Source organism: Dendrobium catenatum, unplaced genomic scaffold (genome assembly GCF_001605985.2).
Source record: "Dendrobium catenatum unplaced genomic scaffold, ASM160598v2 fragScaff_scaffold_621, whole genome shotgun sequence".
Classification (NCBI taxonomy): Eukaryota; Viridiplantae; Streptophyta; class Magnoliopsida; order Asparagales; family Orchidaceae; genus Dendrobium; species Dendrobium catenatum.
This window is the reverse complement of record NW_021319083.1, coordinates 2,742,425-2,862,189: the sequence shown is the minus strand read 5'-3', so window position 1 is coordinate 2,862,189 and position 119,765 is coordinate 2,742,425. Positions and strand designations below refer to the sequence as shown.

Here is a 119,765-nt window from a genome sequence, read left to right as displayed (position 1 = left end):
TATATATATATATATATATATATATATATAACTTATAACATGCAAGATTTTGTATTAGAAATCCCACTTTTGCATTGAAATCAAAGAGGCATGATATTTTGAAAATTGATTGGTTCAATTTTCCCTCCATCAAAAATTAATCAAAGTGAATTGTAATTTAGGACTTTAGATTTATGACAAGATGTATTGGTGACTTCATGAATTATAAAGTGTAGATTTGAAGGTCAAAATCAATTTGAGATTAGACAAAAACAAGCTAGTCTGGCTGAACAAATTCAATTAACCAGCTCAAATTATTGGAATTTATTTTATGAGTTATGTGGCAATATACATACCCTTGTAGGTGAAAAAGCCTATGGTTGGCAATTAGAAGGCTCCCATCTTCAACAATGTATTGATGACAAGTGATGAGATTATTCATAGGAAGTTTTCACAAGGTGTTCAATAAGTTTATGAATATTCAAAGAGGGTGTGAAAGACACAATAATTTTTGGCAACGATTGGGACCTTCACTATAATAGCATATTCACTAAACTACCCCAACATCTTAAGACCATGTTGGTAGTATAATGAGCCTCAAGGAAAAGAAGGGTTTCCAAAAAGGTATGGGAGATAATATTTTAACATTCTTGTAAAGAAATGCTAATTAATTAGTTAATAATGATTATACCTAGTAATTTTCTAGAATCAACTACATCCATGAGGAGAAATGTTCATGCAATTTTATCATCATCCAAGTATTCCCATTATTCTTAAAAGAGCATTGGGACATGCCCTTGCATAAGAAGAAAACTCAATCAAGTGCCAAATTTAGTTTAGCCCAATCTACATGATCCTTGCTTGACCCAATCTTTCTTGTTTATCTAAGCACACAGATATTCATCCTTATATTGAGATTATGCCAACTAGATCTAATAGTGAAGGAGAGTGGAAGAACTCAATATAAATAACTTGGAGTGATTCATGTAAAAAAATTTGTCATTAAAAATATTCAACTAGCCTCACATATAATCAAATTTCATTCACCATAAATCAATCAATAAATAATTATAAGCCACATGTACTTATTTATAGAAAATAGTGTAAGAAATTTCATTCACCATGATTGGTAAATATGTGTTGATTATCAAGCACAAAATAAAATCATACTACTAATAATTAGTATCCACCTCCTAAAGTGGCTAATTTGATGAACCAAATCAAGCATCTTCACTAAGCTGATTCTAAAATAAAGCTACCTATAAGTCCTGGTACATAAAGAAGATGTGTGGAAAACAGAATTGAATATAAAATAAGTATTGTTTGAATTTATCTAATATCTTTAGTTCTTTCAATTCACTTAAGAGCACTTTATTTTTTTTTTCCTCAGTTTTTAAATAAAGACTGTCTTTTTATATTATACAAAATAAATTAGATTTTATTTTCTGCATAATTAAATCATAGTAAAATTTAAAACAAGTGCAAATTGATAAACTTACAATAAATATTTATGTATTTTTAAATGCTAGCCTTCCTTTCTAGTATTATTATATATTATTTTTCTAATCTCTATGTTTCCATTAGTTTTTCCTATTTCTTAACAATTTTCATAAGAATATCAATAGGACAATAGATATTCTATAATAGAGAGAAAGGCCCATAATAATTTTTTATAAGATAGGGAATGTCTATTAGTGTAAACAACTTATAAGACTACCCAACATCTTCAAGGTCATGTATAAAATTAATGAGTAATTAACATATACAATTTTGATATTCATAGCACCTAATTGACCTCATAATAATATTTAAGATTTTATTTATCATGACTCAATCAATGATCAATTACAAATCAATCAAAGTCCCCATTTATTTCTAATGAAAATAAATACTATCTAAAAAAGATATAATTGAATCTAATAAAGCAAATCAAATTAAAAACAATAACAATTTTGGCATACTTAAATAAAGTTCTAAAAAAGGTTGAAAATTAGCATGGTTCAGTTCTTTTGTACCCCCCATTTTCCCTTTTTTGTAAGCCTACAAAAATCTTTTTTTTTTTTTTTTTGAGATAAATTAACCAAGTACTTTGTACTTAATCAAGATCCAATACTTTTCTATACACACCCAAAAATTTTGCTAACAAAAACTTCTGATGATCATAGGGCAAAGAACCAAAATCCTAACTGACATAAAACTGCAAAGTCAAATATCACTGCATTAGGGTAATGTGCTATCTATATGTGACAAATCATAATATCATTTACATGAAATAGCTCAATAATTGAGAGCTTTCTTTGCAATGGAAGAGTGCTTTAAGATAGCTAAACTGAAGAGAAACTGCAGTTATGCGAATGAAAAGCACACCATCCAACACTAATTCTTCTGCAGTGGAACAAGAAACATAAAGGCTAACGCCAAGAAAGAAAGAATGAAAAGGTGCCAACTAAGGAGCTATCAGATTTTAATTATAGGTGGACCAAAGGAGAGTTTATTGCCATTAAAATGTTAACAGGAATAAAGGTAATGCCAAAGATTTTATTCCTAATCAAGCTTGAGCTAGATTATGCTAGTGACATGCAATAAAAGATAGTGATGCTCATTAAAGATATGAAGTGGTCCAGAAGATAGAATTGAAGAACAATATCCAACTATGTAGGATGAATCTGGGCTGCACTTTCTGGAAAAGAGAAGGTAAAAAACATAATTAAATACCATGTAAAGCTTGCTGTAGTTTATGCTTTCAAATATGATGAGAACAACTAGTTTAATAATACTTTAACGCTAGTTTCCTTGTACATAACTTAAGGGAAATAAAGTTTAAGGTTTTGTTTGAAACGGCTTTTTTATTGTTTTTTAAAGCATTTTTTAGTGTTAATTTTTTTTTAACTAATAAATTTTTGTGCGTGCTTGAAAGCTGCTTAAGAAAGAAGTAAAAAGGCAGCTCCAAACGAAGCCTAATATTATTTAATAATTTTGATGTAAAGATATAACTCGATGTTATAGAGTGTTTTGTAAACTATATCAAGATTAATTTCTAAAAAATTTTATGAGTGTCTAATGACATAATTTGTTCATATCCACTACTTAATCCTCTCTAGACAACTCTCATTCTATTTCATGCAACAATAGTAATCATTTACTTCTCGGCTCTCAATATGTATGTGGAATAGAACACCAGTAAAAAATAATAAAAAGAAAATTATTTTAATTTTAATTTTCAAAATATAAAAATAGAGACAATTAAAGCAACTGTCATATTACAAATTAGGTTAAAACGAGCAACGACAACAACAACAACAACAAACATTTATCCCACTACGTAGTGTCTGTTATATGAATAAATATTTCTCCATTAAATCCTATTAAGTAACACAATATATTAAAATGATTCATATCATAATTGTTCTAATGCAACTCTTCAATTTTCTCATTCAATACTTGAGACCTGGAAATGACAATGCTACAAATTAAGTTAAAGCCACCGTAACAAATTCTGATTTCTTTTTTTAAGATCATTTAATCATCTTTGGATTTGAAATCATATTATGCTATTACAATCAAAATTTTTATACTAAAAAATTACTTTAGAAAATAATAAGAGAACTGTCACAAATGAAACTCAAGTAAGTTAAACACAAATATGGTCAATAATGGCTCCAATTTCATTATCCAACCATTTCATGAACTGGAAGAATTCAAAAAGGTTTGCGCGTTCAGAAAACAAATATTGACCATGTTAAAGGAAGCGCAAGGCAAAAGCAATTTCTCCGGTGTGTTGACAAATTGCAGGGAAGGAGGGACACAATTGTAATGAGAAGAGCAAAGAAGGGTCCACCATTTAGAAAGCACAAACCAAATTATGTCACCTGCAAAATGCATTTTAGGTTTGACATATCAAATAGAGTAAAGATTTATCAACATATTAAGGGCCCACTCCTTGTTAATCCCATCCTTTGAAAGTTTGTCACCTGCAAATGATGACAAATTAGTAACCATCAAAAGTTAATGCTATTTTGACTAGTCATACTTTATCATGTCCTAGCTTTGTTTGACATTTGTGTCAAATGAACTTGGGGGTTTAAAGGAAAGAAGATGGAAATATAATGTTTGGACTTGATAGAAGAAAAATCTAATAGAATATGTATATCTCAAGTCGCTCATGTTTAGATCAAGTCAATCCAACAAGCTAAAAGATATCGAAGGACAAGCCTATGACAGCACTACAGGAAAATCACTCATTTCTGATGGATTTTTCCATTGGAAATTCAGTGCTTTCTGGCGGATTTCTGAAAAAAAACAACTATGATGATAAATCGTGCATAAAAAAATTTACTGGCGAAAAAAAAAGCCATCGAAAAGATTTTCGACGGATTTCCAGCAACAATTTTCACACAATTTTGTCGGCGAAAATTGTTGCCATAAAATATAAAAAAATGAGCAAAATTTTAATTTTTATTTACTTGAAGTTCTTCATTTACTTTCTTTCCTCCTTTCCAACTCCACTCTACCAACCACACCTTGCCAACCCGCTGCCAGCAAACCTGCCAGACGGCCCGCAACCCAGCCGCCAAACCCATCACACAAGTTTGCTAGATCGCCCACTACCTGTCGGCCGACCCATGGGCAGTGGCGGAATCAAAAAAAAATTTGTAGTGCAAAAAAAAAAAAAAAAATAGATTTTTCAAATGTTCCCTTTACCTTTTTCATTCCTGCTTGAGGCTGGATTTGGCCACTTAAAAAAATTATTTAAATTTTTTTATTTTAAAAATATAAAATATAAGATGATAAAAAATTATAACTTATAAGACATACTCTTTATATTTTGAAATAATTAAATGATTATTTTATTATCAATACAATAAAATATATTTTTCAAATCAGTGATTAAAATATCATTCATCCACTGCTCTCTAATTATATTTTAAAATCAAATTTTTATAATAATCATAGTAGAAAAAATACTATCAACTTAAGCGATCGAGCATATATTATCAATATAGTGAAAGGGGTCTGTACTTGAAAAATATTTCTAAACACATTGGTTCAAAAATATCATTTCACTAAGAAACTATGTTAAACTTAAATAGATATGCATTTAAATTGAATTGAAGTCATGCTGACTAACTTCATAGAAGAAGAGATTATTAGGTGCGGAGTGCGGACGGGAAGAACCGTCTGCACAAGTCCTATTCCGCGTTAGGTACCAGCACTCGGTACCGCTGGGTACCGCTAGGTACCCATATTTGTGCAGACGGTGCACACTCCGCACCTAATAATTTTTCTCATACAAGGGAGAAGATAATGACATTTTCTTATTATTTTCTAAAGCAGCTTTTTACTACAAAAAATTTTAGCTTAAATTATTTTATACTAAAAAATTACTTTAAGAAGCAGTAAAAATATCATCCTAAACAAAGTCCAAGAAAAATATTAAAAAAAAAATCTTTAAATCTCTCCACAAGCTTCAAGACAAGTAAATTTTCATATCATTTTCACACCATCTTTCTTGTAATATTCTATCTTTGATCTCCCCATCAATCCAAGTGCAACATCTATTTTTAATTGCTTCCCTCTATATGAATAGTAAATTACACCAATAATTTTGATGGTTTTAATTTTAACTTATGATCATGCATTATTTATTTGAAACTTATATTCATTTTAAGCTTGTTCCATAATTCTTTTATTATAATACTATTATTTCAAGATCAATAGATATTATATAACAAATTGTGTAATAATGTTGTCATACTTTGATGTATTAAAGTAATGAGTAATTGAAATAATTAAAATTTATATTTTAGTCAGTATTAAATTTTCTTATTTTAATTTTTTTTAATTTAAATCATCATATTATATTGTAATTTTTAAAATATATAAAAATAGCACGAATAATCTTATATGCATTGCACTATTGAGCTTACACTTCTTTTTAACTTGAGAATAAAACATTTTGCTTCACATTTTTCATGTGCGCACATACGTGTTTGTGTGTATATAAGCCAATATATTTAAATATCCTTTCAATATTATTGTAAAATAAAAAAAGAGATATTGGCTCATTCATTACACACCATACATATGTGCATTACACATGTAATTAGGAATGTGTTGAAAACAATTTAAACTAAGGCTTTATTTAGGACGGCTTTTTTACTGTTTTTAAAGCAACTTTAAAAATTTTTACTAAAAAGTTACTTTAAGAAATAGTAAGAAAGTGACACCGGACTGAGTGATGAACAAGTCGCGGCTTACAATTGAACGGAGAATCAAGAACTCCGTGAACAACAGGACACGAAACCGTAGAACATGGGCGATCGTCGATGAGCTTCAGTCGACGATGATCGTCACTGATTCTCGGCACATTGTTCAGCTAAACAAGAATTCATTTGAATTTTGGTTTTCGCGCCAAACACCACCACCGGTTTATAATCGGATACAGATTCAAAATCCAGAGCGGAAATTGAAAATTGGGTAAATTGTAATCTCTGTCTAATGATTAGTTCGTTATGCTAGTATTTATACTTGTACCAGCTACATATAAGGCTATAGCAAAGAATAGGAAAAGAAACGAATTACAAATGCAGGAAACTGAAGTTGCTGTTGATGCTCCCAGGCTGTTTCTCTCTAAGCTCCGGCATCTCTCCTTAAGCTCCGGCGTCAGAAAGCAATCCCAAATAAATCCTAAAAGTTGAGAAACATTGTTCATGAAGAATATATCAAGCTTTAACTAGAGGCATTCATTCAAGTAAGGCTACAAATTTACTTGCGCATCGATCATCCTTTGAAAAAAAGATATAAACAACCAGCTAACTCGATCTTCATCGAATAAAGTTTGAATTGACTGGGGTTCACTCTAGATTAAAATTTATCTGTATATGAATGTATGTAAATTCACATATGAATTTATTTTATAGATCCAAGAACCCAAATATGTATGGACTATAGATATAAAATTGATAAATAGTCTGATTAAATTTTGGCTCAAATCGAATTTGAATTAATTTAATGAGGCAAGCCTGATTAAATTCAAGGATGAATTGAGTCATCCTATGAAAAAAGCCTGACTAGGCTTGTGATCATACAAGGTAGCGTTAAGCCAAAAACTAAGCTGGAGCCTTAATGGATCAAAGCTCGACATTTACCAGCCTATCACAAAAGAAATTGACTTTGGTAGATCGAAGCAACATTCCAATTCCACAAAACAAACGATCTCCTTAAAATGTAATTAAAAGCAATACAAAGACTAACACTTCGTTAGGGACAACTTTTTTTTTTTGCTTTCTAAAATGACTTTCTCGTGTAAAAATCTTTTAGAAGTAGTAAAAAAGCAATGATGTAAAGCTGGCTTCGTTTGAGACAGCTTTCTTATTGCTTTTTAAAACAAATTACTATTACATTTTTTTTTTTTTTGCTTTAAAAAATAATATAAAAGCTATCCCAAATGAAGCTTAAGATTTTGTTTGGGATGGCTTTCTTACTGCTTTTTAAAGCAGGAAAGCAGTAAAAAAGCCGTCCCAAACAAAGCCTAACACTTCGTTTGGAACAGCTTTTTTTCTGGTTTCTAAAATGACTTCCTCGTGCAAAAATCTTTTAATAGTAAAAAAGCAATGGTGTAAAGCTGGCTTCGTTTGGGACAGCTTTCTTACTGCTTTTTAAACAAATTAATATTACAATTTTTTTTTTGCTTTAAAAAATAATAGAAAAGCTATCCCAATTAAAGCTTAAGATTTTTTTTGGGACAACTTTCTTATTGCTTTTTAAAGCAGATTTTTAATGCAAAAATTAAAAAATTTATACTAAAAAACTGTTTTAAGAAACAATAAAAAAATTGACCCAAACGAAGCCTAAGTCCCCGAATATTCACCAGCATCTTCAGTTAAGAGTTAGAAGAGACAACTCATGAAGATAACTGATTTACAACGCTTCACATATTGTTAAGCATGAATTCCCCTATAATTAAATGTATACATTCGTCAGCAGGAGAAAGTTAAAGAGTTTAATGCTCTCACAAAAATTATGTCAAATTTATGACAAAATCACAGCAATTAACATCTCATTAGAATTTACCAAATTATAATACTCAATCCAATCCACATGCGAACATTTCATTTGATGGGAAAAAGGAATAGAACCAGCTCTGCGAGTAGCAGAACAAAAAGAAGTTTACATGTAAGACACCTTGAAAAGGTTTCATTTGTTCTTTCTGAAACAGATATGAGCTCTCTCCATTCCTGCTATAAAAAATAAAAATTCAGTCGTCTAAATGCAATGCTGCTTCAAAATAGTGACCTGGTTGGACTGGGTTGCATTTGATAGCTTGCACTCGTCTTGACAGTGATCAGCCTCCCTAAGTCATTCTTCATTGCAAGAACTATCAAGCTCGTAATGGGTCATTCTTAAATATTTACTTGTGTTTGTCATTTTTTTCATTGTGTGTAGGCTTTTCTCTAACTATCTGTGAATGAAGCTAAACTAAAGAGAGAACAGAGACGGGTGTAGCATTAACAGAAACAGAGACAAAGTAGGCTGCAGAAAGTAATACTTCATTTCTATGTAAAGATGAGTCTGTGAATGCATTTTTATTGTATATAGCTATGTATATATAGGTGAAATGGTGCAGGTGCTATATACTTGTAAGGCTGAGATGAGTCTTGACTGTTAACATTATACGGTGAGCTGTTGAGCTGAGCTGGAGGCAAACGTTTCGTGTCAGATGCTGTTGATGAGTGAGTGCTTATTGTTAGGCCCCACAAACTAATGAGTCAACAGGTGAGTGTTGGACTATTAGTTTGGAGCGAAGGAGCTGAAATCTTGGAGTGGGTAATGGTTTGGTGAGGATGGTGGACATTACTTGTGTGACAGCAATTTTGTTTGCTTGTATATGATCCTGAATGAAGTGGTAGTCCACGATAATGTGCTGCGTGCGATCGTGGAAGACTGGAATTATTAGCTAGAGCTATTGTCGAGGTGTTGTCACGGTAGATGAATGTCGGTTGCTGAGGAGGAATAAAAAAATCTGTGAGAAGGCTTTGTAGACAAATAATTTCTACTGCAGTTGTTGCTTGAGCTCTATATTCGGCCTCTGTTGAAGACCGGACGACAATTGGTTGCTTCTTAGTTGTCCAGGAAATGAGATTGTCTCCAAGAAATGTACAATAACCGGTTGTTGATCTGCGGGAAATTGGATCCAAGGCCCAATTTGCATTTGAGTATGCTGAGAGGTGAAGTGAGGATTTGTAAATAGGAATACCGAAGTGTTCGCTACCTTGGAGATACCGGAGAACACACATGAGATGGAAATGATGAGAAAGTGGGCAATGCATGTATTGACAAAAGGTGTTGTTGGCAAAGGCTATGTTGGGACGAGTGATGGTTAGGTACTGAAGAGATCCGGTGAGCTGTCTGTATATTGTGGGGTCGGATGAGAGAACGTCGTTTGGAATTGTAGTGGGTGGTTTGAGGTATGAACGATTGTTGAGGGAGTTGCAGTTGAGGAGGCCGGATTGTTTTAGGATGGTTTGAGCATATGAGGATTGTGAAAGCTGTAATTGATTGTTGTGATGAGATATTTGAATTACAAGAAAGTTGGAAGGGAATCCGAGATTTTTAATTGAGAAGTGATTTTGAAGAGATTTAAGAATATTGGAAAGTGCTCGAGGATTAATGCCGGAGAGTAGGATGTCATCGACATAGATTAGGAGATAGGCTGAGTGTGATTTGGTGGAATGTGAAGAGGGGGGGTAAGCCTTACTGTGATGAAAGTTGATGGAGAGAAGATTTGATGAGAATGTCTTGAATCATTGGTGAGGGGCAAGTCTAAGGCCGTAAAGGGATTTTTGGAGAAGGCAGACGTGGTGAGGGTTTTGGGAATCTTCAAAGCCACGAGGTTGTTATATGTAGACGGTTTCGTTGATTGAGCCATGTAAGAATGCATTTGTGATGTTGAGTTGATGAATTGGCCAGGTATAAGTGATGGCTATGGTGAGGAGAACTCGAATGGAGAGAAATTTGGCTATGGGGCTTAATGTGTCGGTATAGTTAAGGTCATATTCATGATGATTGCCTTGAGCTACAAGGCGGGCTTTATATCAAGCAACATAGCCATCAGTGTGTCATTTGGTTTTGTAGGTCCAACGACACCCAAGAATATGTGTTGGGGGGAGGTGGAACAAGGATCCATGTGCCTTGTTGTTGGAGGGCTAGGAACTCAGTGGCCATGGCTGAGCATCAATGGAAATGTTTGGAAGCATCAATGTATGTGGTTGGGTCAGAGGATGGTTGGGAGGTTTGGAGATTTAGGTTGAATATGGAGTGGGATTTGAGTGACCCAGTTTTGGAGCAAGTTATCATTTGGTATGTGGGGGGATTGGTTGGGAGATTAAGATGGTAGAGCTCGGTTGGTAAGTTGGTGGATGATGGTGTGGCAGAGTCTGGTTGAGGTTTTGTAGGAGGTATTTGGGTAATTGAAGTTGGGAGAAGTAGGTTGGGATTCTAGTGAGAAGGTTAAGTGGGAGAGGAGTTAGCAGATGCGGTTTTTTTATTTTGATTGGGAAATGTAGATTCGTCAGATGTGACATGGCGGGATATTTGAATGTGTCCAGCGGTGGGATCAAAGCGCTTATAGCCTTTGGAGGATGGGGCATTGCAGATAAAGACGTAGGGGGTTGATTTTATTGATAGTTTATGTCGGGCTGGTGGTGGTAGCAAAGGGAAGCATGCGCAGCCGAATGTGCGGAGGTGAGCATAGAGTGAGGATTTATTGAAAAGTAGTTGATAGGGAGACTTGTTTGAAGTGGTGGGTGAAGGTAGAAGGTTGATTAGATAAACGGCTGTAAGTAGAGTGTCGAGCCATAGAGAATAAGGGAGGTGGGTTGTACGGAGTAGGGTGCGTGTGGTTTCAAGAATGTGGCGATGTTTTCTTTTAGCAAGGCCATTTTGTTTCTGTGTATGGGCAGGTGACCTAGTGAGAAATGCCATGAAAAATTAGATAGTTTTAAGAGAATGATTAACGAATTCTTTGCCATCATCGCTGCACAAATATTTGACAGTGTAGGAGAGCTATTTTTCAATGGTGGAATGAAATTTGATGAATGTTTTAAGCACATCAAATTTATGCATAAACAAAAAGACCCAAGTGAAATGAGTATAATCATCAGCAATAAGTAAATAGTATTTAAAACCTTGGGTGGAAGCAATTGGGGAGGGTCCCCATACATCAGTGTGTAGTAATTCTAAAGGTTTGTAATTATGATTTGTGGGCCTAGAGAAAGGTAGCTTATGGCCTTTAGAGGCCTTACATGAGGAGCAAGATGTACTAGATGTATGAGAGATAGGAATAGCTAAAGAACTATGTTGTTTGGAGATGGTATTGATTGTTTGCTGATGTTGATGTTGAGACGATGATGCCATCGAAGCGTAAATTAAGATATTGTCGTGAGAGCATGATTGTTGCGGGTGTTTTGAGGAGCTAGGTGGTAAAGCCCGTTATGGCAAGGACCTGATAGAATGGTGGAGTTGGTTGTCGGATCCTTGATGTGGAAACCGAATGCATCAAAGAGAATAGAGATGTTATTATATTTTGTAAGTTTGGAAACTGAGAGTAAGTTGTGAGAAATGTGAGGGAGATGTAGCAAATTAGGTAGTAGAAGCTTACGATTGGGAGTAGAGAGGATGCCTTGTCCGGAGTGAGCTATTGGAAGGGGGGCGACCATCACTAACAGAGATTGAATCTGGTCATGTATATTCGGTTGGAAGAGAGATGTCTAGATTGTTGGTGAGATGTGACGAGGCACGCGAGTCGATTATCCAGTCGCTGGAGGGTTGAGGAGTGGAGGCTAGAAGAGCGGTGGACAATGTTGGGTATTGAGTGTTAAGTCTATGCCAGCATACATTTGCGGTGTGCCCTCGCTTCCCACAGATCTGACAATCTAGAGAGCCAAGAGGGTTGGGGTTGGAAGGGCTTTTGGATGACTGCACAAATGTTCGACCTCGAGGAGAGGAGTTTGTGAAGTGGCCACGACCTCGACCTCTTTCACGGTAGGAGTATAATGTTGTGTGAGGATTGGGAGAGGTTGGTTCTTTGGATGAATCCTGAGAAAGGTGTTGACCTATATACCGAAAACAAAACAAAAAAGAGAAAATTCAAACCTCACCTACCCCCTGCCAGGGCCACACGCACGTTGTCTGCACGCCAAAGTCGCATTCTCGCACGTCGCTCCCCACGTTGTCGAAACAATTCGCATGTCGCACGACAAGTCTCAGTCGCTGCTCCCCTCATGCTGTTAAAACCGAGAGCAAAGCTCTTGGATCGGGGCTTCTTCCCACGCGAGAGCACCGAACCGAAGCTCTCTCTCTCACTGCTTCCTTCACTCCTTCGATGATTGTTTCTTCCAGTCAGATCGGAAGTTACGGCATTTCGTTCAGAGGCAACGAGAGCTCGCCGGCCGTGAAGTTAGCTTTCTTCCTTTCACACGCCTCTTCGGCCGATTCCTGTGAAAAATGAGAGAGAGAGAGAGAGAGAGAGAGAGAGAGAGAGAGAGAAGAACCAAAACCCTGCCTCGATCGCCTGCATACGTCCCGTCCGTGGCGACGGTGTACTTCGCTCCTTCAGGCAAACAACGATTTCCCCGCCTGTGGGTCGATCGCAAAAGCAGTAGTTGATCAGTCTGCCAGCTCGCGTCCTTGCCGTCGAGAACTTAACTTCTTGATCTACCTCTTCGACAGTTTTCTTGTCGGCCAAGTCCCCGAAATCCACCGAACTAAAGGATTTAAGTAAATACGGGATTAAGCCGTTAAATCCTTAATCCGCGGATTTACCCATCGATGGATTTTAACGCGCACACCAAAAAACTTGTTGGCTGGATTTAGCTTTCTCCAGCCAAATCCCGTAATCCTGCCAAGCCGAGGGATTTCTTTTAATTGTTATTATTTATTTCTTTTATTTATAATTTTTATTAATTATATTTAATAGTTATTTTAATTATTATAATAATTAATTATCTAATTATAATTAATTGATATTATTTAGTTAATATTAAATTTAAATATTTGATTGATTATAATTAATTTCAAATTAATTATAATCATTAATAATTATGATTAAAATTAGCTCATTAATTATAATTAATTGTTAAATTAGCTCATTAATTATAAATATTGTAATTAGTAATTAATTATCAATTAATAATTATATAATTATTATTATTATAATTAATATAAATTATAATAAAGGATATTATAATAAAAATGCGTGTGCCCCTCTTCTTGCCTCGACTCCGAGCCCCATCGCCACTACCGCTGGTCCCAAAGGTTAAATTTTTTGGAACCCTCGTTGCTCTCTTACCTCGGCATGCGTGTTCGAGTCGGTGGTTGCCTATGCACGCTTTTCTTAGCAGGTGGGAGGGGCAACCGCGCACGACACCCGATGACAAGTAGGCGAGCGGACCCTTGGTTCCAAATCCTTGCTCTCAGTGTGTTGCGGCGAGCCAAGTAACCCGCCTATTACACGCTTTTCTTAGCGTGGTGGGAAAGGAAAAACCGGTGCGATGCGTACGACGAAGTCAGGATACCCATAAGTACCCGCTTGCGGGGAAACAACTATTTTTCTCTTGCAAATAGGTACCGGTAGAAGATCCATACACGCTTCTTAGCGTGTGGTGGGACAAAGACTTTACACGGCCGCGGTGTCCTCGAAAGAGGGCACCTACCATACACGCTTTTCTTAGCGTGGTGGGAAAGGCCCAGTTTTCTCGTAGTTTTCCCCTAAACAGGGGAGACGTCGGGAGGCTGCAGAAATTTCGGGTGAAATATTACTCTACTCGGACCTGTTTTGAAACTCTAAGAGAACAAAGATGTGGACCCAAGTTGAACATTTGAACAGGCACAAAGATCTGATTTGGGCTATAAATGACTTGTACTCGAACGAGACTAGTAGACTTGGAGACCTAAATCAGAACAAAATTCTAAAAGATTTCTAAATATCGAAACTCAAATGAAACGAAATCAAAGTTAAAATCAAATTCAAGACAATCTGAATATTAAATTGTACCTGCAAAGACTCCAGAAGACTTTGAGCAATCATTTGAACATACACTCGAACTCAAAGTGTGGAATACACTAAAATTTGAACAAGACTCGGACTGCAGGGGACCTATACTAGAACTTGCATTCTGGACTCAAATCGAACATTAATGGCTCGAGCAATTTGAACTCAAGCGAGTAATTGAGTTGGATTGTAGGGGACTTGAACCTTCAAGAACATGAAGGGACTCAGTCTTGCATCTGGTCTGGACAAAGACTCTGAGCTCGTACTCGAACTCGGACCATAATACATTAAGCGAGGACTTGTAAACTTGATGAATTCAAGTTTGAATTAAATTGAACTTGGACTCAACACATGCAAAGGTCGAAACTTGGATCACACATGAGGAAACTCAAACTACAAGAGCATTCGTATGGTCAAAAGTGACTCAAAGTATATTACAAGACCTCGATGCATGAATTCCTACAACAATCCCTACAATTGCCTGTTGATTGAGATGGCAATACGGAAGACCAATAATGGAAGATTTGCCCCCACAAACAAGTGCAAATACATTAAACCCACCTGAGATTGGTGAAAGGTGGATATGGTACTAATGTCAATGGGTCTTCTACAAATACCTTCAGGAGGTCGTAGTGGATACAACGATGCCCTGCAAATGAACACTTGTGGATAACAATAGTGGGTATGTCGTAGGTGCAACGAATCACTGTGGGCACAAGTATAAGCATCACATACGACAGTGGTGATCAAAGTGCTGTCAGTGTACCGGGTACAAAGACAACCCGATGTACGAAAAAGGACACCTCCTGGCAGAATGGGAGGAAAGTTCAAACAAATTAGAACTAAACTTCCTGGTGTTCCAAAGTTTCTTCCTTGTCCCATCCTTAGGAAGAAAACAGTTCTGATGTCCACGAACATCGAAAATAACAAGTCCACTACACCGAATATCCTAAAAGGAATTCTGTCCAAATCAGCAGTCAATGACTCCAAATTTCAAGAAAATCCCATCCCGATGAATGATAAAGGGGGAGTCAAAATCAAGACTAAATCGCCACCGGATCTGCAACCACTGTACAAGCAGACAGAAGGCGTCTACAATTTACAACGCATGCCACCGGATCTGCAACATTCGTACAAGCAGACGGAAGGCGTGCATAAGCTCTCCAAGGAAATGTCGTGCATTCAAATGAAAAATACATGCACAACTACAAATGTTCCTAAATACCCCTGCACGTGCACTGTAATCTGTATACACATAGGTACACTAAAGGGGTAAATACAATCAATACCAGCATAGGCCCCGGCGAGAGTGTTATTGGTACACATGTGACGTCTAGGGATGCTGCGCGGGTCAACAAGTGAATTCTAGTTCGAGCCTGATCCTTCTATACGGATCAATAGAAGTAGACAGGGTTCGAACATTCAAACAAATACATGATTATGGCGATCGATATATCTGTTTCAATACATTCATATTAGACCTTCAAGGCCTACAATCAAAAGAATTCACTAAACAAAAGGCATGAAGCCTACGAAACCCGATCCTCCTAAGCAGGTGAATAGGAGTAGACAGGGTTCAAACTCTCAGATAAATATACGGTCACGAATGTGATCGGAATATTTATTTGAATGCATTCATATTCGGTCATCAAGGCCTAAAATCAAGAAAATTCATAAATGAAGGTATAAAGCCTACAAAACCCGATCATCTGTCGACAGCCAGATAGAGTCGACAAGGTTCAATCTAGACAATGAAAATGACCACAAACACCCTGATGATGGCCGTGTTGAATGCTAATCTCAACCGGAGGGGTTCACAAATATTTTCAAATGCCTCCCGAAAGTCCAAAATCCAAAATTTCCAAATTCTATCCCAAATGTCCGGATATTTAAAATCTGAAATAAATCCATCAATCACTCAAAGCGAAATCCATCCACCCTCCGCAACTGTTTGTCGAGGTGGACAAATTAAAATTTACTTACGCTCACAAAGAGCTAAATGCCTAGTCGAAAATATCACTAGGATCCATTCTCAAACAGTCTCCTGCCGATAAGGACGTGGTATGTGTCCTCTGACCGGCGGTCTGCCGCCAAATGGCACCGCAGGATAAACGGTTACGACGACCCGGGGCCCTGTGAACTGAGTGATTTTGCCGTCAAATGGCACCATGAAATACCGGTTATGGCCAGGCCAATACGCTCCTTATTGACATCAAATCCTTGAGATATGAATCAATAGGATATGATCGATAGGGCACGAAGCCCTCTGTCAGCTAAGGTGGATTCAAATTTGTCCCCTTAGACAAACATCCAACCCAGGTCTACAAGGTCCCCTTGGACGAAGCAACCCATGGCTGCCGACAAGGATCCTTCTGTCAGGTTGGGTCGACTACCTCCTCTGACTAAGTAGACCAGAGACCACGATGGCCCGGGACGACGGAACCATGGGGTCTTGATCGGGCCCATCATCCATTCCCCCACCATCCGCTTTAAGTGCAAGATGATGAAATGTCTATTTTAAATATCAAACTCTCCAGATTCCCAAATCCAAATCCAATTCTCAAATACACAAACTCATGCTGCTACTATATGCCAGATAACACGTATTCTCTATATGTATCTGATCGACGACTAGCCTTAATCGAAAGTTCTCTCTCGTGATCGGGAAAGGTAATTAACTATAGGGGCTTGCGCCTATAGGAAACCAGAACTCAGATCATAAATTCCTAGCAAAATGAGGGTGAAATCTCTGGGTAGTGTCTTATCTACAAACCCATCTGCCTTCCAAAATTTACCTCGGAACTTAGTTCGTTAAAACTCCCTCACCGAATAAATAGAAAAGCGCAGCGAGCGAGGAGGCCGGGGCCGAATTTTTGGAGCCCACAAAAGGTTAATATCTTCACTCAATAGAAGAGAGTAGAGATCTTCAAGGTTGATTGGAGTTAATTTTATTCTGATAGAAGACTTGAAGGCCTAGTACTGAGGTGGCAAGTCGTTGAGTGTGTAGAGTAGGATATCCTCAAAGATAACCGGACAGTCGACTGTTGTGATATTGTCCACGAGTGTCTTCACGTTTGTAAAGTATTGGAGCATTGTAAGGGTGCCCATGGAAATGTGGTGAAGTTCATTTTTAAGCTGTATGACTTGGGACCTATTTGTCGCCAGAATGCAACATTCTAGTGTAATCCAAATGTCCACACAAGTGCCGAGATGAAGAATGTAGGAGAGTATGCTGGGTTGAATGCTGGAGCAAATGGCTACTGTGGGCTTCGAAAATTCAGCCCCGGCCTCCACCCACTGTTGTTTTTATCTTCGGCGAGGGAGTTTTAACGGATTAAATTCCGGGGTAAATTTTGGAAGGCAGATGGGTTTGTAGATAAGACACTACCCAGAGATTTCGCCTTCATTTTGCGAGGATTTTATGATCTGAGTTTTGGTTTCTTATAGCCGCAAGCCCTATAGTTAATTACCCCTCCCGATCACGAGAGAGAACTTTCGATTAAGGCTAGTCGTCAATCAGATACATAGAGATACGTGTTATCTTGCAGATGGTTGATGAGTTTTGCTTTAAGTGTTTCATGGTTGATTTCAAATTTAAATATCTTGGAGTTCGGATGGTTTTTGGAAAATTTGGATTTTGGGGATATTTGAGTGAAGCTTGAAATATTTAGAATTCCCTCCGATTGAGATTTTCGTTCAACACGGCCATCATTGTGTTGTTTGGGGTTATTTTTATTTAAAGCTTAAACCTTGTCGACCCTATTAACTTGATGATAGAGGATCTTGTAGGCTTTGTGCCTTTATTAGTGAATTAATATTATTATAGGCCTTGAAGGCTTAATATGAATGTATTCAAATAAATATACCGGTCGCCGCCACCGTATACTTGTTTGATTGTTCGAACCCTGTCAACTCCTATTGATCCGTATAAAATGATCGGGTTCAAACTTGAATTCACTTATTAACCCGCGCAACATCCTTAGACATCACATGTGTTATCACAACACACTCATCGGGGCCCATGCGGGTGTTTGAGGGCATTTTATAGTTATTTGTTGAACCTTGTCGACTCCTATTTACCTGCCTAAGAGGATCGGGTTCAAACTTATTAACCCGCGCAGCATCCCTAAACATCACGTGTACCAATAACACACTCGTCGGGGCCCATGCGGGTGTTTGGTTATGATTGCCCCTTTAGTGTACATGTGTATACAAACTACGATGCATGTGTGGGGCATTCTTGACATATTTGTAAAACGCCTTCTGTCTGCTTTCATGAATGTTGCGGATTCGGTGGCGTGGTGTAACAACTTCTAAATTGAGTTGTTTGTTGCTTTATACATGTAGATTGTCGTGCACTATTTGTTGCTTTCTGAAGTTGAATTATAGTGCACGAATGAATCTCCTGCTTTCGCTTGTAAATAATTGCATTCATATAAATCCTTTGTTCATGGTAAAGTCGCTTTGCATATGAGTCTTCTATCATCGACCTTAATCACTTGTATTTGCTATAGTTATTCTGCATTTTTCTTGTGGTTGACACATTGAACGTATAACAAGTCCTCTACGGTAGCTCGTAGAGATTTTCATTTTTAATTTGTTGTGCATCATCCGGTGTTTGATTGTAGATAACATGCGGCATGTATACGAATCTCCTGCAATCACTTGAAAGTGCTTGAATTTTCTATGTATCGACCTCCTTGCTCACAAGGGATAAATATTCTATGTAGCAAGTGTCCCACAATGACTTGTTAATGGTTGCACTTGATGCGAATCGACCACCTTTCACTTGCAAGGGAGCAGTGTATTCTTCCACAAGGGGATTGATCTTGATTTTCGGGGTGTCATTGCAATCATTGTCATTGCCTCCCTTTATGTTTCATTCATGTATAGATTACCATACATTTCAAATATTGGACATCTTGGCATGAGTTATCTATTTGTTTTCAAGCTAGCTCTTATTGCCCATAAGGAGTTTCTATGTTCATCCATAAATGGTTGATGTCGATTGAAATGATATGGTAGCATTCACCGTCTGAACCCTTTGAATTCATTTGTAGTTTGGCGAGTATATTGCATTCATCGCATGAGGTTCATATAGGTTTGTAGACAACATTAGTATTATTGTCAATCAGAAATTTGCATCTTGTGGATGAGTTAACTTCAATACCATAGGTCGATCATCATGACTCAAAATCCCTATGTAATGGTTTTATAATAAAACTAGGTCTTTCACCATTTTCTTGTGGCTTGCTAGTTGAATTCCACTTGCAAATTCGTTTCCTTCAAAGTAGGTTTTAATGCATATGATGAATTTGATATCACCTTTCATTTTCACTCCGATTGAAGTAGTCACTTCTTAGCCTTCATTAGAGATTATTCAAATTCATTCCTTCATTGATTGCTCATCCAGTTCAAGTTGAGTTTATGCTCCAAACTTCTTATCCAACTTATAAATTTAAGCCATTGTCATTTGATTCAAAGCCCTTGTTATTGTCATTTATAGTTTGTTCAAGTCCCTCGTATCACTTTCAAGTTCAAGCTTCTTGTTGTTCAATTCGAGTCCTTGCTTGAGTTCGAGTATCAATCTCAAGTTGTATGTCCCTGCGACCTTTGAGTTCACTCGAATTTGAGTCAAATGCTTGCAAGTTCAAGTTCGTTTAATGCTCAAATCAAGTTTGAGTGTAGTCCTTTGTAGCTCATCAAGTCTTGTTTAAATCAAATCTTTTATTTAATCATTCAAGTTTGTATATAATTCATTAAGTCCAAATAAAGTCTCATTTTTTGTTCAAGTCCTTGTCTTATTTCAGACAAAATTTCGGTAGCCTCCCGGCGTCTCCTCCATTTAGAGGAAAACCAAGAGGCAGCCTACCCGCCACGTCAATAAAGACGTGCACAGTCGATGCTTGTGAGACACCGCGGCAGTAATATTCGTCATCCACCATGCCAAGAAAGGCTTGCATGGGTCTTTAAAGTAGTTCTTTATTGCCCCGCCGTGCTAAGAAAAGCACGCACAGGGATCGCCTGCTTCATTGTAAGCATCGCACCAAGTTTCCTCACACCACGCAAAGAAAAACGTGGATGGGTAGTCCCTTGGCGAGCCACGAACACCGAAAAAGGACTTTTAGGGGGATTACCCGCCTCGCTACAAGCACCGGAGCGAACTTCCTTCCACCGTGCTAAGAAAAGCATGCATGGGTCGTTATTCGCCCCGTTGCAAGTGTCGAGGGAAGATTCTCCCAGGTTCAGAACTTTATACCATAGCAAAGGGTCGAAGAGGTGGTACTAGCACGTAGATCGAGGCAAGAAAAGAGATACATTATTCTCTTTCTTCTTCTTCTTCTTTTTATTAATAATTATTAATCATGAATAACCATAATTAATTATAATTAATAATTAATTATGATTCATTATAAATAATTAATTAGCTAATTATAACTAATTAATAATAATTAATTATAATTAAAAATTATAAGTAATTAATAATGAATTATAATTAATAATTAATTAGTTACAATTAACTATTAATTATAAATTTAAGAGGGTGAGATCGGCGGGATCTTCTTCAATCGAGAGGGTGACTTCGTCGATGGAGGTGTGGAGTATGGAGAAACAGGAATTTGGTCGCGAGAGAGGAAGGAGGAAGAGGCAGAAGGCTTCATTTGGTTCGGTATTTAACGACATGCTTGGACACTCGACCGAGGCGAGGGATTTACGGGAATAGACGCGAACGGAGCTGCGTATACAGTGTCTCGGCGGGATTCCTACTGAATTTCAAGAGATTTGAACAGGTATGCACACATAATTTGATACTTTTTTTTATTTGCTTTAGGGATCAACGGCTGCATATAGGTTCTGGTCGATATGAGTCCACCGATTGTTGTCCGGGTTGGGGGTAGAGAGGTTCTAGTGATATCGAATATAGTGTGCGGAGGGGGTGGAGAGGTTCTGTCGAGGAAGTCCACATAGCCATTTGCACAAAATAGTTTGAGGATTGGGATCTCCAAGTTGGATAGTTGTCATTTGAGAGGGAAAGAGAAAAAATAGTTTTGATATTAGAGATAAGAAATTATAGAGGAGGGGATAGGGGCATCGGTGTCTTGTGTGTCCGCCGATGTGTTGTCTGTATGGGAGAATGAGGTTGCCATGATGTTAGATGCTAAACTAAAGAGAGAACAGAGACAGGTGCAGCTTTAACAGAAACAGAGAGAGTGGGCTGCAGAAAGGTAATACTTCATTTCTATGTAAAGATGAGTCTGTGAATACATTAGTAATGTATATAGCTATGTATATATAGATGAACTTGTGCAGGTGCTGTATACGTGTAAGGCTGAGATTAGTCTTAGCTGTTAGAATCGCACGATGAGTTGTTGAGCTGAGCTGGAGGCAAACGTTCCATGTCTGATGTCATTGGTGAGTTTTTACTATCCAAGCCCCATAAATAAGAGATGAGGAGGAACATTTGGTTTGTTAATTCCTATATATTCAAGATTTTTATATATTCTTTGAGTGTATTCTACATTTCAGTCACTCTCACTCTCCATGCTCACCAAAGCCTCTCCAAATTCCCTAATTCCTGCCTAAAAGATTGCTTGCTAGTAATATCGGATGTCATCCACAAAAAATTTAGATCCAACAAAGATAACTTGCTAGGTATGTCACAGAAGAGAATTCAACCACCACGAACATCAAATGAACACACCCACAACTTATAACTTATGAGTTGCCCCAACAATTAAACAACCATCAACCAACAAGACTTTGACATTTTTCAATAAATATTATTAAACCTACCAATGTCATTTACTTGTATTACATGATCATTGACATTCTTAAAGCATTAAATCTTGACATAAATTATAAATAAGAGGTCAAAGAATGGAGCTGAACATATTCGAACATACTAATGGGCTCATGTCACACTAGTTTTATATATGATACCAAAATCTAATAATATTCTTATAGCTTTTCTCTCTAGTTCTCTCTCTTTTCTTTCTCTCAAACCTCCTATCATTGCTTGTTATTAAGATTCTAATGCACAAATTTAAATCCAACATAAACAATACACAATGCAAGTGAAATGAAGCATTGGCCCACAACACCATTCACTTTTCATGCAAAAAATCAAAGGTATTCGAAGACTAACTTTTTTGCATTTAACATCCAGTACAATAACATAAGAGTTGCAAACGATGAATTGCATTGCTGACAATCAGAAGGGAAAGTTCCAATAACAAGAAAATTCAAAGGAAATTAGACCAACCCATTGTTGTACGAGGGACTGCTGGCTAATATAAACAAAATGAGCTTGATAAAAATCTTACTCAAAACACAAACAAAATGTTTTATTGCACAATATTAGTTCAGCTATATATGCTAGTGAATGTACATAGAAACTTCGCCAATAGCTAAATGATGATTTTCCTGATTTTTGTATCAGGGCCCAATAAGACCCACAAACATTTCAAAAGCTGTGGACGAGGAAGATACCACAGCAAGAAGGGATGTGAAAACTTTAAGAGAAAGAATATCAGCAGAAGATGAAGAGACCCTTTGTGTACGTAACATCAGGTGATCCGCATACAGAATATGGATTAAAAGAGAAAAATAAATAAATATTTTTAAGCTCCAATACATAATCTGTTCATCAATAATCTAAAAATTCACACAGAAAAAAGTTGGTTGTGACGGCTACAGCGTTTGGGATTATCCTTATCTTTATTTACTTACAAAAAATAAACAATAATGATGAGATTGTTCTTATCTTTATTACATTTAGGATCTGATTGGGACAGTAATAGTGTTTTATAAAATTGATTGTAAATTTGTTATGGGCTACTCCGGCAGCAAAAAACAGCTTCCACCACATAAATTTTTGGAAAATAATGAGAAAGCAGCAAGAAAGTAAAAGCCAAATGATAATATAGTTGCTTTCTAAAAAGTAAACCAGTAAGAAAGTTGTCCCAAACAAACTTTTAATTTAATTAAAACAAGATTTAAAAAAATCAACTTAAATAGATGAAGGATCTAATCATTCCTGAAAATCATTCCAATTCAACTTCTAGGCATATTTTGACTCCTTATAATCGGCTACCAGAAGCAGGATATTTGTAGGATAAGTAAATAGCAAAAATGGATAGGATTGTATGAACTCCCACGTGGTGCAAATAACTCCTCTAAAGAGTAATTATCAGCCATGTAATCATCCAAGAGATCATGTGCTAGCTTTCAAAATTCATCTTTTGTCATTCATACATCATTTGATTAAGGCATGTCTTTCCTGAATGATGCTCTTAATATTAAAGTAGCTGTAAAAAAAATGCGAGGCTCAATACAAGCAGCAAATTAAATAGAATTCACTCATGTGGAAAAATCAGCAGGTAATTTTGAGGTTCGAAGCTCCTCAAAAAGATATTAAATCTTTAATGTTGAAAATATACCTCATAAATAAATAAGGGAAGTTAATGCAAAAACATAAGAACTAATCTTCCTACTTAAATACATATAGAGTACATAAAAAGGCACATTTTGAAGCAAAAAGTATTCTCAAAACTGTCTAAAAATGTAAACCTTGAAGTTTTCGTATAATGAAGATGTGAAAACTGAGTCCGCGAGGCTTGAGCTTCTCCGCAGAAGATCGAGACTTCTGGCTTCAGCTTCAGGCTTCGGGGTTTAATGTTTGCGGAGCGGTCGGTCCTTCCGATTCCGTCCCGGATCGAAAGCTAAGGGTAGGTCGTATTCGTCCGGAGCAGTAGACAGCTTCAGACGGTGTCTGGTTGTTCGACTCCGCCTGCTTGCGTTCGTCGGAGTCGGAGGCGGCATCCGCAGCGTCTTGTAGCTCCGATTTATTCTTTTCCTCTTTTCCTCCGACGATTCTAGGATCGTTCTTCAATCGGCAATGAAGGCCGTTAGCTCTGATACCATGTGAAAACTGAGAATTTGAGAGGAAAAAGCTTGTCTTTATTCATTACAATCTTCCCTATTTATAGATCTATACAAGATCCTAATGAGGAAATAATAAAATACATAAAATCTAATAAAATCTTTCCTAAATTCTTCCTTTATTAAGGCGTGATCCAAGAGAGCATCCCACGGATTGATCTTTGTGTCCGTCGGATCCTCTGTACTGGAAACGACTAGATTTCAACAAAAGAATATGCTTAATGATGCGCTAACTTGAGCCTCAGTTTTTTTTTTTTTTCTTTTTTATTCTGACAAGTTAATCCTACATTTTATGCTATTCAAAATGAATGGAAGGAAAATAAAATCATGAAATAAAAAAAAAAAGATTTAATGCTTATAATCTACCCAAGATACCTCTTCTCAAGCAAATAGTTTAACCTAATTTTCACATGATATTTTTTGTAATATCATGCATTTCATCCTATCCATACTTGTCAACGACAAATAGCGCACCAGGAAGCGGAGCCATGGCGCAGCGCGCTCCATTTTGAATATGGCACAAAATAAAAAAAATAATTATAAAAAGATAGGCATTAATATGAAATATCATAATCCTCTTCTATCACCCTTATCATCCTCATTCTTAATAGTAATAATATCATGCCTAGATGAAGATTCATTCTCTTTGCCTTTTGATCGCTCTCGAAATGTAGTAACTTTATAATAAACACCAATGGCTTTTGCAACAGTTATGGGTGCAAATAAGTCGAGTCGAGTTCGAAACATAGCTAGTTTGAGCTCAGCTCACAAATTTTTTAAGTGGCTCGAACTCAAGCTCGAGGTCGACTCGAGTCAAGAACTCGAGTTCGAACTCTACTCATGTGTCTGAATCCTAAACTCGAATTCGGCTCGTTAGCTCGAGCTCAGCTCAAATTGAAGGCTTTTTTATGAAATTTTCATTATAAGAAAATGCAAGATGCACCTTTAGTATTCATAGTTATTCTTCTTTCATAAAAAATGAACTTGAATCAAAAACCCTAAATCTTCACTCGAATATGAACCATTCAGAAAAGTCTTCACAAAAAGCCTAAAAAGAATAAAATTGAATAAAAAAGAAAGAGCATACAATAGATTTGAAAAAAAAAATTGTTTAGGATCTGAAAAAAAAAAAGTTTACTGGAGCAGCAAGCCAACAACCATACCCGAGATAAGAACTCCTAACCGGAGCAGTAACGTCTCGAAACTCCCAACTGTCGAATGACCGAAAACTCTTATCTCCCTATTCGCCGACTCACCTCTCTTGCTCGAGCTCACGAGCAATAGCAGACGACGAAGAGAGGAGAAGCCCTAGCTCACGAACGACACGCCACAACTCCGCACGACCCAGCGAAAAATACCTAATCGGTCGGTTCTTCTACTATACAATTAAAACATAATTATATTACTATAATATGAACATGCATATAAAAGCAACTAATACTCTATAAAAATACGTACATGTTTGATTATACTCCAATTACGTTTGCATCCAGATGAACTACATATTAGACTAAGGACTTTAATAGCAAAACTTAACAAATGAGGAGTTCGTTGGCCATATTCCAACCACCAATCAATAACAACAATAACATCATCATCATCAAGCATTTGTCTCACTACTTGGGGTCGGCTGCATGAATCCTTTTTCTCCATTATGTCCAATTAAAAGTCAAATTCTCATTTAAATCAAATTCTCATTTAAATCTAATAAAGAAGATCATTTCTAATATTTTCTAACCAAGTCTTTTTAGGTCTGCATCTACCTTTCTTAACATAAGTCAAATCTAATACCTCAATTTCCTAACTGAGTCATCGGAAAGCCTCAGTTTAATGTGACCAAACCATATAAGGCGACTCTCTCTAATCTTATCTTCCACTGGAGCTACTCCAACCATTTCACGTATATGCTCATTTCGTATCCTATCTCTAAGGGTAAAGCCACTCATCCACCTAAGCATCCTCATCTCTGCAACACTTAACTTAGTATTATGCTTCTCTTTTAATGGTCAACATTCGGCACCATAAAGCATTGCATGTCTCACCACCATCCTATAGAATTTCCCTTAAGTTTGAGAGGGACTTTTCTATCGCACAACAAGCCTGATGCATTCCTCCACTTCAACCATCCAACTTGAATTCTGCTGATAATATCCCCATCTATTTCACCATCACCCTGAACAATAGATTCAAGATATCTAAAACGTGTATTCTTATTAATTACTTGATCGCTCAAAGACACAATCCTCTCACCAGGACTATTGCTACTAAATTACACTCCATATATTCAGTTTTAGATCTACTCAAGCGATCGAATGTTGACCTCCATAATTCAAGTTTACCTTCAATTCCCTCTCTAGTCTAATCAACAAGAAGAATATCATCAACAAAAACCATACACTAAGGCACATCCTCTTGCAAATGTCTAGTGAGAACATCCATGACTAAAGCAAAAAGATATGGGCTTAAGGCTGATCCTTGATGTAATCCAACCGAAATAGAAAAATGATTGGTCAAACCACCTTGTGTTTGAACACAAGTAATATAGCTCATGCATACATATCTTTAATGATTTGAATATAAGCGTTATTAACTCCTTTCTTTTCAAGAACTCTCCATAACATTTCTCTTGGAACTTTATCATACGCTTTCTCTAAATCAATAAATATTATATGTAGATCCTCCTTATTATCTCTATATTTTTCCATCAAACCTCTCAATAAATGTATGGCTTCCATAGTAGACCTACCCGGCATGAATCGAAATTGATTTTGAGAAACATTAGTATAGGCCACAACCTACGCTCCATAACTCGCTCCCATAGTTTTAAAGTATGACACATTAACTTAATTCCTTTATAATTTGCACACTCCTGTGTATCACATTTATTCTTAAAAACATGAATTAACACACTCATTCTCGAATCATATGGCATCTTTTTAGTCTTCAAAATAGTATTAAAAAGTTTAGTAAGCCAAGAAATTCCTTCCTCTCCTAAGCATTTCCACATTTCTATTGAAATATCATCAGGTCCAATGGCTTTTCCACACTTCATTTTCTTTAAAGCCTCTCTAACTTCGCTTTTACTAATATGTCTATAAAAATAAAAATATTTACTTTCATTTAGGGTGCTAAAGTCACTAAATTCAATCATATTTTCACTTTATTCATTAAAAAGTTTAGCAAAATATCTCATCCACCTTTATTGAATATCATCTTCTAAGAAAAGTACTTTTTGATCTTCATTCTTAATACACTTCACTTGAACTAAATCCTTACCACTCCTATCTCTTTGTTTGGCTAACTTATATATAAATATATATATATATTTTTCTTACTCATTAGTATCTAATCTATTATATAAATCATTAAAAGTTAAGCTCTTTGCATCGCAAATAGCTTTCTTAGATTCCTTACGAGCCTCTTTACATCTAAATCAATTTTTATAACAAAACTTCTTATTTTTTTATCTTTTCTTGCACATTTGGATTTCACCACCAACTATTTTTACTATTAAGAGTTATTCCCTTCGAAACTCCAACACATCTTTTAAAATATTCTTAATATCACTAGTCAAATTTTCCCACATAACATTAGCATCCTCATGCACAGACAAAATCTTAAGATCTAAAATCTTACTCTCAAAAATATTTTAATTAATATTCTTTAAATGCCCCCATCTAATCCTAGAATAATATTTTACTTTATTTTATATTATGTCTCTTTATCGTAAAGTCCAAAATTAATAACAAAGTTAGATACATAAATTTTCACTTAGAATAACTTTACATTAATATTTGCAATCTAAATGATATAATTTTCTTATAAGAAAATAATCAATCTGCATTTTACTATATCCATTTTAATAAGTGATAAAGTGCTCATCTATTTTCTTAAATAAGGTATTAGTTATTAAAAATTCATAAGCTAAAGAAAAATCTAATATTGTCTTACCACCTTCATTTGTCGTTCCAAACTCATGGTCACCATGAATGCTTTTAAAATCATCTACCTTTACCAACATGTCCATTTAAATCTCTTCCAATAAAAATTCTTTATTCAAAAGGTATCTTTTGTATTAATTATTCTAATCGTTCTAAAATTTTAATTTTGAACTCATTTTCAAACTTACTTGAGGTGCATAAGCACTTATAATATTAACAATCTTAGCATAAAAAAAAATCTTTAAAGCTATAATTCTATCTCTAATTATGTTAATTTTTATAACATTATCTTTCAAACTCTTATCTATAATCACACCACCATTTCTAGTACGACTCCTACTCGAATACAAAAATTTATATTCTAAACTATCAATCTCCTTAGCCTTCTCTCCAACCCATTTAATTTCCTGAATGTACAATATATTTATCTTCCTATGAATCATAATATATATTAATTACATTAACTTTTATGTAAGGGAGCATATATTTCAAATTTATATCCTAATTTTAGTTTCATAGACTAGCTTCTTTGCCCGCATCCGTCCTCGATGTGGGAACCCTTGCCTATTTAACATTACACCTGGGCGTCGGCTCAGTAGCCCTTGCACACTTGTCGTTGTATTCAGGTCATACAATACGTCGCTTCTAGGAGATGCCCTAGCATTAACATAATTTTTTAAAGGATTCATGTCATAATTATTCAACAAGTTTTACACTGAATGTCGACTGCCTAACGCAACTCTCCACTTTTCTCATACAGGACTTGGGACCTAGCAACGACAGTGTTCCAACCACCAATCAGTTAAAAGAAATAAAATTTTTATATTCTACTTTTATAGAATTGCTGATCAATCTTAATTTATGCAAATAATAATACATAGATATCAGTTAGTCATTTGTGTTATAGCTGGAGGACCTTCACCCCTAACATATAAACTTAATTCATTACTGATTTTGCTTTCTTTATTTATATCTTTAAATAATCTTCCAATACATGAATAAAGATTATCAGGTATTTACTTATCATGAGCAATGCTAAAACTACTAAAAAATATTCGGAATTTAAAAAGTGCACTACTGCATATAGAGGTTGGTCTTGCACTTTTCATCGTCTATCAATAATTTTAAAATTTTGATCATATTTATCAATGTTGCTATAGCTTTTAGCAATTGCCTTTTTTTCCTTATCCATTGATTCATATATATAAGCTATTGGGAGCTTCCTTTCTCTATCGATCAATCTAAGAACCTTCAATAAAAGACAAGCTATTTTTAAGGTCTACAAAATAGTATTCCAGAATGATTGTTGCAAGATTGTATGTTGAGATTGTTTTGTTTGTCTCTTTTGCATAAGGACCCAAAATGAACTCTTCAAAATTAAACATTTTTTTTCAAATTCAATTGATGTTGATGAAAACGCTATAAAGTCAATAAAATTATTACGAAACAAGTCTTGACGGGTTTAACAAGTGCTCTTTGATTTGTGCACATTCTAATTAAATCAAGCAAGCCTTTGAATATATAAAACTGTATACATTCACCACTTTCTCAAAGAATCGTCTATGTTTTTAAATTTTAAAAATGTTCTCCAATATTAAATATAAACAATGAGTAGCACAAGGAATCTAATAAATGTGTGGATAATTGTCCATCAATAATTTTTTCTATAATGTCATTAAAAATTATTTTAAGACAAAAAATTTATTCTTTATATGAAATAACATAGGACTAGGATATGTCAAATCTGCAAGGACATTTTCAAATATATTATTAGTAACAACTTGAATCACATTATATGGATCAACCGATCAATAATCTCAATGTACTTGCAAAAATAATTCGAACATATTCATAGCATTCTTATAAAAAGAACTGGCATCTATTGACTTTATGAATGCAACATCTCTCAGATAATTCACAAAAAAATTAATTAAACTTTTCTCATTCCTCAATGTCCATCCATCCTCCATTGGACAACAATCATATCATACACAATCTTCTTGATGACGTGGCAATTGCTCATGTGTAAGTCCAACCTTTTTTCTTCAAACAACTTGTGCCTCATGATAACGAGGAGGTTTCATTTCAGATCCAAACTGTCCAAATATCTCGACCACGATAGGAAAACTGTCATATTTCATTGCATTAAATAAAATACCAGCATCATACATCCATCTGTCAAAAAATGAATAATCTTTCCTCTCATTTCCTTTTAGTAGCATCAATCTCTTTGCTAAATTGGAATTTCCTCTGTTTCACCAAGTTATCAGTATTTAATGTAAGAGAAGTATTTGATGACCTTTTGGTTTTGATGCTTTAAGGATGAATATTGATGTGAAATTTAACTCTAAGTGTTGGATTTATTTGTTTGAAATATTTTGAATGGTCCAACGCCGAGAATATCATCATTTGTTACTACATCAAAGTCATATCCTTCGTCAAGAATGATATTTGATGTGTCATTAATCTATTCTTTTAAATGTTTTTTTTTCTCAATTCAATCATTAACGTGCTTGGGAAAGTAGAGCAAGCTCTAGCATTTCTAAAACCTCCAAAAGGTGTTGTTTGTGGCGTGTAATTTCTCATTTTGTTATTTTACCACCAAAAATATGTCATAATATTGTTATCGGCTTCATTAGATAATATTACATATTTCCATGTTGAATATTTCTTTAAAGATTGAATTGAATCTTTTTTTTTTTTATGTTCAATAAGCAAGCAAATTCAAAGTCCATCTCACATGCTTAAAACCTTGAAATCTAATAAGAAGTATACTATTGAACTAAATGATTTTGTTATTTGGCGTTAATCAAAATAAAATAGAATAATAAGCATATAAAATAAAGTAGGCATTTTAATGAAGCTAATAACTCAAGATTATTCAAATTTGCTTGGTATATCATAAAAATATTATTAGGATTCATGAAGAAATTTTGATAACTTTGCATATTCTAGTTAACTAACCTATATCCTAACAATAAAATTAACATATGGTATAAGATTGACCTTGTAGACCTAGTTATAATGGCATGCTCAAATTGGCTACCCAATACTCTATCTAGATCCAACCAACTAGCAAAACTAATCAATGTCTCTATTAGATAAAAGCCAATAGAAAATATTCTAATTTAATACCAAATAAAATAATATTTAGAATAAAAAGTTAGAGCTTCTCTTGATTTTCTTACAAGAAGAATATAAATCATACTTGATAAAATCATTTCATCTACTATGCTTAGTTATAATTATAAATACAAACCTATTTCAAGGTCATACACTCATACTTGCAATGATGGGTGTCTTCTTCGGTGCACTCTAGTGGTGTGCTTCAAGATTCATAAAATCAAGTTCATTGAAATAAGCATGCTCCATAACTATACTATATTTGTGTGAAAATTTTTAGATAGTGGCTTGAAAACCAAAGAGCTCAATGGAACAAGTATGCTTCAAGCTAGGGGCATCAATGTTGTGAAGGGAAGGAAAGAATACTCGGACGAACATGGAGCGACGGAAGGAATACCCGGACGATCGAGCTCCAGAATAGCATGAAGGGAGGTAGAATCCATGCGAAATAGTGTGAAGGGAGGCTAAATCCATGCGAAATCACGTGAAGGGAGTGGAATCCCATGGAGAATCGCGGATTCGGGCGTCCGCGAGGGTTCATAGCTTCAGTCGAGCCTAAGGTAGGCAGAATTCGTGCAGGCGTGAGGGATTGTGGCTTCAGCTGCCTGAGGAATCGAGTGTGACTCAAGTAAATGAATAATTAATAACATAAAATTTATTATTATATTATTTACAAATTAGAATAATATAAATATTTAAAAATTATATAACATAAATTCAAATTGCACGCACTATTGCGCACACATGGCGCATGTTAACATGACCCTGCACAACGGGTGTCAAATATTGACCCGACCCGATAACTGACCCAAAAAATTCAGGTTTGGGTCGATCAATCTAATAAACGGGTCGGATTCGGATTTTATTTTTAACTCGTTTGAAAAATGGGGTCGGGTTCGAGTCAACCCGATAACCCGAATTTGTATATATATATATATATATATATATCAGTCTCACTCCACTGACTCATTCACTTGATTTCTTGGCTAGGAAGAAATTGAAAGAGGAGAAGAAGAGAGGAGAGAGAAAAGTATTTGAATCATATTTGTTAGACATTCCTATTACAGATTTTATTCTATTTATTGTAAGTGACTAATCAATTACTTTAGTTTTCAATGATTTTGATTTCTATATATTCTCTCCTAAATCTGCCAAAAATACTTTATCCTGATTTTATAATCTTTCACTGTCTAAGTTTGGATATATTATAGATTTGATCATTTTGTAATAATTTGATGTGATTTTATTACATTTTTAATAAAGTACTGAATGATATCAGATACATGATATGATAACTCCACATAATATCATACTCATCCACATGATTCACTTATTAGGGGTCATAAGGAACTGGAAATTGATTTGGAGTTATAAAGAGTCGGGGTGACTGATTCACGTGATTCAAGGGGAGTTATAAGAAGCACATTAATTGAGAGTTATAAGGAGCGACTGATTGGGAGTCATAAGTGTAGGAGCAAGATACCCTTAAGATACTCTCATTGAATATTTAAATACTGATATTGATACTGTTGTGAACACTATATTGATATTGTGACTAACACTAATACGGTTTATTGTCATTAACACTATTTAATGTTGTTGATCATGATAATAATATTGTTACTGGCTTAGTATTGTTGAATGTTATTGATATTTTGACTGATAATGTGATGAACTATAGAAGGATAAATTGATACAGATAATCAATATAGATATTGATGCATATAATTTTTATTTGATTTATAGCATATTGTTTTATTTTATCTTGCATTAATTTCAACCGTAAGATTTTAGTTACTCGTTGGGTTATGTGCTCATTACGTGGTTTTACATGTTTTCAGAAAAGCGTTAAGTAACCTATAATATGAGACTCCGGATAAGACAAAAATGCAAACATGTTTCTTTTCAATATTTATTGGTAAGCTCTAGTTAAATAATTAAAATGAAAGACATATTTAATTCTTTTAATATAGATCCTATAATATGACACAACTCACCCGTGCAGTCTCTCGCTCCGCAGACCCGCGCAGTTGCCCGCTCCACGCACCCTCGCAGTTACCCGCTCCGCCATATCCCACATGCCACAGCACAGTTGTCTGCTCCGCACCATCCCACACATTTTCCCCTCTGCACTCTGTGCGATCCCGCAATAACCCAGTAACCTGTTTGAAAATTTGGGTCAAGTTAAGTCAGGTTGGTTTCGGCTTATAATTTCTGACCCGTTTGCAAAAACGAGTCAAGTCAAGTCAAACAATAGTTGGTCAATATCAGGTTTGACCCGAACCCAATCCATAACCTATTTTTGACACCCCTAACTACACACTGTGCCTACAGTTGGCACCATAGGTGTGTCGCACTACGCCGTACATCATTCTACGTCATTAACAAGTATGATTATATATATATATACTCTATTTTTTCGACAAAATCAGGCATTGTCACACATGTATTATTTTTATTTTAGATTATTTATCATATTCATTTCTCCCATTCATCTAAGTGTAACAATAATTTTTTATTAGTCTATTCTATTTGAATTATATTTATAATATATATGAGGATCAAACACTTTGTAGACCTTTTCATGTAATATATATACGCATCAAATACTTCATTCTACATGAGGATCAAACATAACGCTTTACGCTTTATTTTAAATTATATATATATATATATATTCATTTTTATATGATGCTTCAAACTTATTGCATAGATGTAAAGCCTTTGTCATTTAAACAAGCACCCCCAAAATCTCGAAGTAACAAATTAAATAATAAGGGAAAATAAAAAAAAACAAAGATTTTTATATAGGGTAATTTATATAAATACCACATATTTTTTTATATATTTACATGGGTTACATCAAATATTTGATATTTACTTATATAACCCCTAATCTTTAAATCATGTAAAAAATATAACTAACTCTTTTAAATTGAAATAAACATTTTCCTATATATGTTTTGATGTGATTGAGATACTAAAACATTAAAAAATAAATATTAAAATTTGTGTGTTAAATACATCCCACATAGTGGGACAAAAGCTTGATGTTGTTGTTGTTGTATGGGTTAAATACATAAATATATATGAATTGTATGGTACATACATAAATTCTCCTTTTTTATATAAATTTCAATTTGATTTCTATATTATTTGTTATAAAAAGATGTGATATTTGTCCACAGATCATCATATACCACATGCTTATGTACATCGCATGCCATAAGAGAAGATGTGTTAATAAAATAATAAAATGTGAAAGTGAGAAATATCGCTAAAAAAAATTAGATCAAGCTTTTGCTAGAGGCATTCATTATAATAGGCCTACAAATTTACTTAAATATCAATGATCATTTGAAATAGGATTTCCATTTTTTGGCTTGGGTTGAGTTCATGCCAAAAAAAACCTGCCAACTCAAATTGAAATCAAATTTGAATTTAGTTGGGCTTGAATTGACTCAAATTAGCTCTAAATTAAAACAAAATACAATAAGTATATACAAATGTGTGTACTCATATATGCCCATATAGGCATTTCATGGGAACCAACCGTACTCTAGAGTTGTCACATAGCCCACCAAAAGCACTCGCCAATGGGGAACGTGACTCATCCCAACCGATTGGATCAAGGAGTTATCCCAAGCATGAATACAAGGGGACTCATATGGATTCATCCAAACCCTCAGGAATCATTTATCTTTAGCATAAATTGATCTTGTCAGGTCATTCATCATCATCAAGGCTACCAGGCTACCACTGACATCCTCTGATCCAACTATAGGAAATGGACACCTCAAGGGTCCATGATTACGACCCTCCAGACTCAATAAATCTACGGCACGCAATCAACATTGCCCAAAGGGACTTTCCCCTCATGCTCAAAGATACTTATCATCACATCTAAAGGACTCGCCTAGTACACTCGCCTATGAAAACTCACCCTAAAACACAGGACCACATCAAAGGCAGAGCCATGTATATATGAGCTCCCAAAATTCATGCACCGACCTCTCCGCGCCCTTTTTTGTTGATGTGGATGGGGAGAGTTTCAAAAAATTAGGTTCCACGATAAATTTCAGAAGACAAATTAGTTTTTTAGATAAGACCTACCAAAATATTCGCCCCATTTCAAAGGACTTTATGATCTGAGTTTTGATTTCCCATAGGAGCAAGCCTTTATGGTTAATTATCCCTCCTAATAATGAGAGAGCACTTTCGATTAAGGCTAGTCGTTGGATAGGCACTATGTACCCAACATATAGTAACAATTGCTTTTAAGGTTTGAAAATGAGACTATCAAGGTTTCTAAGATTATAAATTTATCACTTTTTATTTAAAGTGGGTGATGGGGGGAATAATGACGGACTCGATCAAGATTCCATGATTTTATCATCCTCAGTTGTCATGATCCCTAATCTACATAGTCAAAAGATATAGTCGACCCAACCTAATCGAAGGATCCTTGTCGGAAGCCATGAGTTACATTATCCAAGGGTAACTTATAAACTTAGGGTGAGTGTTTGCCTAAGGATACATATTTGAGTCAACATTAACTAACAGAGGGTTTTGTGTACTATCAAGTATACATTATGATTCATTACTCAAAGGTTTGAAATCATTGGGGAACATACGTGCTCTAGCAATGACCTTATTTTTTGTACCATTTGGTAGGAAAACCATCTGGTCAGAGGGTCTCGATCATAACAATTTACTTGTAGTGTCATTTGACAGCGAAATCACAAGTTAAAGGACATGTATCACGTCCTTACTGGCGTTAGACTGTTTGAGAATGAATCATATGTGAGCTAAAGTTAAGCTTAAATTTATCACTCCTAACAAACTGTTGCAAAGTGCGGATATATTTTGCTTTAAAATTTTAAGGTGTTTACTTTCATTTTAAATTTTAAGTTTTATTAAATATCAAATTTTGAGTTTTTATTGAGATTTAAACCCCCTACTTGTACACTTTGTCATTTAGGACCATTTCTTGGAGATTTATGTGGACCCCTCCAGCTGAGATTTACTTTCAACATAACCATCATTGGGTTAACGTTAATATCACTTTTAAAATATTTGTATTTTTGTAGTACTTTGGGAGGCATCTTAAAAGTTTAAGATCTCCCCCCGTTAAGATTTTCTTTCAACACAGCCATCATCAAGGATTTTAGATAAATTCATATAATGATTTGAACCCTATAAATTTTGTTTGCTCGCTAACAGAGGATCGGGTAAGAATATTAATTTTATTTATAGAGATTATAATATAAGCATTAAGACCGAGAGTATATATTTCATGATAAATTTGATTTAAATAGGCCTTTAAGGCCTAGTGTAAACCAAAATATCAAGTTTCTCAATGCATTTTAAAATTGTACATTTGTCTTATCAACCCTGGTTCTTTTGAGGAGGATCGGAATTGAAAATTTAGAGAACTCATTTTTTTTTTATTTTAACACGCGCAACATTTTCAGACCTGAATTTAAGCGTTTCGTGCAGTAGTCAAAGTGCCTGCGGTCTTCCATCTTTAGAACCTATCTTTTCTTGTAACTTTAGTACATTTGTACTTCACATTGTTAAATCTAAGCTGTCCCTTGACATTTTGATCCCACGACTAGGTTAAAAATCCATGGGAGGCTCACCTATTAAGTGAATTTTTTTTCGGCGACCAGAACCACCAAAAAATCGTCAGAAAATGCCCTAAAATTAGCCATCCCGATCCTTCCATTTCATTTACTCGCATCCTCCTCTCTCTCCTATGCGACAGTCGCCCCAGTCTCCTTGCGATATTCATGATCGAGATGCTCCCTCCTATCGCCGTCGACAAGCTCCCTCTTACCGAAGATATTGCCACCACTCCGGCATCAAGGAATGACCGAATATCTCGCTCCCACTCCTACGCAAAGCTGACGTCTGAGTCCGTAACCGTAGGTTTGAGTTTTTTAATTTTCTTATCCTGTTAGGTTAGGTTGTGACATCATATATATGAATAATGTGAGCTTGAATATGATGCTTGAACTCTAAATTATATAGTTGAATAGTGTGAGCTTGAATAGTATGAGTAGTTGAATAGTGACTTCTTAGTGTACTTATTTTTTCTATATAGTCTTATTAAAATACCACTTTATTAGGGAGGTGACATCTAAAAAATATCATACAAAAGAAAACACTTAGAAAAGTTCCACTCTCTTTGTGAAAGTCAAATGGGCTAGCACACTTTATCTAAGATAACACACATGACTAAATGTAAGTAAGCAGAATCAACATGCATATAATAACACTAAGTTTATGTGAAAAAAAATCTAAATTAGAGAAAACAAATCATGGGGTTTTAGCATAACTAAACCTTCACTATACATAATAGGTTAATAATACTTTCTTTTTTGGAAGAGTTCTAGAAGATTAGATATATCAACCAAATATAATTGTTGGCATTCATTTAGATGAAATATATATGCTTACATATACAATAAATTTCAATAAAGGTTGGCCCATAACATTACAAACACCATTCTATATAGGGATTGAACCAATGAGGAATTATTTCACTAAATCAAGACCATTATCTTATAATTAATTTTAAGAGGATCAATATAATGAAAATTGAGGAATGACCCTTGAATGCTCCCTATAGTCTTTGCCATCCTTACTTCCCTTCTCTTCTTATCTCCCAATTTCCTCTATTTTTCTTATTTAAATATTAAGTTTCCTTTATGGATTTATTCTCAATCATCTCTTACTCATAAGTCAATATGTTGGGGAAATCCTTAAGCATAATCATTCCATCAATGGTATTGCAAGTAAGAATTGTTAAGATCAAGTTACATGGAAGAAAGGAAGACATGACTTTGTAAGAGAAAGAAAAGAAATAATTCAAAAATAAACGGACTTAAGGCTCAACATGTGGTTTAATTCGTATTTTGGTGAAATAAATAAAATTCATAACATTAAAGCTAACGAATTGGGTTAGATAGTTCTCTAAGAATTTCTATAAGATGGTTGTGAGACCTACAATGCTTTATTATGAGACCTATAATACATTCCAATTCAAGTAAAGTATACTAGTTTGACCGTATAATACGTACACTTATTCAGGGTGCATATCTTCTAATAATTGATTGATAACTATGTAGGGGGATGTTTGCTTCAATGTCCAAATGACTATCCAATAAGAAAGTATTGGATATATAATAGATTATTATCGGGTCGAAGAGGATTGACAGATGAATTTATATAGGGAGTTGAGACTTTCATTCAAGTTGTATCTCAACTGCCTTCCTTTAAGTTCGATAAAATATTTAGATATCCATATTCGAAGCATAAAAATCAAGCATTCCTCAAGCCCGATGACGAGAAGCTTGATTTATATCATAGGAGATTTCTTCCAGACTACTCGATTTGGACCTCACATGGCGAGTATGAGCCACACAGAGATACTCATACAGGTTCATCCACAACATTTGAAACATTTGATGAAGATCAAATGATTAGACCATATGAAGAATTTTTTTTTGATGTAGCATGTCCTAATTTAAGGGATAGTATGGAAGAGCCACTAAATGCAGAAACCAAAAAATTCTTTGAGTTACTACATGCAGCTTAAAAACTAATTTGGGACGGTTGTAAAACTCATTTGGAATTATTGATTGTAGTGAGGATGCTAAGTATTAAAACTAAATATAATATTCCTCATAATTGTTTCAATGACTTCATTGGTATTATCAAGGAAACTAATCCAACAGATAATTTAATTTTCTCAAATTTATATCGAACGAAGAAATTAGTATCCCAGTTGGGTCTCACTGTTATAAAAATTAATTATTGTATCAATAGATATATGTTATACTACAAGGATGATGTAACATAAGTTTATTGTCGCACCTGCAATGCGCCTCAATTTAAGTCAAACTCAAGAAAATAACATCATTAAAAGAAAGATGTTCCATATTCCCATTTATTTTATTTATCGATCATTCCAAGACTTCAGCGACTCTATGCATCAATGAGTTCATTATGTCATATGAGATGGCATAAGGAAAAATTAGCAAACAGTGGTATTCTTTCTCATCCATTAGATGCTAAAGCATAGAAATATTTTGAGTAAGTGCATGCTTCATTTACTACTGAATCTCGCAATATAAGATTGTGATTATATACCGATAATTTTACCCTATATAATTAAGCAATTATACTGTACTATTGTTGGCTAGTTATACTAACACAATAAAACCTTATACCAGAGATGTGTATGACTACTCTGTATATATTCTTAACACTTATAATATCTGGAACACATAATCCAAAAGTAAAAAAACTGATATTTTTGGCAACCATTAATTGATGATCTCAAGTTATTATGAGAAGAATGTGTTTTCACATATTACATCTCAACAAAATAAAATTTTCTCCTTCAAGCTTCATTGATATGGACTATTGGCGATTTTTCAGCTTATGATATATTGTCTGGTTGGAGCACAGCAGGAAAATTAGCTTGCCCTTACTATATGAAAAATACTAAAGCTTTCACACCAAAACATGGAGGGAAAATATTTGGTTTGATTGTCATTATATGTTCTTACCTATTGATCATCAATTTCAGAGGAATAATGAAGCATTCATTAAAAATAGAGTTGAGAGGTCACCTCCTCCACCTAGATTAAGTGGTGATGATGTACTACAGAGATTTTTTGACTTTTTAATAATTAATTATTTTCCAATGTTATCAGAGATTAAATTTTGAGGATATGGTATTCAACATAATTAGATTAAAACAAGTATTTTGTGGACATTACTATATTGGAGAACTAAATTGATAAGACATAATCTGAATGTTATGCATATTGAGAAGAACTTTATGGATAACATTTTTAATATAATTTTGGATGTTAAAGGTAAGAGTAAAGCTAATGTCAAAGAAATGATGGACATTAAAGAGTACTGTGGGCAAAAAAAATCTAGAGTTAGTAACAAGGCAAAATAATGAAGCTCAAAGCACATTACTCTTTCATGTCAGAGCAAAAAAGACCAATATGTCAGTGGTTTAAATGTTTAAAAATGTCTGATAGTTATGGATCAAATTTAAGTCGATGTGTTAACCTAAAATCTACGATATTATTTTGACTAAAAATTCATGATTATCACATAGTTATGGAGGTTATTCTTTCCATCATAGTATATATGTTACCATATTATATATCAAATCCATTGATTGAGCTTAGCATTTTCTTCAAAGACCTATGTTCATCTAAACTAAGCAAAGATGCTTTACGGAAGAGCGAGGAGAACATACCAATCATCCTCTGCAAGTTATAAAATATATTTCCCCATAGATTTTTTGATTATATGGAACATCTTTCATTCCATCTACCTTACGCAGCTAGAGTTAGTGGACATGTGCAATATCCTTGGTTGTATCCTTTCGAGAGGTAAAATATATTTTTTATTAATTTTTTAATATTTTTGCACAAGTTGAAAACATATGTTTAGTAACTTGATAATTATAATTATTTAATAAATATTTGAACAAGTTGAAGAAATATATTAAGAATAAAACACGATTAGAATGATCGATATGTGAAACATATTTGTCTCAAGAAATCACTCACTTCTGCTCCTACTACTTCGAGCCCCATATAATGTGTACAAAAATAAAGATTGGTCGTAATATGGACTTTGATGTATAAGAATAATCGTAGGCTGCACTATTAGTATTTAGAAGTCATGGAAAGCTTAGTGACAAATGTGTTAAAGGATTTCTCAATGATTAAGAAATCAAAACAACAAATTTATATGTGTCATTGAACTATGAAGAAGTTCAACTAATCTTAGAGTAAGTTCTTGCATAATGTGCATAATGAGTAATATTTATTTGAAATACTAAAATATTATTTGGATGATTTATCATGAGATATTTTGTAAGCAATTTGCCTCTAACATATTCTACAGATATTGAGCAAGTTGTTGCAAATGAATTCCTAATTTGGTTTAGATCTTATGTGAGCTCATAAATTTTAAAATTTTTATTTGAATTATATCTTATTTAATACTAAAAATACTAATATTTAAAAAAAATAGTACATAACATTGATAACAATTATTTCGATAAAGGTTTGCAAGCACTAGCATGAGGCCCAATATAAAAAGTAAAGACATGGTCAATATATATAATGAATGGGTCCATATTTCATACCAAGTTATGTAGTGAGAGAAGAAAAGATGAAAATTATGGAGTATGTGTTAGAGGGAATACTCATGAAGAAGCTGAGTGAGATTATTATGGTATTATGAATGAGGTTCTTAATCTGGAGTACTAAGGCAAAGATGAGAACTTTGTATGCTTATTTAACTGTCAATGGTATGATCAAGTACATAATAGAGGCATAAGGGTTCATCCTATGTATGGTTTAGTAGATGTAAAACATAGTAGAAGATACTAAAATTTTGAATCATTTGTCTTAGCAAGTCAAGCTATTCAAGTTTATTTCAGTAAATATCCTAGTGGTCATATGGATAAATAAGATTGACTAGCTATCATAAAAATAAAAGCATGGGGGATAATTGATCAATAATACATTATAGTAACTGCACATCAAGAGGATGAGATGTCAAGTTGTAGGCCTGTTGAAATTGAGGAGATGCCAACTATAACCCCTAGTATTAAAATGCAGTTAGAAGATATAAATAGTTCAACTAACTCATCAAGCGAGAACGATGATGAAAGTGAAGATACCCTGGAGAGCAATGAAAATATTTCTAATTCTGAATAGTTTTTGTAATTTAGAATTATAGTTTTTATAATTTAGAATTATAGAATTATAGTTTTTATACTTATATAATTGTATTTTTTTAAAACATATCATTCTTATAATGTCTCTTGTCAAATTTATTTTGAATGTTAATCATTATTATGTATTATATAATTTTTTATTTTTATAATCCATATTATCTATTCTGTATTATTTATTTTTAATAAATTATAATGCTTTACTAATTACATATTTTAATAAAGATGGCTTTAGGTGACGATCCTCCTCATAGATCCATCATCTCAAAGTTTTTTTTTGAAAAAAGTTGAGTGTTGGACCTAATAGACCTAAACAGCCTGATGAAAGTGAGGAGAAGAGATCAGTTTCACCAGTTATACCATCTCCACCACCACCTAGGAGTCAGCAGTAGTCCCCTAGTGAGCAGGGTCAAGGTCAGTCAGATTCACCTGCTGTTGTACCACCACCCTTTCTTGGGTACTTTCCTCCTCCATCGATGAGTTCTTGATTTTCCTCTCCAGATTAAGCACATGCAGCTCCATTCTATCCATATTACCCTCCAGGAGCATCACAAACTGGTGCATCCACCGCCCCTTACCCTCCTTACCCCCACCCATATTATTACCCATATATGATGCAGCCAGAACATGGTTGACCATCTAGACCAACAGAGGTTGATGCTAAGGATCATGCAACTACAACATATAAGTGTCAATACATTAAGCCTGAGGGTGATACGCAAGTTTGATTTATGTTGTTAAGTTTATTATATTTTAATATATTATATGTTATTGACAAAAAAATTAACATACATCTTCAATCCTTCAAGGCCACCTACCCATAAGATTCAGGATATCATAAGGAACAAATATGATGCTCCTTACTTATCATGGAAGAAGATCCTAAAGGAAATTAGGGATATATGGTTTGGAGAATTTCAGATGTACTTATTTGGCATGAATTAAAATATTTGATTTAATTATAATAATATTTTTTTATGCCTATATTTTTTACAAAATGATTTTAGATGGTTGCTTGAGCATAACACGAGGATCAGAATAAATTGTGAGAGGAGAGGTTAGGGACATATTCATGGATATTAAAAAGTCTAGATAACATCTAATATTGATTGGAGATGGTGTATGGGCAGATCTGAGTAAGGCTTGGGTGAGCCCTGAGTTCATAAAAATAAGAGAGCAGAATAAGCAGAATATAACATCTAATTGTGGGGGTTTATGAAGCTCTTTTTATACTGGTAGTCTTGTTCCTCATACGGAATATAGATGACGAATGATAAAAGCTTTGAATTAGTTTAATAAATATATGTATATTATTTTAAATATATCTTCTATTTTTAGAAAGAGTTTATTGGTCAGGAGCTGATACCATTGGAGTTGCATACGAGGACTCACCAATATCAAGCTGACCATCAGTAGGTTGATGAAAAGGCTAAAAAAGCTCATATGAGTATAATTTTTTAGAGTTTGGGAATATAAATTTAATATTACAAAATTCATTCTAATATAAATATATTTTATGAATTTATTCTCGTAGGATGATTTTGTACGAGCTCAGGAATGTCGTTAGTCCACTGGTGAGGGATCATCTTCAGGATCAAACCAGTATTCTGAGTATCATGCATGATCAGATGTTGTTGGAAGAAGGAAGAGGGGGAGGGTATATGGCTTGGGTTTGTAAGGCTATGCTTATGATGGCAGTTCATCCACCTCAGTATTTTATGATCCTAGTGGAGCTGAAGAAAGTGTAAGCCAGAGGGTTACAGTGCCTACGAGAGAGATAAAAGAGATGAGAAAGGTTCAAAATGAGATACAAGCACAACTACGATCCCATAGAGATGAAAATCAAAATAAGAAAGAGCAAGAGCAGCCACATACATCACTAGATAGCGAGGACACAGAGGAGGATTAGTACTCTTACTTATTTGATGAACTTATATGTGAACTTATTTGGTTTAAATAATTGGTTTGATGAATTTGTTGTATTTAAGCAAGGATTTTATTTTTTTGGTTATGAACTTATTATGAGTTTTTTTGTTTTGATGAATATATTTGTGATAATTGTCGTGATTGATTATAGTGGCATGTTGCTCATATTTATAATAATTGTTGCATTTTCTATACAGTTTTAGAGTTTAGGGTGAAATTTAATAAATATAGAGGGGAGGCTGTCAATTTTTTTTCATATGCTACAGGTTTTTCAGCGATTAACCAGTGGTTAGGCCACTGAAAATTTTGATAATGTACGGTTAATTATAGCCGCCGGAAGTTCACTAAAGCCATCGTACGTACCCGTAGTTTGCCTGCAATTTATGGCAGTTTTTCGACAATAAGCCGGCGGTTTAGCCGTCGGTAATTCCTTTAGTTATGACTGCCAGTAAACTACTAGTTATTTACCAGCAGTTTACCGGCAATCGCCGATGGTCGACCGACGATAATCCGATGGTTTGGCCGCCAGAATGATCCAGCCAAATCGGTCGTTGAACAGCTGGTATGCCACCGATAAATAACCGATGGTCACCGGCATTACGACTGTCGGAAAAAACCAGTGGTATAAACCATCGAAAAGCCACTGGTGCGTAGAACCGCTGAAATAGGACTGCCGGAAACTATTTTCTACACGATTTTTAGCAGCAATTTTTTAACTGCCGAAAAGCCACCGATTTTTTACAAAACTGCCTTAAAGCTTATACTAACCGCCGAAAAAAAAAACCGCCGGTGATGAGAAATTTTCCTGTAGTGTGGGAAATCTATTTTTGAATTAGTTGATCTTTCCAGTCTTAATTTATAAATTAAGGCTCAGTTTTTATATTATTTTTTATGGTAGATGGGAAATTCCCCTATCATTCCTCATTTATATCATGAACATCATATTATTATTGGAGATGACTACTAAATTCTTATGATGCAGCTAAAAAAATACTAAGTTTAAATCTTTCATATTTGACTTTTATAAAGAGAGACATAAAGTCACTTAACACTCTTTAATTTGACATATAAATTACTCTTTATGCTACTCTTACTATGCTTACCACTTTGTTACTGGTGGATTAAAAACTATAGACCAACTGATTAGAAGGAACATTCTCGTTCAAATTTTTTACAGTTTATGTAATGAATATGCATCTCTCCTTTAAATGTGATTATTCATTTGGTATCATCTCCTATTTCATACATTGGGTTGTTAAGTTATTTATTAGACCAAACTTGATGTGGGGTCAATGGAATCTTTATAGTGATGGTAGCAAATTGATTGGTGTACTTTTAGGGTGGTGATGGAATGGTTATTAGGGCAGTGGTGAAGCTAGAATTTGAGTTTTAGGATATATTTTCATTTGAAACTTATAAGGTCAAAAAAAAAAAAAAAGGGTTTTCCTTGGAGAAAAATAATAAGAATTCCATTTCAAAGATTTGGGATGTTAGGGAATTAATAGTGGTACTTTTAGGGATTTTTTATTAGTGGTTGAGTATTTATGAAACTTTTAATTTGGTTACTCACAATAGGAAACCGCTTTTCAATATTAAAATTTATCTATAGTATATTAGGGTTTTTAGTAATTTGAGCCCTTGGAATGATATAAGAGATGTATGGAGCTATTTAAGAAGAGTTTGAATATATTTGAATTTAGGAGATTCTAAGCTTGAGGCTAAGTAAAATAGATAAAAATTGTGACACGAAAGAGGAGGAATAATGGCAAGAAGAGTAGATAACCAAGGACTCACTAAAGTCCTAGAGGATCAGCCACCAAGCCTCACTAACATGCACACAAGTGGATCTTCTTTTCTCTTACCAATATGATGGAGAATATGGTGGGATGGAAGGGGCAACCCCCTGAACATTTGCACATATCAATAAAGAAGCCAAAAAGAAAAGAACAATATAATGCAAATTTGGGCAAACTCACCAAAGTTATTCCAACATAATGATTGGATCACCAAATCCATTATGACATAAACAGAAGTGGATCTTCTTTATTTATACCAATATGAAACAAATGAATTATCCAATGATGGTAGTTTGGACATGGGTCTTATTATTATTTTATGAGAAACCAAGAAATCTCAAAGGAGAGGGCTACCAAGTTATATAAAAGAACTAGAACAACACTAAGAAAAAAAGCTTTAATTAACTTAATTGGTCACCATAATTATCTTATACTAATATGATGTGGTGGTGGGTATTTCTCAAGTTCTACAATTCTTGAAAAAAAAAATAAAAGTTCCTGTCACAAAAACTTTTGGCTTCTATAGTGAGTGAAGTGTGCCTTCATGTTCTTTAACCTTGACTTTTGTAGAGTCCTTTGCTTTGCTACCAAAATAATGTAGGGCCAATGTGATCTTTATGATGATGGCATAACTTGATTGACATCCTCTGAGGGTGGTATTGGAATGGTTATTTGGGTGGCGGTGAAGCTAGAATTTAGGTTTTTTTGACAGATTTATGATGAAAATTGTAAGCTAAAAAAAGATGGATTTCCTTGGAAAAATTAACAAGAAACTCTAGATCAAAGGTTTGGAATGTTATGGAACTAATGGAGATATTTTTAGAGATTTTAGATCAGTGATTGTGTAGTTATTAAACTATTAATTTTGCCACTCACAACTAAAAATTGCTTTTATATATTGGAACTTTGGTTATGGTGTACTGGGATTTTTCGGTATTTGAGGCCTTTGAAGAATATGAGAGATGAATGAGGATATTTAAGAGAGTTTTGAAGAGTTTGGATATATTCGGGGTCAGGGGATGCTAAGGTTGAGGCTAAGCTGCAGAGAAAATTATGTCGGGAAAGAGGAGGAATAATGACAAGAATAGATAATTAAGGACTTACCAAAGCAGTAGATGATGAGTCACAAAACCTCAACAATTAGTAGAGTAACCACAAAGTCTTTCCACACAAAATTTATACAAGTAATTAATTTTTTTATTCAATTCATCAAAAGTACAAAGGTCCTATTTATAGGTCTTTTTCAAGCTTAAATAGATTTGAAAAGCCTTAAGAGCCAATAAAATACTATTACATGTATTAGTGGCATGTCCTAATACTAAAAGAAATAAAATTAAAATCTTCCAAATACATAAAAATATGGATTGGCCACAAATGGCAAGTAAAGTGGTCTTGAAATTAATCAATTTATGAAGTTCTATACCCTTTTAACTTTTATGGCCCATGATCCACCTACCCATCAAGGGGTCTTAAATTAAGCTTTCAAATTATTCACCCATAATTTTAAAAGTTGTATGGGATGTTCATGGACTTGCATGGAATGTTTTGCATGATAACCGGCCCAAATTCTGATGATGGGTCCTAATTTGTGTTATTATCATTTGTCTTTATCTTGGTGCAACATTAGAACCTTTTTGAAATATTGGATTATACTAAGGACTTACCTATCCATTCTAAAGAAAAAAATGTTTATTATCTAATTATATGGTTCTCTCTATATCACATTTGGAAGGAAATAAATAAAATGAGTCTTGTTGGCTTTTATGGAATTCAGATCAAGAAATCCATTTACTCCAAAATCATTAAATGGAAGGAATTTAATGAGATCAAACATCCCATCTCCTAATCTATTGCCATATGGTGCTATAGTCCATTGGGATTTTTTGCTATATTTACTTGGGGATATTTCTAATTTCCATTAGAAAATGTATTGTGTTGTTGGGTACATGCTGATATTGTGGTTGCTACACCCTTTGGTTCAATTGCTTTCTGCTTTCTGTTTTGGCCTTGCATAACAAATTAGACTATTATGAATTATCTCACCATCCATGTGCTAGTTTACCTCTTATGGTCTATATGGAAACCAATAATCCATTTTTGATGCCACAATGAGCGGTGTTTTTTTATTTGGAGAGAAGCAAGCACAAAAAACAAATGGAGTAAGTTTTACACCTCTCTTGGCTGTGGCTATTTTTTTCCTTTTTTGATTAATGGAGAGTTAAACACAATATATCTTGTTGTATAGATGCCTTATGTTCTCATATGTTTGCTAGAACATTAGGTTTATGTACTTGTTTTATTGTGGCAGTTGGTTTGTTTTGTATAGGGTTTTGCTTGGATTTATCGTCTTTGACACTCTTTTGTTTAGTTTGGACCTAGGTTATCTGGGTGTTTTATAATATATGTGTGGATAATGATGAATGAAATTTCTCCACACCCTTCCCCATGGATCGTCTAATCAGTAGCCAAGTTTTTCCTTAGATGGTAGATTTGACAAATATATTTCTTCTTTGAAATTTGTACCGATTTTTGTTATCTAGTATTACTTTTGCTTGTTTTGAGTCTAATTTTATCTTTAGTTTTTTTTCTCTAGAATATTGTTGATTTTGTTATAAATTTCATTCTTCTATTTGCTTCTTGTTGAGTATTGTCTTTTTTGATGAAGCTCACTAGTCTTATCTCTATCATTTTGAGTTGTACTAATTTTATATGTTCGTTCTATTTTCCTAAAGATTATATTTAAACTTTTATGGGGCTGTTTAGCTACTAAAAAGGAATGCATTATAAAAGAAATGCAGTGTAAAAGGAATACTTTGGAGTTCTTTGGATGAATGTAAAAGAATGTATGATTTTACTTTTTTTTTACAGTAAAGTGAATACAATATAAAGTGTAAAACGATTGTGTCCGAGATAATTAGCGGTGGCTGGTGGCTAGAATTAGAATGGTTGTAGGGCGACGTCGATGTGCAGCAATGGGCGGTGGTAATGATGACTAACAGTGGTGGTAGGTGGCTGCGGCAGTAGTGGGCGGAAGTGGTGATAGTCGGCGGTCAGTTGCGGAGGTGGACGGATGCATCGACAGTGGCGATGAGCAGCGATGATGGCGGTCGTCATGGATGTGGTGGCTAGCAGCCAACAGCAGGGTGGAGGTGGAAATGGTGGCCGCCGTCGCCTTGAATAAGATTAAATTATTGGATGAGAACTGTTTTTGTTCTCATTCAAAATTGGGCAAGAATTGTTTACTTAAAAAATGAACTAGAATAGAATATTCATGCATTGACTTTACTTTATCTTGCATTTATTTTTCATCAAATCACACATCTAATTTTTCAAAATCTATATATTCACTCTATTTTTCACACATCTTACTTTCACCCAAATAGCCCTTTAAATAATGAATGAAATTCAGCATGATGAAGGAAGCAGCATGCAGGCCTCATCATTGTCCAGACCCTCAAAAGAAAGCCTACCAACAAATTCCATACTAATCCCACGAATCATCAACCAAGCGACAGATTACAGATAAGAATCACCAACCGGCAACAAAACAGGAGAAGGAAGGATCCCACCAAGACAAAAAAAGCTCCCAGTATAACATTATAGACATCACATCCATCAACCAGTAGGCTTACAAAAAATCCTTTCTTTCACCCAATTCCCTTTCTTCCAGCTCGAGATTTTGTTCTTAAGAACTCTCAAGATTTTTTTAAACAAGGTAACCACGCAAATAACCACATTGTTAAATCGCCTGCCATTTCTCTCAATCCACAAATGATACACAATAGAATTGAGAAATAGAAGAACAACACTTTTCAAAATGTGATTGACCATCAGATTCCCAGCAAAATTAAAAGCTTGTGCAATATTTGGCCTCAGATAAAAACTCAGAATAGCAGGAATAATTCTAGTTAGCACCTAAAAGGAATAGTCACATTCAAACAGTAGATGAGTCATAGTTTCCGTAAGAGAACAACAAAGTATGCAACAAGAATCTTGAATGTGAATGTTCCTCTTGAGAAGTTCATCAGCAGTTTTAAGGCCTCCCATGAACGCCATCCAAGAGCAAAATAGAAAACCGATGAGAATGTTTGCGGTGCCAAATCAAAGCAAGAGAAGTAAAAACATCATCCTGGGCAAAACATTCTAAATAAAAGTCTTTGAAGGTTGGTTTTTGTAATTTATTCCAAAGAATGTTGGGACCATCTTGCAGAGAAATTGGAATATCCAAAATATGTTCCCTTAAAGTAGAACAAACAGAAGCAGGTAGAGACCAGCCCATGGCATTAATCCACTCAGAAAGCCTTGCATTAATACCACAACATAATCGAAACTAACAGAAATAGCATTTCCCCCTAACCAGTGATCCCATAAAATAGCAGCATTGCTATTCGGATGAATAGAGAATGAAAAATTAGGCTTAGCTTTCCTAGCCGTGCCAGATAAACTCTTCCAATAAGAGGAAGAATTTGAAACGTTAGGTTTCCAAGGGGATATATATCTTGTATTCATCCAATCAGTGAGAGGGGAAGGAGTATTATACCATATATAAATAACCCCATAGTTATAAGCAAAAATAAGAGCAGGAAAAGAAGCAATGCCAAGACCGCCTTTGGAAACATATTTGCACGTATTAGCCCAAGAGATGAGTTGCAAGTGCCTTTGATTAGACCCACCATAATAAAGAAACTTAGCACAATGCTTGCCAATAGTTTTGATAATGCTTTTAAAAATATAACTCCCACAGATCCAATAAGTAATCGTATTGGTAATTGTATACTTAATGAATTGCATTCTACCTGCAAAGGAGAGCAAATTTGCTTTCAAACTAGAAAATAATCTAGTGATTTTATCCACAAGAGGGCTGAAATCAGAGACTTTGATTCTCCCCAAAGAAATGGGCAAGCCAAGATAGGTAAAGGTGCTAGAAATGTTGGGGATATTAAGGGAATGGGAAATATCAGCAGAACCTGGGAAATTATTTTGAATGATGATAGTACTTTTGTTCAGATTAAGATACAGTCCCGGGCTGTTAGAAAAAATAGATAAAATCCCAGCAAGCCAATCGGCATTAGAGGCATCCGCCTTACCAAAGATAAGTAAATCGTCGGCATACGATAGATGAGTGATCCTGAAGTTCTCATACTTGAAACCCTCAAAAGATTCATGGTGGGAGTAGAATCTATGAGACAGGAGAAAGCATCCATGATTATACAAAATAAATAAGTACTTAGGGGGCAACCTTGTCTGATGACAGAAGAAGAAGAGAAAACCCCCTCCAAAGTCCCATTAACATTAACAGAAAAATTGACATAATTAACACAAGCTTTGATCCAACTGATGAATTGAGAGGGAAAGCCTTTTTGAGCAAGTCTTTCCAAAAGAAACCTTCTAGAAACAGAGTCGAAGGCTTTCCTAATATAAAGCTTCACACAGAAATACTTATTCTTGGATTTCTTTTTCAAGTAGCTTAAAATTTCCCCGACCAAGATGATATTGTCGGTGAAGTATCTTTTAGCAATAAAGGCAGCTTGGTTCTGATGGATGATGGTGGGCATGATGAGCTTCGGGCAACCAGGGAAGTGTTTATCCTGATTTCTGATTATATTGCTTTATGAGTTCTCCCCGATAGAATTTTTCTGTCTTTAGCTTTTCAATTTTTCCTTTTATAAATTTTCTTATTTTTCTTTGATTTTTTTTGGGTTCGTTTTACCTTATTTGTACACCTTACTTTTTATAATGGAATGAGCTAAGCCATCAATCCCCCCCAAAAAAAAAAAAATAATAATTCGGCATGACCCTTAATTTAAGAAAAAACATTTAAGAAAAACGAAGCCACAACTAAACGCTCCTCCGGCCGACAAGCCAAGTGTCAGATGGGACCAGCAGCGTACTGATTCTCCGCCGTGTCCGTGCCGATCGAAATTTGAACCACCTCTGGTATGTTCCATTTTGCTCTTTCAGAAGTAAGAACAAGTCGGCAAACTATCTTTCTCCTCTTTCTCTTTCCTACTGTCATTTGGAAGCAAACTTTAAAAGATATATCAATAAATCCCGAATCTTCCGGCTTTATGCCGGCACTCTGCTTTCCAAAATTTTGCTCCTTCCTTCCACTATTTTTGCTGAATTTTGTTCCAAATCCTTTCAATTCTTTCATACATTGTTGGTGTTGACCCTAGGCGACTGAAAGATAAATTGCAGGTGATCAGCCGGCTAATTGGAGGTCTTTCGTGGATTTTTCTGCTTCATGAGGGGAATGCTGGTTTGTTAATGGTTCTGGAGCTTACGCGTGATAACTTGATCGAGTGACAACTAGGCGCGTTCTCGCCATCAGATCTTATTTCTAAGTTGATCATGTCGGAATCACTAGAACAGTTTGCCTGGTCGCGTGAGTTGAGCATGACCACTTTTTTTAATCATTTAGGAAATTTGGTGTTGGTTGATGTTGTTCCTAATTTAGCTTTTTCGTTTCTATTGCTGAAAATAAGCGGCTTAGAATTGACGTGCTTTGATTCTAGCTGCGCATCTGATTTAACTCGGCTGAAATTTCAGCTTGCACTTCCAAGCATAGGCTCTTTTCAGATATTTAAAAAGAATTAGATTTTCGTTCAAACAAGTTTTCAAAACTTCAAGAGTAGCTGTTCTGATCGGAACTTGTTGGTTTTACCTCTTAATTTCCCTGGTTAAATCCTTCAATGATGGAAAATTCTGAATAAATATTTGATTATTGGTTTAGCCAGTACAAACTGCTTGCAGGAAGAGTTTTGGTTGTTCTTAATAGTAACAACTAATAAACTGAAAATTGTGCTACATGTTTAGTCGAGAATGATTTGTGCAGCACTCATTGTTATGATTTCATCATCAGTAGCCGTTTCCATCTTATCCCAACTATTTTGAATTGATTTTATGAATTGTAATTTTCCATCCGTTTCTAATGAATATCTGAGATATTAAATCTATTCTTTTCAAATCATTTTAAATGACATTTATCATTTTCCATCCGTTTGTGCTTTACTTAATGAATTTTCCTGTGAATTGTAAATAACTATGATTATTTTGTTGCGTCCAAATGATTACTATTCAATATCTCTAATAAACCACCTTAAGGTTTTCTTTTTTATTTGGATTTCCTGTAATTATGCAGATCTTTATGATCTAATGCAACATTTGTCTGGCATCTTTTAGAAATATAGAGTACTACATTTATTCAGTTTTTCTTATTCAGCTATTGGATTTTGATATTTGGTAGGTTTTGATGGCTTCTCTAGTTATGATGAACGTAGAGAACGAAAATCTGATCTGGAATACTCTGAAGATGAAAGGAAATCAAGAAGTGGATCGTTGAGGAAAAGAGCAATTGATGCTTCGACTATATTTAAGCATTCATTGAAAAAGAAGAAGAACAGGAGAAAGAGTGACAATAGGGTTATCTCACTTTCAATCGAGGATATAAGAGATATAAAGGAGCTTCAAGCTGTTGATGCGTTCCGTCAATCATTAATTTTAGATGAGCTTCTTCCATCAAAGCATGATGATTACCATAAGATGTTGAGGTATTTCAATTCTTGTTCCTGTCACTTTGATTTCTCCTGCTACAATGCCCCTGATGAGCTAGTTCTTTCCCTAACGAAATCTTCCTAAAGGTCTCCCCACTTGTCCTCTTATCTCCATGCCATATTAGCTTCTGGAAGGTTATTAGAGAGGAGAAATGTATTTCACTCTCCTCAAAACTAACAAAATTTCAATATTTTCTGGTGAACAAGAACATGGTGGGGCAGTATCACACTTTATATAACATAAAACGTACTGGTGTTGAAAACTGTGTTGAGGGCTGTAAAGTGCATTTTTATATTTGAGATTCTTTTTTGGTCCTAAAAGCATTTCCCTTTGAATGGACATCAAAGTGGATAACCAACCATTTTGTTTTAAGTTCATCTCATATCTTATACTCTTGTAACATATTGTTTAAACTTAGGTTTTTGAAGGCTCGCAAATTTGATATTGAGAAAGCAAAGCAAATGTGGGCTGAAATGCTTCAGTGGAGGAAGGAGTATGGGGCTGATACGATTATTGAGGTAATAATTTTTTTATCGAAGACTTGTTTTGAAAGAGACATTGATGGAGTATTCAAAAGCATCAGGCATCTGATTTCCTAAAAGATTGAGCAACTAATACTTTGTGAAACATCATTTCTTATTAATACTTTTCAATAATAGGAGAATCCAATTGAATTTTGAGCTTAGCTATCTGCGCACACCCTACAGATGTGTCAAATAAATTTTGATTGCATTTGGCCAGTGGAGTCTATTGGTTGGGTGCACACCTTAAAGCTATGCATGTTGGATTCGAATTTATTTGTTGATGATACCCGACCCTACTAGTAGATTGTTAACGAGTTAGAGCTAAAAAACATAGGTGAGTGGTAAGGTTATTAAAATGCAGAGTTTGTGGAAAGCTACTTATCTTTGTATGTAGTCCCAACAATATGAAAGAAAAAAAAAATCAAAGGATCTGAAGATCTTAAAATTTTTTGACAAGCCTTAAAATATGCCTCATCACCCTTTTTTTATGGTTAAGAGGGCTACATGAAAGGCTACACTCAGAAGAAAATGTAAAAAATAGTAAATGATCAACTATTATAGACTGACACTAACACAAGGACTGGCAAGATGGTGTGCACGTTGTGATCTCTATAGGTATAGTTGCAATTTTGTAGGGGAGAGTACATGTTTGACCATGAGTTGATGTTAGATACCGCTTTGCAGGATTATGCTCTCATTGGGTGAGTGCTACTTTAACCATATGACTTTCCTAATTGAGTTCCTTGATGAGAATCTACTAGATACATGCAAGTTACCTATATAAACAGATATGATTATACATTTAGTTTCCCGATTCACTCATTTCTTTTGAAAAAAAATGAATTGTGAATTTAAGAAAAAAATTATTTATTTCTTTGATCTAAAGTATAAAAAGAGAGTAAGAGTTACTGCCATGTCATTATTGTTGCCCGGATCAAATAGCCCAATTTATATATTCTTCATTAAAACTCTTATTTGATGTGTCACACTATAAATATCAATAGGGGGTGGCTATACAACTACACTTCTTTCTTAGCTTTTGGGCAAGTGATGCTCACTTGCTAGAGTTGACTGACTTAAGTCTTCCAAGGCTTGTTGATGCGAGTAATAAGAAGCTAAAGAAAGTCATAATTAATTTTTTTAAAATTTTTAATATATGTTTATTCATTAAAAAAAGATATCTAATGAATGGAGGAGTGTGTTGGTTCCTATTTTTAAGAATAAAGGTTATGCACATGAGTTTGCGGATTATAGAGAAATTAAGTTAATGTGTCATCCATGAAAATTATGAGAGAGAGAGAGTTACTAAGTATAGGTTATGATGCGATACGATTTCTCAAAATCAATTTGGATTCAAGCCGAGTAGGTTTACTATGGAAGTTAGACATTTATTGAGAGATTTGATTGAGAAGTATATAGAAAATAAAGAGGATCTATATATGATATTTATTGATTTAGAAAAACATATGATAAAGTTTCAAGAGAAGTGCTCTAGAGAGTTCTAGAAAAGAAATAAATTAATAATGCTTTTAAGTTTTAATCAAGTCATTAAGGATATTTATGCAAGTGCTGTTACTTGTGTTCAAACACAAGCTGGTTTGATCAAGTATTTTCCTATTTCAGTAGGATTACATCAAGGATCAGCTTTTAGCCCATATCATTTTGCTTTAGTCATGGATGTTCTTACTAGTCATTTGCAAGAGGATGTACTTCAATATATGTCTTTTGCTGATGATATTCTTCTTATTGATAAGACTAGAGAGGGCGTTGAAGAAAAACTTGAATTATGGAGGTCAACCTTAGAGTCTAAAGGTTTTTGTTTGAGTAAATCTAAAACCAAATACATGGAATGTAAGTTTAGTAGTAATAGATATAGTGGGGTGTTCGTGAGTTTGGAATTTAAAGTCATTAAAAAGAGTAGATGTTTTAGATATCTCGGGTCTATTATTCAAAGTGATGGTGAAATAGATGGGGATATTATTAGTAGAATTCAAGTTGGATGGTTGAAGTGGAAGAATGCATTGAGTCTATTATGTGGCAGAAAAGTTCCCCTAAATTTTATGGGAAAATTTTATAAGATGGTGGTGAGACCTGCAATGCTTTATGGCATAGAATGTTCGCCATTAAAAGAGTAACATAAAATTAAGTCAAGTGTTGTAGAGATGAGGATGCTCATGTGCATGAGTAGATTCACTCTTAGCGGCAGAATGCGAAATGAGTATACACATGAAAAGGTTGGAGTAACTCCAGTGGCATATAAGATTAGAGAGAGTCTCCTTAGATGGTTTGGTCACATAAAACATTGGCCTTCCAATGATTGGGCATATGTAAATTTTTTTTAGAAATGAAATGAAATACATTTTTTTTTGCTTAATCTTCTTGTTTTTGTATTTGTATTCACTTATATTGAGTTGATGTAGGATATTTTCTCTAAGCCATCAACTTGTGCCTTTTGTATGAATGACTAAGGTCGATAATAATTAACATTGAGCTCACTCAATAATGGTTAGTGAATTTTCGAAATGCTTAACTCAACTAAATTGTACAAAAAGTGTAATGGAAACTCAGTTTTTAAAAGGAACATGTTAGTTCTCATCATAATCAAATGATTAAGATGTAGCGTAGTTGAAATGATTATATCTGCTTAAATGAGACCAAGTATTTTACTTGGCAAATCTGGACACAATGGATTTGATTTCAGCAGGTTTTACCAAATGAGTGTGTTGGAGCTTTATACTAAATATATAATGATACACACATCAAGGAGTATTTTCTGACTTGGCTAGTTCATAGAGATAACTCCACTCGTTCAGCTCAGCTAGTTTAATGAACGAATAAGGAACTGTGTAAAATGATATAATAACATTTGTTTATTTATAACTAAGTTTACTTTTAATAAAAATCCTTTGATTGAAATAGATTTCTTTTTAAGTTATTAATTTGGCGTTTAATAAAGGAATATGTAGATATTACTTGTTCGCTGATGACTGATGAATTTATCTTCGTAATGTGCTTGCCAATGGATAGCTTTAACTTGGCATTATGTGTAATAAACCTTAAATTTCAAAAGAGTTATTTTGATTCATAACATTAAAAAAATATTTCAAGAGTCATTTTGAGTCCAAATTATAAACCATCTTCTTCAGAACATAGAATTATTATGCTTTAGTTTTACTAATAAAAAGACCAAAAAAAAAAAGAGCTTTAGTTTTAATAATTTTTTTCCTAATTTTTGGACATTGGTGCAATTCTTAAAGAAATTGACATATGTTGGTACAAGTGAAATTTTTGGGATTGTCATGTGTCCGTTTTGCAAATTGATTTCATCCGATCCTTTTAGATATGCTTAGCGAATTTATGAATATTTTTTCATAATTTTATAGATATCTGGATTTAAAGATATAAATGGATATATATATAAACAATTTGAATAATTACATTTAAATCCTTATATTATTTTATTATAGTATCCTTATACTTGTCAAATGGCTTTGCATTTTTATTTTGCCCAAATTAAAGAACCGATAATAAAGAAAAGGGGAAATTGAGAGAAAAAGAGGAGAGATAAAATAAAAGCCAGGTTTTGAAGGTTATAAAGTCGTTTTTTCTTGTTGGCCCAGTTGAAAAATTTGTTCGCCTCGAGATATAACACACTATGCCTATATCAATTTTTAAAAATATAAAATTTTTATTGAATATTTTGATTACATTTTTATTTCTATTTCTAAAACATGAAGATAACTTTGAACTAGTAAAACTTCGCCGTGTAACTTTTTATATGTTATAGCGATTGAAAATTTTGAATACTTTAAATATTTTCTAAAAATTTTATTTTAGGGGTTTTAAAATTTATACAGCTTTTATTGAATAAAAAATAATTTAGACTTTGAAAAATAATGTTGTAGTAAAATTATAGTTAAAATAATATTTTGTATGATATCTAGTAATTTAGTTATTTATTGAAAATATGCATTTTTACTTGGTAGGATTTTCTATTGCTTACCATTATAGAAAATTGTACAATTATGAGACGTGCTCAATTATGCTTTAATTTCTCGCACGTGATGAAAAATGCATTTATGTGATCAATGTGATTGAGTTATGTGAATTTAGATATGAAAATATAAGTTAAGAGATATAAAGTGTCAAAGTTCTTTGAGACTTTATTTGTGACCAGGAATTCGAACCTAGAAATGTGTAAAAGAATGTCTGTTTGGAGTTATAATGGACCATAATTTTTGATTCTGTCTAAAAGAAAGAGAAATTATGTAGGGAGTTATATAGGGCTAGAATCTTGGATTCTGTCTGAAAGAGGAAGAAATATGTTATTAATTATTCTATGATATGAATTTAATTGCTCAATGATATTTAAAGCTTTGGATAACTCCTATACTTTTGATTTCTTTGCTCAGCATAGTAATTCATTTTATTATATTTATCAGTTTTTTAAATATTAATTGTTTTTTAAATATGTTGAAAATGTTTAATAAAAAAATATTTGAAAATTTAGATCAGTATTTGTGGTCTACTGAGCTATTGTAGGTCACTGTGGTTATTCATTTTATTTTTTAGGATCTAAGAAAGGGAAAGAGCCTATTGATTAGCAGTTCAGGATCTGATTGGAGTTGATAGATATTCTTTTGTTGATTTTTTTACTGTCATGATTAGTTTATTATTTCGTTATGTAGCTTCTGTTTATAGCCATGTACTATAGTGTAGATACATTTTGATGAAATGAAGAAAATCTTGTTGTTGAGTTTACTTATAATACTTTTGATGTTTTTAGTAACTCTATTATCTATTTAAATGTTTTAAACTTTAAATTGGAAGAAGAAATCTGAAGCATTTCTAAAATTAGATCTTAAAAATTGTCTGTCATTGTTTGACATTTTAGGAATTCTGTTGGGTTAGGTTGTGACAAGCTTTTGTGGTATCAGAGCTATAATTTTTGATATGAATTGTAAAATGGAGCTATAAGAAGTGATTTGTAAATTAAGTGAGTTAATTTTTAGTTTGTCTAGTTGTTCATTATTTTTTTTATATGTATATATGTTCAGTTGCATATTCTATATAATATGGATTCATCTTACCCATATATACATATAAGTAGAGTATCAGTCAAGCAGCCCTTGTGCATAGTACGGCTCTAACAGTTAGTTCTAATACAATTTTACATTTTATTAGTTTGATAGCTAAAATGATGGGTGAAGCATAGAGCATATTTATTACTGTTAGATCTTATGATATTGATAGACAAAAGCATATATTTTTGACATTGAAGCCTCTGTGATTTGAAGGCGTTGTTGAGTGCAGAGCAGCAGAGGACTGATTGAGGAGGCTAGAGAAGACTTTTGATGGTATGTAATGTCCTCTTAATAGGAAATTTTCGTTGGCTATTTTTTGTTCGATAGTGAGACAAAGTGCTGGTGGATGAGCCAATAAGAGGAGAAATTTTAGGGGAGTTGAACTCTTTGATTAGCTAGGAGGTGTTTTTTGATGTGTTTCGAGCTTAGTTTGTACCGTCTTTTGCACATCAGCAGATGTAGGAGAACTTTTTGAGATTGGTTCAGGGGAGCATAATGATTATGCAGTATGAGACAAATTTTCCTACTTTGGCTAGATGTACTATGCAGTTGATTAACATTCCTGCAAAAAAGTGCTACAGGTTTCTGAGAGAACTTCAAGATCGTCTGAGACAACCTCTGGTACCATTTCATATTTCTGATTTCTTTAAGCTTGTGGAGGAAGTCTGATTGATTGAAAACGACCTGATAACTACTCAGCAATGGTGGATTCCTAGTAGAATAAGATTTGGTGGCAAGATATCTTGCATTGGATTCTCTGAGAAGAAGAGTATATTTGTATCTAGAGAGTCCAAAACTGTGGACAATTTGTGTCTATAGTAGTTCCGAGTAGGGGCATGATTGTTAGTTCTGGAAGTCCTTTTGATGGGGCACCTGTATGCTAAATTTGTGGCAGATGACATTTTGGCCAGTACTACAGGATGATGGGACATTAGTTTAGGTGCAGTCATGTAGGGTACCAAGTTGCCGAGTGTTCTCATACAAGATTTGATCGATGATCTGAGACTCGATCTGTGAGTTCTATCAGATTAGTAGGAGGCCAAGGGCAGTTTCGCTCCATATATTTTCTAAGGGACTATCTAGTAGAGGTAGTGTTTATAGTTCTATGGTAAGAAGGACATCTGATAGTGGTCACAGAGAGCCTAGTGGTTCTGTCGATCCAGCATTAGTTTATCCATATGTATTTAGTTTGACTCGACAGGAGTCTTGTGATTCTCTAGTTCATCAACAATGTCAAGTTTTGTTTAATTTTGGAGCTAGTCATTCATTTTTCTGAATTTGATGAACAAGATATTCATGAATTATCTAGATTAGTTTGTTATTATGTTCATAAATGATATTTTAGTTTATTTTTCATCTAAGGAAGATTATGCCAGACATCTGAGGATTATTTTAAAGACTTTGAGTCAACATCAGCTATATGTCAAATTCTCCAAATGTGAATTTTGACCGAGGAATTTTACTTTTCTGGGACATATGATAAGTGGTGATGATATTTCAGTAGATCCCCATAAAGTTCAGGTTGTTAATAATTGGCCAAGGCCTACTACTGTATTTGAGGTACGCACTTTTTGGATATAGCTGAATATTAGAGGATGTTGTGAAAGGTTTATCTCAAAAGTTAGTAACTTTTATCTTGACATAGGAGTGTGATGCCAATGTTTAGAGATTAAAAGATTGTTTGAATTCAGCTTTGATTTTGACTATTCTTTCAAGTACCGATAGATTTTAGGTTTTCAGTGATGCTTCACTGAAAGATTTGAGATGCATGTTGATGTAACATAGTATAGTTATTGCATATGCATCTCGACAGTTGAAACCATATGAGAGGAACTTCTTGACATATGATTTGGAACTTGTTGTTGTGGTTTTTTCTTTGAAGATATGAAGACACTATTTAAATGGTATTAGGTGTGAGATATTTATCGATCATCAGAGTTTGAAGTATATATTTATTTAGAAGAATATGAATCTAAGGTAAAGGAGTGGCGTGAGTTGATAAAAAGTTATGATATAACCATTCAGTATTAGCGTGATAAGGCTAATGTGATGGCAAATGCTCTGAGTATAAAATCTTTTGGAGTTTCATTTCTTCAGCTTACTTCTGAAAAGTCTTTGATACGGGATATGGAGAGATTACAGTTGGAGGTTTGCTCTACTGATTGAGATTCTTGTATATTAGCTCAAATGATTATTTAGCCTTTTTTGCAAGAAAGGATTCAAGAAAGCGTAGAATTTCAATGTCGAACATCCGAGATTGATCGATCAAATTAGATATGGTAAGAAATCTAAATTATGAGTGTCTTATTTTGGTATTATATTATGCAAGGACAGGTTATGGGTTTCTATTTTTGGAGATTTGAGACAAGAGATTTTGCATGAGGATCACTATTCAGGCTACACTATTCATCCAGAAAGTAACAAAATGTATAGTGATTTAAAAGCTATATTTTCGTGGCCTAGATTGAATGAGGATGTAGATTTTATATCAAAATGTGAAGTATGTCAATTAGTGAAGACAAAGCTTCAGTAGCCGTGAGGTTTTCTACAGCTATTGCTTATTCTGAAGTAAAAATGGGAACAACTGTCTATGAATTTTGATATGAGTTTTTCTTAAGTCATGACAATGTCATAATATCATTTGGGTTATAGTGGATAGACTGATAAAGTCTATTCATTTAATTTTGATCCGATAATCTGATTCTATTAAAAGATTGATACATGTATATGTACGTGAGATCATCAAATTGCATGGTATACCAGAAGTTATAGTTTTTTACAGAGATGATGGGTTTACCTCTAGATTTTGGAGGGTGTATTCATCAAAGCTTGGATACAAAATTATATTTAAGTACGATATTTCACCCTCAAACTAATGGACATTTTGAGAGGATTATGTAAGTACTAAAAGATCTTCTATGTCATGCCTCAGGACTAAAGTGAGTTTTTTTTTTTCTATTTTTTCTTTCATTTATTTATTTCTTTCTTATTTATCAATAACAATCAATTTTCATTTACAACCAAATCAATTTGATATCTAAAAATGATTAATTACATAATAAAAAGTAAATAAACAATGGAAAACATAATTCACATATACTATAATCATTTATATGCTAAATCCAGTTACAAAATAATATACAATAGTCTTTATGAGCTACAAAAAATATACATAAACCAAAAATATTGAATAGTGACACACGGGCTGTTAAGAGAGTTGCTACTTAGCTTTGCAAGTTTTACATTCTTGCAACTTGTATATTTTGATGATTTCAAATATTATTGTTTTGATTATTATTTTCTTCTAACACATTTTGGAAGAATTATTTTTTGCTCTTGTGTGTACTAACATTTTAGAGAAATCATAACGATTTTACCCTTTCGTCCTAGGACGATGTCCTCTGAACTCGTGCTTTGAACTATTTGTCTAGACGATTTTACTCCTTCATCCCAGGACGATGTCCTCTGGACGTCCAGACGATTTTACCCATTCGTCCCAGTACGATGTCCTCTGGACTTGTGCTTTGAACTATTCAACCAGACGATTTTATCCTTTCATCTCAGGATAATGTTCTCTGTTCTTTGAACTTGTGATCCGTCCTGCATTTTCTTTCCAACGAACCTTGGGATAACTGTTCATACCGGACGAACCATGTTCGTACGGGATGATGATCGGGTACGAAGGCAGTTCATACCAATGTACATTGAGTTCGTACGCAACGGTTTTTATATTGTTCGTACGTACGAAATTGAATCGTACGGGACAATCATTAGCGTACATATTTGAAAAATTGCAGTTTTTGGATTGTTTTTTCGTGTCTTTCTTATAAAAGGTCAACTTAAGACTGTCTTGCAATCTTTTTGTCTTTTGGTCTTCGTACATACTAAAGGAAGATTAAAGGAGAGTGAGAGAGAGTGTTTGAAAGAGATTTCTTACTACTGGAGTGTGAAGGGTTCACTTAAGTTACTCAAAGGTAAGGATCTTAATTTGTAATTTGTAATTACTTCACTCTTCTCTTTTGTCCTCCTAGATTTCTCTTGAGAAGATCCTTCAATAATATACGGTTCTCTGCCGACACTTAGAGAGTGTGAACAGCGGAAGGTTCTTTGCCTATACTTAGAGAGTATGAACAGAGGAAGGTTCTCTGCCTACACTTGGAGGGTGTAAAAGGACGACGGTTCTCTACCGCATCGGGTAGTGGTGAAAGAGAGTTTTTGTGAAGGCTTCTCCGCTTTGCTGTATGGGCAAAAGGAGAGACACTAGCGGTAATAGTGTAATATCTGAAGTGGGAGACTTTAGGGAGTGGATGTAGGTCATGTTTGACTGAACCATTATAAATCTTGTGTCTTTTATTTTTCGCTGCTTTTTATTTTTCTGTTTTATTTGTGGTTGAAAAAGTTATTTTTTAAAAAAAATTATACAAAATTTTTTTAAAATAGTTTAAGAGGGAAAATTTTTAAATTATCAATTCACCCCCCTCTTGGTTAGCCATTGATACATAAGCTTAGGTCTAACAACCTAACTCATAATTATCAAGTAACAACAAGTGGTATCAGAGCTTAGTTTCAAAATCATAAGTTTAGACTACTTTTTTATTAACGACCATGGCTACATTTGGAAACCGAAATACACTTGAAGGTTACTCTATAACTAGACTTCCCTTGTTCGACAATATTCCTTTTGATTTTTAAAAAACACGCGTGTCAATATTTTTACAGTTACTAGATTACCGTATGTGGATCTTAGTTCAGGAAGGGTATACAAAACCAATTAGATTAGTTGACGGAGTTATAGTTGAAATTTCCTTTGCATATTGGATTGTTGAACAACGTGAATTAGCACAACTTAACGCTAAATGCTTGAATAGTTTCTTTTGTGCTCCTAAATTTGAAGATTACATGCGGGTTTTTACTTGCAAAAGTAGAAATGACATATGGGATAAACTTTGTATAACTTATGAGGAGACTAATGAAGTTAAACAATCCAGACTTAATATCTTGTTGCATGACTATAAATTATTTCATATGAAACAAAATGAATCTATTTCTGACATGTACACAAGATTCGCACAAATAGTCACCTCTTTACATGCATTGGTAGGGAACTAATAAATGCTGAAATGGTTAATAAGATACTTTGTTGTTTACCTACTATTTATGATGCTAAAATAACTGCGATTACAGAGTATAAAGAATCAAATGTTTACTCTATTGACAATCTTCTTGGATCACTAATTGCTTATGAGCAAGGAGTGAGTCAACGAAAGATTGATGTAGGAGAGCCATAAAAGGAGAAGAATATTGCACTGAAGGTGTAGGAGTTAGAGAGTGATCTATCTGTACCTGAGGATGAGGACGACATCGCTTTGATGACTAGACAGTTCAGATGCTTTATGAAGAGGAAGCAAAAGAGACGCCAGCAATGGAATCGAGATAAGTTCAATAAGAATGTCAAGGTTTCAAATGATGTTATTTGCTATGAGTGTAGGAAACCTGAACACATTAAGTTAGAATGCCCAAAACTCAAAGTCACTCCTAGCAAGAAGAAGGTAGAGGAGAAACCAATGGTGAAGAAGGGCAAGAAGAAATTTCAAAGAGCTTTCTGGGCTGACTCAGCTTCAGACTTGTCAGAGGTTGAAAAGGAAGAGGAAGTCACCAATCTGTGCTTGGTGGCCGATAATCTTAATCAATCAGATCAAGAAGAGATATGCGACTTGACTTACAATAAACTTTTAGAAGTCTCAGAACGCATATATATTGCATATAAGAAGTTAAAGAAAATACATGCTAGTCTGAATTTAGAATTACAAGAACTGCAAAGAAAACAAGAGATCCTTACAATAAACTTCCTTATCATGCTTTAATTGATAACAAACACATAAAATTACTTGATGAGTATGATGATTTAAATAAGAACCATGAAAATTTAAAATCATCCTAAGTAGAATTTGAAAAAGAATTTAAAGATTTTAAGGATGAATCAGAGAACAAGAATTATCGGATAAATTATACAAATCGTATATTGGAAGATATGAATACCTTTTACAAGCTGAAGATAAAAGCTCCCGAGGATAATAGGATACCCCAAACACTTAAAGATTTTACAAATCCTATTTTATATCCAAAATTTTTAAAACTTAGCAGGAAACAGAATAATTATAGAAGATTAAGAAACTCATTTCTTGGAGTCAAATGTCATAATTGTGGATTATTTGGACATATAGCACACACCTGTACTTTGAATAGAAAAACTTATTTGGTGTGGAAACCTAAGATGCATAAACCTAGACATATCATACATGCATTTGATTTAAAATTGCCAAAAGGAGAACCCAAACTCTCAGGTCTGACGTTTGATGATTTTGCAGGCACGCTCTCACATAAGACCTCGTGAGAGCATATGGTACTTGGACAACGGTTATTCAAAGCATATGACTTGAGACACTGCATAATTTATATCGCTGGAAGCCAGGAGTGGAGGCAGTGTTACACTTGGAGATAATAGCACAAGGAAGGTGGTAGGATCAGGTATGATAGGAAACTTGAAAAACTTTTTTATTGAAAATGTTTTGTTGGTAGAAGGCTTAAAGCATTATCTTCTGAGTATCAGTCAGCTATGTGATAAAGGATATTATGTTAAATTTTTTTCTACTAGATGCATATTAAGCCTGAATGATAATGATGCTTTGCATGGTATACGGGTAAACAATATTTATATGCTAGATTTGAATTGTATCAAAACTCCCACTGCTTTTTATTTTAAACTGTTTCTGATGAGTCATGGCTTTGGTATAAGAGACTTTGTCACTCTAGCATGAAAAACCTTAGAAGGATTACCCAAAAGAATTTAGTGAGAGGTATACCAAAACTAGACTTTACTAAGGACCACCTTTGTGATGCATGTTAATTAGGAAAACAGGTGAAGTCATCTTTTCAGTTCAATAAAGATCTTAGAACTAGCAAACCATTAGAGATTTTGCATATAGATCTTTTTGGATTAGTTGGAATTATAAGTCTAGGAGGGAAGGTATACGGATTTGTGATTGTGGATGATTATTCTAGATTCACATGGGTTAGATTTTTATATCATAAGGGTGAATTATTTAAAGAGTTTAGAGATTTTTCGACTTGGATTCAAAGGAAACTAGGATGTAAAATTTTGATAATTCAAAATGATCATGGAGGAGAATTTGAAAATGAAAAATTTGAAGATTTTTATAAGGAGAAAGGGATTAATCATAATTTTTCTACACCTAAAACCCCTCAGCAGAATGGGGTAGTAAAAAAAAAATAGAACATTAATAGAAGCCGCTCGAGTCATGTTAGCAGAATATTCACTTCCTAAATATTTTTGGGCTGAGATGGTTAACACAGCATGTTATGTTCTGAATAGGATAAATGTTAGATCAAACTTGAATAAAACACCCTATGAGTTACTTAAATAGAGAACACATAATTTGTCACATTTATATATTTTTGGATGTAAGGTGTTCATACAAAACAATGAAAAATTTGTCTTAGAAAAATTTGATCCAAAATCAGATGAATGAATTTTTCTAGGATACTCTGGTGTTGGAAAATCTTATAGAATATTCAATAAAAGAACTTTGATAATTGAAGAGACCACACATGTTATATTTGATGAATATGAAAGTTTGAAAGAGCCGATAATTGAAGAGGATGAGATAGAAGACTCACAAAAGGTTAAAAAAATAAATTTGAAAAAAATGGAGATAAAAAATCATTTTCCTAGAGATTTAAAATTTTCTAAAAACCACCATAAGAAATTGATTATAGGTGAACCGAGTGAGGGTGTTAGGATTAGGCGTGGACTGAACAAAGAAGTCAACCATTCAACCTTTATTTTAATGATAGAACCCACAAATATTGATTAAGCACTCTCGGATAAATTTTGAATATTAGCTATACAAGAAAAATTAAATCAATTTGTAAGAAATGAAGTTTGAAAATTAACTGCAAGACCAAATGATCAAAGTATAGTTGGAACTAAGTGGGTACTCAAGAACAAAATAAATGACTCATGAGCAGTCATTAGAAATAAGACTAGATTGGTGACTAAGGGGTATAATCAGATTAAAGGGATTGATTTTGAGGAGACTTTTGCCCATATAGCTAGTCTTGAAGCAATTAGGATTTTGTAGTCTTTGCCTGTTTTAGAGGATTTAAATTGTATCAAATGGATGTTAAAAGTGCAATTTTTAAATGGGGTGATTCAAGAGGATGTTTATGTGGAACAACCTCCAAGTTTTGAAAATTCTAAGCATCCAAATCATGTTTTTAAATTGAAAAAGGCATTATACAGATTGAAACAAGCACTTAAGGCTTTATATGAGAGGTTGAGCAGCTTCCTACTTGAGAGATCTTTTAAAAAAAGAAATGTGGACACAACTTTTTCTTTGAAAAAATTGGGAGAGGATATATTCATTATACAAATTTATATTGATAATATCATCTTTGGATCTTTAAATAAAAACCTTTGTGTTGATTTTTTTAAAACAATGAGTAGTGAATATGAGATGAGTATAATGAGATATTTGAGTTACTTTCTAGGCTTTAGCATTAAGCAAAATGAGGATGGTACATTTCTTAGTCAGTCGAAATATGTTAAGGACGTTCTAAAAAAATATGAAATGGACAATGCTAAACCTGTTAGTACACCTATGAGTTCCTCAGTTCAGTTGGATAAGGATCCTAAGAGAAAATCTGTTGATCAAAAGAAATTTAGGAGAATATTTGGATCTTTGCTTTACTTGACAGCTAGCTGACCCGATATCATGTTTAGTGTTTATTTATGTGCTAGATTTCAATCAGATCTAAAAGAATCATATTTGACAGCAGTAAAAAAGATTTTAAGACATCTCTTGGGAACTCAGAACTTAGGAATTTGGTATCCTAAGTTTAGCTCTTCATTTGAAATAATTTGATTTTCAGATTCGGACTTTGCAGGTTGTAGAGTTGATAGAAAGAGAATTTCTGGAACATGTCAATTTATTGAAAATTGTTTAGTCTCATGGTCCAGTAGAAATAGAATTCCGTAGCCCTATCTATTGTTGAAGCTGAATACATTGTCTTAGGAAGTTATGTGGCACAAGTACTTTGGTTAAAATAACAGTTGATTGATTTAGGATTAACAATAGGCACTATTCCTATTTATTATGATAACACTAGTGACATTTGCATTTCTAAAAATCCTATTTAACATTCAAGAACCAAATATATAGACATCAGGCATCACTTCATAAGGGATCATGTATCCAAAGGATGAACTCAATCATGTTTCAACAGAAAATCAACTTGCAGACATTTTTACTAAACCATTAGCCTTTGATACCTTCAGTACATTAAGAATAAGGCTTGGTGTGATTGACTTGAATGCTTAATTAAAAGTTTCTACAACATTGATGTGTGTTTTGATTAGTGTGCTTTCTAGTTTTGTGATTTTCCATATGTGAGTTTTTGTTTGTGTTTGCTTTTGTAATTTCCTGTCTGTTTGTTTTATGTATATTCACATCAAAATTCGTGTTTTTGAGTAATCATATGAAATTTCTAAGTGTGACATTCGTCTGTACGAAAATATCTTCGTACTGGAGGAATCCTATAGTGTATTAATTGATGAGTTGAATGGTTTGCATGCAGTTTTTCAATTTTTATAATTGTTCGTCTGTACGATTCACAAATCATCCGGACGTTGTGTATGTATTTGTATGTATGCATGTAAACGGTTATACGGATAAGATCAATTTTATTTCTGATTGTACGTATAAACATTCAGTTCGTACATACGAACACGTGGCATTTCTGTGTGAGGGACGTTTCAAACCGTCATAAAAATGATCTTAAATAACTGATCGTCTAGGACGAACACCTGTTCGTCTGTACGATTGTCTGGTCAAAAGTCTGTACGAAAGGACGCCTCGTAACTTGCATGTTTACGAAAAGCCATTTTATTTTTGGACACATTCATTCGTACATACGAATTTTTATTTCGTACGTACGAACTCAATATCATCTTGGACGGAATTATTTTCGTTCATACGAATGTTCGCTTTTCTTTAAATTGAAAGGGTTTAGAAATCAAACTTCATTCACTTCAAAAGCCTTTTCAATCTTCAAATCCCTTTCATCTTTTCTATGGCGAGTTCAAGCAAGAGGGTTAGGCACGCTAAGGAACTGACTAGGGGACCTTCCTCTAGAAATTCAGGAGAAAACTTTCTGTCCGAAGAAAATGAAGAGTCTTTTCCTAGGTTTGTATCCACAAAAATCACTCCCTCAAGAGTCCTTCTTCAGGAACAACTCACTTTTAAAGTGATGGACCTTTTTGCTTCTACTCAGTTTGATTTTATTCTGACTCTAATCCACTTCTACAATAAGGAAACATTCCACTATTTCCTTGCAAACATGTCTTTTAATTCTGACTAAAGTGTGATTAGATCCTTTGTTTTTAAGAAGAGGGTAGAAATAACTGAGGATTTGGGGATATTTCTAAATTTAAGGACTCAAGAGATTAGAGCCCATACTTTGACCTCTTCCACCAACTATGACTGGACTTGGATAAATCAAGTCATTAGAGGGATTAGAGGAGTAGGTCATATGCCTAAGGTAGCCACTCTTAACAGCAATGCCCAAATCATTCAGCATATTCTTCGTACTTCTATTATTCCTAAAGCTGGTGATCGAGTAAATATTACACCTCTTCTTTCCACAGTGACTTATCTGATTATGACTAGCCAACCAATAGATGAAGCCCAACTGAGATTGATCATGTTTCCCACAAGAGAAAGAAAAATATTGCCTTAGGATATCTTGTGACCTACATTTTGGAAAAGAAGTATGAACTAGTTCATCCTATTCAAAATCTAGAGGAGCCTGTCAACTACAGTGATAGATCATTTCAAGCCATCTTTAATAAAGATGATCATTTAGAAAGTAGTGACTCTGAAGAGGAAAGAAGAAGACCTCCTGCACCTGCTGGTAGACAGAATTTTTAGGATATGGTCCAGCGATTTGATCGTCTTGAGAGCCACTTTGATCAACGTTTTGATTAGATTGAAACTCATCTTCAACAGCAGGACTATCAATATCAACAAGATATGGGATGGGTTAGAGGTCAAATTGAATCAGTCAACATGAATATAACTATGATGAATAGTTATTTTAATATATTCAACTAACCACCTCCTTCAGATTAGGATCCCTCTGAGTGATGACTGTACTTCTTTTATGTTTCTCCTGCCAGATGTGATGTGATGTGATTGTTAGTTGTTATGTTTTTATGTCTTATGTGATGTGATTGTTAGCTGTTATGTTTTATGTGATGTGATATTTGGTGATTGTTAGTTTTTGATATTTTATGTGTTATGAATGTCTGTGTTTTGATATCATTTATGTTCAATGAATTATCTTTTACCAAAGATATCAATAAAAATTATCCTGTCTTGTTTTTACTATTTTTGATCTCATTCAGAAATATTCGTTAGCATATATGATTATCCTTAAAATATTGATCTAGTTAAGGATATCAATCTCATGTCTCTTGTGAGATTAATATAATTATTACAATTTAGATATTTTTTTTACTTCTCTTTTCAATATAAAAATCATTGTACTTAGAGAAATTTGAGATTTTAGATTATCGATTTTGTAAAGATCAAGTAAATACATGAAAATGTACAAAAATTAAAAGAATGCGTAATGGTTCGCAAATTAAAAAAAAAAAGAAGCACAAATTTAGCCGACAAATAAAAAGATGCATAAAGTGTGCCACAAATATTGAAAAGATGCGCAAAGCGCACAAATATATATTCTTTCTTCAATCTTTAATCTTTAAATTCAAATTAATCTTTTGTTCAATTTTATTTTCTATTGAAATTTGAAATATACAAATTTTTCATTCATATACATTGCAATAATTTTGCTTATCTCATTGTCTAAATTGATTCACACTCTTGAGATTTTTTTTCTAGTCTATGTTATCTCTATACTTAAATCATATGAATCTTTCTTTTTCTCTAATGACATTCTATTTTTATTACAAATATACCTTAATCTCTTTTAGGATAATTAAAGGCTTTTCTTATGACTTCTTACATTTTTTTATTTATTTAATTCTTCTTCTCTTTTTGCTGTTGTCAAAAAGGGGAAAACTATTATTTGTCATTTGATTGTGTTGTTCGTATTTTTGTGTATTGTTCGTTATTTTTGTGTTTTTGTTCGTATTTTATGATTGATTTTGTGTGTAAAAAACTTTAAAAATTTAAAATTAAAAATTGGATTAGTTTAACAATAATACCTCTTATTCTTACATGGTTATTCATTCAGGGGGAGTTTAGGAGAAATTTAGAACTTTTAAATCTATACAAACAATAATTATTTTGCCATCATCAAAAAGGGGGAGAATTGTTGAGAGAGTTGTTACTTAGCTTTGCATGTTTTACATTCTTGCAATTTGTATGTTTTGATGATTTTAAATATTATTGTTTTGATTATTATTTTCTTCTAACATATTTTGGAAGAATTATTTTTGGCTCTTGTGTGTACTAACATTTCAGGGAAATCATACTTCAGATTGTTGAAGATTTCAAGTCAAGATTTACTTATATATTTTGTAACTTGGAGTATGTATATTTTCTTTTACTTGAGTCTGAGAGAGAATTCGATTGTAATTGAGAAACTTAGCACACACACACCGGGGGAGAGTTATTAAAATTCACAATTTTATAATACTGATCGTACAGGACGAATCATGTTTGTACGGGACGATCAGGTCAGTTATACTCTCCAAAGAGCAATGAAACAAACAGAGCAGGTGAAATTTTTTCTAAGTCCTGATCGTCTAAATAATTTTAACCTCTTCGTCCCAGGACGATGCCCTCTGGACTCGTGCTTTAAATATTTGTCCAGACGATTTTACCCTTTCGTCCCAGGACGATGTCCTCTGAACTCATGCTTCGAACTATTTGTCTAGACGATTTTACCCATTCGTCCCAGAACGATGTCCTTTGGATGTCCAGACGATTTTACCCATTCGTCCCAAGATGATGTCCTCTGGACTCGTGCTTTGAACGATTTTTACCCCTTCGTCTCATGACGATGTTCTCTGTTTGTCCAGACGATTTTATAATTTCGTCTCAGGACGATGTTCTCTGTTCTTTGAACTTGTGGTTCGTCATGCATTTTCGTTCCAACGAGCCTTGGGAATAACTGTTTGTACCGGACGAACCATGTTCGTACGGGACGATGATCGGGAACGAAGGCAGTTCATACCAATGTACATTGAGTTCATACGCAACAGTTTTACACTTTTCGTATGTACGAAATTGAATCGTACGGGACGATCATTAGCATACAAATTTGAAAAATTGCAGTTTTTGGATGGATGTTTCGTGTCTTTCTTATAAAAGGTCCACTTAAGACTGTCTTGCAATCTTTTTGTCTTTTGGTCTTCGTGCATACAAAAGGGAGATTAAAGCATAGAGAGAGAGTGTTTGAAAGAGATTTCTTACTACTGGAGTGTGAAGGGTTCACTTAAGTTACTCAAAGGTAAGGATCTCAGTTCGTAATTTGTGATTACTTCACTATTCTCTCTTATCCTTCTAGATTTCTTTTGAGAAGATCCTTCAAGAATATACGATTATCTGCTGATACTTGGAGAGTGTGAATAACAGAAGGTTCTCTGTCTACACTTGGAGAGTGTGAATAGTGGAAAGTTATCTTCCTACACTTGGAGAGTGTGAACAGCGGGAGGTTCTCTGCCTACACTTAGAGGGTGTAAAAGGATGACGGTTCTCTGCCGCACCGGGTAACGGTGGAAGAGAGTTTTTGTGAAGGCTTCTCCGCCTTGCTGTGGGGGCAAAAGGAGAGACACTAGTGGTAATAGTGCAATACCTAAAGTGGGAGACTTGAAGAGTGGATGTAGGTCGTGTTTGACCGAACCACTATAAATCTTGTGTCTTTTATTTTCCGCTGCTTTTTATTTTTCTGTTTTATTTGAGGTTGAAAAATTGTTTTTTTAAAAAAATTATACAAAATTTTCTTAAAACGGTTTAAGAGGGAAAAATTTTAAATTACCAATTCACCCCCCCTCTTGATTAGCCATTAGGACATAAGCTTAGGTCTAAAAATCTAACTCATAATTATCAAGTAACAACACGGGCTAGCTAAATGGTATGCATGTTGCAATCTCTGCAGGGGAGAGTAGTTGTTTAACCATTAGCTGGTGTCAGTTGTTGCTTTGTGAGGTTATGCTCCTTTCGAGTGAGTGCCTCTTTTACCACATGACCATTTTGATCGAGTTCTTTGATGAAAACTTGATAGATACCTACGAGTTACCTATACTAGCATATATGAGCATACAGTGTGAATGTGACTAGCATTAATTTTATACTTTTATTTGCTTTGGGGAATTATCACATTTCTTTTGCTATAAAATGATTTAACAATTTTGTGCTCAAATTTATGATTGCTATAATTATCACATTTCTTTTGCTATAAAATGATTCAACCTTTTTGTGCTCAAATTTATGATTACTAAGAAGTTCAATAAAATTTGGCTTTTATTGCATTCATATAATGCGTTTTCATATGTTGCATTATGTATGTTACATTCTTTCCACTGCGGTAAGTTTCTTTCTAATGCTTAGCAATTATTCTTTGATTCAAACTATAATCAAGCAAATGCTATTTTTCTTGGCAATATCTTCTCCATTGAAACATTTTCTGATTAAAAAATAGAGCTCCGCATAAATTTTTCTCCGGTATAAAGTTGCCGTGACATATGCCCCGGCATTTAGTTGCAGTGTGTCGTTTCTATATCTTTTATTTTTCTTTGCTCAAGTTTTCATGTTACATTTTTTTTTGCTTAATGTGCTGCTTGTTATTCAATTTTTAAGGAATCTTGTTGTCTTTTTGGCTTGCATGCATCACGTTCCATTAAATAAAGCTGCTAATGTAAGAGATTTCTCTAGAAGGAACCTATTGAGCTTTTATTTCTTTCTTTCCATGTACTTGTGATTTATACCATCAGAGTGATAATTCTTTACATTTTTTGGGAGTTTATACATGTTTAACGTTATCATTTTTGCTGCCAGGATTTTCAGTATGAAGAACTACCTGAAGTTTTGAAGTACTATCCGCATGGTTATCATGGCGTTGACAAGGAGGGGAGGCCAGTTTACATTGAACAATTGGGAAAAGTTGAACCGAACAAACTTATGCATGTTACAACTATTGACCGATATGTGCGATATCATGTGAAGGAGTTTGAGAGGAGCTTTTTGATCAAATTTCCAGCTTGTTCAGTTGCTGCTAAACGGCATATTGACTCCACTACAACTATTTTGGATGTGCAAGGCGTGGTACGTACTTCTTTTTCCTGTAGTTTCTGCAGTCGAAAATGTTGTTTCCTGCCTCTCATTTTGACTTTTCTTTCTGCTAATAGAGTTTGAAAAACTTCAGCAAGACTGCAAGGGAACTGATTCAAAGGTTACAAAAAATTGACAATGATAATTACCCTGAGGTATGCTATCTAGTTACCGTTCTTAATAGTTCTTCCTTTAACCTCAATTCAGGCACATGCCATAACATATATTTCAGGAGATCTCTCACATATGCCTTTAATGTTCATGCAGACATTATACCGCATGTATATTATCAATGCTGGCCCCAGTTTTAGGTTGCTATGGAACACTGTAAAATCATTCCTCGACCCAAGGACAACTTCAAAGATAAACGTGAGTTACGTTTTTTATGTTTTTTCCTCACCTTTGACTGGTTTCTCTTTTTCCAGTGATCTTTAGAATAATATGATGACTACTGTTTATTTAAATTCCTCAGGTTATTGGTACCAAGTATCAGAGTAAGCTTCTTGAAATTATTGATACTCGGTATCCATTCTAAACTAGATTTTCTTGCTAATAACATGATTCTTATTAATTCAAACTTAAATTTAGTTTTTTTAATATTTAATTTCCTTCAGTGAGTTGCCAGAATTTTTTGGCGGTACTTGTACCTGCGGTGATGTGGGAGGATGCCTGAAGGCTGAAAAAGGGCCATGGAAAGACCCTATTATTTTGAAGGTCTGTATTGGCTAATTCTTTGTATTTTTTTTCTTTGCCATAATGTTAGTCATTGCAGTTAATTTTTAAAATAATTCTTTTGGACATGCAGATGGTTCTTAGTGGAGAGGCCCAATATGCCCGGCAAATAGTAACAGTTTCTAGTGGAGAGGGAAGGCTAATTGCTTATGCTAAACCAAAATATCCAATAGTAAGGCCTTTTTGCTTCATTCGCTATTTAAGCCTTGATGATTCTTTATTCTTTAGAAATTAAAACTCTTCCTCTTGCTTGGCCAGGTGAAGGGAAGTGATAATTCCACTACTGAATCTGGATCAGAAAAAGAGAATATTGCATCCCTTAAACCAATAGAGCCTTCCGTCTCATACAACTTTTTAAGCCCTGTGCGAGAACCGGTAAGATTGATTTTAAACCAACCCATTATCCTGCTTTTACTTTATCCCAAAACGCACAACAATAGCAGACCCATAATTATGATTGTTTGTAGGATTGCAGTATCCAATGTGACTAGCTAGTTTCTGGACTTGCAAGGATTAAATATTATGTGAAAATTGACTTAAATTTCTTTATAATATTTTTCTTGTCTACCGTCGTGTCTTTTTTCTAGAATCTCATGCATTTTAATAATTTTTTCCTCGATTTTGCTGGCTGATTCATTATGGTCGTTTATAGTTTGTTCTCATTGTTGCAAGTTAGATGCAGATACAAAACTACGTTTTTTTTTTTTTTTCGAGTAGCCCTTTGGCTACTCCATACTAAACTACGTTGTTTGGTCACTTTTTATTGAAGATGACCTATTATGCTTGATAAGGAGCTAGCCCATGCATTGAAGGAATTGTGATATGTTTAATGGCCCTAAACATAGTTATAGGTCATCGTCTTGTACACAGCATTATCTATGTTATTAATAAAGTTCACAGCAAGCTCCACTCACCTCTATCGCTCTTTCAATGACTTCTTATTTGGGTTCTTAAATGTGAGTGTTTATTAACCTGTAAGTGGCACCTTTAAATGCAATGCATGCTCCACCCATGCGTTAAATAGACAACTGCGATCTTACCATATAGAGAATCATGCAGCAGTTAGGACGACGAAATCACTGACAATTTCTTTGATGTATTTACCACTAAAGTTTGTAGAACTTACTAGTTAGTTTTCTTTTGTCTTTTTTTTCCAGCCAAAAATGATAGGGAAGGGCACCCACCCTTTAAGATCCTCAGAACCTGATGAGCATAGTCCAATAATTGACAAGGCTATGGATGTAGGATGGACAAAAGAGGCTTCTAAAAGGTCATCTGCACTCAAAGGTTTGTGGTTTAGTTTGTTAGTTATGGAAGTAATCTGGTACTGCCCTTATATAAATGTGGAAATTTTGATAAGGAAGAATAGGATTACTTTATTACTGTCTCAGTAACCTTCACGTGAAATTAGTATAATTGTTTCCATGGCAGATTTTAATTTTTCTTATTCCGCTAAAGCTTTTCAAAGCCATAAACTCGTAGCAGTTTGAAGTTTTAACCAGAAAGTAATTACGCTAAGTTCTTGAAGTATGTAGCTAGGGGAAGATTCGACAGATTTGGAAGATGATTTAAAAACCGATTGGCATAGACCTGACTTCTGAATAATCTGAACAGATAGGAAACGTGACGTTACAACATGGGATATCTACAAATAGACTATACTCCAGTATAACATAACAACTTTTTTCGATGCAAAGATGAACATTACTCCTGAAACTAAGCGTTTGTTTGGACGGCTTTCTACCGGATTTTTCTTCCTGAAAGACCATAGCTTTATTTGGCTAAAACTTCTTGGTTATCATTTATCAAAAATATTTATGCTGAGAAGTTGCTTTTTACATGCAGATATTCTAGAATGTGGCAGCTTTTAGAAAGCTGCCATCCAATTTTTCCAAAGATAAATAATTTATAATATTTGCAATAATTTTTAAAATATTTTTACAAACAACAACTTTATAATTATTTTTGCAAACAGTTAAGTCAGCCTAAATAGACCGTAAGAGTTTGTTGTGGGTAGTTTTCTCATAGTTCTGCTCTCCACATAGCAACCACAGTTCTATGGCTATGTTAGACATCAATACGTTTTATTGGATCCTAAGATCATACAATCACAGTATGAAGTATGGTCTACAAACAGGATAGACTAACTTACAAGTATAAAAGTCTACTAAAGAAGAAGAAAGAACTAAAAACATTCCACATGGACACTATAACCCACACACAAAAAATAAGAATACATCTTTGGCCAAATAAATATCAAACAAATAGTGCCCAATTGGTCTATACATATATAGCAAGCACTAGTTTATTCCTTTTTATTCTATTTTAAGTTTAGTTTAGATAGATGGATTTTTTATTATAAAATTAGTCTACCTAATTATATAAATACCCCTATATTGTAATGAAAGGCTTATGGAATAAAAATTTCTAGTTTCTCTTTCCCTCCTCTTTCTCTTTTGTAGTCTACACCTACTCAAAAAATGCCCTGCCTTTTTGGATGCCAAGAAGCTTATCAAATGGTGCTCTCATTGCACTAATCTCAAGCCACCACAAGTTCTTCCATGTATGTTTTTCCTCACTAGCCACAAGTAGCAACCGTAAGATCTGTTGTTGCTCCACCCGACCTGTAATTTTTTCCCTCTAACCACAGGCAGCATTCCAGGCACAGAATTTGCTCTAGTTGAACTGTAGTTCGCTTCCTGCCAGATGGATTTCCTGCATTCTACACATTCTCTCCAGAAATTGGCGGCCATTGTTCTTCTTTCAAGATCTGACCAGCTGGCTATGCAGTCTGTACATCCTCTCCAGAAATTTGCTGCATTTTTCTTTTTTCAAGATCTGCAGTTTGAAGATCTGCTGATCCATACAGAAGAACAGCAATTTTCCAGGCCAGTCAGACCACCAAACAGCCCTTTCTGCCTCTAAGGCTGCCAGCTATTTCCAACCAATTATTTTTCAAGTCAGCCATTTAGGTTCACCATCAACTAGCTTCTGTTTTACACGCTCCATCTGCACGTTTCGATCCACCTTTTTCAACAATGCATCAGGTTCTCCATTCTTTTGATTTTCTTGTTGTTTTCAGATTTCCAAATACATCTGCTTGTTTTTTTTTCTCCTTGTTGATAGGTACTACTTCTTGTTATCAAGAACCTCATGTTGTCCAAACTCCGTCAGCCACAAATATCAAATCGACATAAAGAACATAGATTTGTTTTGTATGCTTCCACTGGCACATCCTTACAACAATTCTAGGCTTTTATGGACTCCATTGACAAGCGTCTTGGCAGATTGTGCATAGACTGCACACATTCTTGTTCCCATCAATAACCTTCTTCTTCCGCCAACATTCTCGGTTATGTTATCCTAATTCCTTCTCAACAAACTTCACCATCCCCTGTGAATTTTTCTTTTCCTAAATCAAGAAAAATTGAACTTTGCTGTTTTAATGGATCTGGCAACAAAACTTGGATCTTTAAAGTACTTGAATACTTCGATTTTTATAGTACGCCCAAATATCATTGTGTTTGTGTTGTATCACTTCACCTTAAAGGTCTAGCGACTACTTTGGACCAATGGTTAAGAATGAAAGGTCAATTACTTTTTTGGCCTGACTTTATGTTATATTTACAGCAACATTTTGGTATTTCTATATATGAAGCTTTACATGGCAATCTTTCAAAACTAACTCAACAAAATTATGTCCTTGAATACTAAACTTTTTTCAAAACCCTTGCTTTTAAAGTCCCTCATTTATCAGAATTCATCCTCGTTAGTTATTTTATCTTCAAACTTAAACAAGAATTATGACTTGATCTTTTACTTGCAAGACTGACTTCACTCTTGGTTACAATTGAATTAGCTAGGGGTGTCAACCAGACTTGAAACTTGACTCAGAAAATTCCAAGTTCGGATATTTTATGAAGCAACAAGAAGCCATCCCAAACGAAGCCTGAATCTCTGAGAAAACTACTCTAATCAGTACCTGCTTGAGAAGAGCTGTTGTTCTGTCATTAGGCTCCCAGATGTGGCATCAAGTTGGAACCTTTTGTTGTAATCTGAAATTTAGATGAGGAAATCATCAGTGTAAAAGGTTTATTGAAAAGCCTATTGCAAATTTCAACAACGTTATACACAGCTTGACAGAGAGCCAAGCCCTCTGCAGACCTCATCAAGATATCCCTCCATCTCCTTGGGTTCTAGCACAATTTGTGTGCTTGAAAGCTGCTTTAAGAAGTAATAAGAAAGTCATCCCAAACGAATCCTTAATGTCGGAAGCAACTTGGAAAAGACTAAACTATAACAAAACTAAGTGGGTAATCAAGGAAATGGAACCACTCACAAACTGATTCATAATTAAAACAAATTTAGGCTCAAAGTATCTTCAATTATCACGATAGTAGTGAATCTCAGTTCAACCAAATTCCGAACATTGAGTTGGACAAGATTATTGAGGCTTGCAAGTTTTTTAATGAACAGTGGTTGTGCATCCAGTATACTGTACACAAGCAATTGTTGAAAGGTTTGTGATAAAATGAACTTCTATGAACCAGCATAAAAGACCCATCAAATGGCTGAAATGCCCCCCCCCCACATGCACTACAATATGTATACACATAGGTACACAAAAAGGGGTAAATGTATGAAACACGCACATGGGCCCTGACGAGCATGTTATTGCTACACATGTGATGTCTAGAGATGCTGCGCGGGTCGACAGGGTCCGAATCATCAAACAAATATGCGGTTGCAGCAACCGGTATATTTGTTTTGATATATTCATATTAGACATTCAGTGTCTACAATCAAGATAATACACTAACAAAGGCATAAAGCCTGTGAAACCCGATCCTCCTATACGAATAAATAGGATTCGATAGGGTTTAATTATTAAATGCTCCAAAACACCCGCATGGGCCCCGACGAGCATGTTAATGGTACACACATGACGTCTAGGGATGCTACACCGGTTAATAAGTGAATTCTAGTTCGAGCCCAATCCTTTTATGTGAGTAAATAGGAGTTGATATGGTTCGGACCATCAAATAAATATGCGGTCGCAAGGTAGACTGTGATATTTATTTTATACATTCATATTAGGTCATTAAGGCCAATAATTAAGATAATTCACTCACAAGGGTATAAAACCTATAAAATCTGATCCTCTGTTGACAACTCGGCAGAGTTGGCAAGGTTCAAAATATAAATATTTTCAAATGACATCTTACACCCCTGTGATGACCGTGTTGAATGCAAATTTCAACCGGAGGGGTGATTCAAACATTTTCCAACGCCACCCAACTACTCCAAAATCCAAAATCCTGAAAATTCCAAAGCCCAAGATATTTAAAATTTGAAAATCAACCATCCAACCACTTAAAGCAAAATTAATCCACCATCCGCAACAGTTTGTCGAGGTGGACAAATTAGAAAACTACTTCAGCTCACCAAATGGCACCGTAGGATAAACGGTTATGATCCGGGGCCCTTTGAACCGAGTGGTTATGAATTCAAATGGCATCACGAAATACCGATTATGGCCAAAGCCAATACGCTCCTTAGTGGCATCAAATCCTTGAGATATGAATAAATAGGATGTGATCGATAGGGCATAAAGTCCTTTGTTAGCTAAGGCGGATTCAAATTTGTCCGCCTAGACAAGCATTCACCCCAGGTCTACAAGGTCCCCTTGGACTAGGGGTGTCAATTTTTTACCCGACCCAGAAAAATTCGGGTTCAGGTTGACCCATTTAACAAACAGGTCGGGTTCGGGTTCAAATTTTTGACTCGTTTCAACAATGGGTCAGGTTCGGGTTGATCCAAGAACTTGAAATCAACCCGACATTGACCCGAAAGTCTACTCCAACCCGGTTTCCGCCTGCACTCGCGACATCGCCAGACTCCAGCTGCTACGCTCGCGAGGTGATGCGGTCCCGCACTCGCGTGCGAACTCCGCCAGTCCGCCCATTGTCGCGCAGTGCACACGACTCAGCCGGTCAGCCGGTCAGTCCGCACCCTGAACTCGCGCGGTCGCGCCGTCGCTATGTCGCGTGGTCCCTCCTCTCGCAGACTCCGTCCGCACGCGCGGTCCCCCAGGAGGCGCGGACTCCGTCCGCACTCGCGTGGTCGCGCGGTCTGCGAACTCTGTTCGCACTCACGTAGTCACGCTGCGGTGTGCTCGGGACTCCGCCTTCTACCGTGTGGGTCTGGTCGGGTCAACCCAGCAACCTGCGCGGGTCGGGTCCGGGTTGAAATGTCCGACCCGTTTGCAAAATCGGGTCGGGTTCGGGTTGACCCGTTTAGATCCGGGTCAACTCGGGTCCGACCCGAACCCGACCCGTCGACCCGAATTGACACCCCTACCTTTGACGAAGCAACCCATGGTTGCCGACAAGGATCCTTCTATCGAGTTGGGTCGACTACCTCCTCTGACTAAGTAGACTAGGGACCACGATGGCCCGAGACGACATAACCATGAGATCTTGATAAGGTCCATCATCCATTCCCCCCACCATCCGCTTTAAGTGCAAGATGGTGAAATTTCAAATTTTAAACATCAACCCTCTCAGTCATCCAAGCCCAATGCTGCTACTATATCCCAGATAACACGTATTCTCTATGTATCTGATTGATGACTAGCCTTAATCGAAAGTTCTCTCTCGTTATCGGGAGGGGTAATTAACTATAGGGGCTTTCGCCTATAAAAACTAGAACTCAGATCATAAAGTCCTCACCAAATGAAGGAGAAATCTCTGGGTAGTGTCTTATCTACAAACTCATTTGCCTTCTAAAATTTACCCCGAAACTTATTCTTTAAACCCACCCTCCCCGAAAAGAAAAAACAAACGGTCGGACGGAGGCCGGGGCCGAATTTTCGGAGCCCACAATTGGCTCCAGTTGAGGTCTTCTCTTTCTCCTTCCACGATTTTCACCTCATCTTTCTCCCTACGGATTTCAGAATTCGTGCTTTTCCCTTCTACCCCTTTTTCTATGGAAGTTGCTGTTTGGTTGTGGATTTCTAATATTTTCTTCTTCATGTCCCGGAGATCGGCTACTTATCTTTTCATAGAGGAAATCCTTTCCTCCTGTTGTCTTGATTTGATTCATCTCCCCTTCAAGACTTTCTTCTAGCGCATCTATTTTCTTGGCCACCATCTCGATCCGGATTTTTGTAGATCCAAAAATTCTGGATTTGGATTAGAAAAAACAGCAACTTTCTCCTTTGCCGGCCCAAAATCAGCCACAGGAAATTGCCAAAATCAGCCCACTAACGGTCCCATGACTTTCTCTGATATCAATTTCATAGGAAATACTTTAGTTCGCAAATAACTCTAAGGGTAATACTTAAGTTCGTAAGCAAACCTATCTCCGATTGGTGAAAAGCAGTGAGAATAATGCAAAAATCTTGGAGAAATCAGCCCCAAAATGTTGTATTGCAACAAGGAAATCAAAAGCCAAACAAACACGAAAGAAAGATACAAGTGACCCTCAATTCGAGAGGAGAATCGTTCTCTCCCAATCTCTAGACGAAGAAATCTAGAGTCAAGATGCCAAAGAACTCATAGAGAAAAACAAAACAAAGCATGCATAACCCTAACCCTAAAACAACTCATACTATTAATACATCGATTCCCTAATTCAAATTCTTTCCCACTCTCCCTAGCCCCCCTTCTCTCTTTCCTTGCTTTGCTCCTAGTGGGGCCTACTGCTTAAGGCGGCAACATTAATGGGAGGCGGCACTTGTCTGCCTCCTATAGACAATATCCGGCCTCTGGGCCGGCTGGGCCGATTCAGGATGAACTGGCCTAACAGATGCTCAGATGGATGAGTGGCTTTACTCTTAGAGACAACATGCAAAATGAGCGTATACGTGAAAAGGTTGGAGTAGTTCCAGTGGCAGATAAGATTAGAGAGAGTCATCTTAGATGGTTTAGTCACATAAAATGACGGCCTTTTGATGACCCGGTTAGGAGAGTAGATGTATTATATGTAACCTATGTTAAGAAAGGTAGATATAGACCTAAAAAGACTTGGAAAGAAAATATTAGAAATGACCTTTCTTTATTAGTCTAAATGAGAATTTGGCTCTAAACCAGACACAATGGAGAAAAAGGATTTATGTAACCTGCCCCACGTAGTGGGATAAAGGCTTGTTGATGTTGTTGTTGTTCTATGGTATTCATCAAAATGTTGCTGACTTTGTTAGCATCTATCTATCTTGTCAAAAAAATCAAAGCCTCTACCCCTCCTACTAGACTCCTTTCTCCTCTACCAGTACCTTTGTAAGGTTGAGAAGATTTGTTTACAGTCTCCATTATTGGTCTACCTAATTCTAAAGGCTACATTGCCATCTTGTTAGTCATTGATCACTTATTCAAAATATGCCAATTTTGTCATTTACTTACAACATATTTAGCTACTAAAGTTGTTGATCGTTTTGTAAATATGATTGTCAGATTATATGGTTTTCTAAAAACTATCATGTATGGTAGGGATAGCATTTTTTTAAGTTTTTTTTTGGTGTCATCATTTTTACTTTAAGTACTACCACACTCCATTATAGTATTTTCTCTCATTCTCAAACAGTTGGTCAAAAAAAGGTTCTAAATCACTATTTAGAACAATATCTTCATCCATATACCTCAATATCTTCATCCATATACCTCCTCTACTCCTAGATTATGGTTGACTTTTTTTTGTTAGATGAATTATGTCATCGATACTTTTTTTAACAAATTGTGACACACTTCTCCAATACCTCCGACAAAATATACAATAAGCACAATATTGCATGATAATAATGACAAAATGCCATAAAAAGATTTGCACTTATTAGTAGGTGTTGTAGTCATGGTCAAAGCTACAACCATGACAAAATTCTATCATTAGTCGCACACATTCTAAATTAGCTAAACATTATTTTAGAACTTTCCTAATTGAAAATGTTATTAGCGAAATGGTTTATTGCCAACCCTTCCTTCCAAAAGTAATATTCGTCATGTTTTTCTTATTTTCTTTTTGAAACCATTTAAAGGAACTCCTTCATTAAACAATTCACAATTACCCAATTACAGTTATAACAATCAACCCCTCCTTGTACCTTATGTTTTCTTAGCCTCACATATTATATAACTTGGCAGTCAGCCTCACCTTTAGCTATAATTGAAATGAAAATTAAAATCTACCGGATGATGCCACATGTGAAAGTTTTATAAAAAAGTTATTTTTTATGTCAATGGAAGTGTTAGATATCACCACATTTTATTGGATCCTAAGATTGTACAATCAAAATGTGATGCGTGGTCTAAAAACATGGCAGACCAACTTATAAGCATAAAAGTCTACTAAAGAAGAAGGAACTAAAAACATTCCACATGGACGCTACAACGCAAAGGATCACAAAACATCTTTGTTCAAACAAATGTCAAACAAATGGTTTAGTCCAATTGGTCTATGCATATATAGCAAGCACTAGTTTATTCCTTTTTATCCTATTTTAAGTTTGTTTTAGATGGATCGATTCTTTATTGTGAATTTGGTCTATCTAATTTGTATAAATACTCCACATATTGTAATACAAGGCTTATGGAGTGAAATTTCTGTTTTCTCTTCCTTCTTGGACGCCAGGAAGCTTATCAGGCTACACCTTTTTGTAACTTCTTTAAAAATAGTGGCGAGAAATAATTTTTTATAATCAAATCTACTAGTATATGGCAGTTGCAAGAAAGTCGTCATCCCATTTTTTTCAAATGGAAATAAAGTTAGAATACTAACACTAGCTTTTAAAAAATCTTCTTTCCCTATAATTATCCAACAACTTTTCCAACAGTCTACCCAAAATGAACCTTAACTTTAAGGCTCCATCTTAATCTCCTAACCTTTGAATAATTTGGTCTTCGGTCTGGTTTAAAGACTTCAGTTTTGATAATTTTTAGGCTTCAGATACAAAGTTCTCTCTCCGTCAAAATGCTGCATCCATCGATTTATTCTCCAAATTTCTTCTGTTCACAAGCACTGAAATCAATTTCCGTGAAGCAGGTTTGGCAGAGACTCACAAGTCTACGGATGGAACACCCAAACAAATACTTGCATTTATTATGTCCTTTGCCATGGCTCTACTTACACTGCTTCATACGGTCACCGGTTTTGCCAAAAAGAAGCTTCAACAAGGAAACTGTGAATCTATTTGGCGTGATGCAGCATTAGCTAAAAACTCGGCACCTAAGGAGTTTCAGCCATCATCTACCCATGGTTTTACAGAGGCCAACCTCCTTTCATCCGTTCTAAAAAGGCTCAGTGAGCTGGAAAAAAATTTTGACATCCTCCAATCTAAACCATTAGAAATGCCTTGTGAGAAGGAAGAGTTGCTCAGTGCTTCTGTTCGCCGTGTGGACGCATTAGAAGCTGAACTTATTGCTACCAAAAAGGTATTTTAGCTTAGCAAATCCAAGTACTTCATGGAAATTATATATTTTTATATGAGCATTATGCCATTCATCCATTGGTCTAACTTCTGTGAATAATTTCATGAATTTCCCTGAATTATAACAGCTCAGTTTTACTATCTTTTTTGTTTTTTATATTCTACTATGATCTAATTTGATTGGATAGGCTTTATATGAATCTCTAATGAGGCAAGAAGAACTGTTGGCCTATATTGACCGCCGGGAACAAGCTAAATTTCGGGTTAGTAGAGGCCATATGTATGTATTTTACCATTTTCTTCATCGCTTGATTGTTGACCTATATTGTTCCTGCAGAAGAAGAAACGTTGCTGCTGAAGCAAAGGTAGCCGTTATGTTTGGTCCCGCTGTTCTGCTATTCCCCTTTGATGAGTAAGAGAAGATAATTCAATTTTATTTATTGAAGGAAAAATGTTGTTTATTTATAAATGATGGAGAGGAAATTCTTCTGGCCGCCTGTCGGGACTTTAAACTTTGCAATAAATATAAGCTTTCACCCACTTGCTCATAGGAATATGTTGTAAAAACTAACACCGTATCGATCTAATGGGCTGTATTTTTCTATGAGTGAAAAAATATAAGTGAATTTTGTGATTCTTTTAGCATTAAAGTGGAGTTTGTTGGGATACAGGCAACATGGAAAAAACAACACAGTATCGTTCTAATGGTCTTTCTGCTTGTTCGTAGTTTTCAAAACTTCAATGGAGGTTTTCACAGTACAAAAAGGCCCCTAGCTAAGATGACAGTTGCCATGGGAGCTTTTATTCTGTACAGAGACGGGACGGGAGAACCGTCCGGTTAAGCACTGGGTACCCAGCGGTACCGAGTGCTGGTACCGAGCTGGGTACCCACCAATAAGGTTACGTGGCACATTTTTATTGGTCTCCGGGCGCCCATCGCACTCCGCACAGAATAATTCTTCGTTGCCATGGAGAGTGGCCCTATAAGAACTGTGGTTGGAGTAAGCTCGTGGTCCAATTGCCTCTCTTTTCGGTGAGATAATAGCATGTGGAATCATCCCATGAGAAAATAACAAGGAGATGGTCACTCCCGATGAGCTTCCCTAAGGGGCTTGTCCAAACCAATGCACGTTCTCAAGATTGCTGTAGTCAATTAATCCGGTTCATCCCCAATAGCTCTCAACGACCAAGGACACCCATCATTGCTAATGCCCTTGATCATGCTACAAGAAGCACATACTTCTAGAACACATGAATACTATTTTATTAGATGAACTTCTCTTGAGGTTACAACCAAGAACTCAACATTCATACTTGAGGAGTTGATTCTAGGCTTCATTTGAGCAGCTTTCTTATTGCTTTATGAAGTATTTTTTTAGTATAATTTTTTTTAATTGAAAATTTTTGAACTAAAATGCTGCTTCATAAATCACTAAGAAATCTTAAACGAATCCTTAGTTGCAGGAAGTAGACAACCTAAGATCTTGAATACTTCCTCATGAGCTTGCCCTGAAAAATTTGCCTAAGGCACTTGCCTCTAAGGGGGGACGTCATGTTAGAAGTAGGTATCTTTCTATATCTTATAGAATTTATCAAAATGTCAAAATCAATCTGTAACAATCAAGTTATGCATTATTTTCACCTTTTTAGGTGTCCTTCACTCTCTTAACCCTAGAAATAAGGGTAAATAGGAATACTCAAGGATCTTTTAGATTTCTTCTTTTCCTCAGATCCTTAGTTACTATAATATTCCTAATGTTATATAGCTTTCTACATACTTTTCATACTCATTAGTTATACTAACTAGATCTACTAATTGGTGTTGGTGGTGTGGCCTATTAGAGATGTCACTTAATGAGGACTAAACTAGGTTGTAACGCTTCACAAGAGCCTTATGTATGTGAAAAATATATTGGTGCAGTTAATTTGGTGGTGGATTACAAGTTAGGAGTGTAACGAGGGTTGGCTTAAGGCTTGGGATTGAAATTTTAGATAGCACTAAAGCTGATTACAATGGACTAGATCTCCCAAGATACTAATCTAAAAACCCTCAAATCATTTGAAAAAGTTAAATAAGGCTATCTAGTACTCATATAAAAGTTTTTATAATTTTTAGAGTCATCAATATATATTTTTTCAAGGTTTTATAAGTGACATGGTTCAGAAAAACTTTAGTATGGCTGATTTGACTACTTAGGGTTTTGGCTTCTACTATTGAGGTTTAAACTAATGAAAATTTGGGGAAGTAGTTGGAGAATGATAGTGGGATGTATTAAGATGTGTTTTAGAGTTTCTCATAGTTTTTAGAAGGGTTTAAGGTCACCAAATCCCAACTTGAATAAAACTAGTTTAGATGTCAACCAAGTTTTGGCTGAACACTATAAGTGGGCCTTAGTAGGGATTTTTATAGAGTTTTTTTTGTTGTGGAAATATATTTAGAATTTTAATGACCCAAAATATAGTTGGTTGAATTGAAATTCAAAATAAGATATTTTCATTGTTGATAGAGCTAATAACAACTAGTAATTATAATAACATTACCTTATATTCATCAATAATAGTCTTGTATTGCAATTCATTATATTACAAAATTTTGTTCTTATAATATCAGATTAAAAATACAATACTTATAGATAAACAAACTTCAACATTTTGTATCTTCCTGCTCCTACTCAACTGATGCTTTACCCTTTCTTAAAACAATAGATCAACAACCAGAATAAACAATTGCATTACTTAGCATACTATTAAAATCTTACTAAAGCATTTAATTTATTCTCTCTATTCTTTTACACTATAATTTATCATATATATAAATAATACAATGTATATGTTTTTAAATGTATAAATCATATGCAAATTTGTATTAATTGAATTATAGCATGACTTTCAATAAAGAGTAATCACTTCACTTAAGCTTTCCATGTTGTTCTTTCATATTAATCTCATACAATTTGTATATCCCTTATTGCTTTCTTAGATATCCTCATAGGTAGTGATCGGGTCGTGACTAGGATATTCCTTTTCAGAAGCAGATACCTTAAAGGACTCGTCCGTAGTTCCCATAAGAATTCATTCAAGGAAGGGATGTCAGTCGCCCAAGGAACTAGCCTTATGTTAGGTGACTAGAAGGCCCTTCACCAGAAAAGCATATCATCATTCATCTCAATTAACATCCCACCCTTTGAGCGCACCAAACTTGCTTAGATGAAAGCACCTAACTCTAAAGCCATTTATTCATTTAGCTATAATACACATCAGGCTCAATAACTCAATGTCCGTGTTTATACACCTCAACTCACCTTCATCAAGGTGATACTGAGCCTTTTATGTTGCTTGTATAATCCATAAGAATAATCTATGGCTACATGTCTAGCTTCTCTAAGGAATCGCCACACATTTGCTTGCCTCCTCTTGAGCTCGCCCAACCACACACAATTCACTAGATTGTTGACTTCACCCTCCTAGAACTAATTAAAAGGCACTACATGTCCTAGATCATCTTGTAGCATTATACGGGTATCTATGTGTAGCTTATTATTTTTGTCTTTTTTATATAGCATTTCCTGTAGACCCTAACAATGAAAGGATCCTTTTTTTACCTCAAACATTGACTTTCTAAAGATCTTAGGCTTTGAATATTTTTGTACTTTTAACTGGGACAGGGAAGACTCTATTAATCCATGATCTTGCATTCTCTATTCTTCATCCCACTCAGGTTCCTAAGCCCACCAGGGGGATTCACTAGTAATGTATGGTATCTTCCACCGAATAATTTGTATTCAACATCCTCTTAGGTGCAGTAAGTATGAATTAATTTTAATGACTAGAAGAAAGACTACTTGACGAGTAGCCTCATTAGGAGCCATCCATAAACATGGATAATGTGGAGTACACCACTCACTAGGATCTACAGGAAATGGAAGAGTGGCTCCTAAATACGATCAAGGAGGTCTTAGGTGACCATATGGGAAGAGTAAAAATGGAAAATTTGCTCGAAGGTAAATTTGACTCAGTAGCTCGCTACAGACGTTCGGAGAGGGCACTTCTCTCTGCACCCGCTGCTGACCACACTCACACCTAGATGAGTGATGGGGAGTATAACCCGCTGACCATGCTAGCTAGGATGGAGGAATGAGAGCTAAACTAGGCCTTTTTGAAGGAAATTACTAAGGCTAAGCTACCTCTCAAATCTAAAGTGCCCCACCAAGAGTCGTATTGAGGCAAGGTTGACCCCACCAATCATGTATCTACCTTCAAGTCCATACGAATGGGAATGATCACCTCAATTTTTGAGTTCAAGCAGATGTCTGTGATGTAATTTGGTAATGCCCAAAGACCCCTGAAAAGCACACAAGCCCTTCTGAATATGAGGCAAGGGCCTAGGGAATGATTGAGGAACTTCATAGTGAGGTTACAAAAAGAGATGTTGGACGTCAAGGACCTGGAGCCTATAGTTGACCAGGTTGTTTTGAGATAAGGACTAAGGTAAGGTCCTTTCAAATACTCACTTGGCCTGCAACATCTAAGGACTCTTATCAAACTTTTGGAGCTAGCCAATAGAATGCTAAAGAATATAAATCAAGTAATCAAATCTTCCACAACTATGCACTATCATGAGGTCGCCACAAGAAGAAGCCCCATCAAGGAAGAGAGAAAAAAAAAAGAACCTATCTCAGGGATAAGAGGGACAAGTGATAGAACTTGCTACATAATTGTCGACACCCTAATTAGTAGAAGACACCTTCACAATAATAACCCTTGAGGATAACAAGGCCACCAACATCGACTCCTTAACCCACTCGACCTAATCATGAGATGGTTAACCATCAACCTTACCCCAAATACACTCCATTGAGTGTGTTGATGGATGATCTCATGAAGGTCATCCAGAATAAGGAGTTTTTTAGGTTCCTATCATTAATGAAATCCATAGACAACACCTACAAAATCTATAGATACTATACCTTCCATAAAGGTCATGGCCATAACACAGAGGAGTGTCGCCATCTCCCCATGTCTCCATCTCCGTGCCCTAGTGGAATAGTTGATTAAGGCCGATAAATTAAAGGTATTTATGCTTGCCGACTCAATCTGATGACCATGGAAAGACCCTATAGAAGGTAGTATAAATAAGCTAGTACCTACCCGTGCAGTACAAATAGCTGGTGTAATCCTTGCCATCATGGACGGAGAATGTGCATACTCGATCACAAATCCTAAGAGGCTATGAGGAGTAGAGGTGAACTAGACATCCACCTGTTGAGCCATTTTGAAACAGGCATCACCCAAATAACCTTCAATTAAGAAGACAAACTAGCTAGAGTGAGCCCCCATAAAGATTTAGTGGTTGTCACTACATCATTGCTAACTATTAGGTCAATAACATTATAATAGATATAAGGAGTTTCATAAACATCGCCCTCACCCCCACTGTAGGACCTCTTTATGGTTTCTCCGATGAGTAATGCATCACGAAAGGAGTACTCTCCTACTAGTTACCTAGGGTGAGGGCGAGCACTAGTACACTGTGATGACGAATTTCATCATAGTTAACAACTCTGCAATATATAATTCTATATTTGGTAGTCCTTTGCTAAATACCTTTAGGGCTATGGTATCTGCATACCATATTACATAAAGTTCCCAACACAAATCGCATACCTTCTACTTGAGAGTGGCCAACAAAGTGGCAATTACCATGGAGGAAGTGAGCCCAGACTTGAGACCTCTGAGACGATTGAAGAAGTGCTCGTCGTGAAAGGTAAACAGAGAAGAACCCTTAAAATCAGCGCTTCTTTTAGTAATGAATACTAGTGTGAGATCATTCATGCACTCTGGGATGACCTAAACATATTCACATATACCACTGTGAAGATACTTCCTGCCACTTCCACCAACTTAACGAGCGAAGATACTATTGCATATTTAAATAGAGGATAAAGAAAATAACTACCTTGCCCGTTGAGCCCGTCAAAGAAGAAGTAGGAAGCATGTGGCAGCCAACTTCATAAGAGAGGTTAAGTATTCAAACTGGATCTCCAATGTTATTATGGTGAACAAAGCAACATGTAAGCAGAGGATGTGTGTGTAATTCACTAACCTGAATTCAGCATGCCCCAAAAATGGTTGACCTTTTCCCAGAATTGACACTCTAGTCGACTCGATAGAGCCTTACTTAATGATAAGTTTTTTGGGCACTTTCTTTAGTTATCATCAAGTCAAAATGCATTTGGGCAACAGTGAAAAGATAGCATTCATTACAACTCAGGGCTTGACTACTACAAATTCATGCTATTTGGATTAAAAAACATATGGACAACATAATAGAGGATGATGGATAAGGTCTATAAAAACTAAAAGAAGAAGATATTGCAGTCTACGTAGATGATCTCAAGTGAAATACAAGTCACCCAGCCAATATATCAAGGACTTGAATGAAACCTTTACTACCTTGAAAAAGGTACAACATGTGATAGAAGTCGCTAAAATTTACTTTTGGTGTAGTTTCAGGAAAATTTCTAGGCTTCCTCCTTGCACCAGAAGGCATGAAGGTAAACTCTAATAAAGTGAGGTCCATCCTTAAAATGAATCTATCCGACATCCAAAAAGGTGTAGTAGCGACTCATCGACAGGATCTTTAGGCTAAATTATTTCGATTCTAAACTTGATGAATGATGCTCTCCATTCCTCAGAGTGCTACAAAGTGTGAAGAAGTTTTCCTTGGGTGAGGATAATGATATATTACTCCAACAATTGAAGCTCCTCCTTACCTCTCAACCTCTTCTTTAGAGCCTACGATGAGGTGAGACGTTTTTGCTATATATTAGGGTCAACGATGATATAATTAGTTTTGTGTGCATCAAGGAAGAAGAAGAAATAATAATGGCTAGTGTATTTTGTGAGAAAAATGCTTAGAGGCATATAATTGTGATACCCTATTATGGAGATGCTTTTATGATCATGGGTATGCTCCGTAGGAAGAGTACGACCCTATTTCTTAGGCCCATCATATCCAAGTGGCAACTGACCACTCTCTTAAGGCCATGCTCATGAAACTAGATTATTCCAACTGTTTGCTCAAATTGGCAATGGATCTCAGTGAATTCCAAATCTTCTATTCTCCAAAGACAACCATCAAAGCCTAGTCACTCATATACTTCCTTATCAACTTCAACAATCCCATGCAAAACTAGAGGAAGAGATCTCGTAGCCGCACTAGACACTCTATGCTGAGAGCCCATTAGGAAAATAAAGAGTTGGCACGATAATAGTATTAAAGAGACCAATAGGAATCACCATCTCATAGGATGCAAACATGGATTTCAAAGTCACCAATAATCAGGTTGAGTACGAAGCTTTAATCACTGGCCTATGCTTTGCCTTTGGACTTGGACCAACCCAATTGGAAGTATAATTCAACTCATTCATGATGGTCAGCCATATCAATGATGAGTACAGAGTAAGAGATAGACTATTACTGAAGCACCTATTCAAGGTCATAACTGAGATATGCAAGCTTTAATATTTCCAAATTTCTTAAATCATGAGGGACCATAATTAACTTGTTGATCTCCTGTCCAAACAAGTGAATCCCAACAGGTGATCATCCTTCATAATCCCAAACTAACTATAAAGGAAGAAAAAAACATGCAGATCAAAGAGAGCAGCCAAAAAAGTTGCGTGGACCGCTATGTCAAGTACTTAAGAATCGTCGTTGCAGAGGTCAACAACCCATGACGGTTAAAAATTCAAGCAAAAATATTTACTCCAGGGCGGTGAGTAATTTAAAAGATCTATGACTTTACTCAATCTAAAGTGGGTGTGGGAGCAAGAAAAGGAGGCAATACTAAGGGAAATCCACTTAGGTGAGTGTGAGAGCCATTTTGATAAAAGGGACTCCAGGGCAGTGAGTAATTTAAAAGATCTATGACTTTACTCAATCTAAAGTGGGTGTGGAAGCAAGAAAAGGAGGCAATACAAACTATTAGTAACCCTTGGTCATTTGTAGTTTGGGGAAAGAACTTGTTGGGACCCTTTCCCCCATCCACAGGATAAAGAAAATTTGTATTAGTAATGATTGACTATTCTACCATCCTTAACCTCCTTAAGAAGAAAGTAGAAGGCACTAAAGGTAAGCAGGTTGACATGCTACCCAAAGTACTCTAGGCCATGGGGATAACCCCTTATTTAGTGACTAGGAAGATACCCCCTACTCACTCTCCCAAGGTACCAAGGTTGCTGCACCAATTAAACTAAGCATAAAAAGCAGCGAATGATTGCCGCTTGCAGTAGTGGAGATGATAACTAACTTACTAGAAGATCTTAGAGCTAAGGCTACATTGAGGCAAGAAGAAATAGAAAGAAAGATCAAGTATTATAACTCTCATGCCAAAGAGAAGGCTTTTCGACCTGATAACCTCAACCTCAGAAATGCAGGCACAACTGCTCGGCATTCTGTGCTTGACAAATTAGAAAGCACTTGGGTGGGTCCATACATCATCAAGGTACAAGCTAGCTTAGGGACCTACTAGCTGCAAACACAATAATGGGAAGGAGCTGTCAAGAATATAGAATGCTAATGACCTCAAAATCTTCTATCTATAGAATGGAAGTTACTTATACCTTCACTTGTACCATTCTAGGAAAAAATAATGAATGTTCTACCTCGTACTCTCTCTCTCTCTCTCTCTCTCTCTTGCTCTTCCAATTTTTGCATAAGCGGTCCTTCACTAACGATTTTTTTTTTTAAGTACAATGGGAAATTGTACTCCTAAACATTTCATAGGAAGGAATCTCTGATGCATGAAAAGTCACCCAAATACTCAAGGCACTGAGGTTGAGTATTCGAGTCACTTTTGATCCATCAGGTGAATTCTTAGTAAAATTTAAGGGAAGAAATGCACCAAACCCTAAATATGTGGTTCCACGAAGTTGAAATCAATGGAAACTAACCAATTCCACAAAGGGACTAAGCTAGAGAGCCGAATTACGACTTATAGAAGAGCCAAGGCCCCTAGACATAGAGACTTGCAGGCTAGCCAAAGCCCCCAAGTGAAACAAAGCCATTGCTCAAATGAGGCAAACTCCTTATTCTTAGCCAAGTAAATAGGGTGAGTCGCATTTTGATTCGAAAATGTTTACTAACTTAACTCATCCCCCTGAAAAATAGAAAGAAGAAGTGTGATAGACAAAATGTTGAGCATGAAAATAGCAAGAATAGAATATTCAATAAGTAATCACTTTCCCTTACATAGGTCTCATATCGTACAGACTCGCCACAAAGAAGAAGTCGCCATTTAGGCAAGCTACTAATAGGAAATTCAACATACCAAGCTACTAGGATGAGGAACAAATTTATCAAAATTGCATTGTCCACAAACATGTTAGGCGAGTGCCCTTCTACACTTCATTAAGCCACATGATTAAAGAGGAGAAACAACCAGTAAAAATAAGAAATTTTGGTAAAACATAAGCTTTCTTATTCAAATTTTCATTCCAAAAATGAATACTTACAGTATCCATTGAGGCATCATAACAAAAAAATATATAAAAGAAAATTATCTAGTGAGCAATTATGAGTCAAGAACTCAACACTCACCCAGCATAAATCCTCTTCTTCTGATGAATCAACCAAAGTTAGAGAAAGCGTAAGTGTTTGAAATGCATAAGACATGGGATTGAAGCAAGAACATTGTGATGGGATTCCAAGACTTGAAAAAATTTATAAGACTCAAATGAAGTCAATGTGAAAATACTACAAAAAATCTGTTCATTATAATTAAAAAGTTATTATTACATTTGGCGAACTGCGAAAAAAAAAAAGGACAGAGAAATGATGAATGGCTTTTGCATGATGGGTGAGTGTGACTCATTATCAGTCACACATGTGCCATTGCTCTTATCCATGTAACTAAAATAATCTTAGAACAACAAAGGTCCCTTTAGTGAGGTGAGATCTTGCCTATAGTCATGAGCTTACATAGGTGAAATTTGATTCCTCAGTGATAAAACTCCCCTAAAACATTGTCAAGCTGGCCTCCATCCATAAATCTAACAACCTCATTTAGCTTCACATTCAACTCAATGACTTAACATTAGCCTTATCCTTAACTTTCAATGTTGACTACATATAGACATTGGCCTAATCTAATTCAAACATGTGCTGCTCTTTAGCTATGGCAAGTTCATCCTTCGATGCTCATTCCAGATTCTCCTATCTTCTAAATGCTTTTAGGTGCCCTTATATATCCTTGCCAAGGACTTGGCTTGCCCCGCCTATCAAATATGGTGACGAGCTAGAAAACACACATTCTACCAAGCTTGTTCCAATGTATTCATTGTAGAAAAATTAGCATTGTAATTGAGATCACTAAGAAATGAGTCCACCTTAGAAGATTTGTTTGTAGATTTAGAATCACTACCTAGCTTTGCATGCTCCATCTGTGATGGTATGTCGAGCTTTGATTCATCCTCATTTGGGAAGTACAAATCTTCCTCTGAATTGTAGTCCATCGATGACACAATCAGAAAAACTTCAAGAGTTGTTTCCTTATCATATTATCCTTTTGTTGATATGTTTGATGTCACTGAGATGACTCGACATGTTTCCACATGAAGTGAATCTTCATCAGCTTCTTCTACTTTATTAATTTTAAGATCCAACATGAAGTCAGTGAGCTTAATGGGTTGCCTTACAGTTTGGTAATATTCATCCAAACTGTTAAAAGCCTTTTAAGTTGTTATATTCTTCTCCTTTGGCTTCTTTAGTTTGGTATTTTTATGGAGGATTTTGACCTTGCTTTACTGAACTTTAAAAAGCTAGCCAAGCTAAGGTATTTCTTGGAAATGGATGCAACTATAATAGGCACCCACTTTAGATCTAACACTAGCTCAATAGGAGACTTCCACTAGGTACCAGGACTCCTTCGAGTTGCTTCAGCATTTTTGTCTTCTTCTTGGAGACTATAGTCTCCCATTGCTCATCCTGAGCTGGCTCCTTTTTTGTTTTACATTTGATCGGGGTACGGAAGAGGATGTAACCACCTAGGTTAATTCTTTTCTGGGATGAATTAACACATTATTTGAAAATGTGAATTCTCCCTTTATGTATTTTTTTCTTTCTAGCCAATCCTTGAAGATGTAGCAATCTAGGATAGGATGGATAATTACTCAATGGTTTGGGAAAAAACTTGGGTCGTCGGTATGATTAGATTCTTCAGACCTCTTGGATTTCAGTAGTTCTAGACCTGCTCCAAGTGCTTGGTGACACTTTGCTTGTTAAATGAGAAATTTTTATTTATCTTCTCTTTAAGAGATGGGAACATTTGATCACTAGTTCCCATTGCTCATCTTGGGCATTCTCCACAACTAAAAAAAGTTTGAGGCTTGTCATTTCCACTGAGTACTAGCTTCGATTGAGGGTTAGGGTTCATCGGCTGCTTTCCCCTGTCTTCTTGATACACATATTGTTTCCCTTTATCGACATTTTACACCACATATTTTCCTCTATCGGCCCCAAAAGAGAATGCAGATCGAACCTCACCTTTTTGAGTATCTAGCATTTTAGCCTTTTTAGATTTATCAAAGTGGCTTTCAGATTTTGATAAGTTTAATTTTTTGAACTTCGCCACTCGATCTAGCAGATCTTAGAAGGTTGTGATAGTATTAATGCATAAGAATGATTGCATCTTGTCATCGATGTTTCTCATTAATAATTGAACAGCATGAATCTCTTCCAGTTGTTGTTCACACTTCATGTTAAGATTACACTAGTGGATAATATGCTTTTTCACTAACTCATCCCTTTTCCTTTTCTCCAAGGAAAATTAAAGCAATAATCATCTTCTTAGTTGCACTAGCGAATCTTTTCATGAAAAGGGTCTCTAATTCCGCTAATGTCTTTATGGAGTCATTCAGTAACTCGATGCACCATTTGAAAGTAGTCGATGTTAGGATGCTGGCGAATTACTAAAAAAGTAAGGCATTGATGCCTCCCATATTTCTACATGTGGCTTTAATTTATGCCAGGTAGTGCTTGGGGTTGATGGTACAATTGAAACTATTAAACTTTGGAAAAGAACACCCTTTAGGATATGACACCTTGTTGTATTCTGCTGGGTATGGGCGACCCTTACCTATTAACTTCTCTGCCTGCTCAATGACTATAATGGCTTTAATCTTTTCACTGATTATGTCCTCTAGCTGTGTAGCTATCACAGGCTCAGAGGTGCTCATCATATTTTATAGAGTGGGTTGATTAATCATGTCATTAGCTTCATTATCGACCTCAGGTCACACTCCTCACACTTGAGGTACCTAAAGATTTGGTGGATTGGTAGGAGCACTACTCGAAGCTTGATTGAAAGGTGGGGCTGGTGCAAGGCCTGCGGTAGAAGCCCTCTGCATCAGTATTATCATCTGTGTCATCATCTTAGTCATTTTCTCATTTAACTGAGATATTTTTTTTATCTTTAGCCATTATTTGTCACTTCATTATTCTTCTTATGTCTATGAGCATAACATTTTCAGCGATGAAAGGGTTTTCTTCAATCTCTTATTCTCCTTCTTCTATGGAGGAGTGGCCACTTCTACTGGTTATGGGCCTAGCTTCATAGAGGCGTCAATATATCGGTCTGGGTGGTGGTAGTTACACATTGTCATCATCATCATCATGCTCTACCATGTATACCACGTGACTTGCATAGTATCTTCTTCATCCTCCTTTTCTATTATCCGTATCTCTGAGTGGCGTCATCACCGGATCTATGTTTCATTATTAGGGATGAAGATTTATTCGATCTATGGGCTATAATTGAAGTCGACTTCTTCTCTTAATTGGCTGGTGAATGACAGGATCCCCTGAAGGATTCTCCAAAGTGATGACTATCAAGGTGACTATTATTATGGACCTTCTTTGAGACTCACTTCTAACAGTTTGTGCTGATGGGGGAAAATCTCCGGGAGGTTACATCGGATGTCACGCCTGAACTCACTCTTTCTTCAAATATTTTCTCCTTACAAGGTCTTGGCCTCCATACTTGTTTTCCCTTTTGATAGGCCATTTCAACAGCAGATTCTTCAATACGTGGTCCAAGTGTCACGCCCCGATGTGCTTCATGTGGAGTTGGCCTAATCTTTCTTCAAGTTACCAAAGATGGAAAATCCTTTTGGAGAGATTATCTTGGCCTCGATCACTAATGGCCGCTAGAACTTTCTTTTCATCAGCCCCTTCACCTTTTCCACCTTCAGGACTTTATAGACTCTCGAGGATAGGGTTTCAGTTTCTCTCCTCTGAGGGATTGGAACATTGTGTTGCTTCTCCCAGAATAATCGCTTTAGCTCACTATTATAACTATTTCTTTTTATCCACTTTAAGTTAGTAAATTTATTTCAAGTTGGAATAGAGGTGTAAATGAGTCGAGTCGAGCTCGAGTTAGGGGGTGTTCGAGTTGACTCGCGAGTCAAATACCAAGCTCAAACTCGAGTCGAGCTCAAAAGTCAAGCTCAAACTCGACTCCTGTTTTTCAAAACTATACATATATTTAAATATATATATTTTTTTTAATCAAAACACTCCACTTTGGTTTTCTCACCTGCCATTTGGAATTTCCCGCCTAGTTTTTTGGCCAGTAGAGAAATTGTCCGCATGGTCCATCACTCCATTTCTTTTCCCTTGTGTAATAGAAGGTGTTCAGGTGGTTGACACCAAGTGACCAATAGTTAGAGTCATGCGTTGCTTTTTCCCTTGGATAAACGAGCTTTTCCTAGATGTTTCTATGGTATAAAGCATTAGCATTTAATGCTTTGGATAGCAAGAATGAGCCAAAATTTTAATAAGACTTGACATTAACATTTAATGTTTTTTTCTTTACATATAGTAGCAATATGATTTGGTATTTAAAATTTTAATATTTAAAATTAAAAATGCACCACCTTGTATTTAAAGCGGATGGTGGGGGAATGATGACATACCAGATCCAACCTACATTTAGAACTCATCTACCATTTAGGATAGCCATGAGATACTTCATTATTCTGATACAAGTTCCATCAGCATTCATAGAAGCAACGATAAGAGTCATGGTCTACTTCCATTGATAAGTTACAAGCACACTTCTCAATCTAGCAAACTTCTCCAAAATTATCTTCTCATCCTTAGAGAGCTCAAATTCACAAATTATCTAATCACTACTTAGACTAGAAAAGGACATCCAAATTATATGAGGTTGTTTTATGATAAATGAGGTATCATAATCTGATGAAATCAAAGGATCTATTGATGCATTATTAGCTCTCCTTAACATCAATTCACTACAAGGTAATCTCCTCGAAGCATGAATAAGACAAAGCACAAGATAGCTTTCAGTATCTCAACGATATTCTAGTATCTAATATGCACAGGGAACATGTAAACTTTTCTTGCATCCCTAGACATAGCAACTAAGAGCATCTCCTTTCAACCCACAATTGCAAAATTTAATGATGCATGTATAGGACATTAGATTGTGAAGCTTGATCTCTAGATATTTGTTCTTCACGATGCATCATATCTCCAGCACTACTTGCTGGTTTTTTATAAAGAGTATTATTGTTTGGAGGCAAATATGTGTGCTAGTTTGTAAATTGATGTTAGCAACTAGGAGGTTATTTTATTCATCATGTCTTCCATGGATATACTATCGTATTCATTTTAGTCTTCCTAGACGCATTTGTGGGGTGACTGCCAGGGCTATTACTTGCGATTGAATACATTCACCCACAAGTTAATTAGCATTGATTGTGAGCAAACTGTGATGTAGATGATAATTCATCTACTGTTACTCGTAGATAAAATGTTGTGCACATCACAAGTCTTCTATCAATGCAGGTGTTTGGATTCATTGCAATTATTATGATGTCGCTTGTAGAATGGTCTCTAGCATTGTTGTCTACAAGCAAATTAATGTGCCCATTTGCAAAGAGCTTACATATATGTTAGATGGTTGATTGTCATTGGCTGTGAGGGCATCTTTACAATCATTGCATGTCCAGTGTGTTCATCTAAATGCTGCTGTTACCTACTGATAACATGTATTTATCTCTAATTTTCTTGCACTTATTGGTTGATGAGTTATTGTGTTCATTTACATGACGAGTTATTGTGTTTATTGGATTGAAGAGCAATGTAGAAAAGGCTGCATTCCTTATTAATTTATTCACTCATGTAGGCTAACAAGTTATCATTCGATGCATAACTATCTCCCTTGCTTGAAAGGAATTACTAATGTGAGTACTATTTGTTGAGATAGTTGCTACTTAGTTTTACATGTTTGATATTCTTGCAACTTGTATGTTTTTTTATGATTTCAAATATTATTAATTTGATTATTATTTCTCCTAACATATTTTGAAAGAATTGTTTTGCTCTTGTGTGTACTAACATTTCAGGAAAATCATACTCCGGATTGTTGAAGACTTCAAATCAAGATCAATTTATAGTTTATTATAATTGAATTATGTATTTTCCATTTTATTGAGTCTAAGAGAGTGTTATTGTAATTGAGTAACTGAGCACATCGAGGTAGAGTTTAAAATTTATATTTTTTTAAATGTTCATACTGTACGATATTACTCGTACGGGATGATCTAGCCAGTGATTTTCCCCAACGAGCAGTCGAATGAACAAAAATGAAATTTTTTTAAGTATGGATTGTACGAGACGATCCCAGTTCGTACATGCTTTCACAAGTACGAACGCCTCAGGTCTATCCTTGCTCAAAATTTTTTTTCTAAGTATGGATCATACGAGACAATCCCAATTCGTATATGCTTTCACGAGTACGAACGCCTCAGGTCCGTCCTCGCGCGAAAATTTTTTTCTAAGTATGGATCATACAGGACGATCCTAGTTCGTACAGGCTTTCACGAGTACGAACATCTCGGGTTCCAAGTCACGTAAAAATAATTTTTCTAAGTATGGATTGTACGGTATGATCCCAGTTCATACATGCTTTCCCGAGTAGGATATTCTTTGGTTCCATATCGCGTAAAAATAATTTTTCTAAGTATGGATCGTACGGTATGAACCCAGTTCATACATGCTTTCACGAGTATGATCTTCTTGGGTTCCAGGTCGTGTAAAAATAATATTTCTAAGTATGGATCGTACTATATGAACCCAGTTCGTACATGCCTTCTAGAGTATGAAAACGTGAGGGCCCATTTCATCCTAACGTTTCGTACAGACAAATTTTGAAATTTTCTAACTATTCGTCCCAGACAAACTTCGTTCATACAAGACGATGAGCAAGTATGAAATGATTTTGTATCAATTGATAGAAGGTTCGTATGTATTTGAATTATTCGTATGTACAAAACCTGATCATACTGTACGATCGTGTACGCTTAGATTTGAAAATTTTAGTTTTCTAGACGATTTTTTGCTTTTAAGAACTGACGTAAAAAATCTATCTTTTGCTTCGTGATTTTTCAAGGTCAATTGAAGGAGAAAGTGTGAGAGAGTGTTTGAGAGATTTCTTGCTAGTGAAGTGTGAAGGGTTCACAAGGTTACTCAAAGGTAAGGATCTTTGTGTGATTTGTGTTTTTTCACTCTTTCTCTTATCTTTCTAGATTGCTCGTGAGAAGATCTTTGAAGAAGATCCAATTCTCTACCGACACTTAGAGAGTGTGAACAGCCGAAGGTACTCTACCAACACTTGGAGGGTGTGAAAGAATGAAGGTACTCTGCCTACACTTGGAGGGTGTGAAAGGACGAAGGTACTCTGCCTATACTTGGAGGGTATGAAAGGATGAATGTTCTCTGCCTACACTTGGAAGGTGTGAAATGATGACGGTTCTCTGCCGCACTAGGGATTAGTGGAAGAGAGATTTGTAAAGACTTTTTCGTCTTATTGTGGAGGTAAAAGGAGAGTTACTTTTGGTAATTATGTAATACCTGAAGAAAGAGTCTTTAGGGAGTGGATGCATGTCGTGTTTGATTCAACCACTATAAATCTTTGTTTCGTTTAAATTTCTGCTGCTTACTTACTGCAAGTTTTTAATTTCATGGTTGAAAAGTTTTATTTTTAAAACTTTAATTAATTTGCTTTTTGAATAAATTGATTTCAAATTTTAAAATCTAAGAGAAAATTTTAAATTATCAATTCACGCCCTCTCTTGGTTAGCCTTGGGACATAAGCTTAGGTTTAACAACCTATTCAAGATTCAACAACAATAAACAAGGGGTATCGAAGCTTTATTTTAAAATCATAAGTTTAGACTATTTTTTGAAAAATGAGCATGACTACTTTTGGAAACCAGAACATACCAAAAGGTTACTCGATCACTAGACCTTCTTTGTTTGATAATATCCCTTTCAATTTTTGGAAAACACGCATATCTACATTTTTACAGTCATTAGATTATCATATGTACATCTTAGTACAAGAAGGGTGTACAAATCCAACTAGATTAGTTGATGGTATTAGAGTTGAAATACCCTTTGCAAATTGGACTGTAGAAGAACGTGACTTAATACAACTTAATATGAAATGTTTAAATAATTTTTTTTTGCACTTAAGTCAGAAGATTACATATGAATTTTCACTTGCAAAAGTGGAAATGACATATACGATAAACTTTGTATTACTTATAAAGGGACTAATGAAGTAAAATAATCTAGATTAAATGTCTTATTACATGACTATGAATTGTTTCGTATGAAACTCAATGAATCTATTTCTGACATGTACACAAGATTCACTCAGATAGTCACTTCTTGGCATGCATTAGGTATAGAACTAATGAATGCTAAAATGGTTAATAAAATTCTTCATTATTTGCCTACTGCTTATGATACAAAAATACTGTTATTACAGAGTCTAAATATTTAAATATTTATTTTATTGATAATATTCTTGGATCACTAATTGCTTACGAGCAAGGAGTGAGTCAAAAAAAATTTATATAGGAGAACAACGAAAGGAGAAGAACATTGCACTTAAAGTGGTGGAGTCAGAGAGTGACATTTCACAACTTGAGGATGAGGATGACATTGCCTTGATGACTAGGCAATTCATAAGTTTTCTTAAAAGAAAGCAGAGGATATGCCAACAGTGGAATAGAGGTAAGTTTAATAAGAATGTTAAGGTTTCTAATGATGTAATTTGCTATAATTGCAGGAAATTTGGACACATAAAATAGAAATGTCCAAACCTAAAAGCCACTCCTAGCAAGGAGAAGGTAGATGAGAAACCAAATGTGAAGAAGGGCAAGAAGAGATTCCAAATAGCTTTTTGGGCAGACTCGGCTTCGGATTCATCATAAATATAAAAGGAAGCCACCAATTTGTACTTAATGGCCGATAATCTTGATCAGTTAGATCAAGAAGAGGTATGTGACTTAACCTATACTAAACTGTTAGAAGCTTCTGGAAGAATTCATGATGCATATAGAAAGCAAAAAAAATACATGCTAATATGAATTTAGAAATGCATGAATTACAAAGAGGTCATGAAATCCTTAGGAATGATCATGCATTGATAGATAATAACCATATGAGCTTACTTGTGAATTTGATGACTTGAATAAGAACAATGAAATTTTAAAATCATCTTATACTCAATTGGAAAAAGAATTTAAGAATTTTAAGGATGAATTAGAGAATAAAGAGCATTATTTGAATTATAGTAAGAATGTGTTAGAAGATTTGAACATATTTTTGAAATTGAAAGTGCAAGCTTTTGAGAAAAATAGGAAACCACCAACACTTGAAGATTTTACTAATCCTATTTTGTATCCAAATTTTTTGCAACCTAGGAAGAGACAGAGTAATTATAAAAGATTGAGAAATTCATTTTCTGGAATAAAATGTTATTCTTGTGGCATGTTTGGACATATAGCACACACTTATACTTTAGATAGGAAAACCCATTTAGTGTGGAAACCTCAGATGCATAACTTAAGTCATATCATACATGCATCTATTTTTAAATTGCCAAAAGGAGAACCCTAAACTTATTTGGGTTCCCAGGTCTAACATTGGATAGTTTTACAGGCACGCTCTCATACAATCCCTCGTGAGAGCATTTGATATATGAACAACGATTTCTCAAAGCATATGATTGGAAACACAAACACAAAGTAATTTATATCGCTAGAAGCCAAAAGTGGAGGCAGGGTTACACTTGGAGATAACACCACTAGGTAAGTTGTTGGATTATGTATGATTGAAAACTTGCAAAATTTTTTCATTAAAAATGTGCTTCTTGTAGATTGCTTAAAGTATAATCTGTTGAATATTAGTCAATTATGTGATAAAGGATATAGTATAAAATTTTTCCCTACTAGCTGCAAATTAAGCCTAAATGATAATAATGTTTTGCATGTATTAAGGGTAAATAATATTTATATGCTATATTTAAATTATATCAAAACTCCTAGTAGTTTTTGCTTGAAAATTATTTCTGATGAATCATGGTTATGACATAGGAGACTCTGTCACTCTAGCATAAAAAATCTTAGAAAAATTAACCAAAAGGAGTTGGTTAGAGGTATACCAAAACTTGACTTTACTAAGGTTCATCTTTGCATTGCATATCAATTAGAAAAACATGTGAAGTCCTTATTTCATTCCAATAAGAGTGAATTATTTGACGAGTTTTAAGATTTTTTGACTTGGATTCATAGGAAACTAGGATGTGAGATTTTAACAATCCAAAGTGATCACGGTGGTGAATTTGAAATTAAAAAATTTAAAAAAATTTGTAAAGAAAAAAAGAGTTGATAATAATTTTTCTGCACCTAGAAACCCTCAGTAGAATGGGGTAGTCGAAAGAAAGAACAAAACATTATTAGAAGTTACTCGAGCCATATTGGCAGAATATTCACTTCCTAAATATTTTTGGGCTGAAGCGGTTAGCACTGCATGTTATATTTTGAATAGGGAGAACATCAGATCCAAATTAAATAAAATACCATATGAGCTTTTTAAGGGGAAAACACCTAATTTGTCACATTTGATATTTTTGGATGTAAGGTGTTCATATATAATAATGGAAAATTTACCTTAGGAAAATTTGATTCAAATCATATGAAGGAATTTTTTTTGGATACTTTAGTGTTGGAACATTTTATAGAGTATTTAACAAAAAAAACTTTGGTAATTGAGAAGACCATACATATTGTATTTGATGAATATGGAATTTTAGAAGAGCCAAATTTGGAAGAGGATGAAAAAAAATAACTCCCAAAGGATTGAGAAAGTTAATTTGGAAGAAAATTTAGAGTTAGAAAACTCGTTGCCTAGAGATTTAATATTTTTTTAAAACCATCATAAGGAATTGATTTTAGGCGAACCTAGTGAAGGTGTTAGGGCTATGCATGGAATAAGCAAAGAAGTCAATCATTCTGCCTTTATTTTAATGATAGAACCCATAAATATAAATCAAGCACTTTCGGATGAATTTTGGATCTTAGCAATGCAAGAAGAATTAAACCAATTTATGAGAAATGATATTTGTGAATTGATTGCAAGGCCAAAGGATCAAAGTATAGCTAGAACTAAGTGGATATTCAAAAACAAAATGAACGACTCAGGAGTTGTCGTTAGAAATAAGGCTAGATTGATAGCTAAGGGGTATAATTAGATTGAAGGGATTGCTTTTCAGGAGTCTTTTACCCCTGTATCAAAGTTGAAGCAATTAGGGTTTTGTTAGCCTTTGTCTATTTTAGAGGATTCAAATTATTTCAAATGGATGTTAAAAGTATCTTTTTAAATGGGGTGATTTAAGAGGATGTTTATATTGAACAACTTCCAAGTTTTGAAAATTTAAAATACCTAAATCATATTTTTAAATTAAAAAAGATATTGTATTGATTAAAACAGACACCTAGGGCTTGATATGAAATGTTAAGCACTTTCCTACTTAAGAGATCTTTTGAAAAAGGAAGTGTGGACATCACTCTTTTTTTAAAGAAATTGAGAGATGATATACTCATTGTATAAATTTATGTTGATGATATCATCTTTGGATCTACAAATAAAATTCTTTGTGATGATTTTTTTAAAATAATGAGTAGTGAATTTGAGATGAGTCTAATGAGAGATTTAAGTTACTTTTTAGGTTTTAGCATTAAGCAAATTGAGGAATGAATATTTCTTAGTCAGTCAAAGTATGTTAAGGACATCCTTAAAAAGTATGAAATGGATAATGCTAAACCTGTTAGTACACTTATGAGTTCCTCAGTTCAGTTGGATAAGGACTCAAAGGGAAAATTTGTTGATCAAAAGAAATTTAAGGTAATAATTGGATCTTTACTTTACTTGACTGCTTGCAGACCTGATATTATGTTCAGTGCTTGTTTGTATGCTAGATTTAAATCAGATCCAAAAGAATCATAATTGATAATAGTAAAAAGGATTTTAAGATATATCTTGGGAACCTAGAACTTAGAAATTTTGTATCCTAAGTTTAGCTCCTTATTTGAAATAATCGGATATTCAGATTCGGACTTTACAGGTTATAGGATTGATAGAAAGAGAACTTCTGGAACTTATCAATTTATAGGAAATTCTTTAGTTTTTTTGTTTAGTAGAAAATAGAATTTTGTAGCCCTATCTAATGCTGAAGTTGAATATATTGCCTTAGGAAGTTATGTGGCATAAGTTCTTTAGTTGAAACAACAATTGATTGACTTATGATTTGTAATATGCATAGTTTCAATTTATTATGATAACACTAATGTCATTTACGTTTCAAAAAATCCTATTCAACATTTTAGAACCAAACATATAGACATAAGACATCATTTCATTAGGGATCATGTATCGAAAGGGGAAATTGAATTGAACCATGTTTCAAGTGAAAATCAACTTGCATATATTTTTACCAAATCACTAGCATTTGATACTTTTAGCACATTAAGAATGAGGCTTGGTGTGATTGATCTTAATGACTTATTAAAATTTTTTGCAAACTTGATATGTGTCTTTGTGCATTTTCTATTTTGGTATTTAATGTGGTTCTTTGTGTTTGTGATTTTATATTTTTGATTGTATGTTTTGTGTGATTTTGAAATATTTTCACATCGAATTTCTTATTTCTGATCGATCGTGCGAATTTTTTAATTGTTCTATTCGTATTGTATGAGAAATTATTTTCGTCATGTACGAATTCTATAGCATGTCGATCATTGTTTTGAACTGATTGCGTAGAGTTTCAATCTTCCAATACATATCATATTGTATGATATTTATATAATCCTGGACTATTTATATTACTTCGTCTGTACTCATATAGACGGTTATATGGACAAAATCAATAATTCTAACCGATTGTATGTACGAACCTGTAGTTCGTACATACAAACCATGTGTCATTCGATGTGGGGGATGAATCTAACTGTCATTAAAATGATCTTAAATAATCGATCATCCCGGACGAATACCTGTTCGTATGTATGATCATTTGGTCAAAAAGCATGTACGAAAATATGCATCGTAACTTACATGATTACTAAAAGACATTTCATTTTGAACGTATTCATTTGTACATATGAAATTTATTTCATCATATACGAACCATCAATCGTACAGTACGAACCATTTTTCATACGTACGAATTATCATTTTTCTTTAAATAAGAAGGCTTTATAATTCATTTTCATTCACTTCAATAGTCTCTTCCATTCCTTCTCAACTTAGCAATGGTCAGCTCTAACAAGAGGGGTAGACTCACTAAGGGACCATCTTCCAGGGGTGGAGAAGACAACTTTCTATTTAGTGCTAATGAGGATTCTTTTCTTAGGTTTGTTTCGGCCAAGATTACTCCCTCTAGAATCCTACTTCAAGAGGATATTCACTTTCAAGTGATGTCTCTTTTCACTACCACTCAATTTGCTTTTATTCTTACCTTGATTTATGCCTATAACAAGGAAACATTTCATTATTTTCTGGAAAATATGTCATTTAGTGAGGATGAGAGTAGGACTAGATCTTTTATTTTTAAGAAGAGGGTAGAAATAACTAAGGAATATTTGGGAGCTTTTTTGAATTTAAGAACTCAAGGAGTTAGAGCCCACACTTTGACTTCTACATCTGATTTTGATTGGACTGAAATAAATAAAGTTATTAAAGGGATTGAACAAGTATGTTATTTGCCTAGGGTCTACTCCTTAAACCAAAATGCAAGGGTCATTCAGCATGTCCTTAGAACCTCTATTATTCCTAAAGTTGGTGACCGTATTAACATTACTCCTCTTTTGTCCACTATTACTTACCTTATCATGATTGGTCAACCTATAGATGAAGCCCAACTTATTATTAACTATATTCATGACCTTTTTTAAATTGGACATGTCTCTCATAAGAGGATGAAGAATATTACTTTAGGACATCTAGTGATCTATATCCTTGAGAAGAAGTACAATCTTATTCATCATGATCCTCACTTTAAATTACCAATCTACTTTACTGATGCCTCATTTCGAGCACTTTTTAAAGGTGATAATACAAGTGAGGATTATGAGGGAGAAGGGGGAGCACCAGCACCTGCACTAGCACCAGTACCTGTACTTGTGCCTGCTTATGGACCTGACTTTTAGGAGATGGTCCAACGCTTTGACCGATCAGAGAGTCATTTTGATCAGCGCTTTGATCAAATTCAGACTCATCTAAATCAATAGGATGCATAATACCAACAGGATATGGGTTGGATTCGAGGTCAGTTTGACTCGGTGAACACCAACGTGGCTATGATGAATAGCTATTTTTTTATCTTCAACAAGCCAACTCCTCCAGACTAGGGCCCATCAAATTTATAGATGTACTTCTTGTGTGTTGTCTTTGCCAGTCTTTAGATATGCAATGTGATGATTTTTGTAGTTCCAGTACTTGTGTTTATTTAATATTTTATGTACTTGTCTTATTTTAGATCTTTGATGTTGTTATATTTTTTTCTTGATTTGAGATAGATGTATTGATATCAAATGTGCTTCATTGTATCACTTCTTAAATTGATATCAATAAAAAATGTATTATTTTATTTAGTTATTTTTTATTCTTTGTTTGAAATGTTATTTTATCTATATGATAATCCTGACTTAATTTATCTAAAAAGTATTATAATACGAACATCAATACAAAAATTAATTTCATTAGGAAATCTAATTTTTCAAAAATATAAGTTAATTTATAACTCGATCAAGTTAAGACTATCAATCTCATGTTCTTTTTAGGTATACATAATTTTAATATTATTATTACAATTTTGATGTCTTATTATTTTTTATTTCTTTTTTTAATATATTATATTTGTACTTCGAGAAGTTTGAGTTTTTAGATTATTGATTTTGGAAAGATCAATTAAAAAAATTGAAGAAATATACAAGTTACAAAAATCGAAATAATGAATAATGGCTCGCAAATTGAAAAGATGTAAAAAATTAGCTCAAATACAAAAAGATGCAAAAAGTGTGTCACAAATATTTGCAAAGATGCGCTATGTCGCCAAACAAGTATATTGATAATGTTATTCCCTCTATCTTTTAATCTTCAATTTCAAATCAATCTAATGTTCAATTATATTTTGTATTGGAAATTGACTTTACTTAATCTTCATTTTATCATTTTTGCAATAATTGTCCTTATCTAATTGTCTAGGATATTTCATGATCTTGATATATTTATCTTATCTATTTTATATTTTAATTTAAATATTATGAATCTTTATTTTTCTCAAATGAATATTAATCTTATTATTGCAATTATAATTCAATCTCATTTAAGATCAATTCTCAAAGGTTTCTCATATGGCTTCTTACATTTCTTTTGTTTTTCTTCTTTCTTCTTTTTGTTATTGTCAAAAAAGGGGAGAAATATTGTTTCTTCGCATTTGATTTTTGCATTTTAGTGTTCGTTAGAGTTGTTTTATTTATTTTTTTTCTTTTTGAAGTGTTTTATGAGTTTATAAAAAATTGATTTGTTTCTAATATAAATTCACTTATATTCACATGCTTATTCATTTAGGGGGAGATAAGAAGAAATTTAAGATTTTTAATTTTATTTAAATAAAAATTATTTTATCATCATAAAAAAGGGGAAGATTGTTGAGATAGTTGCTACTTAGTTTTGCATGTTTGATATTCTTGCAACTTATATGTTTTGATGATTCCAAATATTATTGATTTATTATTATTTCTCTTAACATATTTTGGAAGAATTGTTTTGCTCTTATGTGTACTAACATTTCAGGGAAATCATACTCCGGATTGTTGAATACTTCAAATCAATATTAGTTTAGAGTTTATTGTAATTAAAGTATGTATTTTTCATTTTATTGAGTCTGAGAGAGTGTGATTATAATAGCACACACACTGGAGGAGAGTTTAAAATTCATATTTTTTAAATTTATTGTACTGTACAATATTACTTCGTACAGGAAAATCTGGTCAGTTATTTTCCCCAATGAGTAGTTAAACGAACATAAATGAAAATTTTTCTAAGTATGGATCGTACGGGACGATCACAGTTCGTACATGCTTTCATGAGCACGAACGCCTCAGGTCCGTCCTCACTCAAAAATTTTTTTCTAAGTATGGATAGTACGGGACGATCCAATTCGTACATGCTTTCACGAGTACAAATGCCTAGGGTCCGTCCTCGCGCAAATTTTTTTTTCTAAGTATGGATCATACGGGACGATCCTAGTTCGTACAGGCTTCCACGAGTACGAACGTCTCGAGTTCCATGTCACATAAAATTTTTTTTCTAAACATGGATCGTACGGTACGAACCCATTCGTGCATGCTTTTACGAGTACGATTTTCTCGTGTTCCATGTCACGTAAAAATAATTTTTCTAAGAATGGATCGTATGGTACGAACCCAGTTTGTACATGCTTTCACGAGACGATCTTCTAGGATTCCAAGTCAAGTAAAAATATTTTTTCTAAGTATGAATCGTACTGTACAACCCAGTTCATACTTGCCTTATAGAGCACGAAAATATGAGGTTCCATTTCGTCTCGACGTTTCGTATAGACAAATTTTGAAATTTTCTAACTGTTCGTCTCAGACGAGCTTCATTCGTACCGGATGATAAGCGGGAACGAAATGATTTCGTACTGATTCACAACAGGTTCATATGCAACAGTATTTGAGCTGTTCACATGTATGAAACCCGATCGTATAGTACGATTATGTACGCTCAAAATTAAAAAATTTAATTTTCTGGACGATTTTTCATGTATTTTGTATAAAAGGTCAATTAAGAACTGACATAAAAAATCTATCTTTTGCTTCGTGATTTTTCAAGGGCAATTGAAGGAGTGAGTGTGAGAGAGTGTTTGAGAGAGATTTCTTGCTAGTCGAGTGTGAAGGGTTCATAAGATTACTCAAAGGTAAAGATCTCAGTGTGATTTCTATTTTTCACTCTTCTTCTTGTCTTTCTAGATTGCTCGTGAAAAGATCTTTGAAGAAGATCTAGTTCTCTGCCGACCCTTGGAGAGTGTGAATAATCGAAGGTACTATGCCTACACTTGGAGAGTATGAAAGGATGAAGGTACTCTACCTATATTGGAGGGTGTGAAAGGACGAAGGTACTCTTCCTACACTTGGAGGATATGAAAGGATGAAGGTTCTCTATCTACACTTGGAGGGTGTGAAAGGATGACGGTTCTCTGTCGCATCGGAGATTGGTGGAAAAGAGTTTTATAAAGGCTTCTCAGTCTTGCTGTGGGAGAAAAAGGAGACTCACTTTTGGTAATAGTGCAATACTTGAAGAGGGAATCTTAAGTGAGTGGATGTAGACCGTGTTTGACTGAACCATTATAAATATTTGTGTCATTTAAATTTTCGCTGCTTACTGCAAGTTTTTAATTCCGTGGTTGAAAAGTTTTACTTTTGAAACTTTAATTAACTTACTTTTTGAATCAATCATTTTCAAATTTTAAAATCCAAGAAAAACTTTAATTAACCCCCCCCCATATCAACCAAAATATGGCAGCAAGCACCACCAAGCTCATAAGAAAATAAGGATGCAAATGAGGCAAGAACCGTGGATAGAGAAGAAGATGCAGAAGACCGGGACAAAGTAATAGAGGGCAAAGGGGAAAGGAGGCTCGCTTGCAAGCTAAAAAACCCGCAGATTTGTATGCAAATTCTTTTCCAAAACTGCCTCTAATTACAGGAAAATAGCCACTATATATAGGGAAAAGGTTAAAAGCATTTAATGCAAGGTAATTAAAGCACCACCCAAACAACCACTAGAATTCCCTTGAAAACTGCAACAAACGGGAGCCAAAGGGGGAAAAACGAGGCATTAATACAACAGTTAATGGTGACAAAAATCGAAGGGACAACAGCTAAGGGAAAAATGAGGTATTAATACAACAACTATTAGGCACAAAAATCAAAGGGACAACTGCCCAAGCTGAAGGGACAGTGGTTAGGGGAAAAATGAGGCATTAATACAGTAGCTAATGGTCACAAAATTGAAGGGACAGCTACCCAAATCGAAGGGATAGCTGCCAAGGTAAAAAACTGAGGAAAATAAGGCCTACAAGGGGACAAACCAGTAGCCCACCAAGGGAAAAACTAAAGAAACAAGGTGAAGATAGGGAGAGCACCAACATTGCATTATCATTAGTTGCCTTCCATCATAAGGAAACCCAAAAAAAAAAACATAGTGTCCAAAATATAAAAAATTAAAAAACATAGAATGGTAATCCTTGATTGCATCATCTATGCATTGATTACTTGATCTTTGTTTGAAAACAAGTAGTGTTTGGAATTTCATTTGTCACAAGTTCCTTGTTATTCATTAATGTTCATTTAAATGACTTGAACTATTATTCAACAATTGTATTTTTAATTTGGTTATGTATTTTAGAGTTTAAGGTGTGATTCTCTACATTCAAATTTAATCCCCTGATATTTATTTAAGCTCTATGCATAGTCAGAATCTCGACAGCCTCCCGTCGTCTCCACGTTTAGGAGAAATTTGGGGAGCTGGACCTTCCCACCATGCTAAAAAAAGCATGTATGGTAGGTGTTGAGCGACATCACGACACAGCTCTTCAATCCCATCATGCTAAAAAAGCACGTATAATCTTTAGAGGTACTTGTTTGAAATGCACAATTTTTGCTCACAGGCACTGAAGCTCGCACACTGGTACTTAAATTCGTCCCCGCCATGCTAAGTAAAGCGTGTACAGAGCCTACGTGCCCTATCGCAAGTACTGCACCGGGTTCCCTCCTGCCGCGTTAAGAAAATTATTTATAGGTGGTTTTTCAGTGTGCCATGGGCGTCAAGGATGGGATTTGAGGTTTAGAGTTCATAAACCATTATACCTTGTGAATAATGCCAATGACGGTAACATAAAAAATGCACAAATTTTTTCTTATTTATTTATTTATTTTTATTCCTTTTTCTTCTCTTTTTAATTTTCTTTTTTTTTTCTATTTTATACATTTTATTTCTTTTTTTCTTGTCTCTTTTTTGCTATTATTAATATTATTATTAAAAAATTTACCCCTCTCTCTGTGTTAGCTTGCATGATTTGATCAGAGGGGTTGAGATCGAGGTGTTGGCTAGAAGGATTGGGTGTGGTACCTTGTTGTCGGGCTGGAAGGTTGCGGTTATGAGGAAGATCATGCCTGTAGGGGGTTCGGTCAGTAATTCTTGCAGGCTAATCGGCTTCAGTGTGAGATAGAGGGATTAAGCATGTTGGCTGGAGCTCGATTGCAAGAGGGAGGTCAGTTGTGAGTTGGGTGAGGGATTTGGGAGGTTTGAACATCAGATCAAGCAAATTAAATAGAGGAAAGCTTGCGATCGAGCGCTAGCGTATACTGAATCATTCGATCGATTGGAGGAAGATGAAATTGGCTACAGCTTTGTGGAGGTTAGATTGAGTGGCTCGACCGGATGAGTCAAGTCTGGTTTGGATGCAGGTGGAGGCTGAAGATCGGGATTAGGGTAGAGAGATCTCAATGCAGGTCGGCAATGAGGAGTCTTGGGATTTGACGCGGTAGGGAGATCCAATGATGTCTTGCGGAATAGGTTAGGGGCCAAAGGTCGAGAGAGCTTCGATGAGATGGAGTTTAGCTTGGAGAAGAGGTCGGATGGCTTCGGGGTTCTTTGTGTGGGATCGACTAGATTTGAGGGAGCTAAGTTTGACTGTGCATATGTAGTTGAGCGTGGAAGAAGTGGAATCGAGAGAGCTTCGATCAGATGGAGTTCCGCTATGTTGCACAAATACGAAAACAAGAATATGGATATGGGACATGTCAATTCTTAAAAATATAAGATACGGATACGGCATGGATACGACATTATAATATATAAATAATACATAAAAATTAAGAAAGTAATCAAAGTGTAATATTTTAAATAATAAAAAAATTGAAATAAAATTATAAAATTAAGCATTAAATATTTAAATATCTAGTACAACAACAAAAACAAGAAGATAAATTATCTAGCACATGAAATTTTAACTATTCAATAGAATGAATGATAGGATTAGCTTCTTCAGTGGTTTGTCTTTGAGTTTCTATATCATCTTCAATAAATATCATAGCTTCTAATTCATACTCATCAAGTGAAAGATTAGCAATTTCTAAAATTTTCATATTCTCAAGAGATTCAAATCCATCTCCAACAACATCCCACATCCTGTTGTCTCCTTTCATGTAAGTTGGAGTTTTCCTTGAGAGAAGCCAAATGTTTTTATACACATAAACTAAATCTTTAGCCTGTTGTGGAGTAATTTTATTTCTCTTCATTGGTTGGATGAACGAGTATGTGCTCCAATTTCTTTCACAACAAGATGAGGATGAAACTTGACCAAGCAATTTTATGGCGATTGTTTGAAGTAGAGGTGCTGAAGCTCCATATATAATCCACCATATTTTCGGATCAATTCTCTACCTATCACGCAATGACTCTTGGTCATCAAAATCCTCTAAATAAAAAAAAAAATAGCAAGCTCAATATTGACACTTCTTCTCTCCTCCTTATTTGAAAAATAACGCTTCAAACATGTCTTCCTCATATTTGAAATTTCTAAATCTTTATCCAACATCATCTTCCCTATAACATGACCATTTGTCACTGATCACCATAGTTTGAAGAGCATTTTTTATTTTTTTGAATCTTCTCAACATCACTATAACCGAGGCAAACCAAATTTCAGCAACTACAAGCATCTTCAAATTAGAGAAATCATTGAACATAAAGTCTCATGGAGTGATTCATAATAAAATTCCTAATTACAACTGCATCTCCAGCTATCACTGTTATCCAATGACATTCATTGTAGGTGATTTCGTTTGCCTCGGTATTCTTAGCTGCACAAATATTCTTCAAGGTAATATTAAGCGTATGCACAACACATGGTGTCCAGAAAATATGAGGATAGGCTTGCTCTACAAGTAGACCTGCAGCTCTACAAATAAGTGCATTATCAGTAATGAACTAGATGATGTTTGAAGGCCCCACCATCATATTAACTTCTTTGATTAAATTAGAAATGAAAAACTTATCCTTGTACTGTCCTTCACAGTTTACAGCTTTGATAAACATATGATAGCTCTATGTTACATTTGTGATGAGCTTATATTCGAGCATACTTTAATTCCATGACCACTAATCTTCAACAAATGAGCTTTCACTCTATAATATGATCATTTGTATGTGACATTACAAAAATTACATTTGAATACAATATTGCCACCCCCTTCTGATGTTTTACCTATTTTTGTCACATAACCCCACAGAGATTTGTTATATTCAATAATTATCTCTGATGAACCATCAGTAGACCCAATTCCCACATCACTAGAGTTCATTATCCTACGAAGGATCGACACAAATTAATCCACATGAATTTGAAACATCAAAATTTTTAATTACAAGTGTATATATGTTGTGCCTCTGCCGGGGGTCCAAGGGAGCGCTGCCCCCTGACGAGGAGAACAAAATTTTATTATAAGAGTTATTTTGAAGTTTTCTCTACCTTCTCGATACTGCTTGGTATCATTCGATACCCCTCTGTACCGAGTAGTACCGAGCAATATCGAGTTTCGGTACCGAGCGGTACCGAGTTCCTATACCGAACAGTACCGAGCGGTATTGAGCGGTACCGAGCTTATGATTAAGAAAACGTGGAATGAAGAAAACGAACCTTCAATGCCCACGTCGCCTTCACTGTTCGTGTTGTCGAGTCGCTCCGTCGACGAAAGATTCTGTCGGCTTTAATGCTCACGTTGTCAAGCCTCTTTTTCGACGAAGGATGATCCTGTCCGCTTTTATGCTCGCGTCGTTGAGCCGCTCGTTCGACTATAGACGAACACCTGTGCGGAAACAAAAAATCTAGCTTGCCAAAATGTTTAAGCCGCATAAATGAATAAGGATATCGAGCGTATAGCCGAAATGAATAGGGCAAATTGTGGGTCTATTTTTTTTAATAGGACACGCGTATATAATACGCGTGTCCGATCAAATTTAAATAATATTTTAATTGGAAATGGCATAGCCGTATCCGACACATATCCGTGCCATATCGGAGGCGTATCCGTATCCGACACGTATCCGATAGAGCATGCCTCATAAATAGGGCGAATTATTGCAACTGGTCACCTGATAGAGAGATATATTCGGATTTCTCTCTGTCTACAGTAAAATCGTAGTCAAAGCACAAGTACTGTAGCAGCTGCGCTTTGACTGCGCTTTACTATAGACAGAGAAATCCGAATGTATCTCTTTGTCAGGTGACCGGACCTAATAATTTGCCCATAAATAGGCGTATCCATGCAACATAGGAGTTTGAATGTAGGTTAGTTGGATCGTGGAGTTGCGACTGGGTTCGATTGAGAGGAATGAGCATGGAAGCATAACGAAGCTTGTTGTTCCTCTAGTTTTTAATGATGAGAATTGGCAACTAATCGAGATGAAGATCGTATAAGAGGATAAGTGGAGTGGGACTAGGTGATATTAACGTGCATCGTGCATAGCTGTGCAGAGGACATTTGCTAAGGGTTTTGATTTGATTTGATTTTAATTTTAATTTTTTTACTCCTATATTGAGGTTAACACTCCTCACGAAAAAGATCGAAGGCGCCAAAGGTAAGTGGGCCAAACTAATTCCTTCAATACTTTGGGCTCTCATGTAATTGCATCAACAATAACCGTTCATATCCCTTTCTCGCTCTTACATGATACAGAGGTTGTACTTGATGACCACTACCTAGACTGCAGCCACTGAATGGGAAGCATCCAACCAAGAAGGCCGTCATCACCCGTCGACCACCACCCACCACTAGACACCACCATCACCAGCCGCCGCCATAAACCACAACCAATGCCAACTGCCACCTTAACCGCTGACAGCTATCTCCACTCATCGCCACCGCCGACATCAACTGTTATACCATCCTCTACTAGCCATCGCCCCACCCCTCTACCAGCTACTGTTGGCCACTATCACTCACCACCGGCAACCATCTTTGAACTTTACATTAAACTGCTTCTTTTTTAGCCAACTAAATAACCCTTCATTCTATTTACATCAAGAGCTCTAAAAAGATTTCGTAGTTACGTCCTGAACCAGAGTCTTGGTCAAGCAAATTTCATTGAGTTTTGCTCGAAACTCTTCTTCATTTACAAGCGTTCAATTTCATCGAGCAAGCAACATTTTTTCTTAGTAAATTACTAGCTATGTTCATAATATCAAAAGCCACTTCGCTGATAATTTCGTCTGGTAATTTGTCTCTTGCTCAAATCTGTGATTCATAGTAGCATCAATGATTCTGCAAAAGCCTGCTATCTAACTACGTTTGTTGTCAGCTATCTCCCCTCTGAGGAGAAGATTTTATGAACGGCTAGGTCAAGGTCAAGGCTTGTTGAAAAAGAAGGCAAACCAATTAGTTATTATTTCAGTATCATTTCGATTTCCTTGCTTTTTGGGCCATAATCGGCCATCTGTAAAGAAAATTGTTTTTTTTTTTTTTTACAAGCACTGTACTTTTTTTTTTGGGACATTTAGACCATTTAAGGCAAACTCACACACACAACGCATACACAAAAACTCGAACCCAAGACCTCTTAGTTGGAAGCATAAGCTCTCAACCAATTAGCCAAGGTGAGCTGTGTGGAAGCACTGTACTTAGGACAGTGCTAATCCCGGTCGACCTAACATGCAACCCACACCAATTTACACGGGCCAACAACAACATATCAAATTATAGCTCGGATCATCACTATTAGATTTAGTTTGGGATAGCTTTCTTACCGCTTCTTAAAGCAGATTTTTAATAAGAAATTAAATTTTTTTACTAGAAAGTTACTTTAAAGAATAAGAAAACTATCTCAAACAAAGCATTAATCTATCATTTCTCCGAAATCCATTCATAAATAGTGAGAAAAAAAAACCACATTAATCAAGAATAGTTAGAGACTACTAAGGTCGTGATCGAAGGTTCTGACATTTGATCGGAAGTAAGGGGCGGAGTCCGCGTCCCTGTGAAGTTAACTTTCATCCCTTTGCGAGCCTTCTCCGTTCCTCTGACGCTGGTCGACTTCGCTCCAGCGACGACTTTCCCCTCCCGTTTGATCGGAAGAACAACAGGGGCTCGCCGTCTGTGAAGGTAACTTTCTACCTTCCGCACGCTGCTCCGCCAATTCCCGTCATCCGCCGTGCCAAAAAAAAGAAAAAAAAGTATATATATAATAACTATTTAATTATAATTACTTTTAATTAATTCTAAATAATTTAATATTATTTTTAATTAATCTACTAATTAATTTTATTAAATTATTATAATTAAATCTAATTAATTATAATTACTTTAATTAGAATTATTTAATAATTATGATTTATAAATTAATTATTATTAATTATTGTTAATTAATTATATTTTATTAAAATTAATTAATATTAATTAGTTAAACTAAGGATTTTTAATTAATTTAATAAACGAAATTAATTATCTTAATTAATTATAATTAATTAATTAAAAATAATTTTATTTATTAATTATAATTAATTAACATTAATTATAGTTAATTAAAAAAAAGAGGAAAGAGAGAAGGATCCTCCATTGTCTTGTGCCACGAGCCTTCACGTCAGTTACCTGTCTTCAAGGTATACATTTCTAACTTAAATTCCGTCCTTGACGTGCTTGATGCACTGGTAGACCTCTTATACGCGCTCTTGTAGCACGGTGGGGGAATCCCTTGCAAGCGAGTGCGACGAGGCGGGTAAGCGTTATACACTCTCTTGTAGCGTGGTGGGACTATCCTCGACCTCGATATCGACACCACGACTGCTACGGCAAAGGTATGATGTTCCAAATCCCACTCTCGATGTTTGCGGTGGAGCCGGGGAACCACCTATACGCGCTGTTGTAGCACGGTAGGAGGGAGTCCGGTGCGATGCATACGACGAGTTGGTAAGCCCTATACACGCTCTTGTAGCGTGGTTGGGAGAGCCACTGGTGTTATGGTACGGTACTGTTGAAGGCCCCATACACGCTTCTTGTAGTGTGATGGGAT

General features: G+C 35.0%; 2 protein-coding genes across 11 annotated transcripts; one reads left to right on the top strand and one right to left on the bottom strand.

Annotated features, from left to right (window-relative positions):
* Positions 1–8,122: 8,122 nt before the first annotated feature.
* LOC110091837 lies at positions 8,123–31,648 on the bottom strand. Of its 9 annotated transcripts, none has more exons than XR_003700803.1 (2): positions 31,402–31,648; positions 8,123–8,216 (listed from the first exon to the last, which is right to left on the bottom strand). XR_003700803.1 is itself a non-coding variant. In XM_020816107.2 (2 exons), the coding sequence occupies exons 1-2, from the start codon at positions 31,476–31,478 to the stop codon at positions 23,688–23,690; spliced, it is 333 nt and encodes a 110-aa protein (XP_020671766.1). In that variant the 5' UTR covers positions 31,479–31,648; the 3' UTR covers positions 23,395–23,687. The 9 variants fall into 9 exon arrangements, 5 of the variants coding, with proteins under 5 accessions (XP_020671766.1, XP_020671749.1, XP_028550922.1 ...); XR_002302537.2 differs by lacking the exon at positions 8,123–8,216 and adding an exon at positions 22,935–23,337; XR_002302536.2 differs by lacking the exon at positions 8,123–8,216 and adding an exon at positions 22,935–23,337 and having other exon boundaries at positions 31,412–31,648.
* A 19,669-nt stretch (positions 31,649–51,317) lies between these two features.
* Positions 51,318–85,870, top strand: LOC110091870 (phosphatidylinositol/phosphatidylcholine transfer protein SFH8). 2 transcript variants are annotated; one of them, XM_020816134.2, is made up of 15 exons: positions 51,318–51,477; positions 51,739–51,925; positions 52,787–53,090; positions 53,513–53,612; positions 73,810–74,076; positions 74,160–74,237; positions 74,350–74,451; positions 74,555–74,604; positions 74,697–74,796; positions 74,888–74,986; positions 75,073–75,189; positions 75,972–76,101; positions 84,850–85,238; positions 85,423–85,497; positions 85,572–85,870. In XM_020816134.2, the coding sequence occupies exons 2-15, from the start codon at positions 51,892–51,894 to the stop codon at positions 85,590–85,592; spliced, it is 1,866 nt and encodes a 621-aa protein (XP_020671793.1). In that variant the 5' UTR covers positions 51,318–51,477; positions 51,739–51,891; the 3' UTR covers positions 85,593–85,870. The 2 variants fall into 2 exon arrangements, with proteins under 2 accessions (XP_020671793.1, XP_028550921.1); XM_028695088.1 differs by lacking the exon at positions 51,318–51,477 and having other exon boundaries at positions 51,497–51,925.
* The last annotated feature ends 33,895 nt before the right edge of the window (positions 85,871–119,765 follow it).

Excerpts from the sequence above, each read along its gene's own strand:
- LOC110091870 (XM_020816134.2), top strand. The coding sequence starts at position 51,892 with ATGTCGGAATCACTAGAACAGTTTGCCTGGTCGC. Across the intron at positions 51,926-52,786 it reads AGAACAGTTTGCCTGGTCGC|GTTTTGATGGCTTCTCTAGT; the intron begins GTGAGTTGAGCA and ends GATATTTGGTAG. Across the intron at positions 74,987-75,072 it reads CTAAACCAAAATATCCAATA|GTGAAGGGAAGTGATAATTC; the intron begins GTAAGGCCTTTT and ends TTGCTTGGCCAG.
- LOC110091837 (XM_020816090.2), bottom strand. The coding sequence starts at position 31,576 with ATGAACCCTCGCGGACGCCCGAATCCGCGATTCTCCATGGGATTCCAC. Across the intron at positions 23,961-31,411 it reads TATTCCTTCCGTCGCTCCAT|TTTTCACATGGTATCAGAGC; the intron begins GTTCGTCCGAGT and ends TCAAATTCTCAG.